General features: G+C 46.3%; 2 protein-coding genes across 6 annotated transcripts; one reads left to right on the top strand and one right to left on the bottom strand.

Moving 5' to 3' along the window:
* Positions 1–10,111: 10,111 nt before the first annotated feature.
* CCDC177 (coiled-coil domain containing 177) lies at positions 10,112–16,238 on the bottom strand. Its single transcript, XM_068162101.1, has 2 exons — positions 16,156–16,238; positions 10,112–15,454 (listed from the first exon to the last, which is right to left on the bottom strand). Exon 2 carries the CDS (start codon positions 15,444–15,446, stop codon positions 13,542–13,544), a length of 1,905 nt encoding a protein of 634 aa, XP_068018202.1. The 5' UTR covers positions 15,447–15,454; positions 16,156–16,238; the 3' UTR covers positions 10,112–13,541.
* Positions 15,316–121,688, top strand: SUSD6 (sushi domain containing 6). Of its 5 annotated transcripts, none has more exons than XM_068162103.1 (9): positions 15,316–15,478; positions 17,320–17,455; positions 36,187–36,271; positions 68,203–68,391; positions 72,996–73,025; positions 109,134–109,331; positions 112,426–112,564; positions 113,765–114,186; positions 115,929–121,688. In XM_068162103.1, exons 4-9 carry the CDS (start codon positions 68,271–68,273, stop codon positions 115,952–115,954), a joined length of 936 nt encoding a protein of 311 aa, XP_068018204.1. In that variant the 5' UTR covers positions 15,316–15,478; positions 17,320–17,455; positions 36,187–36,271; positions 68,203–68,270; the 3' UTR covers positions 115,955–121,688. The 5 variants fall into 5 exon arrangements, with proteins under 5 accessions (XP_068018204.1, XP_068018207.1, XP_068018203.1 ...); XM_068162106.1 differs by lacking the exon at positions 15,316–15,478 and adding an exon at positions 15,914–15,928; XM_068162102.1 differs by lacking the exons at positions 15,316–15,478; positions 17,320–17,455 and adding an exon at positions 28,005–28,177.
* Positions 121,689–121,896: the final 208 nt, after the last annotated feature.

Raw genomic sequence — 121,896 nt, forward strand, 5'->3', positions numbered from 1 at the left:
CGTTTCATTCTCTGCAGTTACTGTCATATATGTGGCTTTAAAGGAGTCAGCTGAGGAGTTGGAAGCTATTTGTAACACCCAACCTTATCATCTCAGCCTTTTTCTGTATTCCCATCTATGCCTTCCATGTCTATGAAACAGAGCTGATCTCAGGCAGCCACTGAGCAGGAGAACATGTCTCATCCTGCCTGAATGTGTGCAAAAGGGCCAGAGGTCCACAGAAAAGCTGCTGGGAGCTAATAGATAGTTCTAAGAACCTGGTTTTGTGGCTCTCTGTGCTAGGAGCTCTCCTCACTCTTCTGATGGCAGCAGATTTGCAGCCTTTATATCTAAATCTTAAATGAAGAGACTTTCCAGGGTTGCTTTCAGTTGTCCTCTGGCATGAGGCTGTCCTTGTATGCAGTGAGGCATGGAGTTGGCAGGCCTGGCAGCTCTGCCCCAGCAGGCTAGCTTACCTGGGAACAGGTTTTTCTGCCTAAACTCCTACACAGGACTGACACCCTCTGCATCTGTATTACTAGACATACATGATTCCCTTGAGGTCAGTTCTATTCTGGCCCAGACATGGCACTCGGTGAGCTCTTCACAGTCTATTAAAAGCTCTTCTTGCGTAATGTTCTCTCTTTAGTACATAGTATCAAATATATCCAGCCATCAAAACTTATTCCTCTCAGAGGGACAGGCTTGGCACAGGGAGTGTTTATGGGAAGGGGATGTGTGTGCACAAAGCTGAATATAATTTCCCCCTTGTTTATCTTCCCCTGCCACCAAAGGGCATCTCGGGGCAGGTGGGAAAAGTCATGCCGCACTTTTGAGGCAGCTTAGTGACATTACTCTCCTAGAAACAGCAATAAAGCCATGGTCTGTGGGCTTGCAATGACAGTTCAGCTCCTCCTTTGTTCCAAGCACTGGCAGCGTTATCCGTCAGGAAGATAATTCCTTGACCTTGCGGTCAGGGGATGAGCGCTTTGCTTAGTGATTAAGCCACTGCAGTAGATAACAAGCCATGCTTAATCCCTTCGGTAGCTGGTCCCAGGGAGGGGGGGAGGAGGGGCTGCAAAAAAAACAGCGACTTGCAATAGGTCTGGAGACCTCAGGAATGGTGGCAACAGTGGCAGAAAGTGTAGCTGTATATGCCCAGTCTCCTAAGTTAATTTGGTGGCAGGCTGGAAAACCACCAACGTATCTAGGGCACTGTTTTATCAAGCCATAGAGCCATATGGTGCAAAACCCCAGTTGTCTCACAGCTTAGGCACATTAGAAATCAGGGAGGCCCTTTGTGTATTGATCCTGTCTGCTAGCTGGCATATATAGAAACAAGGTTTATAGTTATTTTTCCTCTGCTCTCCTCCCACACTGTCACTATGATGGGAGGACTTTGATTCCTCTTTAATCTTCTCCCCTTTAGTCTTTTCCCTTTCAGGAAGTCCCTGCTCTCCTCAAAACCAGCCCCAGCCTCAGGAGATCTGTTCTCTGTGTGGTGTGCCACTGCTAGCCAGCTCTCCAGCTGCCTGATGAAGACTGGGCTATGACCATGCTGTGGTTATCTAGCAACATCTGGCATTTCGACATTAAATTTGATCTTTAAGACAAAAAAAAAAATTAAGAAAAAAATAAATGGGTAATTCAAACAATCTTCAGTAGAAATGTCCTTCCTCATCCTGTGCTCTTGAACTGTGTACCTCATCTGATGCTCACCCTCCTGATTCCAGCACTGATACATGGTGAAATCCTTTCAGTGCCAGCTCACAGTCAAACGCAAAGAGAAATGCTCCTTGTCAGCCTTTGCTTCAGGAGTCCCCTGAGGGCACCCTTGGCTGTTGCCCCAGAGCCCAGCAGGTGGTGGGTTAGCTCAGGCTCCCTCATAATATCATGGGTTGCTGCCTCCAGCCCTGTGGAGCAGCACTGACACAAGTCCGGGGTGGAGGAAGCCACTGGGCTGGCATGCTCCTGAAGGGAATTCTCTGCTGCTGTAAGGGAGAGGCCTTCAATAGAAAGGAGACGAGTCCAGAGAAGAGCAACAAAGTTGGTGAGGGGTTTGGAACACAAGCCCTATGAGGAGAGGCTGAGGGAGCTGGGGCTGCTTAGCCTGGAGAAGAGGAGACTCAGGGGTGACCTTATCACTCTCTACAACTACCTGAAGGGAGGTTGTAGACAGGCTGATGATGGTCTCTTCTCCCAGGCACCCAGTACCAGAACAAGAGGACACAGTCTCAGGCTGCGCCAGGGGAGGTTCAGGTTGGATGTTAGGAAGAAGTTCTATACAGAAAGAGTGATTGCGCTATGGAATGGGTTGCCCGGGGAGGTGGTGGAGTCGCCGTCATTGAAGGTGTTCAGAAGGAGACTTGATGGGGTGCTTGGTGCCATGGGTTAGCTGTTTGGGTGGGTTGATGGGTTGGACACGATGATCTTGAAGGTCTCTTCCAACCTGGTTTGGTTTATTCTAATATTCTAATTATTCTAATAATAAAGAGACCTTAAAATAGTTGAAACCACCATGACTTCTTTGAGGTCTCTTCCAACCTTGGTGATTCTGTGACTTTCCTGTAGGGTCCCAGTCCTATTTTCATTATATTGTCCACTCAAATGAGTCCTCCATGTGTTTATTGTACCCCCCATGGACCTGGCTTCTCCTTGAAAACAGCTCCACTCAGCTTTCCAGCCAGCATCAACCCTTGTTGGAATATATCACTCTTTTCTTACCTGTGGTCTTAAGTACCTTTCTGCATTCTTTATTCCCTGAAGAATGTTGTGTGAAAGGACCCATTTGATCATGCACATGCTGTGTGAGACCTATAAACCATGTCTCCTATGATACAAAGGTTATTTAAATCTCCCATTTTACCATTTCTTCTCATGTTCAACAGTTTTTCCTTTCCTTTGGGGAGACATTTTGTCACTTTGCAGTTGTGCTTTCAACTTCCTCATGCAAATGACTTGTTCCAAAATTTTATACCTGACACATTGCCTCCCTGGCCAACCTTGCCTGCTTGCTGGATGCCACCCTGTACCTAAGGACACTATGGCATGTTGTCGTGCAAAGGATTCAGGCAGCACTGCTGTGTGAGTTTCCACAGTGCTGGCACCTAAATGAACAGAAAGGACCCCTTCAGATTTCAGGCCACTCTGCAGAAATTACCCTGGCATCTCACAGAAAGTTTTCTCTGTGTGTGGGGACTTGCAGGCTGTGACTGAATCTGCAGTGTATAGTACAGTGTCTTTGCAGGGCAGGATCTGCAGGTTCCCAGAGACTGCAGGAGCTGCAAAGAAATCTATACAGTAACAGAGTGTAGTCTGTTCAGAGCCACTTGCTCTAGATGTAAACATCACTGCTTTCAGGAATCTCTACTTCCAGATATTTTTTTCTGATGGAATCTCCAGCAAAATGCATTGCAATACCTGACTGCATGAAGAGTTCTGTCCAGGTTGGTTGAAATGCTGCAGGAACCGCAAAAACCTGTTAGATGGCCAAGTGCCTTCTGCCTGGAAAATACTAGGATTCACTGCACCTCAGAAACGTGAGTTGGAGTGACAGCTACCATGCAAAGTGATATGGAATGTATCTACGGTGAGCTTAACATGTCAGGTGCTCTAGTGTAGCATAAACCCCTGAAGGATCTCAGCTTGCCTACCTGCCTAGCATTTAGTGAGAGCAGGCAGGTCAGCTCTGGTTTACTGAAACAATGCTCTCTGGCTTTTCTTCCTCCTGCTAGCAGAAAAAACATGTCATGACTCAGAATGGTTAAGATCTATCTAAAATTCCCGTCATGCCAGGTCATGTGGGCCTGTACAAGCTAATTACAAATCTGCCAGGAAGCTTTGCTTTCTCCTGAGCAGCAGAAGGTGAAACTGCTAGCAGGAATAAAAAAGCATGTCATGACTCAGCACAGTTAAGATCTGTCTAAAATGCCTCTTGTGGGCCTCTATAAGCTAATTATTAATTTACCAGTAGAGCTCAGGGTGGGTTGAAAAGCCCAGGGGGAGGAGTTGGAGAATACTGAACCAGTTAACCCACCCAAGGCTCTGCACTGTTGCAGATGAACAACTAACAGTGACTGAGCGGTCTGCTTAATGCTGGCCTGGTTACATCCACATCTCAATAGCAACCATCACAGTGGTAACAGGGTGGATGCATCTTAGGATGCCAGCCTGTCCCCAGAGTGCAGGTGATGACAACTGCAAAAAGGAAAGCTTCCCTTTCCTGAAAGAAAGAGCACCATTTCCTATGCCAAGCACTGGTCTAAGCATGGAGGGCAAATACCTCTGCAGTGTGCCCACGTGGCCAAGGCACGTGACTTCCTGGCTTGCATCAGAAATAGTGTGGCCAGCAGGAGCAGGGAAGTCATTCTGCCCCTATACTCAGCACTGATTAGGCCACACCTTGAGTACTGCTTCTCAATTTGAGAAGGACACTGAGCTACTTGAACATGTCCAGAGAAGGGCAATGAGGCTGGTGAGAGGTCTCAAGCACAAGCCCTATGAGGAGAGGCTGAGGGAGCTGGGGTTGTTTAGCCTGGAGGAGGCTCAGGGGAGACCTTATTGCTCTCTACAACTTCCTGAAAAGAGGTTGTAGACAGGTGGGGGTTAGTCTCTTCTCCCAGGCAACCAGCACCAGAACAAGAGGACACAGTCTCAAGCTGCACCAGGGGAAGTTTAGGCTCGAGGTGAGGAGAAAGTTCTTCCCAGAAAGAGTAATTGGCCAGTGGAATGTGCTGCCCAAGGAGGTGGTGGAGTCACCATCCCTGGAGGTGTTCAAAAAAGGATTGGATGTGGTACTTGAAGCCATGGTTTAGTTGTCATGAGGTGTTAGGTATTAGATAATAGGTTGGACTTGATGATCACAGAATCACAGAATCACCAAGGTTGGAAGAGACCTCAAAGATCATCGAGTCCAACCTGTCACCACAGACCTCAGGACTAAACCATGGCACCAAGTGCCATGTCCAATCCCCTCTTGAACACCTCCAGGGATGGTGACTCCACCACCTCCCTGGGCAGCACATTCCAATTGTGAACGACTCTCTCAGTGAAGAACTCTCAGGTCTTTTCCAACCTGGGTGATTCTGTCATTCTGTGAAATACCTAATCACTTCTTCTGGAGCTGCAAGTGCTGCTTCCACTCAGGGAAAGCAATGCAAAGGAAGCAAAGTAGCAGTAGTGCAGCTATTTAAAAATCAAACAGTAGCTTCCCTTTGCTGTGCCACAGCATCTAGTTCTGCAGGTTTTCAATCTACACTGCCCAAAGCCCAGACTCAGACAGTTCCTGTGGTCTCTCATGCACAAGCATGCCTCAGTTTAAGGAAGAGCAGGACAAATTAGTTGGCTTGAAGCCTCTGCAGACATATGGAGCTTTGCTTGCACTTTGTGGTTGCCTATTCAGGTACCTAGCTGCAGGCAATGGGAGCAGGAGCCTCAGGACCAAACTGGCTAGGAAACAGGGACAGCTTGACTATGTTGGGATTAAAAAACAGCACAGAGGCTCCTAGACAGTGTCTGCATAAACCCTCTGATGCTCTGCCACTCCTCTGTCAGGCTTCAAGTCAGACATAGGCTAAGACCACCCAGGACAGCTTTGTAGTGGTCCCTCTAGAGTGAAAAATACAGGTTTTGTGTTCATAGATCTCCTTTCCCTTGAAGTCTGAAGAAACAGCTGTTCCTGGGAGGTAAAGATGAGGCCTGCCTCTGCAGTTTGTACAGGAGGCAGGTGCACAGGTATCAAAGTGTGTAAATGGAGCAGCTCCCCTCCTAGGGTCTAACAAAATGCATGCAGCTTGGCACTTAAAACTCTCATTTCCTGTCATAATGGTTGAGACTTTTTTTCAGAAGGGAAAGGAAAATGTCCTGCTTTACCTACACATCTGTGTCTTGAGCTCCTTTTCTCATTTATTTCCCCATCTCTCATATATAATTAAGTAAGTGTCAGAAATAGCACAGCTTACTTTGGAGGTGATTAAAAAAGAGAAGAAACTCTCCTCTTACTCTTTTGCAAACCAAAACACTTCCAGCAGTATCCAGCAGACACAGAGCCAAAATTCTCACCCGCTGTTGAGCTTGCTGTCTGACAAGGTGCTCCTGTGCCAGCTGCTCTTCCCCCCAGCTGTGCTGAGCTGTTTAAGCAGACATTGCTTTGCAAGCACCCAGGAACACAGCGTGCAGCACGAGGTATTGACAAACTTGTCACCCAGCCTAAAAATACCAGCTGCTATGTGACCCTCCCATCTTGTTGCCTGGGTACAGTGTTGATGGGGAAATTTCCACCCAGCTCTTGGAAACTTAATCTATCCCAAGCCACAATGGTTTACATAAATAATAAAAAGTTTAATATATCTAGGCTGCATTCATTCCTGGAGTAACTCGGCTGGCCCTAGGGAGGTAACTAATGGGATGAAATGGGCCCTGCAACTTTAATGAGCTGTTAGAAAGTGTTATTGTATGCTGTCATGCTTAGAGATGTAATTGATTGTAGCTGGCCGGGATGGTATACGAAATCTCATTCTGTATCTGCTCTTTTATTTAGCATTTCCATCTGTAGCTCCTGCCCACATCTCCTAATGCACTTTCCTCCTCTCCTGCCTCTGTCCTGGACTCCCAAGCACAGCCTTGTCTGTGCTACTCCTCTTCAGCCCCTCCCCACTCCTACTTCCCTCCTTGCCCTTCCATTTGAAAGTGCTTCTCAGCAATGCCTAGAAGTAGAGCTTAAAACCTTCATCCTCCATGAGGATGCTGCTTGGGGAACAGGGAGAACATGAGTGAGAGCTCCAGCTAAATCAGAGGTCAGCATGGCTCAGGGCAAGTCACATCAGTTCTTTCTGCTTCAGTTTTCCTGTATTTAGACTGGGGGCAATAACTGGTTTACTTCACAGCCCAGTCCTGAGATTAGGTGCATGGAGCTGTGTAAAGAACAAAATACCACAGGCAGTTTGGTTTTGTAATGCAGAACGTTTTTTACTGCCAGAGTGGTTTTGTAATGCAGTAGGATTTCTTGATGAAAGGCAGGGATGTAGGACATGAGTGCAAACTTGACAGAGAATGATTTGGATCCTTTCAGACTAGAATCTTAGGATAACATGGTCGAGCTGTGATGAAAGAATGGGCTAAGGACAAAGAAGTCAGACCTAGAATTCCATTTTTTAATGCTATAGCATTAAGAGGCATGTGGGATGTGGGGCATATCCTGTTATGAAGGTTCTGAACATCAGGATTCCATGCAGTGCTGATTGCGCTACATGAATGGAGAATGTGCTTTCAGGAATCTTGTACAGAATAGTTTTGAAGTTTCTCTTCTCCTCAGTGTTTTCTCTTCAAAACATCATCTACTAACATCTCTCTCTCTCACACACACACAAAAAGGCAAAAAAGGAGAGCTGCTTCCTGCCTAGAAACAGAATCATTGCATTTTCTTACCCTACCATCAGCTCATGTTAGAATGTGCCTGTACTGAGCTGCAAAGTAAATGTCATGGGGATCATTTCCAGAGGGACTTGACTAAGCCAGTGTCTTCCTCTTCTTTGCCTGTGACAGCCTTCTAAAAAACTTAATTCCCCAGGACCTTGACTTAGCAAAGCATTAAAAAAACCTTAAACTTGCATGATTTGAAGGGCGTCTGTGCGAGCTGAGAACAGGCAAATCCCTCCCAGAGCACCTCTGCTCTCCTGGTTGTGGTGGCTGCTCCACTAAGCAGCAGCACAGGCCCAGGTCTGCAAAGCAGACCTGCATGTGGAGAGCCACAGTCATCACCCGTACTGTGCTGTGTCTAATTTTGTCTTGTCCTCATACCTTCTTGTATATGCTTTAAAAAGAAAACCAAAAACCAACCGCCCCCCTTCAAAGTGGCATTCTATCACCACCAGAGGAAGAACATCCACAGGTGAAACCACATCTCTGGTGTAGCAACTGGTAGTGATGAGAAGCCATCATCAGAATGAGCCTGGAGCTCCATAAGCATCACAAAAGAACCACAGTAAGTAACCAAGGTAAGAAATCTAATCCTCACACCTCTTTTATCCATTCAGTCAAAGAAATTGAGAGACTGGTTAAAAAAATTACATAGTAAAATATTAACTAGTGGTGGAGCAGCTGCTTCTCCTAATAGCTTTTGAAGGTGTCTGCCAAGTTTTAACCTTGAGATTGTGTTTTAGTGATTAATTTTGTGCTCTCACTGGCACTGAAGGGCTTCAGCTTTAGCCCAGATACTGTTAGAAACTAGACAATCCACATAAATCCAGAGTGTGTGTGAACACTCAAAATACATGAAAGAATTATCCACAGCTTAAGCAAAAGAAACTGCTCCGTGGCCAGTGTTTCTCCCCCATGCGTGTTTCCCAATACAAGACAACCCTTGTTTTCACTGAAGTGAGAATCACAAAGCACTGTCCTGAAGGGTCAAATCCCCAAATGTGCCCTAGCCCAGACAATGGGCTAAGCACCTGCAAATGTGCTAACCTGGACAGTTCATGGGGTCCAGATAACCAAGGCAATGTATTAACATTGTAAACACCTGTGAATCCAGCGGAGGTTTAGGCTTGAGGTGAGGAGAAAGTTCTTCACAGACAGAGTTGTTAGCCATTGGAATGTGCTGCCCAGGGAGGTGGTGGAGTCACCATCCCTGGAGGTGTTTAGGAGGGGATTGGACATGGCACTTGTTGCCATGGTTTAGTAGTCATGAGGCCTTGAGTGACAGGTTGGACTTGATGATCTTTGAGGTCTTTTCCAACCTTATTCATTCTATGATTCTATTAATGTGCAAACTGGACACTTCCTGGGGTCCAGATAAACATGTACCACTTGTAATTAACTTTGTAACACAGCTGTGAACTGTGGGTGGCCCTGGCCATGTTTGGATCCCACAGGTCCATTTATCAGGGTTGTGTTATCAAAGGGCACTAATTGTCTTTGGACAGTATTTAAACCAGCCAAGAAGTCAGGCAACCTGCCTTACTCTCATGCAGCAAGCAACAAGGGCCAAGTGCTGCCCGAGTAGCAGCTGAAGAACCTGCTCTAGCAGACCAACAACTTCACCCAGGCCTTCCACCTGGACCAAGGCAGAAAGGGAAAAAGCCCCAGGGGAATGGAATCCCAGAAGAGGCTACAGCCCAGCAACTGGGCATGACAAGAGAGAGGTCCCCTAGCCCTCTCCAAGCCAAGGGCAAGCTCCAGACGGTGAACTGGGCACAAGAAGAGAGAGACCTCTTAGCCTTCCTCGAGCAAAGGACTGCAAGAATTATAGCCACAGCATCTGGGAAGATACCAGACAGAGGAGCAAGTTGAGAGTACCCAGCTAATCTGCCACAGAATCCCATTTGTGGGAAAACTACAGATGACAGCACCTGTATTTCCAGTTTGAATTGCTGCATTGGCAACGTTAGATCTGTGCTTAAATCATTTAACTGTCTTTATATGTGGAGCGTAAAACCCAAACTGAATAATTGAACCTGTGAGCACATTTTCTAAGTAAGTGACAGTGGTGTTTTAAGACACCACTGCCAGGAAATATTAATTATAAAATATATAAAAATATCCATTTTTATTACAGGCACCCACCCAAGGAACCCAGGCTGCCCAGTTCTAGGGCTTCTGAAATTCTTTGTCTTTTTCCAATATAGCTAACAGAGTGACAGACTCTTCTTCTGCAATAGTGTGTGCTCAATCATGTCTCGCTATGGAGAACACAGGTCTCAAAGTTTTACCTGAAAATGAATCACAGGACTTGGTCCTGTAATTCTTTTTAGGACAATTAAATAATATTGGGGTCTTTCTCCCTAGTGTTTCAGTATCTCAGTTTCAGACACCCTGTAGAAATTTAGACTGGTTTCTAGCAGGTCAAATTCTAGTAGTAGTCCTACTCAATGGGCAGTAGTAAGCTGTGCAAAGGTTTTCAAGTGGGTTTAGAGGTAAGTCCACATCAGTGTCTGGCTTTAGATGTGAATGTTTATTGGCACTGGATTCAGATTTTGGGTTGTTCCGTTAGATCTATGGGATCCAACATCAAACCTGGAGCTAGACTCCAGGGATTCACAAACTGAACCCTGGAAATGTTAACATTCCCAGAAGTTTCCTGGTAATTGTCCTTGTGCTGCTGTTGCTTGAAAGTGCAGGTGTTTCAAGCTTTCATGCAGCATGCATGCAAATGGCCTAGAAGTAAAGTCTTTATTATCACCTTATAATAGAGAAGTAATCTAAAGTGTGTCTTCTAATCCCAGGAGAGAACCAACCTGTTATCTTTCTGCAGGACCTAACCAAACGTCATCAGCTGCTCTTCTGCTCTAAATAAGCTGTGATCTACTTCTGAGCTAACACGTTCCTTGCTTTAAACTGTTCCTGGCCTGCAACCCAAACCCACCACAAACTCCTCATCTAAGAGGGCCATGTTTTTCACATGTGTCCCAGAGTTTAACTTCTGTTCCCACAGAAATCCAGCAGTAAAATCCCTTCTCCAATTAACAGCAGCATAAGCAGACCCACGAAGTACCTCTCACGTCACCACCCAACTTAGCGACTTAATTTTCTGTGCTGCAATTTTAAGCAACTTATAAACTCTGTTGACTTTCAGAGAGTTTGGACTGGAACCAGTACAGAAATAAAAAATACCCATACACAGAGTAATGTCTTTTGAAAAAAAAAATATTATTTTTTTCCCCTCAAGATTGCACATTCAAAACGAGCTGCACACTGCATGGTATAGGAACAGTAGTTTGCCAATCCAATTAGTTTGGCTGTAGCCCCCAGGTGTCAAACTCAGGCAGCAGCAGGAGATGGACCCCAGGAGCACAGTCAGTGGACAAGACACATCTCCTGGGCAATAAAATGTTCTCAAGTCTATGCTGGAAATGCCCCATCAGAGAGAGGTTTGGATGAAGCCTTCAGGTAGATTGCAGTAGACCTTTAGAGAAAAACTGCTGCTCCAGGTAGAGACTGTCTGCTCATTCACTCACCATATTTTGCCCTTTTCCCACTGCTTCCCAGCTCTTCCCATGTGCTCTTCACTGAACAGCCCAAGCTGTGAACTTCAACCGCGGTGTAATGATGTGGGGAGCAGGGGACCTCACATCCGTGCTGGCAGACCTTCTCTGCAGCCCCCAAGGCTACAAATAGCTATGCTGGAGTCACTGCAGGTTTTATCCTGACTAGTGCTGCCAGGGAGCAAGGGAAGTTTTGTGCAGGCTGGATTTGAGCCACTGAGGATCTCATTTCTAGGTCTTTGCAGCTACAAGAGCACTGTGGTATGAACAACACATGAATACAGGTTTTTATCAGGGACCTTGGTCAGAGTTAGAGCAGGATTGGTTTTGCTGTTCAAACCAATTACTGTTTTGAGGACAAGGATGACAGGGCAGTCTCCTCACTGGAAAGAGTAACACAGCTGTCCTCTCCACAGCTACTACTATTTTGGTGTTAAGGAGTGCTTTTCACCAACAGATATGTTTTACTTTAATAACCACTCAAATAAACAAATAAATAAATAAATAAAGTAATAAAATAGTACTTTGTGCTTTGTTAGCATCATTTGTCAAAAGTCTTTTGAAGTGTTTTGCCAAGCTGGCTGTTCCTGTTTCCTTCAAGTCCCAGATATCCCAAAGGCTTGACTCTACTTCCCTGGATGTTAACAGGAGCAAGGAGGACATGCCTAGCACTACACAGCAAGCCAATGACTGACATAGCAAACATGGCTCAGGAATGCCCTAATTCCTATTTTCATGCTGTGGGCCCTCAACAGCACCAATAGTACCAAAATCAAAGAAAATCCCTACTTGCTTCATTTCCAACACTATTCGTAGAATGTCTCTGGCTTTGCAGGGCACCAGTACACTGTTGTTGTTGCTGTTAATTTATCACCTTCCTTAAAACCTTCTGAGAGGTTTTTGACCTGGGAAATTCTTGTAAGCAATGTATGCATTCAGGACTGTATGTTCGTGACAGATGTCACCTTCTTCTTTTAATTTATCACCTTCCTTAAAAGCCTTCTAAGAGGTGTTTGACCTGGGAAATTCTTGTAAGCAATGTATGCAATCAGGACTGTATGCTTGTGACATACGTCACCTTTTTCTTTTCTCTTCTGCTGTGTTGTATGTCAGAGACATTGGCAAGGAAACAATATCTTAGCTGTTCTTGCTGTTTCTCCCCACTGCTCCAGGTCTGATGTGATCACCACAGCAACCCAGCATGGCATCAGCGGTGGTAGAGAAGAGCTGGCACTGCTTGGAGCCAGAACAAAACAGTAGAAAGTACCTGGTTTGGATGTGCTCGTAGCTGCAACCTAGCAGAAAGTAACCATAGAAACATGGAGCAGAACACTGTCTTACTTGAATGCTGTGGACAGAGCACAGGTAGGCTTTTCACATTTTCAGGGCATTAATAGTAGAAGGACTCCATTCCCTCTAGAGTATTGAGATAAGAGTTATAAAAAGAAAAAAAGCCATGATCCTCATCTAAGAGAATCTGTCATGTACCTTATTTTGTGCATCTACTCCTCCTTGTGCCCTATATATATACAAATGTTAGCACCAGCGGACAGATCAGTGCTGCCCTGCTCAAGCAGACGATTGTAAAAACTGGGTGGACACCTGGTCCAACCTCCTGCTCAAGGCAGGCTAATCTGGACAAGGTTGTTGAGGCTCTCCTGAAGCTTCGAGAATTCCCTAGAGTGGCAACTTCCCTATGCAATTTCCATTTACAGAAGTTCCATGTTTGCCACAAAGTCCAGATTCCACAGGTGCATTTGTTTCTGTATCTTAATGAACCATCTTAATGGTTGTCTTGGTGCTTGTGGATTACTTCTCTTCTTCTCCCCTTCCTCTGAAATAAATGAAGTAATTGCGCAGAGGTTTGTAAGAGAAACCTCCAAAAGAGGAGGAGATGTGAGGATACCTGGGAGGGGCAATAGTTGCTAATAATAAAAGAGAAACTGTGTGTGAGAACTTCTGCCAGCTTCTGCCCAGCTCCAATCATAATGCCTTCTTATATAGTATTATCTTGATTTGTGCTTTTAGATTGACACCCTGCCCAGCACGTGGCATTGTGTACTCCAGCCCTCCTCACCTTCAGCATGGCAGTGCAGTGGCTTTGAAGATGCAGTCTGGTAACTTAAACCAAGCTGCCATCACTCAGCCCAGAATCAGCTGGGGGTAGTTTTGGTTCTTAGTCAGCAGGCTTCAGCATTTTCTGTTGTCTGCATTTCCAGATGAAAAGAATGCAGCTGTAGTCAGCTGTGGTGTGGACAATCAATCGGTAACACACAGGTATCCAGCAGACTTCTTCTGCAGCCCTCTCTGAGAAAATGTGTGTGCTTGTGGGGTAGAGACACAAAAACTTGTTTCCCCTGTGCAAAGATGACCAAGGCCAGTCCTTAAAACACATCCAGAACAAAATCATGTTTTAAACAGTATGTGAAATAGCTGCCACGTTTTTGTGCGGTACCCTGCTCCCTCAAACTAAGAAATTAGGGTAGTTCTTACTTGTTTTTCAAATGTTGATGTGGGGGAGCCTTCTGATACATTATGATGGACAGCCAGTGATGTATTGCCACTCAGTCACAACAAGACCTTTCATTTCTTACTCAGGTGGGCATGCAGTTGTGCTTCAAAGGCCATCTTGTCAAAGGTGCGCGTGTTCGTCTCTTCCCGGACCTTTTCCCGAACGTGGAAGGACGCCCGAGCAACAGACCTGGCGTTTTCTAAGACAGTCTTCTTCTCCTTGAAGATCTGCTCGCTCCTCTCCAGCTTCCTCTCTATAGAAAGGAGAATCTCCCTGCGCCTTAAGTCCTCATACTGTTCTACCTTTTGCTTGTTCATCTTCTGTACCTTCTCCTTCTCCAGACGGCTCAAGACCACCCTGCGGGCTTTTTCTTGGACAGCCTCTTCAGCCACCTGGGCAGCATGCTGGAGCTTTCTCTCCGTCTCTCTAGCCAGGGCTTCCAAGTGCTCCTTCTGCTCTCGTTCCTTCTTCTCTGCTGCCAGTTTGGCTCTCTGGATCTGCATGTCCTCCCGCCTGGCTTTTTCCCTCAGCCCCTGGTTCCTCTTCTCCACTAGCTGCTCATAGTTCTCCTGAGCCTTTGTCAAACTCATCTCTAGGGAAGCTTTCAGCATTTCCTTCTCTTCTGCCTCTTGCTTGGCCAGTTCCTTGAGCAAAGCCTCATGCTTCAGCTTCTCTGCTTGGTTGAGCAGCTTCTTCTCCTTCTGCAGCTGCACCTCCTTCTTCATCCTCTTCTGTGCGGCCATGGTCAGTTTCTCTTGCAGAAGCTGTTCCTCTCTTTCCCGGTGCTCCTTCTTGCCTTCCTCCTTCACCTTCAGGTTGTGCTCTTGATGGAGCTTCTTCTGCTTGTCCTCCTGGATGGCCCTCTCCAGCCTCTCCCTTCGCAGCCGCTCCTGTTTCTCCGCTTGCTCGCGCCACCTCTCCTCACACATCAGACGCTGCCTCTGCTTCAGCAGAACGGCTTCTTCCTGTTCCTGGGTCAGCCTGCCCCGACGCTTCTCCACCTGGCTCTCCCACAATCGCTGGCCATGCAAGAGGGCCCTCTGCTTCTCCTTCTCCTCCTTCTCTTTCCGCTGCTCGGCCTGGCGCCTCTGGCTGTCCCACTGTAGGTGGGCCGCTTGCCGCTGCTCCCGCAGCAGGTTGGCCTCCTGGTGCTTGGCAATCATCAGCGCAGCGATCTTCTTGTCCCTTTCAGGCACCTCTGATAAGCCCTTTCTCCTCTTCACTTCCCGGACGATCCTCTCCACCTTCTGAGCTGTCTGCGGTGAGTGGCTGAGGTCACCCAGGCTGAAGCTGCGCCCCAGCAAGGAGCCGTTGACAGCGATAGCTATCCCCCGGCCCCGGCCCCCCAGCTTGCCCCCACGCTCCCGCAGGCTCTCCCCGCTGTAGGAGGACGAGGCCCCCGACTCGGAGGAGGTCTTGCCCCAGCTCCCCTCACGGCGTTTCTGTAGTGAGTCCAGAGAGTGGCTCTTGCCTTTGGCACCCCCCGACGCCCCAGCCTTCCCCCCGCCATGGGGCCGGGGCGCAGCGGTGGCAGCGGCGGCTGCAGCCCGGGACGCGACCCGTGCGGCGGGCGAGGGCGGCAGGCTGCCGAGAGGCGCGAGGATCCGCCGCTTCTCCTCCCGGATGATCCTCTCCCGCTCCTCCCGGCACTGCTGCAGTTTACGGCGGCGCTCCCGCTCGTAGGCCTCGTAGAGCCCGGCGGCCACCCGCATGGAGCGCCCGGGGGCCTCCCGCAGCAGATCCCCCAGCGCCCGCGGCAGCAGCTCCACCGGCCGCACGGCGCAGCGGGCGCAGGCCTCCAGCGACCGCGGGCTGGTCAGCACATACCGGCTGCCCTCCGCCGCCGCACAGTCGAAGTTGTACAGATCCAGGTGCAGCAGCGGCGACTGCTCCCCAGGACGCGCTGGCTCTCCTCCCGCTGCCCCCCCGGGAGCCGGGCAGGGCTGCGGGGGAGGCTCAGCCGGCGGCTCCACCATGGCTCGGCCTGCAAGGGAGAAAGCGGCTGCGGGTGAGCGCCGGGGCCGGCGGGTGAGGGGGGAAGCCCGGACCCTTTTTGTCTGCCCGGGAAGGCGCAAAGGCAGTGCGGGAGGCAGGCGATGGAGAGGCGGTGGGGTCTGCATCGGGCGGGGGCCCTTAGCTAGGGGGAGTGTACATGGGTTGCATTTGTGAAGGGAGGGAGGGGGGCATGCAGGCTGGTGAGGGGACTGCCTGGCGCGGGGTGTTTTAGGGGTGAGATGTGTTTGGGCGGTGCGCGGAGGCGTTGCAGCGTGTGCTCGGGCACGGGGATGACCGGGGAGGCTTTAAGCTGCGTGGGCTGTGCGCGGGGGCGTTTGAGGTGAAGGGGCTGTCTGGGGTGATGTGGGGTGGATTCAGAGTCTCTGCGGCATGTTTGGGGAAAAGGCGCAGGTTTCTTTGGCAATGAGTGGAGGTGGCATCTCGGCGAGTGTCTGGGCCAGAGGTGGGGGAGGTTGGAGTGGGGGATAGCAGGGCTGTGAGCGCGGATGCTTGCGGTGCACTGGGCTTGGCAGAGCGGCGGACGGCAGTGTCTGCGCTATGAATGAGGATGGGGATATACGAGGGGTGTCAGGCTGGGCTGCGTGCGAGACCGGGACCTTCCACCCCCAAGGCCGGTGCTCACGACTTAAGGATGCAGCCCCCCCCCCCCCATCCGCCCGCGGAACTCACCGGACGGCCGCGGCGGGCAACCCCGCGCTTTGTCTCGGTGCCGGCAGCCTCGGGAATCAGGCGGGCGGCGGCTCGTCCATGGCACCCCGGGTCCCGCGCGGCGCTCCCACCTCCGGGGCGACAGCGGCAGCGGGCACGGCGGCGGCCCGTAGGCTACGGCGCCCCGCGCTGCCCGCTGCAGGCCCCGCGCGGGGGGCGGGCGGAGGCGGGAGCAGGGGGAACCCGCCCCGCAGCCCCGCGGCGGGGCCGGGCAGGGCCGGGGGCAGCGCTGCTGTCTGGCGCGGGGGCCCGCCCCTCCTCCCCCTACCCCCGCCCTGCGAAGGGCCGGGCCGGACGCCGCTGCGGCGGCAGCGGGGCCGCGGCTGGCTCGGGCGGTGGGCAGGCGTCTGGTCCTCTTGGCCTGTGTCCTTCCCTGCAAGCATCCTCCATCCCTGCGTGCGCATCCCTTCATCCTCGCATCCCTCCGTGCACACATCCCTCCATGCACGTGCCCTCCTGTGCACCCATTGTTCCCCGCGGACCTTCCCTATAAGAGTAGCAGTTCCAGGGCGGTGTCTTCTGTTTTGCACTGTACCTGTACACAATCAAGGCCATCTGCATTTACAGTTAATATAGACAAGGGTAAAAGGGGTGTGAGAAGGCAGTTTTACAGACTGCAAACTGAGCCATAGGGAGATGAAGGTGCCTGCCTTGGGCTACCTAGAGAGTGTGTGCCAGACCTGGAAGGAAAGACACAAGTCTCAAATTTCAGTTCAAAGCAGTTTCCAGCCATGAAACTCTATTCCCTTTAGTGGCAAATACAAGCTATTGCTTGCTGCAGAGCTGTGTCAGGACTGACAAAGGGGGGAACTACAGTGATGTGATAGGCAATAGGGTGTATCTTTTCAGGTACTCTTAACATGCTGCTTGCATACTTCAATAGATCCCCTATTTCTACAGGGCTTCTAGGCTCAACAGCCTCAGTGGGGTTGAGAAGTACCCTGCTCTAGAAATACTGTTCAGCAAAAAGGGGATCATTGCAGGTTGTGGAGCTGCAGAGCATCTGTGCCATGTAGTGGAGCAACTCTGGTTTTGTCAGGCAGAGGACAGTAGTAGCAAATGTATCATTAGCCACTGTGTTACGACTTCAGTGCTTTTCAACAGTTCCTCATTTAATCTCTACAGGTGCAGGTTAATCTGCTTTGCTTTAAGAATGAAGGACATAGCACCCACCAGTGGACTTCCATGGTGGCCTAGGACAAAGATGTGGAGCAACAGAAGGACCTGAGAAAGTCCTAGGGAGAAAGCTGAAGAGCTGCAGGTTGGTCATGGCTTCCTATTGTACAGGCAAAGACTGAACTGGGCTCAACCCTGTGCTGATGAATGCACACAGTACTGATGCATCCACAGTGAGTGGGCACACTCCACCAATAAACTATTGACTAATCTGATTTCATTCATTCATCACCATCATAGTCTGCAGGGGATGCTTATAAAGCTTGGTAATTAGTTATGTGAAAAATCCTCAGGCCGGGGAACAACTCCCTGCTGTCTGAAGATCCCAGATCACTGACTGATGGAGCAAACCATTAGTCAGTACTAGCTGCAGCACTGTAGCTATTAAGCCATGACTGTGTCCCCTTCTCCTGGAAAATATTAAGATGGTAAGTGTATATGCTGGGTAAGATTTGAGCAGGTTGCTGTTTAAGCCTCTGCTGGGTCTGTGGGCCTTGATCTTTCAAGTTTCCTTGGATGTCTTTGGGAATCTCCTAAGTGGTCTCCCTAGTGCAACTGGAAGAGGATTTTCCGGGAGATTTTAGAAGCAGCTGGATAAGACTTTGGAAAACAGTAACACACACTATCCAGACATGGAGTCATATCCCTACCTCATCAAGGGTAAAGGAAATTTGGGATGGGGCAGGAGATCTCTGAAGAGGATCACTGCTAGTGTGTAATTTTCACACACCCAATTATAAAACACCGGTTTCTTTTGACTAGAAATGTCTAGGGACTTACACACTCAGAGCAGTACTGTAAGGTTGCACTGCTGCTTAAACATTCTCCTCCTTTGTGTTTCTGTTAATGATAGCAAGAGATGGCAGGCAGTGGAAAATAAATACAGATTGCAGGGGTGGAAATATTTGCACCAGTTAAAGAAATTCTATATGCACTTCATTGCACAGGTATTAATTACTTTCTTCCTATAAAGCTTTTAAACTGTATCTGGGTTTTTTCCCTACTCTCCTCTTGGAAGCTATTTCACAACCTTAGAGCTCATTGGTAAAATGTCAATAGTTACTTTCAGCTTTGTTTTTTCCTCTCTTTGTTTTATCTTAGTAATTTGGCCTCCCTCCGGCTTGGGTTTATGCCTTACAAATGTTTGTAAACTGTTTCCATGTCCCCTCAGAGCCAAGGAAAGCATACTGTCATTGCAAATCTGTAGTCAAACACTGAGCTATCGCCTTTCTTCTGACCTTCTCCCAGTGTGTCAGGCTCTCCCACTAGCTGCTACCCTGAACTGAGCAGTGGGCTCCTGCCCAGCACTTACCTCTGTGCTGGCTGTGCACAGTCCCGCTTCCAGTGCATTGCCTTCCTCTTCTCTAGCATCTCCTTCAGTCCTCTTCTCTAATTTGATAGCTTTGCTATGGTTTGCTCAAGACAGTTTGACTTTCCAGAACTGCTCCCCACTCTGCCATGGAGAATGTTAGTTGGTAAATTATTTCCTCATTCCTAAATAGCTTTTGTTTTCCATATTGAATCCTATTTCTGTCTAGTTTACAATTTCTGCTGTCCCACAGTGTGTTTATACTGTTGTTGGGAGGACCATGACCTAGCTGTTGTGTAGCTACCCTGTCTCATGTCCTACTCGCTGCTGCTTGGACTCCTCCTGTTTTTGCACCTTTCTGAGCCCTGGGAATAAGGGGAAGATGACAGCTTTGTGGACAGGAGAGTGAGGTGCTCTCTTGACACAGTCTTCAGGCTGTAGGCTGGTGGTGTCTCCCAGTACAGTGTCCTCTTTCTAGTCGCAGATTGAGCACAGGCACCCCAGTGCCTTCCCAAGGGGCAAGAGGATGAATGTATCCCTTCCTTGCCTGCAGGCAGCTCCTGCACCTCTTCCAGACACAGCAGAGCCTCTCCAGCACAGCCTTCCCCTGTCAGCTGGACAGTTTAAATACTATTTTTAAACTTTAATGAGGCACTCAGTCTTACTGACCCCCATCTAAACAGCCCCTTTCCACATGCCATAATGCTTTGTTTATAGTCCTACAGCCACTCCATCTGAGTTATTTTGCAGCCCATTCTGAACTAATGCTGAACATAAAGTTTCATAAGAACTGAACATCAAGTTGCCTGCATGGTAGACAAGTTCTGAAACCCAGTGTACCTTAATATCAGTTTAACAACCTGATAAAAACCAAAGTCCTTCTCTGCAAGATTTCAGTGTTGGCTCCTTCTATCCACTCCTGTGCTTTGGCTTTATCATTCATTCTCTGCTTGTGCTCTGCCTGCAGCCCTGGCACAGCCTACCTTTCCATTCCTCCTTGGGGAGCAGGGTGGGTGTTTGCTTTCCTCTTGTTGCCACAAACTACCTGCCTGGGAGATGCAAATTAAAGCATTCCTCCTCCCTTGAGTCACAGGCACTTTTCTGCACCCTCCTGCCAGGCTGTTCCAGTGCAGTAGCACATAACTGCCCAAAGCCAAGGCACCATCCCCATTGCTCACAGCTTGGAGGCTCTGCTTAATGGTGTCGTTAAGTGATCTCAGCCTCTTCAAATGAGTCTCTAGAGAAATGGACCTTCTGGCTGGGGCAGATGCACAGAGCAGAGAGGAGCCAGGGCATGAGGAAGTAGTTGGAGGTGGCAATATATGGCCAAGGGTGGTGAAGAGGGTGGCTGCCAGAAGCAAAATGTTAGTTGGCCATGGAAGACAGATTTGCAGTAGAAATACTATGTCCTCAAAACCATAGAGGAAGGCCAGCATGTGATCTGTGCTGATACTGGGTTGTTATTAGTGTTCACCTTGATGGGTGACACTATAGTCTGTGATGTTTGTTGTCTCACCAAACCCACTTTGTCCTCAGTAATGAAAAGGTCTTGTGGGTTCCTGGCTGACATAATCTCCACACAGTTGGTATGCTCTGGATTGAGGACTGGCAGCAGTGTTGCTGCATGGATACTTTCCTGGGGTAATGATGAACAGCTCTCTACTTGGCTTTATGCAAGTTTGGCACATCTGAGGTCATCTTTGTATTTGGGTAGATCTAGCAGTTACCAAGGCTGAAAGAAATATGGTAGGCTGGCAGAGGAAGTGCAGTGAAAATGAGGGAAAAGACCTTGTCACTGCATATTTCCATGGAAACAGGTACAGATATGAGAACAGATTTTATTTGCTTTTAGGGATATTCTGTTGTCAGTGGTTATTTCTGGAGAAATCAGAGTACTGGCATATTTAGGCCCAAACCAAATCCAAGATGCAGCTGCTGAACTTCATGCACTCATTTCTGCTAGTCAGGTTTGGCTTCTTACGGAGAGCGGATGGGTTGCAGGAGAGTTATGGAGCCCTGCGCATGGTGAATTATGGAGGATAGGCTTGGCCCCAGGGAAACAGAGCAAAAGTAAGTTGAGGTAAACAGATACATAAATCACTTGGAAATTAGTATGAGGATGTCTCTGTTATATGAGAGGTCAGAGTACACTATTGGAGAGATCTATGCTACAAACTACATGTCCACAAGCTATTACCCATAAACAAATAGTGCAGTGACCCAGAATGGTCTCTGAAATGCAAGTGCCACTGAGTTTAAACTGAACAGGGAAATTGAAAGTGTAATGAGCACTAACATTTAAGCTGAAGCTGAAATGCAATTACATCCCATTAATTTGCTTGAAAACTGTTGGGTTTAAGCAAATGCTCAGTCTTGCGTGCCACTTCAGCTTGCAGGCTGCACTGCCTATTCTAGCACAGCCTGGAAATCACAACATGAAGCTATTGAAGAACAGTGGGAGCTGTGACATTGCTGGTCACACCCCTCAGGGGAAGGAAAATGCAGAGTGTAATCAAACAGAATAAACGGTTGGATTAAGAGTGGGGGTTTTAAATTATTTGCATTTTAATTAATCTGAGGTGTTTATTAGCTGAATAGGAAGAGGTTCTTTGTCTTCTGGTATAGTTTCTACCTTGCCCATAGCATGGGTTTTATCAGTTCGGTATTTCTGGGCAAGCTGCAAAAATTTCACATTGCTCCTCCTTACTATATCAGAAGCCACCCCAAAACATGGTTTTCCATTGTATAGTATTTAATATTCCAGTCTAAATATGAGCTACTTTTTAGTTCCTAGATCTTGCCTGGTGGTGCTGTATTAAGGAGCTCTTAGACAAAAGAGATTCACTGTTTGCTTCTGCCTTCGCCTGGGAGTGAAACACAGCAGGGAAGGTGAGTTAGGAGGTGGGATTGGACCCTTCCTTGCTTTGTTAGCCATACACCCATGCTTATGGAGTGTAAAAGAGGTGTATGGGGGCTTTGCACTCAGCCTGCATTGATGTACAGCACGGCTTGAGGAGAAAGACAAAGAAGCCTGAAGCCCATGATGCTGCCTCCCAAATTCAGGAGCAGTGAAAGGTCAATATCACACCTGTGGAGGCAGAGTGATCACACACCCATTCAGACCTGCAAGGCAGTTGGCAAGGGCTGAGTTTCCCCTGCTGTTTTAACAGTGTTTAACAATAACCTGAGCTACTGACCTGTCTGTACTACAGCCAGCCCCCTTATGAATAATTCTGCTTAATTACTGGCAAATGTCTGCAGCTGAAGCTTACTAATAGTGATAGGATTACAGTTAAATTCCTCAAAATTATAGCGCTCTCTGTGAGTTTACACTTTGGAAGGGATAAACTCTATTATTCCTGTAACAGCACAGGCTGAGATTCCTAATGCCTTCGGCATCAGAGAGCATCTCTCCTGAACCATGGAGACCATACCCGTTCCAGTGCAATTCAGATCCCATATCATAAAGGCATCCTTGCAAGGGAAACTGTTCTACCTGAAGAGGGAGAGACTCCAACTGAAGACAGTGCCAAATAGATTTTTCTTCTCTGTTGGACTAATATCTGTGAATAAAGCCAGCTGGAAGACTGCTGGAAAGAAGTCTTCCTAACTCTGATCATATTTGCAATCAGGTTTTGTGCAGATGTTGCCTCGAAAAATAGGAAAGTCAGCAGACAGTCGTTTTGACACACAGCTTTGCAACATGAAAAGGTCTGAGATTTTATAGAAAAGGGAAGACAATGAAGATTTAATACTTCCTTGAGGTGTATGGAGTCACTGTATGTGGCCAAACAGTGTAAAATCATGTGGAAAGAACAGATGGGAAGCCAAGAAGTCAAAACATCTTGAAGAATAAGTGAAGAGATGCCTGGGTTTCTTAATTTAATTTTCAAAAATTACAATAGAAGGAGGAGCCAAGAGTAAATTGGGCTGCTTTTCACAGGAGGTACTGGAAAGATCTGGTTGGAAAGAAAGAAGGGTTGAGGACAATGAATGTTGAATTGGAACAGGTTCATTTGTTTCCTTCGTTGCTGTTTAACCTAAAGAAGGGCAATGTGTGGATATCTTTGGGCTCTGGGCCTCCCTTTATCATTTGTGAAGAGGAATAATAGCTCCTTCCCTAAGTGGTGCATAGACAACGTGACAACAAAGCTGTATATTAAATATATTAGATAAATTTGGCAGCAGGAGGATCTCCTGATGGTAGGAAAGTAATTTAAATTAATCACAGGATTTTACAGTAAAGGAGATCTTGTCCTTCAGCTTCTTGGAAAGAGAATCTCTCAGACAAGCAAGAGGAGGTCCTCCGTACTTCTTTATTGTAGCACATAGGCTGTTGTATCATAGAACAGACACTAAAGGGATGGATATTTTCCTATAACAGTTTTGCAGAATTGATGTTTTATATATATATATGTATATAGGTCAGATTCTGTAGTTTCTCTGCTTACACTAACAATAACTTAACAGTCTCACTGGACTTGGTAATTTGGGTTTTGTTGTACCTTTCTTTCCCTCCAACTCTCATGCTTTTTGGCATAGCCTACGGATTTGATTCATGAGATGATGCTGAAAAAGATGGAACACCACAGTGAGATGCCCATGCAGGATGGCTGCTGTACACCAGCACCACTATGCCTAGGCTAATCGTTCTGCTGGGGTTTCAGTGTGATTCTCTCAAACATGGGGTAGGTGCTGATTGCAGGGTGGCTCTGAGCTACCCATATGAAGGAAATACTGAACACGCCAACGTGATCTTCTGGTTCATTGGGCAAATTGTCACTGGCAGAGATGGGGGAGTATATTACCAGTTTGTGAGGTACCAAGGAGACCATGCCTAGAATGCTGCATGTTACGAAATCCTGCAGGAATTACTCTGTTGTTAAGAAAGGTTAAATGAGACAGCAGGTCTAGTCATTAAGCTAGCCTTAGGACAGGACACTAAAAGCACTACAGTCTTTAAGCCTGTAGAATGAAATTTAAGGCAGGATGTGGCAGAGCTTTGAAAACACACAGGGGACCAGGCAGCTTGCTTAGCCAGTGCCTTTCATATATCCTACATTTTGCTGTGCTAACCCAGGTACATGTCACAGTCAGCTTCAGCAATGCAGGCTCTGAAGAAGCTACTCCTGTGAAAACCAGGGTGGTTTACTTGTTGACCACAACATGAGCAAGACCTACTGGAAACTCTCTTTTCCTTGCTCTGAATATTTAGCCCTTAAGTGAAGTGGAATTAAAACCATTGTGCTGTGTGGCTTGAATCTAGCACAACTGGAGCAGAAGTCAATTTGCTGTGTTTGAAAGAAAATTAATTAAGGCCTCATTTGTTTCCCTCAGAGAGAAAAGCTCTGGGTAGTTTCCAGCAGATGATTTTTTTTTTCCCTGAGCTTCTTTGGTACAGGCCTATATGTACAGAACAAATGTTGTGCAGCTTCAAGCCCCAAATCCCTGTAAGAGGCTGTGAACTGGGTCTTCTGGCTCCCACAAGGGGGTGACAGCTCCAGTGGCTGCTCCACAACTGTGCACTGCCTTTCACGTCACAGAAGAGAAAATTATCTCAATGCTGTGAAAGCTGTCAGTACTCCAAAAAGGGAAATGTTATGCTGGGAATGATGCTTGTAGCTTGCTTTAACTCCACTTGTCCTTCATCAGCAAGCTATAAACTGTGCAGAAAGAGTGCTAAAGGGATTTAGGGACAAGGGGCTCAGCATCAGCCTCCCTGTTTCTAGAGTGCCTCGGCAAAGTAGGAGTGTGGATGGTGTGCCAAGATTTCTGTTTTACTCTTTGTTTTCCTGTGTAGCTTCAGTAGGCATTTGGAGAAGATGTTCTCCATTTGCACCTAACATGAATATTACTAAATTAATAGTGCCCTCCTAAACATGAAGAATGTGCGTGGGTTCCAGTGTGCGATCCTGGAAGTGGAACTGAGTGCTGGCAAAACAGGAGCTGTGTGCAGAGGAAGTGGGAGAAAACAAAGCAAAACAGGAGAGGCAATGTGTACAGGAGGCTAATGGGCTGTGGGGATTTCAAGGAGCACTTGAAAATTGATTTACTGCTGCACAAATCCCACTTCAAATAAGTTGCCAATGAATAGGTCACATAGGTGTTCTCAGCAAGAAAGCAAAGGAGGAAGAGTGTGTGTGTATGTCATATATGCCCATGTGGGAGATGCTGTTTTCTAGAATTATGGTCTGGCATGTTGCTGGCTCTGAGGAATAAAAGATGCCTCCAGTGTCCCTCCAGGACATGAGGGGCTGATGGAGGCAGTCAAAGGTAGCTCTCCTGCATATTTGTAATTAGAGTTTAGAGCTGTCTCACTAAGCAGAAAAGGTTTGTGTGGGAGCCTTCTGAAGCCAGAACGTCTTTGGTGACTGAGCTGGGTGCCAAAAGGTCCCTGTAGCAGCTTGTTCTTGGAGTGAAGCTGTCTCAGCCTGCTGGCAGGGCAGCTCTGCAGAGGAGGGAGCAAATGACAGAAAGCAGGTACAGCACTCCCTCATTGTCTGCGGGAGTACTTAGTGCTGAGGAGGATCATGTCGCACAGGATGGTAGTATTACCAGGCTCATGGGCAAGGATGGGTAGTGTCACAACCTGAGGTAACATTATCTCTTAGACTATTTGTTTCCCCTCCAATAGTGGTTAGACTGTCAAGAGATCTTTTTCAGCTAGGCACTATCATCAGGAATCATCAGGCTTCTCTCTCAGGAGTGATATTAACTTCAAATTGGGGTCATGTTAGGTATGTGGCACCTGGACAGACATTGATAACCTGTGATGTCCATCACAAGATGGAAGAGCTGGGCAAGTGTGTATGTGAGGGTGAGGGTAGCATTTGTTTCCATGGGGATGTGAAGGGCTTTCAACAATTTGAAGGAGAGAATAAGAATTTCATCTCGGGGATTATAAAGATGTTCCTTTTATCTGAATAATCCAGTGGCAGGTCTGGATCTGGAGGGCAGCTACTGTCCTTGGGGGATCTGTCAAGGTGTGCAGAACAGAATGTACTTGCTGCACCAGTATTACTATGGAACAAGGCTTCTCCAGCTCAGCCTCCCCTGTCATCCCACTGATGTGAGTTTGCCAAAGGGACTGGGGCAAAACACAGTGTGGGACACCAAATAGTCTCCATGTATGAGCTGCCCTCTTATACCAGCCTTGTGCCAGTGAGTCACAACCCAACCAAATGCTCACTGACTTCTCTCCCAGGAAGGAGCATATTGATAGAAATACTCCTTCTGTGGAATAAAAGCAACACCCATAATGACCAGATAAGAAATTAATTGTTTAATCAGATGGGGCCACACAAAAATGTGCTTTGCCCTTCTGGTGAAGTTCGGCAGCTTTCATGCTTTAAAATTTCTGCTTCTCAGGATTAGAATAGAATAGAATAGAATAGAATAGAATAGAATAGAATTAACCAGGTTGGAAAAGGCCTTGTTTCAATGAGTTATTTCCTTTAATTTCTGTTCAAGCAATCTGAAAGGTTTTGAACATCCAAGAAAAATGTACCAAAATACCTGAGTTGAGACTGTAAGCTTTTTGCCTGGGAGAGTGGCATTCTGATGGTGGCAGCTCCTGATCCTCCTTTATTGATGTGTGCAATAAAGGGAAAATATTTCCCCTCCCTGTTCAGAACCTGAAACTCTGAAAAACTGGAACCAGTAGATCACAGGCAGTGGGCTGTGAGGGGGCAAATACCTGGTTTGGGGGCAGCTTGTGGCATTTACCTCCCCTGAAGCATCAGCTGTTAGTTAATGCTGTAAACAGGATATTGGGTTAGGCAAATCAGTGCTCTGATGCAGCATGGCAAATCCAATGTAAAAGGCATTTGTTAATGTCTGGGCCATACTTTGGACATGTAAAATAGTCTGTAAATGCTGATTCCTGTGTTTCTACAATAAACAAAATAACAAGCACAGCCACCTGAGGCTTCCCTATGTAAGAGTGTAGTCATTTTCATAGCAGCTTGATACAGTTTTGAAGAGAACTCTGTACGAATGAGAATTAAGGAAACAAAGTCTAGCACAGAAATTAAAAAATACCTTTAAATATTTTAAAACTTTTAACTGGTCAAACAAAAGAAAGTGGAACTGCCCCCAGCCAAAAGCCATTTTAGTGAGGATTTGCCAGGAGTTGCACCTCTCTGTGTGCATTAATGCCATGAGCAGGGGGAGCCACATGGCAGCTGCCTCACAGCTCTTTTCTTTCAGAGGTGTTTCCAAACTTTTTCTCCAGGTCCAGGAGGCAGAGTTTGACCAAAGGGTCAAACCAGAGCAAAAATCCAAAGGTGGAAGGGACAAGAGTGAAAATATTGGCACATGTCCGAGATTCCACAGAAAGAGCAGCTGTGTGAATTGCAAGGTTTGTGTGCAGCTCCAGCTCCCACTCTCTTCCTTCCTGTGCCCTCAGGCATGTTTTCCGGATGACCATGTAGGTTTTTTTTCCTGTTTCTTGTTTTTGAAGTGCTTACAAGGGAAGCATTTATAAGGAATGTTTTGTCATGTACTGTATTCATCTCCTACATCCGATCAAGTGATGGTAAGCCATTTCTATAGGTTATTATGGGCTTTTACTGTGAAAAATCATTGTGCTATTGCAAAAACAAAAAAAGAAGCAAACTTCCCTCCACCTTTACAGGAGAGCTACATACGCTAGAGAACAGCTCACTCTCCATAGCAAAATGTGAGCAATATATAAGATAGGTGTTAATTCAAGGAAGAGAAAGGAAAGTGAATAAAGATTGCCTGCATGCACTGTTGGATATTTCAGTGTTGTTTTGGGAGTAGCAAATAGAAGATGAAGAGACAGGTCGCCAAGAAGGTGCAGAACTTCCCCCTACACCTGTGTGCAGCCAAAGCCCTGTGAGTGTGTTCTGTTCTAGCAACGGCTCAGCCTTGGACCTTCCAGCCCACAACCTGTCTCTGCTGGTGCTGCCCCGCAGGATGGAGCCAAGTGTGTCTGACGTTTCCACTGGCCTGCCGCCAGCAGAGTCCGGCCTTGAGGGGAGTCCCAGGGGCTGCCAGGAGACGGCAAGGAACGGGCTGAAAGAGCAGCTGGTGTGCTACTGTGGTATCTTCACTGCAACACGCCGATGGCGGAGCCTCTCCTGCCCCGCGATGCTGGTCACGGCGGGGCTCCCGCCGCTTTGCGGGAGTTGCCGGTTCCCCGGGCCGGGACGGCGGGAGGTCACCCCACGGCGCCCCCCAGCGGCCGCGCCACGCTACCTGCGGTCGCCGCCCGGCTCCTTTAAGGGCCGCCCCGCCCCACGCGCCGCTGGCCGGGGCCCTCGGGGCGGGGCTTGGCGGGCGGCAGCGGTAGCGGCCGGGGCGTTGGGCGGGCGAGACGCTGGGGCGGCCGGGGCGTGCGGCCGCCGACCTTCAGCCGTAACTACTGCGGCACCGCCGCCCCGCCGCCCCTACACAGCGCACCACACCGCGCCGCCCGCCTGTCTGCCTGGCCAGGCGCCGGCCTCGCCCTGCGACCCGCCGCCGAGCCGCCCGGTGAGCCGCTGCCGCGGGGGAAGGGTGTGCAGCCCGTTCCAGCGGCATGCCCCGCTGAGGGGGCCGGCCGGGCTCGGCCGGTGCGCCGGGTGGGGGGACAGCGGCCTGGCTCCGGCGGGGCCGGGAGCCGGGCCTGCCTCCGGAGCGCGGAGGAGCGTGTACTGTCTGTCTTGCCACGGGAGCGTGTGTGTCGGCGGAGGGCTTGGCGGCGGGTGCAGGCGCTGGCTAAGGCGGAACGTCTCGGCGGCGTTTCCCCGGGGAGAGGGAGAGCGAGAAAGGGAGAGTCCTGCCCGGCCGCCGGCCCCTGTACGCGTGGCTGGGGGCCCGCGTTCGCTTCCCGTGGGGCTGGGGGGAGCCACGTCCCCGCCCGGGAGGAAGGCGCCGGGCTTCCCGCTCGGGTCGGTTACATAATGTCACCTGTGGTACCGGTCTCTCCCTCGTGTCTAAGCGGCGTGTGGCCGGTAATGACAACGGAGTTGGCTTTGCTTTGAGGTCTGCAGTCTTGGAGCTGGTGGCTCCTTTCGGTGCGGGCGAACCTCCAGGATTAAAGAAGAACCCGAGAGTAACAACCGAGAAGGATTCGTTGCTCTCTTCTGCTCTTCCTTTAATAGAGTTTATGGGTGACTGGCAAAGCGGGCTCCGAGAGGAAGGTTCCTCAGTGCAGGCACTGCCGCAGATGACATACCATGAGAAACTTGGTGTTCATTAGGGCTTTATCTCTGCTTACTTCTTTATAGTGCCTTAATAGTGCATAGAGGTCAGAGCTTCCCAGGCAGCTACCTTTGCGTGTATGTGGTGCTCAGGCTGAACCTGTACATGTGTATATCAAATCCATCATAAATCCTCTTGAGAGCTGGGAGCTCAAAACCAGCTACGCTGGGCTTTTGGAAACTGAAAAGCAGTAACTGTTGCAAGTATTCCTACAGTTGAGTAGAGAGTTAAAAAATTACCATCATAAATAGATTTGCAGTTTGCATAATTCTATTATAGATTACACTTCTTCCCCCCCCCCTTTTCTCTTTTTTGTAGTTTTAAACAGAGTAATGCAAATACAATAGTTTCAAGCAGGCTTATTCTCAGGAGGCTTACATTATTGTTGGGAATGGACTGTCTGTTGGGTGGAAGGAGGTGAGAGGAAGTAAGCATGTAAATTAAAAATATTCTGAGGTCTTCTGTGAAACACTTGAGAGCTAGACTGAGCTGATGAGCAGGGAGGATTTTGCACTTGTCTGGTTGCACTTCCTAGTGGCTTTTTGTCGGTGTTCCCATAAATGCTATTATGTAATGGTGCTTCTCTTGGCAGGAGTCTATTGTCACCGTAATTTCTGAGGTTTCTGGAGCAATGCAGCTTGTTCAGGAGAGTTGTGGTCAGAACAATGGGGAGAAAAGTTCTGAAGAGGAGATTTTTAACCTCTTCAATTTTTCATGCAGTAGGACTAAGCTCAAGACATCTGGATCTCTTCCAGAGTGTCTTTACTGTTCAGCTTGTCTTACTCTGATCCTGGGCTGTGCTATGAATATCAGACACCAGCCTGCTGCTTTCATCAGAACTGGGAAGATACTGCCTCTCTCCTTAGTAATAACATTTATACTTCTCTTTTTTTGTGGATTTTTTTTCTCCCCTCCAAACAGAAGCAGAAGTGATATAGTTATTTTCAGAGCACTTCACTGTTGCTTAGAAAAACCTGCTCGAGATAGTGGGGAAAGGGGACTCTCCCCAGTCTATGCATCTAGTTAGAAATTGTCTGTGTACATCAAAGGGAGCCAAAACGCCTAAGCCGAGAGAGAATTTGCATAGCAAATGTCAGTGCTCTGAGGATCAATGCTTTTGTGTCTGCAGTTTATAGTGGATTTCATCCACCACCTCCTCTTCTATCATGAATCTCTTTGCAAATCTGCCTACTTTTTTTTCCTTTTTGTGCCATGCTATTTTTAATTATTTTTTTGTGGGGTGGGGGTATATTTCTATGGAGAAGGAATAATGCTACCCAGCATGGTGGTAATCTGGTGGCCAGTTGTGGCACAGGCTACAGAATCACCAAGGTTGGAAGAGACCTCAAAGATCATCAAGTCCAACCTGTCACCACAGACCTCATGACTAAACCATGGCACCAAGTGCCACGTCCAATCCCCTCTTGAACACCTCCAGGGATGGTGACTCCACCACCTCCCTGGGCAGCACATTCCAATGGCTAACAACTCTCTGTGAAGAACTTTCTCCTCACCTCGAGCCTAAACTTCCCCTGGCGCAGCTTCAGACTGTGTGCTCTTATTCAGATGCTGCTTGCTAGAGAGAAGAGACCAACCCCCTTCTGGCTACAACCACCCTTCAGGTAGTTGTAGAGAGCAATATCATCCTTCTGTCTTTATGACTTGCACAGTTTTTCTGGTAGATGCCTTGTAAGCAGAATGTGGGGAAGAAAATGTTTTTTTGTTTCCCTCTTTGAAATTTCATCTGCTCTCTTAAATTAATCTTTGTGGACCACTAGAGAAGCAAGTACTGTCCAAAAGTAGCAAGGTATGTTTCTTCAGGGGGCCACTGGGATGAAGGGAATGTGCCTGAAGCATCTGCAACCTAATCTAACTAGTTTTCACAGTCAAATTGTTACCTCTTTGGGGTGTTGCATGTTGTAGAACAGAGTAGCACATGACAAGGCAGCTGTAACCTCCTCTTAGACTTTTTGTCAAAATCCAGATGCTTCCGTGCTCCTTCCTTAAAGCTTTTTTTCTTTCTTTTTATCCTCTCCCCCCTCCCCCTTTCTGCAGTTGCTTCAGTGGAATAGGGATCTGGGAAAGTTCTGTGCTGGAGGTTGAAATTTCCCAGCCACAGTGGTACTGTGCCAGGGGGTTTGGTGCTGTTACTTTTGCTGTGCTGGTCATGCAAATTGGTCTTTGAGGAGGGCCCAGTGTCCTTGAGTTGTTCAGTGCACCATGTCTCTGCTGAAACAGTTTCCAGACTCTTATCAGCAGAGTTTATATTTAGTGCAGTTTGTGAAGGTGGACTGAAATGGCTGCTTGAGCTCACAAAGCTGCCTGGGGAGTCAGCAAGTAGGGGTTCCTGAAGTCACTAGATGTGTGTCCTGCCTGCAGTGTAGTGATTTTGATGGGGTTATTTCTGTCCTGTGCTCATGCTTGGTTTCAGCTATTTTATTCCTGCCTGGAGAATTGTTTCATCTCTTGGAGCAGTGTGCAGCAGTCTTAACCTCAGCTCCTCAGCTGTGCAACCTCTTAGCTGCAGACTTGGGTTTCTAGCTATTTGTGTTGCATCACTTCTGCTTTTTATCAGTGGCTTGCTCACACCACAGCCATCTACTTCTACACCGCCCAAATAAGTCTCTTCCTTGTTCTGCTTTCATGAGAAAGCAGATGTAAGATGCTGGCTTCTGTCAGCCTAGGAAGGGTTGTTGCTGCACCCAGAGTCTGTCAGGCCACTGCTGTCTTCTTTTGCTCTTTTGAAAGTTCCATCTCCTTTTGCTAACCTGAAATCCTCCTGGAGAAGCCATTGCCTGCTGATACCTGCATGAAAGGTCAGTAGCTTGGAAGTTTTGCGCCAGTGTTCCCCAGTCTGCATCCTGTAGCACAGTCTGCCTGGTACAGAGCCTCTCCATAGCTCCCTTGCCCTCTGAGCCACTTGTTGGCTGCTCTTGCCAGCTGATCCTAGCTAATCAGGCTTAGCTGGGAGAGAGGTGATCTTTCACTGGCAGGGCTGGGCCCTCTTGCCTCAAGGACTGGGGGGAGAGGGGCAGAGGCGGGAGGGATTAAATTCTGCTTTAGCAGTATGTAAATAGAAACACAGAGGTGTTTCCTAGAACAGGATGATGGAGAGCTTAACCCATATGTAGCAAAAGTGCTTGCTCATAGTGTGATATTTGCCACAGGAGATTTCTTTTGCCAGAAACAAAGCAGTTTGTAGTTATGTTTATCAGCTGTCATGAGAAGCATTGTGTCTTTAGAAATGTCATCATGCATGTTTAATCTCTGTTGTGAACCTATTCTGGATGCAAATGGAATTACTTCACATGTAATGATGTAACTCCCAGCACAAAAAATAGGAATTAGGGACAGGTAGATGACTTGGTTCAAGCACTCACTCTGTCTTTGCAAGGCCTTCTGTTGTTACACACACAGTGTTTTCCTTCACTCTGCTAGGAGTCGTCTTTGAGCAGCTGCAGAAATTGATTTTAAATTTAACCAGTGGGAATGCTTCCTGTAAATTTCCAGAAGTGAGCTTTTGTGTGTGGAGAGGAATGTTTTCACCCGTCAGTTGTAAGCTGTGTGTCTTGTTGCTGAGCGGTGGCAGCTAGTGCGCTCTCATGGGAAGCTTTGTGCTCTCGCACCGCTTGCTTTGTGAGGCAGCTGGCAGACAGGGTGTTTTCAGACTGAGCCTAGTGATGCTAGTAAGAGCCCACTGGAAGCCCTTCTTGGTTTTTGCTTGCTTATTTATTGTGGTGGGTTGAAAGTTTCCCCCCTAACATTAAATTTGCCAGACCAGCTCAGTTAGAAGCAAATGAAAGCTGTATTTACAAGCAAAACTACAATACAATGGAATGCAATGAATATGTACAAAATATACAGTATTTACAAGTAGTGAATGGCACAAGGACACCCCTGATCTTTGACCAGGGGAAACTAATAGCTTCTCCTCCAGTGCACCTCTTTACTCCCCTGTACATAAAAGCGACAAGAGACAAGAGAAAAGAGCCGAGATACGTTAGACATAGCCCAAACAATGCAGCCAAGGCCAAGCAGAAGCGAGTTAGTATCTCTCCCAGAGCAAAGAAGTGAGAGAAGAGACAGAAATTGTTTACATTACTAGCTGAAGTCCCTTAGCTCTCCAATGGGATTGTTTGGAACTATCATTATTTTCTTTTTTACACACAATAGTGATTTTATTTACATTTTACTACTTTCTGTTCAAGATCTGTGAAAAAAATTAAAGGCATAGCCTAAAACTACCTCATGTGTCTGTTTTAAACTGATGATACTGGTGTGTGATAATTCAAGGCAGTTTAATGAGGAAGTTCATTCTGTCAAAGAGCTGCAGGACCAAGAATTAAAGGTGTAGCCCCTGCTGTCTCTTTCCTTCTGCTTTGATTGTCCCCTGAATCCCAACTTTTGGCTTTCTCTGCCCACGTTTAATGTTGGGCAAGTTCCAGAAGCAGATTGTGCACTTGAGAACCTTCTCTGCTTGCAAAGGGATGATATGTCCATGTCTGCTCTTGTGATTCCCTGAGGGGAACTGCTGTCCTGGCAGCCAGCCCACCCCAGCAGTCAATTTGCCTCCTCGTATAAGTGAGTGTGAAGTGGAGTGAGTTGGTCATCACCTCTGGAGTTTTGTAGGCAATGTAAAGCACAGCTTTTGGAGCTGCTAGGGAAGGGTTAAGGGAAACTGGCTTCTGGAATCACTTCTATATGGAGAATGAAATGCTGCATCTTATTTGTGCTGTAGACTAGAACGGCTTTCAGTCCAGCAGTGTAAACTCACTTGCTGTGGGAACGACTTCCTCACAGACATTTGAACTTTGCTAGGCTGAGATGTGTACCATTTTAACTCCATGCTCAGAAGTGAACCAGTTTCAGTACTCCTTGCCTCTGTTGGTAGTTTCCTTAGCTTACATTTTAAAAGCTCCAGAACAATTCTGAAAACTTTAAAGTTGTTTACATTCTCTCTCAACTCATTTTCTTCCTGGTTTGTAATTAAATGTTGCTGTGGTTTGCTGCTCTTCCTGGGTTTTCCCTGCATTGATTTAATAGGGTTTTGTAATGAAACGAGTGGGAATTGAAAGAGTCTCTGATCAAAACCAAGTCTGCATCTTGTTTAGAAGTGTAGATAAGAACTCATGCTAGGGTGTTTGGTCTCTTTCTGCAGGGCTTTTAAGGAAGAGTAAGTTTTAGGAGGGAAATCCTGTTCATGCATCTGTCTTACTTAAAACAACCCAACAACAAACCAGACAAAACCCTCCAAAATCCAGCTGCAACCCCCCAATTTCTGTAACTGAACTTGAGAGTGACAGTCTTAGACTATATGAAAGTATAGATCCTTCAGCAGCTTGCAACTTGATTTGCAGTAGTAGCTGTTAAAGATAGCTACTTTGAAAGGAGCTATAGTTTGTACATGTAAGTACATAAATGAGTGAGATGCTTCAATGTGTGACCTATTTAAGATGTTTGATTTGTTGTTTTGTGTTTTTTCTTCTTGCTAAATAACTTCTGGAGAATCTTCAAGCAACAAATAATGAATCAGCCCACGCTAATACAATTATTTTGTGGGGTATGGTGAATCCCCTTTGGGTGTTGGAGCCTGTTTGTGCCTATCAGTCTCACAAAGCTTTATTTGTTAGACCTAGCAAGGTGCTTTAAATCCCTTTAAATGATGGGCAGGGGGAAGGTGAAGATGCATGCTGGATAGTTATTGCTCTCTAATGAGCCAAAAAGCAAAAGAAAGCTGATGTGCAGTGGAGAAAACAGTAATTTATTCCCGGCTGTGAGAGGACATATTGTACTTGAAAGGTAAGACAGAAACTGCCCTTGAAATAGCCTGCATAGGTTATCCTTCAGTGTTGGTACATATCTTGAGGAGAATCCCTTCTGTGCCAAAATTCCAGCCTGGAAGGGTGATTGACAGCTCTGCTTTTAAAGAGAAGCATCAAAATCGCAGAGCGTTGCTCAGAGTATGAAAGCTTCACTTCTCCATCTGCTGCTGCATATGCTACTGGCAACCTAGTGACCATATGTGGGGTCTTCCTGAAAGCTTTAAATGCAGCTCCTTTGAGGGCCCCTCACTCCTTTTGAAAGTCCTAAAAGGGCAAGCTGCTTGCTTCAGGAGAGGGAGGCTCCCATTTTCCCTTCAGGAAAGCCCAGTAGTAGGTTTTCATGAAACTGAAGCATTCTTGCCGAGAGCTGTGTGATCCTGAAATGCTGCTAACTGGTTCTGTGCAACAGAAATGTGCCGGAGGCTCATTGCAGGCTTTGCCCTGGCTTTGTGAGCAGAAACTAAACCATACAAGCCTGCTAGCAGAGATCCATTAAAAACTGCATCATGGGGATGGGGAGCAGGCTTGTATGGTCGGGGTTCTGTCTTTTGGTTAAGTGTGTGACTGAGTTGAATGAGAGACATGAAGAGGAGTTTCTAGGTGTGCTTTTGATTTCATTATCTGTGAGAGCCTCCATCTCGAGTCCTGTTTTTGGTTTGCTGTCTGGCAGAGCTTGCACGCTTCTGAGGTTCAAAAAGCCACCGTCTCAATGTGACAATGCAATGTTTAGCAACCAAGCAGATTCTTAAGCAGGCTGGACAAAAACTCCTTTCAGCTGCACAGCTTTTACTTTCACTTTTGGATGACCAGTTTGCTTAGTTCTCAGTTGGTTGCTGTGTTTTCTGAAGTGGAGAGGGTTACCTTCTAAAGAGGGTTACCATCTTTCCTATTTATGTTCTGGAGTTTGTAGTATTCCTGATGAATAAGAAGGATGCGTATTGGGGGATAAGAGACAGCAAAACATAGTTACACTCTTATTAGCACCATAGGAATCTCCTTTCTCCTTTGTTATGGGTGTATGCAGTCTTTGTGATCACCACATTGTTATTTGTATATGGGTATATCTGATGGTTGCACTTGATGCAATTCTGATCTCTGTATATCGGGTAGCTTCTCACCAGTTTCTGTCCCTTTATAAAGAGCAAGTCAAACAAAGCAAAGCACTCAGAGTTTGAGTGCTGCTGAAGAATATTTTCAGTAATGCTCCACTGTGCTGAAACTTACACTTGAGATTTTTAAGCAGAATATATGAGGGCAGTTTTGTCTGTTCTCTGTTTCTGAGTAACTCATGCAACGTATCTCAGACTCAGGTTTGAATATTGTGTGTAATGTCTGTACCTGAAGCATAGCTGTGAGCCCGCATCCCAAAAACATAATAGAGCTGCCTCTACCCTTCAGCTCTACACCTTTTCTATTTGAGTGTCATTTTTATCCCCTCTGTACTCACAGCTAATACATTTTTTTGTGTATTCCTAGGTGTGTGGATCAACCTATCCTCACTGAATCATCGCTTTAATCACACTAACTTGACAACCATTGTATGCCAGCGTGTCAGCACCAAGTAAGATGAAAGCTAATGCTATTATTTTCCTGCCTCTACTTTTTAAACTTGCTTTTTGTCCAAATGCCATGACTTTTCTGTAGGCTGCAGTCAGAATGCATTGCCTTCCATGTTCTTCTGCATCAAGACAGCCAGTTGCTGTTAGCATTGCTTCCTGCTTTGAAAGCTAGCATTCTAAAATGTTCTTAGGGTCTGACTGCTTTGTAGCCATGCTTTAGCCTTTTTCCTGACACCTCAGTTAACCTGGTTTTTGTGGTGTTCAGATGCCACAAGCTGGGCTTTTTTTCCTTGTTTTCTTCCCTCCCTTGCTCCCTGGTTTTGCTGCAGAAACTGTGGAACTCCTGCCTTCCAGAGCTGACCATGCGTGATATAAGCCATTTGACCTTTTCTCTTGAACACAATATGGATTTTGTTTTGATTGTTGTTTTCTTTACCCCAACTACCTGCTCCCAACATTGCCTTTGAAAACCTGTCACAGAAGGATCCTACTTGTGCATTTTATGTTTTAGTGGCAAGAAACTAGATAGCTATGTCTTTCAGGGAGCTAAACATAAAGCTGTTTCATGGACCTCACCTTTTTATTCCCCTTTTGAGGAGGGATGTAGTTTGGGAGGGCTGAGGGGGGAGGAAATCCCTCTAATGCTTTCAACGATGTTATTATCCAGTGCTCTAGGGGAGTCCCAGTGCTGAGGAACTATTGTGAGCCTTTGTTCTGATGCAAATCTGAATAGAGATAATTCTTTTGACTATGCATCTTCCCTTCAGATCCCTCTAGCTGAGATAAGGCATTAACCTCCTTTGCTGCCACTTTTCTTGCTGTCCTGGCTTGTTGTCCTCCTTCCTGCAACTGCTGACTTGAGTTTTGAGGAGACCTCATATTTTGAGAGTCTTTTGGGTGCTTCTGAGTGGTACTTGTGCCCTTCAGTTAAATATCTTGTGGATGTGTGTGTACTTTTTTTATACCACTAAATAAAGATAAAACTGTTTGCTGATGCAAGATACGTTGGACTTGGATATAGAGGCATCTTTTACATGTCAGGACATGCAACTGAAGGAATGCAAATTGGCATGGAGGTGAAACTTAGGAGGTATTTTTCCTTCCCTCTTTTTTCCCCTCCTTCCTTGGCCAGAGAAAACAAGTATTATTTCTCAAATGCTTTTAAATGTTCTTAGAGAGACTACCTTCTGATTACTAGTCCAGGTAGGCCTGCATGTTTTCTGGGATGAATGTGTATGCAGCCTAGATAGTGGTTTGGTTTATGTCAGTGTTGTGCTCCCAGTATAAAGATGAATAATCAGCAGTAGAGGGAGGAATGTGAAGCCTGGCTGTACAGTGAAATATGGCTTTGCATGTAGTACAATGTACACACACACAAAATCCATTGAAATTGTGTGTCTTCACTAAATCTTCTTTGTGGCTGCAGAGAAAGGGTTGTGAGGTGGTGGTGAAGATACCGCTTCGGTCTGATGTGATCAAGTTGTGTGTGAACCTGGTGCTTAGAGACAAGGTCTAGTGTTGACCCTTCAGTGCTGGGTCAAGGGTTGTACTGTATGCTCTTCGAGGTCTCTTCCAACCAGGTATATTCTGTGACTATTTCACATCAAAGCTGTGCAAAATGTCTTGCAGATAAAGAAGGAAAGGGGAGAAGTGTACTGAGTTAGCCTTGTTAGCCTTTCCTTGGAAATACAAGGCTGATAAGCTCATCATTCTGCCCCTAAAAGCAGGTCTTAGAATAGCTGTTTGGTTTGTGACAGTGGGTTTTCTGAGGATAGATGCTGGCAATCCCCCGTGGATAATCCATCCTGAGTCTGGCTGAGCTGGCCTTCTGGTGAATTTGTAAGGGAGTTGCTGTCTTTCACTAGGGGCTGCTTTCTCTGCAGGGTAGTTTGAGACCCTCTTTAGTATCAGTAGAGAACAGAGGGATAGAGGAGGGATTTAGACAAGTTAAAGGTTGTTCCTAGAAGGCAGAGATTGAGTGCCTCCACACAACTGGGGTCTAGTGTCAGTACAACATTATGAGAGCATTTCATTTTGTGGTAGAGTGCTTTTTCCTGTTGCAGCATTGGAAAAGCTTACAGGGATGATCTGAAACTCTGATCTCTTTGCAAACTGCCCAAGTCTTGGCTGTGTACACATAATGTTTGAATAAAATAAGCTTAAAAAAGTGTGCAGAATGGTGTTGGAGCAGAGGGAGAAAGGCTCTATCAGAAGATGCCAGTCTGAGAAGACTGATTTCAAGTGCTTTTTGCTAGTGCCTGTGCACAGGTATGGAGTGTGCCTTGCAGAGGTGGTCCAGCGTGGCTCCTTGATGCAAACCTGTGTGAAAGCACTAGCTGCAGGAAGTTTATCAGCGCTTCCAAATGGCAGTTGCTTGAGGCTGGTTCTGTTGAGTGTCTTCAAGAGATATCAGTAACAGATGCAGTGTGACACATTTTATGTGGGCTAGGCATAACTGCCTTTTCTTAGTACTCTTAACCCAACAGTTGTTAAATCCCAGTAAATGCTCATTTTCAGAGTGGTGATTGCTTTTATGTCCTGAAAATAACAACTGGGAGGCGTCGATGTTGTCGGCTGTACCTTTCCTTCACTCTCGATGAGTGTATGCAGGGCATTTCCTGCAAATGACTGTCCTGTACTTAATTATTCATATTCTATCACTTTTGGTCCCACATCCTGCTCATCTCTGATGATTTGAAACAATTATTCTGAAGCTGGGCTTGGAGAGAAGGAGGAGGGGTGTGACAGACTGCAGACCAGTTGCGGTGCAGAACACAGGATTCCTTTCCCCCATTATTTTTATTCTGTGAAGTGAGAACAGGAGGGTGGCAGAAGCATTTCTGAACAGCTCTTGTGTAAAGCTTCCCATAAAGCCTTCAATGCTCTCTAACCTCACTTTTTTTCTCTCTTCACCTCTTGTCTGCTTGAACCATTTGTAATATTGAAAGCTTAAAACAGAAGTGGTTCTAACAGCGGTTGCTGCTCTGGGGTTGGGCAGCCTTCACCTGCATCCCTTTATATGTATCAAGGTTTCTCCTTTGTTTGTGTTTTCACTTGTTGGGGTTTAATCTTCTCCAGGTTAGTATTCACTTTTCAAGTGGTGTGCTGTAACGTGAAACTGCAGAGGCGTATGGCATTGTTGGTATTAAAAAGTTTGGAAACAGTACAGAACATCCAAAATTGGTCATTTTTCCCCCAGATAGTTTTCTTTCTGCTCCAATAATAGGAAGCCAGAAAGGATTTTCTCTGCCTGGTGTGAACTGAAAGTTTGGGGTTTAGATGAGAGTGACCTGGGGTCTTCTGGTGTTCAAGGTAACTTGAGGACCATCTTCACCCTTCTGGCTCTCTGGTTTAATCTCTGGAGGAGAGGAATGAAGGTGGGTTTCCAATGACCACCATATCTTGGAGAAGGTACATTGTTCTGTTTGAGCTATGATGATTGCTTCATGCCACCTCCTCCCCACCTCCCCACAATATTTTGTAACAGATACTTCTTGGCTTCAGTTTTCCATCTGTATTTACATGGAGGTGGGAGAGGAGATGTGTATTGTGCTTCCAGGCTTTTGGAAGGGCCTGAACACACAGGTTGGAAGGAATTGATTGACTTGAGCCACTGGGTGTTGACAGTTGGCACTGGTGTTCTTCTGACCTCTTGCAGCATGGCTGACAAAATAGTCCTGCTTGCTCGTTGTAAATTGATCTCTCTTGCCTCAGCTGATCTGTGTAGAATAGAATAGAATAGAATAAACCAGGTTGGAAGAGACCTTCAAGATCATTGCATCCAACCCGTCATCCAACACCACCTAATCAACTAAACCATAGCACAAAGCACTCCAAGTCTCCTCCTAAACACCTCCAGTGATGGCAACTCTACCAATTCCCTGGGCAGCCCATTCCAACAGCTAACAACTCTCTCAGTGAAGGACTTACTCCTCACCTCGAGCCTAAACTTCCCCTGGCACAACTTGAGACTGTGTCCTCTCATTCTGGCGCTGGTTGCCTGGGAGAAGAGACCAACCCCCACCTGCCTACAACCTCCCTTCAGGCAGTTGTAGAAAGCAATAAGGTCACCCCTGAGTCTCCTCTTCTCCAGGCTAAGCAACCCCAGCTCCCTCAGCCTCTCCTCATAGGGCTTGTGCTTCAAACCCCTTCCCATCTTTGTTGCCCTTCTCTGGACACGTTCCAGCAAGTCAACATCCTTCCTAAACTGAGGGGCCCAGAACTGGACAGAGTACTCAAGGTGTGACCTAACCAGTGCAGAGTACAGGGACAGAATGACCTCCCTGCTCCTGCTGGCCACACTCATCCTGATATAGGCCAGGATGCCATTGGCCTTCTTGGCTGCCTGGGCTCACTGCAGGCTCATGCTCAGCCTACTGTCAACCAGTACCTGTGCCCAGCCTTTTCAAGCAACTCCAACAGTATATTATCGTGTTGGTTGGTGCTGACTTGAGTCAGAAATACTGCTTCTTGCAGAATGATGCATGTGCTTCAGCCTCTCCAAGCATTGTTCTAGACAAGCCTTGCAGAATTTGAGATGTGTGATAAGATTTATTTATATTTTCTTCCCTTCTGAGGTACTTGGTGGCAGGCAACTGTGTTTGCTAGAGCAAGCTGTTATTTTATAGTTCTTCTGCACTGTGCATTTAATTGCAGTGTAACTGATTCCTGCTGTCTCAAGAGCACATTGATTTTTCTTTTTTTATGCCAGCTGCTTAACAGGCTCCCAGTACCTAGGGGAATTTTGCACCCTCTTTCTGCTTAAAGTAGTACTTGGAGCTCTTGAGAGAGATTATTCAGCTTAGGCACGTGCATATCCTAAATTCTGTGAAGGTATCACCGGGCATTGTCTAGTTGCTCAGAAGTTCCAAGGCAATGCTTTCTGCCCTTTCAACACCCCAGTTCATTTAATCTCCCTAAGTGGTGAATTACTGTTTTTTTTTGCCATGGACACAAAAATGTCTGCAGTGATAGTAGAATTTGCTGTAGGTGCAAAAGACAGCCTGTTTTTCAAGTCGAAGCAAATTTTTAGAGGTAGCTGAGGTTAATAAGGAGTCATCAAAGTATTTTTAAGCAGGCTTTTAGAAACTGGGTTAACTCATGGGTTATACTGAGATGAGCCCATGAATTCAGGGTTATTTCAGGCTTGCACTGTGAGGATGATTGCTCTTATACACTCTGTAGCCCAGATATTTGAAAGACTACTGTGGAGATCTTCTCCCCCTTTTGGGAGAGAATAGGAAACTGAGAATATTCTTAACACAGTGTGGAGAATCTCTTGGCGAGTGTGACACTGTCTGCTACCTGGGAATTGGATGCTGGGGAAGGTATTGTATATTTATGCTATTTGTGAGATCAATCACAGACAGCTCTAGAGGTTGAGGCTCTGTTAGCCGCTCAGAAGAAAACCAGAGGTGATTGAGAAGGTGATTTAGCATAGGCAGCATTAACGCAGCCATTGTGTAGTGCCATGAGTGGTGTGTAGCTGTTGCCTGGGCTTCTCTGTGTACTTCCTGCCTATCAAAAGCCTCTAGCATTTGCCCAAACAGAGAAGTAGGTTAGATGAGCTTGTTGTAGTTGTATGTATTTTTGTCCCCCAATATGTGTGAAAGCCTTGAGGTCTTGCTGTGTACCTGTCTACGATTGAGGCGTAATGTACGGCGTGTGCACTAAGCAAGTACTCTTGGGTTGGGATCCAAATCACAATTAAAGGTCAGTAGCATGCAGTGGAGGAAGGTGGGGATAAAAAAGGCACGTAGCAGCATAACTAAAACTGAGCTAATCTGTCTCTTATGTGAAGCTACTGTCAAGATGATGATGATCTAAGTACATTTGGGAAGACAAGGCATGCAACTGTCTACCAGTCTGCTTGTGTCCAGGAACTAGTTCTTGGCAAAGACATTGTCACTTAGCTTCCCAGTGAGAAAGAGTTGTCTTGATTGTGAGAAGTCAGAGTAGTAAAGGTTGGAGCCTCCTGTAGGTCAAAATTCCTGCTCAGGGTAGGCACTCTGGCTGTTTTAGATCAAGATGCAAGCACTGATTTTGGATGTTTTGCCAAATGATTTGGGCTACGTGTAGTATGTAAGTGTCCCTCATGAGGCATTCTCTCAGGAGTTTGGTTCCAGCTAGCAAAATCACTGCTACTTGGAGATTCAGAAAAGGACTGGAAAGGCTTGTCTGTTCAAATCCCCATTGGGGTGATATTCACCTGGTTGCTGGGGTCTTGTTTTTTGAGGCCTTTTGAGGAGTTGTAGGAGGAGAAGCTGAGAAGCTGTTTAGCATAGGGAGAAGGAAGGTTTCTTGTCTTCTGTTGCATCAAGTAGGAATGTCTTTGCCTGCCTTAGATGTGACACCCTCTCTCCCTGCCTTCTCACCTTCCTTCTTCCTCTGATGAAAGCATGTATTCCAAGACATATATGTCTTAGAGTAGATAAAATGTTTCCATCCATATAAACTCTTCTGCAGTCTTTTATGCTGTCAGTGGTACCCCTGGGGGTATGGCTGATACAATTTGACTGTAGATTTTTTTTATTTTCCCTTTTGGCTGTGCTTGGCAGAAGAAGTTTGAAGTAAATTCAGTTCCAGTTTACCTCAGTATTAAAAGCTTAAGCTCCGTTCTTTTTCCTCGGTATCTCTATGGAGAAGACATTGCTGGGGTGAGCCTTGCACTTGGCTGTGTTTTATAAGTAATCCTCTGTAACACAGGATGAGCTTTTCTGATGACTTCTGGAACAAGAAGAACTAGAATAGCTAAAGCACAGAAGCAAAAGCTCATCAAGCAAAAATGATGCATGGGTTTACTTCCACAAGTAATGACAGTTTGCAGCGTAACAGGGTGTAACGCTTGGCTGCCGCGCGCCTCGCACCGTGGTGTGTGACTTCATTATGTTGTGGTGTTCCCAGCGTGTGGCTGTAAGGTTGCCAGGCTTTTGACTGCTGGTGGAGGGTTGTGCCAGCCACACCTGGCACATGGGGAGGTGGTGACCTCGTGTATGTATGGGGCATGGGTGGCCACAGAGCATGAGTGTTTATGTACTGCGTAGAGTGAGGTGGCAGGTGTCAGCATTACTGTAGCCAGACACAGAAGTCTTTATTCCTGATGTCATTTGGTCTCAGGTAAGTGCCAGACTTGGGAATACAGGGCTGCTACCTGGCCTGGAAAGAAAAACAAAGTCTTAATGAAGAAATACTGGGTTTGGGTGGAAAATGTTAAGGTAGAAAGAAGCAGAGAGGTCTCTGCTGCGGCTGCCTGAGCCAGTGGTGTCCTCTGGAGTGCCACGCTCCCAGTGGAGCTGCAGGCTGTGGAGGTGCACATTGTACTGTAATGGGCATTAAATAAATCACTTGGTTTATCTAGAATGCAAACATGCAGTGACAGCTATACCACAGAGGAAGATTTGTATAAATCTCTGCTGAACAAAGACTCTGGGTACTTTGTCCCATCGTTTTGGCTTAAGACATATCAAAGGCCCAAGTCTGAGGGTGCATATGGCTTTGTCTGGGGGGAAGATGAATGAGTGCTAAGCTAGACTTTATTTCCTTCTGTATCACATGGAAGCATTTCCTCACCAGGCTTTATTAGGCAGGACAGCTGAAATACTTGGTCTTCAGAAAAAAATATTCTCTTACTCTCAGGTTTCTGGAATGCCTTATGAGCAGTGACTACTTTGATCAATTGGGAAATCCTTCCTTTGTCTCTCTGCAGGTGTTCGTGTAAGATTATGAAAAGGTTTGGAGGATAAAGATGTTACTTTATCCTTTCAGATCCCAGTGTGCTCATTGACATAAGTAACTTTGATTACCTCACAGAATAAATCTGGTCCTTCCAGGTTTAAAGGCTCAGTTATGCTTCTGTTTTTATTCTCTGTGCTACATGAAGTATTAAGCAACTGAGCATCATGGAGCTAAAGTTCAGATCATGGCAGAGCAGATTGGGAGCATCTCGTAATACCTGAAGCTCCTTTTAGTTTATGGAGGAAAAGAATAATCCTTTAATTACTGGATTGATGACAAATATGAGGACCAAATATTCAAGTATTCATGGCTCTCCTTGCTAATGAAGTTTCATATTGGGACTACAGTGCTGAGAAAGCAGACTTGGGGTGTGGGGGGGAAACAATGTGAAAGACTTATTTTTGTCTGCCCTGTGAAATAGCAGCCTTTCCCCCTTGGCCTCCTTAACTTCAGCAGAGTGAGAGAGCCATGTGCAGAGTCATTTTGACCACTGCCACTTCCTGCAGTCTCATGTGCTTGTGTTTGGTTTACCCACACAATTACTGGTCTGCTCTGACCATTTTCTTCTTGGGCTTCACTGCTTTGTGCCCCACAGTGCAGAGGGAACATCACATCCAGCTCTCGATTCAGGTGATGTTAGAATGGATAGGCTGGCCCAGGTTCCACATAAGAAAAGAGTGGATACCATTTGTCTCCAGGAAATCTGCCCTTTTGGAAAACAGCATCAAGGTTGCTGTAGTTTGTTCACTAGTAGCCACAAGTGGAGCTAATGGGACTAGATGGGAAAAAAAGAGCCTAGAAATGTTTGTTATGGAGGTCCATGTTTACTCCAGTGATCTTTGTCTTGCTTAAAGCTCTCCTCCAACCTTTCAGATTTCCAAGACTATCATTTCCCCTTGTGTCTGAGATTTCATTTCATTTTGTGATACTTTTGCTGGCAATAGATCTTCCTTTTCACATGGAAGAGATGTAGGCTGTAGATCTTGCTGGAAACTGATCTGCAGTAACTTCTGGTGGCATGGAAGATCTTAAATAAAAATAAGCTTTAAAAGCCAGAAGCCTGCATCCAGCTTTCAGCTTCTATAGGAGGTTGCTACACTGCATGAGTGCACTGTTTCTGCTGCTCTCTGATGTGCTGTGTATCCTTTTATAGTAGGATGATCAGTAAATGAAATGCATATGGAGGACAAAACATGGAAGAAAATGACACTTCATTCTACAAACTTACCATCAAAATCTGGCTTTTATAAGCATATAGATGAAGGTACTGGTCCTAGGATGAGATGACTAGCCACCTCTTGGGAATTACTTGAGAGGCAATAGCTAAAATTCATGTTTTTCCCTCTGGCCCTTTCTGTCTGTGAGGCTGTTAACCAGACAGCTGCTGTCTGTTTCTCTTCTGTTCTGTGTTGCTTTTCCCTTACTGCTTGTGAGGAGGCTGAAAAAGCCTTGCTGTCTCAGCAGCAGACTGGAAGGTCCACATGAGAGCTATACATCAAGTTCCTGGATACTGCCTTTTTGTCTTCCTGTGGGCAAATGCTTTGCTCTGCTAGGGACACTTGTGGCTTGCTCTATGTGCAGGAGCGTTCATCTCTAGGTTTCTTGCCTAAATTATCTTCCACTGGCAGAGAGTGAATAAGGAGATGTGTGGATCAGGACAATAATGGGATCCAGTGTGAACTTGGACTGGAATATTTTAAAAGGATGTAACAGGGAGAGTGGGACATGATGTAACCTGGATGGACTTGGAAAGTATTGCTGGCACTGGTTAATCTGGCCTGTCATTTCCCATTTTATCTACTCCTGGTGCTTGATTGTTGCAGTAGGCTGATCTACTGCTATCTTTCTGGCTTAGGCTGCTCAACGTTGCTGCAAAATCCTTCTAATGCTTTTTGCTATTTCTTCTGCAATGAAAGCTCTGACAGACTGAATGCTTGAGTATGATAGAGCATGTGTGGATTCAGGTTTGGGAAGAACGAGGAACCAGCAAACATGGCAAGGCCTTGTTTGGGCTGAGGGACTCTGACAATGGGTGAATTAACTTGTGTGCTGTATCTTGACAGCTGTTGAGGGACTTTGCTATTACCAGGAGTCTTATTTCCTTGCACAAGACATTCACAACTATATGATACCCACCTACAGCTGCTGCAATAGAAGACACCTTATTGATCCATTTTTTAAGAGCTAAAGAGGATGCATTCATGTTGTCCCTCCTGCCTTATAACTTTTTTTCATGGCAGGCTGGGTAGCCTCACTGGAGCACTAACTTTCTCAGCTTGTGTGCTTGTGTTCTGCAGTGTACTAGAAAGCATTGCTGCAGCATGTCTGGCCTCCCATTTGTTGAATAAAGAGTTCAGATCAGAGCATCCAAGACCACAAATGTGTTGGATGCCACTCTGGACAGTGCTTTCATGATTTGAAGATAGCATCATGATAACGGTCAAGATTTACTGTGCTAATCATGTTTACTGCTGCCAAGTGCCTCCCAGTTTCAGAGTGTGACAGTGTTGCAGTTCTGACTGGGCTGTGGATAAACCAGACTCATGTTTGGGCTACCCAAAACTGCTGCAGGAATGTTCTCATTTTCATTCCTGGTGTCCTGTTATGAAAAGTGTTCTGAAGTGGCTGGACCAGAACACTGGCAGTGCTGGCTCTTCAGAAAGCCAAATCTGGAGTGGGAATGATGAGATTGGAACAGGGGAAGGGGAACAGGCATTTCTCCTCTTAGGTTGGAAGGACCTTTTACTTTTAAATGTGAATGAATGCATTCTCTGTAGCTCAGATACTGACCATATGGTAGCACTGGTAAAAGCAGCAGATGTTCCTCTCTTGCTGTGTTTTGTGTTGTTACACATTCTCTTTGTTTTCCTTCTATCCTATCTGAATTGGGGTGTACTAGTGCTCAACTCAAGTGTGTCAGATTATTGCCCTGAATTTCTGAATGTATATTTACAAATAAGGTGGGGAGTATGTGAAATGTTGCTTGGGTTGTGGATCTGATGCATGTGTTTATGTAGGGGGTAACTGAATCCTGTGGTCTAGGTCAGTATACTTGGCTGAATAGTTCCTCCTGTTTTGCTGTTACTTGTGGCCTCTGTACTTTGTTCTTCAGCACAGAATAGAATGTTCCACTCCACCTTCTTTGTGGTAGTTTTGTTTGGTTTTGATAGTGAAAGCAATTTGTTTGCAAATCTGTATGAGTGTGTATCCCAGAGCAGTGTTTTAGTGAGAGAGAGGATGTTTTTGCAGGAGTGGTTTTCTGTGTTCTCTCTGTGAGGGTAGTTGTTTGTCCTCTTGCATACTCTTGAGCTGCTGTTCCAGTTCAGTAAGGGAGACTAGATATGTGATAGACTGCAGCAGAAAAGTACTTGAGTAGCAGATACACCACGGAATTCTGCAGTCTGGATGCAAAATTTGAAGGATTGCACTCACGAACAATTGTTCTGTTCTGACAGAAGCTTTGGTCCTTACTGGTGCAAATGAATCAGCTCTTCATAGATCTCATGTGTATTCTGAGTAATCCTCATGTGGGAAGGAACACATTGCCTTGTCCCTGGAGGCCTTTCACCCTAAGGGTGATGCCAGGCCTGGGCTGCCATGCTGACCTGCCACACACCCTATTGCATATGGAGCTGGAACAGATGGGGTTATGACCCTTGTATCAGTGTAGATGACAACAGCTCCTTCCCTGTTCCCTGTAAGTCTAGCCATGGTCAAAGTTTCTCTCTTAGTCCTGGCCAGGGATCCTGCCTGCTAGTCTTCTGTGTGAAATGTGAGTCAGGATTGACGTATTTGCTGAGAAGTATGCCAAACAAAGGAGAATCTGGTGGTAGATTTGTATTCTTACAGATTTCTGAAGGGGAGAGGAGGATTTGCTGTTAGTATCAAGGAAGCTGCTGTGGTTTAATGAGGAACTTCACCATAGACCTCCCTGAAGCATGGTAAAACAAATACTAGTTCTGTGTTTCCGTTTTGAGACAATGCAGATACCAACTCGCTGTGTTATAAATGATTCTGCAATGGTACCAAAGGGTGTGGGTGAGTTGTGCTGAGCAATGCAGTACTGAGAAGAGGCACACTATAGCATGTCTTGTGACCAGTCTGGTGTGTTATCTCTTGCTGTTCTTTGGAAGGTTTTATTAGGGTAGTGTGAGCCAGTTCCTGTTTGGGGAAAGCATGAGCCTCTAGAGCCAGGGATTCTGTCCTTGTCATGAAAGAAGCAAAGGTGATTATCTCAGGGCCTGAGGAGTTTCCCCTAAAACATGCACCAAAGAAAGCTGTGGAGCAGAGCTACTTGCTGTGCTCAGAAACCATTAATCCTTTCTGGAAGGTTTGTGTCTGGGTACTTTTAGTCTAGCTGTTTTCAGTTTGGCCTGTAAGTCACCCGTGATGATGTGTTTGTCAAGTGCTGCTTAGCATGTGTGGGCTTGTAGTTACTACATTCACTGAGGCAAGGTGGTCGTGCAGGCAGCTTTACCTGCAAAATACTGTAAATTACAGGCAGTTCCAAACTTAGTTTGACCCCTTGGCAGAGCTGGGCAAAGGGCTGTGCTGCTTTAAGCATCTGCTTGAGTGGGAGACTGAAACCCAGAGGACACTCTGATGGAGGAAGAGTGTGTTTGAGGACACTGGGATTAATGGTAGAGTTAATTCAGTTAATTTTTGCCCTAAAACTTTAATGTTGCTCTCAGTAGAAGACAAAACCATAGGAGTGAAACCTACAGGAGTGAAACCTGCTGATAGCGGTTTGAAAGCAGGCTGGGGTTCCCTGAGAATCCCACTGAGGCCAGTTATAAGGATGCAAGGAGTCAGCGATTTCATCTTTGTCTTTAATCAGAAAGAGGAATAGCTGCTCCGGGGGTGGTAAAATGGAAGGAAAGGCCAGATAAATGCTAAGACATCTAGAAGAGACAGATCTCATCTTAATGGCCTTGTTTGCATCACAGAAGTTACCACGGTGTTCTAGGTGCTGCCAAAATGGACACTGTTTTAAACAACAACAGGAAAACCACACAAAGAAGCTGAAACTAAGGGACAAGATGGGTGTTAAAGATAAGAGGGGATGTTACATAGTGAACCTGTGTTCTGTCCCACTGCTCTCGGTAGGCTACTCCCTACTGCCATTGCAGCAGTCTGTGCTGCAGGCATGCTTTGGCTTAGCATCAGGCTTTGAAAGGTATGTTCAGCAGCAGCTCTTGGTCTCAGTCAAGGAGGGGAAGTACACTTTTGCATGGATTCTCTCGAGGAGGTGTGACTAAACCAGGGGGGAAAAATTAGAAGCAAATTTAAAAATCCCTAAACCACAGCCCACACCCCCATACCAACCAACCCATTCAGCCTCCCCCCACTCTCCCCAAACCTGTATGCTTTCTGGAAGTGCATCTGGCATGGGAGAGAACCCAGTTTAGTCCTTTTTCTCTGGAACAGGAGATTCCTGTGTTCCCAGTTGCAGCTGTTTAGGGAAGCCTGCTGCAGGTATCTGTAGGGTGGCGATAGATAACCCTTTGTGTGAAGGAATACAGCCTCTGTTACAAGCACACAGCTTCTCTCTGCACTGAGCTCTGAAAGTGAGAGCACATCTTAGCCCTTGATGAGAGGGTGATGGACCCACATGACTCTCACTAGGTTGCTAATGCTGCAGCTGTACAGGACTTCTGCAAAATGCTCAAAGTAGCTGCCCTCAAAACCTTACAAGCTCATTCCTATATGCCCTGGGGCAAATTTTTTCAGTCATAGGAAGTCCTGGAGACACTGTTAATGAGTTCAGCTGAGGAAATAGCACAAGAACTGTGGGATAGGTTCACTCTTTTCTTGTGAAGTGTGAACTGGAGTGTATGCAGAGGGTAAGGAGGTGTGGTAGTCATCTTAACAAGGAAGGACAAATTTAAAGCAGGGGTGAGGTTGTACTGACTTGGAAATGAGAGGTGGAAAGTGGAGGGGGAGAGCCACTGGAAAGGCAGGTCTTAGTCTTTACTCCTTTCATAACTGTGGGTTTATAAATTAGTAAGTATCAGGCTCATGTCAGTGACTGTAGCTACAAAAATAAAAAGGGAGTTAAATATTTACTGATACTAATTTGAGGGAAGACTGTTTCCAAGCAGTCTTGCTCTTCGATTCTTGCTTCTGAACCAAATTATCGGCATGTTTGGGGCCAGAAATAGCTCATGTATTTGAGTGACCTTTTCATTTCCTTTGCAATTTTCTGAATGTGCTGTAATGAACAAAGAAAGCATTAAGAACAGGCATAATGCAGAGATTCTTGCATGTTTGCAGTGGACCAAAGAGCTCTGGACTTCTCTGGGTGTTACACAGCACAAACCTGCTGTGCTATGTAAGATCCCAGGGAGCCAGTCATGGTTCAGATTAAAGAGGTGGTTTCTCTCCATGTGATGGTAGCTCCTGATACCTTTGTAGCAGTGGGCTTTCTTGTTCTGTGTTTTTAAGCACCTAGCACAGTGTGGTCTGATTCCTAGGCTCTGATTTCTGCCTCCCTTTGCCTTGCCAATGCTAATGAGGCAAGAAGGGCTTGTGAAGGGCATTTTTGCCTGGTCACATACCTGTCTGAGGCAAAAGTTTGTCCTTTGGCATGCACTCATGCTTCCTGTCTGCATCCCTCCCCTTGCAGTAACTTCCATAGTGAGTACAACAACAAATTGTTTTGTATGGATGTAAAAAAGCAGGTGCTAAAGACAAGGGGCTAAGAAATGATGTTTCATTGGATGAGGGAAGGAGGAAGAAGTTGATGAGGTCAGTGCTTTTTTTAATAGTGGAGCATGAAAAGATCCCACAACTGAAATCTTTTATATATATATAAAACCTTTTCTTCCTGTGTGTTTTGCAAGAAATAGTTTCCATACAAGGCTCAGGAGAGCATGCTGTAAGGAAGCACATGGCTGTCATTTATTTAAAAGGAAAACAGCCTCAACATTCAAACACAAGAACACAGACCAGATAGACCTGTGGTAGCTGCAGCCTTTACTGCCAGTGTTTATGCTATTTAAAGACTAGTCCTCTCCAACTTGATTCTAGTGATACAACAGGCTTGCTTGAAGTCTGCTGGCTACTTGTAGGCGAGGAGAATAAGCCCAGTGTTGCTGGGGATAGGCCTGGTATTTGTCAAGTCAGCATAATTGTATCACCCAACTGATGGTAAGCCAAAACCCTTCCAGAGGGCTTCTAGAGCTCTGGTGTGACTGCTGGTGAACAATTGCTTATGCAAGTCACCTGTTCAAAGCACCCTGCAGTGTGTTTTCAAAAAGAAGTGGTGATTGTTAATCACTTCTCTGAAGTTCTTCAAGACTGGTTCATTTCCCTGATAACCTTTTTCCTCTCATACCTTTTTTTTTTGCTGTCTTATACTAGTGGAAATAAAAAATGCCTGAAGGACATGGGGATTTAAGCATTTCTTTTCCAAAGAAGCAGAGGATTCCTTTTTGCCTCTTGAAAGGAAGGTGTTTACAGACCTTAGGTTAATCTTGACATCTAAAAAAATAATTCCAACCCTCTCAATATTGATGATAGGGGAACAGCAATGTTCGTGTCTCCTCTTCCAGTCTCCTACTTGGTTTTCAAAGGCTTCTGCAAAGTCTCAGAGCCTGGTTGGACATTATGCATCTTGTGTGGCAGTATCTTTCATGTTACTGGCATAGGTCTTAATTCACTGGTCTCAAACCTTTTGCATTTTGTGTGTAGGCCTGGGTGAGCACTCATAAAAGTGAACTTGGATTTCTTTAGTTGCTTTCTAGGTGAGTTTTGTAGCCTGCTCTTAGAAATGTGCAGTGGGTGTCAAGCACTGCTGCACTCTGAAATTACTCAGCACTGGTTAGGCCACACCTTGAGTCCTGTGTCCAGTTCTGGGCCCCTCAGTTTAAGAAGGGCTTTGAGACCCTTGAATGTGTCCAGAGAAGGGCAACAAGGCTGGGGAGAGACATCGAGCACAAGCCCTATGAGGAGAGGCTGAGGGAGCTGGGGTTGTTTAGCCTGGAGAAGAGGAGGCTCAGGGGAGACCTTAGTGCTGTCTACAACTACCTGAAGGGAGGTTGTAGCCAGGAGGGGGTTGGTCTCTTCTCCCAGGCAACCAGCACCAGAACAAGAGGACACAGTCTCAAGCTGTGCCAGGGGAGGTTTAGGCTCGAGGTGAGGAGAAGGTTCTTCAGTGAGAGAGTTGTTAGCCATTGGAATGTGCTGCCCAGGGAGGTGGTGGAGTCACCATCCCTGGAGGTGTTCAAGAGGGGATTGGAGGTGGCACTTGGTGCCATGGTCTAGTAGTCATGAGGTCTGTGGTGACAGGTTGGACTTGATGATCTTTGAGGTCTCTTCCAGCCTTGGTGATACTGTGACATGGGCCTCACAAAGCAGGTTCTATTCTCTTCACGCCTTTCTTTGTTCTCAGGAGTCCACCCTGCAGTTAGGAAGTCTGATGGTCAAGCTTATTTTCTCAACAAAGAAAGCAAACAACAATTTCAGGTTAGGCATCTTGCAACTGCTGGCATTGCGGGCCATCTCCTGCTCTGCTTCTCTCTTTGCAGGTCAAAGTACCTGCAGTGCTTGCAGGGAATCATTTAGTGTTCCCTTGATGATGGGGGTATTGAGGGTGTACCCATCACCTCTACAGAGGCCTCCCTGCTGAGAGTCTTTTTGCTTCTTTAAAGTAGTAACTTTTAAATGTTTTGTGATACGGAGTTCTGAGATTGAAACTTGCTGTTGGTCTGGTGGCAAAACCTAACAACTTTCTTTGGTCAGAAATAAAGATTTCTGAATAGGGTTGCTTCTTCAAAGAGCTGAAACTCCTGCCTGGTGACACCTGTTTCATAGCAAGTGTGGCCTAAATATAACCAGCTGCTTCAGATTCGGTTTGTTTGCATGGAAGTTGTGAAGGCTGTTGATACCTTTGATGCAAATAAGCCGTGGCTGTGCTTGGCAGAGAAAATGAGTCTTACCCTTCCTTTCTCAGAAGTAACCTGTTGGGGCTCTGTTCTTCCCCGCAGGTGGTCCTACCTTCCAAAAGAGACGGTAACAGTGTGTCACAGGGAGTTCTTTCCATTGCAGGGGGGGGTCTGAAGCAGCCTTTGCAGTGATTCCCAGCAGCTATACTCAAGCACCGCTGAAGAGTGTGATTAGGAGGTGGTGGGAAACCTGGAAAGGGAAGTGGAGGCTGTGAGTCTGTTGCTAGAGACCAAGGAAGGGGATGTGGCTGTTGGAGAAAGGGCTTCTAATAGCCATTGTGCTCTGTAGTATGCTGCGAGGAGGGTGGTTTCCTCAAAGTGCACCTTACAGCATTCTGTGAAGCCTTTTATTTTCCATGATGTGTGCTTCTCTTTGTCCTCCTCCCACATCCCTCTGCTTGTGAAACAGTGGCTCTGCTTCATGGGGAGAGTAGACCCTGAAGTGCAAAGGGAGACAGAAAAGATAGTTGTCTGGAGGCAGCTGTTGCTTACATCTGTTAAATGCCACATCCAACTCACACCAAAAGGAGTTAATATGTCTAAGTGCCGAGTTCTATACATTGGACACAACAACCCCATGCAGTGCTACAGGCTGGGGTCAGAGTGGATGGAGAGCAGCCAGGCAGAAAGGGACCTGGGGGTACTGGTTGATAGTAGGCTGAACATGAGCCAGCAGTGTGCCCAGCTGGCCAAGAAGGCCAATAGCATCCTGGCCTGCATCAGGAACAGTGTGGCCAGCAGGAGCAGGGAGGTCATTCTGCCCCTGGACTCAGCACTGGTTAGATCACACCTTGAGTCCTGTGTCCAGTTCTGGGCCCCTCAGTTTAGGAAAGATGTTGAGTTGCTGGAATGTGTCCAGAGCAGGGCAACAAAGCTGGGGAGGGGTTTGGAGCACAAGCCCCGTGAGGAGAGGCTGAGGGAGCTGGGGTTGCTTAGCCTGGAGAAGAGGAGGCTCAGGGGAGACCTTCTTGCTGTCTACAACTGCCTGAAGGGAGGTTGTAGCCAGGTGGGGGTTGATCTCTTCTCCCAGGCAACCAGCACCAGAACAAGAGGACATAGTCTCAAGCTGCACCAGGGGAGGTTTAGGCTGGATGTTAGGAAGAAGTTCTTCATAGAAAGAGTGATTGGCCATTGGAATGTGCTGCCCAGGGAGGTAGTGAAGTCGCCATCACTGGAGGTGTTCAGAAAAGGATTGGTTTTGGCACTTGAAGCCATGGTTTAGTTGTCATGAGGTTTTAGGTGTTAGGTAACAGGTTGGACTTGCTGATCTCTGAGCTCTTTTCCAATCTGTGATTCTCTAATTGTTGAGCAAGTTTCTGCTACTATTATCAGGCAGTTTGCTTCTCTCCACACACAGGTAGCATTTGTAGTAACTAACACTTGGCTCTCTGAATGGGTTTTACTTAAAATGTTTGGCCTTAGAGGGAAAACAAATTGGTAATACTGAAAGATGGAGGGAATGGATTTAGCATATTGTTTTGATTTAGACTGCAAAGGCAGAAGGAGAACAGCTTTGGTGAAGATGAGCATGACTGTTGGCTCTTGAAAGACTGAATTGCATGGCAGATTGACAGAATGGGGAGCGGTGATAATGGAGTCATAGAATTGTTAGGGTTGGAAGGGACCTCAAAGATGATCTAGTTCCAATCCCCCTGCGATACAGGGACACCATGGGACTGGGTGAATATTCTTTGAGAAACTCACTTGAAAATAGATAAAACAAATATGGAAATCCTCTGCTGTTGAAAATCATTTTCATTCTTCCTCTTGCAGTTTGGTGTATTTTGTGTATTAATTTTTGCTCTCCTCCTAAGTTCTCATAGTTCATCTTTTTGTGCTGCTGCTTGGAGCACTGTACTACAGGTAGAAAACACAAAGAGGATGACTTTTAAACTAGCTTGCTTCATATTAATTCTAATAGCTTCTATTTAATAAATTCATCCTGAGGGAACCCAGTCTCCAGAGATGGGGAAACTGCTTGAGGATTATTTGCTGTGGCAGGACCTTCATATTTATTTGCAAAATGTCGGGGGGGAGGGGGGAATAATTAATAAACTCAATCTTCCTTTAAAGGCAGTTGAAGCTGGAGTTAGTTGCTGTGCTTTTCTCAAGAGGCTGAGTAGAGGTCACTGGGAATTCTGTGCTAGAATTATTTACTTTTTGCTTGAGAAATAGATTGAGTATACTTGCACAGGATGCTTGGAGAGGCATCAAACCCCCAAGCAAAACATGGGGCTGACCTGTTTCCCTAATGGATATGCTATTCACTTAGCTGCTAGCAACTTGGTTCCTACCCTGCAGATAGAGAAGTAAATGTACCCACTCCAAAATACCATTTTTAGGGGGAATGGGGAAGGATCTTCTGCTTCTCAGCACTTGGTGTGCTAGAGGAGCACGGAAAAGAGGTGCCTGGGACAGCATGTTCCCAGTCTGTTGACATATAAGCATGCTGGAGAAGTAACAAAATGCAGAAATCCAATGAAGGCACTGTACTGTTCTTGCCGGTGTTTCTTGGGTGCTTGTTGGGTAGCTGGCCCATTTAAGGGTGGAGGATTATGACTAGAGCCAGGCAGGAGGTAGCACCTGGGAACATTGTGCTTGGCTGAGGGACAGCAGGCAGTATGTATGGCTTTTGGGGAAGCAGGATGCTTCATCTCTAGCTGTTGGTCCCAGTGGCAAAGAGGCTGTGCCTGTGGCTTTATCTGGAACTTATCTTTGCACACATGAGTATCAGGAGGGAATCTGATCTTCGGGATGGATTTCCCTGGAGTTTTGAGGCAGACTGGACAAAGCCTAGCTGTGCTTTTGCAGTCCTGGGTGGTTTAGTGAGTAAGTCAAGGTGTGAAGCAGAAGGTCAAATAACCTGTATCTTCGAACTTCTGGGTATATCTCCTTCTGACCTAGCACTGGCATGTGTGTGTGATTCTTGCCTGCATGCAGCAGCACTTTGTAGCCTTTCTCACTCTTGTATGGAACTGTAAGTTTTGCTGCCAGACCAAGGTGCAGGCTCTTGCCATCCTGCTTTGTACAGCTTTTCCCACCCCCCTTCCAGTTTCAACCTCATTTGACTTCCTCTAACTAGGCAAGCCTGTGTTGCCTTTGGCTGTTTTGGAGTGATCTCACCCAGCTTTCTGGCTTTTAATCTGCATGGAAACCAGGATGCTCAGAGCCCTGATTTAGGGGAAGGTTTTAGACCCAGAGTATCTTTATGTATAGTACATTATTTCTGCCACACTTCAACATGCATTGAAAATGGAGCTGGTTTTAAGGAGTAAGAAACCTGTGCAGTTACTTGGCCCAGCATGTTGTACAGCCTCCTTGCCTAAGTTAAAAAGTGTTTCCATGGACTACAGGCTTTGGCAGCAGAGGTGATCTGGGAATTTAATACCTCTCCACAGCCCCTGCTTCCACTGGCCTCAGAACTGTATTGGTGTAATGACCTGGTTTCCCCAGCAAGCTCCTGAAGGTTGCACCCCCATTGTGCAGGGGATGATCAGCCACAGGGTGGGTGTGGGAACAGCAGCATGGAGGTGTTTAGTTACCAGGAGCAAGGAGACATCTATCAGCCAAGATAGTAAATGCTTGGATGGTGGAGGGGCTGGCCTCAAGCCCAGCTGCCTCTGCAAAGGGGAAGCACTGACGTACAAGGGGCAGACCAGACTATGGGTCACTGTGGCACTTGCAGAGTGAGTCATGTGGGGTGGGAGCAGGAGGCTGTGGATGTGCAGGTCAGAGTATCCTAGGTCTCACCTCTAAGTTGTTCTAGTTTCAGCAAAGAGCATTGATACAGATACTGCTATTATTATTTTCACTGAGGCATACATAGGTGAAGTCTAAATGTCACTGAGTCAAGTGAGGGAGAAGTTGAAGCTTTAGTGTTCTATGAGGTGCAGCTCACAGGTTTTATTTACTGTGGGGTTTATTCTGCAGACTGAGTTCTCTACTCTTCCTTCTGCCATGCTGCTTTCCCATAAAAATGTAATGGTGGAAATCTTTTAATGCACAACCTTTGAATGGTGATTGTAGGGCTCAGGAAACCAATTTTCTACCCTTTCAGAAAGGGAACTGTCCCGGGGATTGTCCTTGGAGTGCCTTGCTGCCTCATGGTGTCTGTGCATGGCTCCTTGTGACAGCAGTCCTTCTTGGAGTTTCTCTCTGGCCTGATGCTCCTCGCTTCTGCTGCTCAAATTAGTCTATAATTACAACTGATCCCTTGTTAGAAAATCAAATTAAGGGAAGCCAGTTAGGTGATGCTGTGGGGGTCTTCTGCATGTGTGCCCTTTCTGAGCTGCTAATTGTGAGAGTGATTTAAGAGGAAGGAAGCTGTTAGGATTTCGATTTCCCACCCCTTCTTGCAGCCCTTGAGTATTGAATTTTGAGATTAATTTATGGCATCTTGCCTAGAGTCTGTGGAGCCTGCCTAGGCCCCCTTCTGCAGCCACTTTTGAATATGGCCTCCCAGGAGCTGGTCTGTGTGCAAGCAATGTGCTCCTTGTTCTACAGTTTCAATTGCTAGGGGTTTGAATGATGATGGAAAACTTGGAGTTTTCCTTTTTCAGTTGTAGGCTGGTAAGAGTGATGTGGTTGGGCTCTGTGGGGTGAAACATGCCCAGTGCCACTGTGTTCACTGTCACAGCGATGGTTTGGGGCAATGCATGTACATCTGTTGTTAGTACAGTGCATCCTGATGAGGAAAAACAATAGGAAATATCTTGGGATACTGCTACTAAAAAAGAAAAGGGAAGTAGTGAGCTTATAGATACAAAACTGAGCCATGGTGCTAAGGCTTTATGAGTTCTCACTGAGAACTACTAAACTGTTGTCTGCTATGTTAGAAGCCCAAAAGCAGTCTGAAAGTCAGATCCAGGATTTGCATCTGTGTGCTTGGATTTATAGATTTTATTTTTTTTCCCCTCAGTTTGGTTGTTAGAAGCTTTCACAGGACTAAAGGGGCAGTTATCTTTCTCAGAGGTTTTTTTTTGTGTGTGTTTTTATCTTTGAAAAGACTTTTGTGCTGACAAGCATCCAAACATCAAGTATTTGTTATCCTGGGAGGCTCTGATACCACTGCGAGAGGTCCTGGGTTGGACCACTAGATGGATAAGGAACTGGCTTGATGGCTGCACCCAAAGAGTGGCTGCCAATGGCTCCATGTCCCAGTGGAGGCCAGGGACAAGCAGAGTCCCTCAGGGATCAGTCCTGGGACCTGTCTTGTTCAACATCTTTGTGGGGGACATGGACAGTGGCATTGAGTGCACCCTCAGCAAGTTTGCTGATGACACCAAGCTGTGTGGTGCAGCAGACACGCTGGAGGGAAGGGAGGCCATCCAGAGGGACCTTGACAGGCTGGAGAGGTGGGCACAAGCCAACCTCATGAGGTTCAATAAGAGCAAGTGCAGGGTCCTGCATCTGGGTCGAGGCAATCCCAGGCACAAATCCAGGCTGGGCAGTGACTGGCTGGAAAGCAGCCCTGAGGAGAGGGACTTGGAGGTGCTGGTGGACGAGAAGCTCAACATGAGCTCTCAGTGTGCACTTGCAGCCCGCAAAGCCAATCAGATCCTGGGCTGCATCAGGAGAAGTGTGGCCAGGAGGGCAAGGGAGGTGATCCTCCCCCTCTACTCAGCCCTGGTGAGACCCCACCTGGAGTACTGTGTCCAGTTCTGGAGCCCCTATTACAAGAGGGATGTGGAGGTGCTGGAGCGTGTCCAGAGAAGGGTCACAAGGATGATCAGAGGGCTGGAGCACCTCTCCTATGAGGACAGACTGAAGGAGTTAGGGCTGCTCAGTCTGGAGAAGAGAAGGCTCCGAGGTGACCTAATTGTGGCCTTCCAGTATCTGAAGGGGGCCTATAAGAAGGCCGGGGAGGGACTTCTCAGGATCTTAGGTAGTGATAGGCCTAGGGGGAATGGAATGAAGCTGGAGGTGGGGAGATTCAGGCTGGATATGAGGAGGAAGTTCTTCCCTGTGAGAGTGGTGAAGCCCTGGAATGGGCTGTCCAGGGAGGTGGTTGAGGCCCCATCCCTGGAGGTGTTTAAGCCCAGGCTGGACGAGGCTCTGGCCAGCCTGATCTAGTGTGGGATGTCCCTGCCTATGGCAGGGGGGTTGGAACGAGATGATCCTTGTGATCCCTTCCAACCCTGACTGATACTATGATACAACATATTTATCACAGAGACCTTTCGATGTAAACTGCAATGCAAACAGTAAGTCCTGGGCAGCAATTGTCATCAACTCTTGGAAGTGGGTGAGTGGATGTTTTCATCTCTGGGAAACTTGATCATGAACTTGAGTTGTGTCTCACAGCTGTGATTTTAGGAATAAAAGTATAGGTATTTATTTTTGGACTGGTTCACTAAGTTTATGTACAGAGAGAGGGGGAGGGCTTTGAAAGGAAAAAAGATTTCCCAGTTGGATATCCTCTTCAAATGGCTGTGCTGTCTGGTGGTACTGCAGCTGTGTGTCAAGTAAGCTGATGCTTTTAGCCACATCAGTTGAAATGAAAGCACAAGTGGTAAGGGCGTGGAGAAGCACATTCTGGTAGTGGGTGAATGTAAAATAAGTCTTTACTGTACTTGGGCCTTGTGGTGCATTGCCTGAAACAAATTAACATAGCTGCATAAATGAGGAAAGCACCCTGGGTATACCAGGGGCCTTACCAAACCATTGCTATCTTGAGAGCCCTGTTCTTGCTGCAAGTAGCATTTCAAGCTTGTATGGGGTTTCAGGAGGTTCCTTCTTTGCACAGCTTTTCTTTATTCTCCTTCCCTGAAGCCATTTTAGTTTACTGAGTTTTCTTTTTAAGGAGTTATTATTTTTGGAAAGCATTCTGGAACATTGTGTGCATATGGTCCTCTATAAATGTGCTGTTGTACTGATTAAAGCTGGAAGTATGAAACCTAGCCTTTCTGATGCAGTGTGGCAGGGGAAAATGCTGAAACAATACTTTCCAAAGGGAGTGCTGTTCTAAGTATTCAGAAAAACCCCAAAACACAAAGTGGGAAAGATTTGAGATGTGTTCTTCACTGTCCCCCAGTCTCTCTCTTATGCATGGCAGAGATGCCAGTATGCTTACTAACGAAATCCCTTAAAGCAGGTCCAGCATTTATGTTTTCTTAATAAATGGTTTCTCTTCAGTCAGTGGTGACATGACCCCTTTGCTATAAGCAGGAAATTGGAGTTGTGAGCATTAGCCTTTCCAACTGTCCACTCTGCCCCTCTGTAGCTTTGCTTTTCCTTCCTGTTGGTGCCTGGATGTTCATAGCCTGCTCATAACTAGCTTCTTCCTTATTTGGAAGGACAACTGGATTTTGATGTCTTATCTTTCCAAGTAAAACAGGAGAAGTTTCCAGTAAAAGTCTGTGACTTTCGAGGAGCTATTTGGGGAGCTAATAATATGTAGGGCTTTATCGCAGACTCTCAGGCTTGCCAAGACAAGGAAAATTTGAATGATTCCCTCCTGTCAAATCCTCTGGCTGTGTTTTGTGACTGGCATGGCAACTACAGTGTTTGGAAATGGGGAAAGATCTGCACAGCACTGAGACAATTTGTCTCTGTTTCCAGAAGCGAGTGATATTTGAAAGAATGAAAACTGGGTCCTAGAATAAGCTCTGCTGTGGTATCCTCTTTGCTGTGTCACAGGATGGGAAATCAAGTCAGTCAAACAGAAAACACTTTGAGTTAAAGGCTGTGGTGTGAAACTGTATTACTCCATTTCGATCTATCAGAGTACCTTACTAACAGACAAAGTGTCTGATGTGGTTGGTCCTGAATAGAATTAACCAGGTTAGAAGAGACCTTTGGGTTCATTGAGTCCAACCTATCATCCAACACTGTCTAATCAATTAAACCATGGCACCAAGCACCCCATCCAGTCTCCTCCTAAACACCTCCAGTGATGGTGACTCCACCACCTCCCTGGGCAGCCCATTCCAATGGCCAATCACTCTTTCTATGAAGAACTTCTTCCTAACATCCAGCCTAAACCTCCCCTGGTGCAGCTTGAGACTGTGTCCTCTTGTTCTGGTGCTGGTTGCCTGGGAGAAGAGACCAATCCCCACCTGGCTACAACCTCCCTTCAGGTAGTTGTAGACAGCAATAAGGTCTCCTCTGAGCCTCCTCCTCTCCAGGCTAAGCAACCCCAGCTCCCTCAGACTCTCCTCATAGGGCTTGTGCTCCAAGCCCCTCCCCAGCTTTGTTGCCCTTCTCTGGACATGTTCCAGCAACTCAACATCTTTCCTAAACTGAGGGGCCCAGAACTGAAGTATGTTTTTTGGAGGCCTACTCTGATGTCTTTGTTGAAGAGGGAATTTACTGCTATAGTGCACAAATAATGTTTATAAGGCCAGTGTGGCTAGCTGGTTGGTCCCTAGATTTTTGGGCTTTTTTCACGTGCCATGCCGAAGGATGGCCATTTAGGCTGTAGGAGATGCAAATCTGTGAACTATGGCTGACAATGATGTAGCAATGAACTTTTAAGAAGTGTGGAGTGACAGTATACTTGCTCTGGTTTTCCCTGAGGGATCCTGGAACCCCTCGTGTCACAGACTTGCTTTGTATGGTGAAATAATCCATTAGACATAGCTTCAAAACACCAAACACTCTAGTGATTCTCAAGGGGATACTGCATAGAAAATTGTTGGGGCTCAGGAGTCATGATCTGACTGAAGCGTTGTCATCTTTCTGGTGCTTCTTGGATGTGCACAAGTGTATTTTAAGGATGCTTCAGGCATCATTATCATTGGTTAGGTCATCAGTAACAGAGGAAGCTGGCAAGTAAGGTGTCCTACGGAGCAGCAATATGTTGAGGCTCTTGTTAAGCTTAAAAAATGTCCTGTGCTTTACACTTGGCAGAGGAATGGTAAACCATTGAGGGTGTGCATCATCCAGTGATACTAAATACCACCACTTTTCCCCCATGGCAACCTTACATCTTCTTTCCACCCTGAAAGGTCTCTTCCTTCCTTTATTCCTTACCTCTAATGGGACTGTTTAGGTTGAAGCTTATTTGGTCCACTGAACCTGCTGTGCATTTATTACCATGTGGGCTGCAGCACTGAAGAAGCTCATAACCAAAGTCTTGCACCTTACTGCTAGCATGGAAGGGAAACAGATGGAGGAAGGAAGTGGTCCCTGCCTTTAGCTCATAGAAGAATATTCTCTGCTTGTCTCAGAAGCAGCATATCACTTGAACAACATCAAGTGAGATAAGGAGGTAAGCAAGGGAGGAGTGCAAAAGCATGATCTTGATGCAAGCAGGACTTTAGACCGTGATGAGAAGGATAGAGAGGAGGAAGTAGCTGGGGAATAAGCTATGCAAACTAACAAATCTTGCAGGTTTATTCACTTGGGGTAAGAACGCTGGCGTGACTTTCCAAGTTGTACAGAACTGGTTATTAGTAGTGAAAAATAAAGTTTCTTGGCTTAAAGCATTAAGTGTGCATTAGTGGGCTTGTGGAGGGATGGGCACATGCTGTTTATCAGAGATTAAAACAGAGTTTCAGAGTTTAGCCTGGCCAACAAGCTGCATTTGGAGCAAACTCTAGTGTTTCCTCTTGAAAATGGGATTTCTGCATCACCAACAATTGCACTGCTGCCTGAGAAACCTTCATGAGTGAGAGGAGATGAGAGCTAAATCCAGGTATTTGTGCCAAGCTTTGTGTCACAGTTTGTGAATGAGGAGGGAAATGTACCAATTCAATTCCCACTACAAGTTGCAATCAGGTCTTGGTTGCAAGAGGATGTGCCCTGATTCCAGTGCCTGGAATAAGCAGGTCAGTCTGCCCTAGTGATTCCTCTCTTTAGCAGGGGATATGTGCAGTTCAGCCCTCTGCTTTATTTTGTGCTTTGCAGAAATCCTGCATTTTTATAATTCCAGGACAGTGGTGTAAAACAAATGTACCAAACATATATGTTCTGAATCATCTGGTTAGTCTGCATGTGTGTTAGGAGTGTTTGCATGGGTTGCTTGGCTCTCCTTATTTCCTGTCTTCCTGTTCCACCTTTTCTAATTATCGTGGATAATTGAGAGCTGGCTCTAACGAAAACTCAGATGACTAAGATTTTTCTGAGCTGCCTGCAGGTAACTTTGAATGCTTTGTTGTTTCCTTGTGTTTAGTTAAACTGAATTGAGGTGTGAAGTTATCCCAAAATGTTTTCAGAAGCTTTCAATTAAACTGGTTTAGCTACAGAAATAAGTAGCATCAGGGATTTCTTTCCTCTGCTGGAACTTGATTTTTCTGTTGCTTTTTTTAAGCAGTCAAGAGGATGGCTGGTTTGGGTTTTTTTTTCTAGCTTCACTACTCATTCTACACAGACAAAATAAGGATCCAATACAACCAGCAGCTAAGGGTGAAGGTTGAATCCTCTGAGTCACACTGCTCACATTAGGTTCCACCTGCAATGTGACCATGAGGCAAGAACAATTCTTGTGCTTCACCTTTTAAAAAGCATGCTGTGTACCTCCATCACTCATGCCACTGCTGAGAGCTTTGCTGTGTGTGTGTTCAAAAGCAGGCAAACAATTTGAGTGTTATTCTGTGAGGGGGAAACTAGGTGGATAAAGCGATGCGGGTGAGGATAGCTAATTTTCTGTTAGCAAGTTTCAAGTGTGGTATTTGAAAGCAAGCCAGGAGCCCTTCCAATCATACTGAACACTTCCCTAAAACTGTGGAGATTCCAGGTTGAAGGCCTGTCTTCCACCATTGGTGACACAGGGCATAGATATAACTGGTGTCTTAAGCAATAGAGAGCCTCAGACTGTTTCACAGAATCATGGAATTGTCAGGGTTGGAAGGGACCTCAAGGATCATCTACTTGCAACCCCTCTGCCACGGGCAGGGGCACCTCACTCTAGAACTGGTTGCTTAGAGCCACATCCAGCCTGGCCGTAAACTTCCAGGGATGAGGCTCCCACTATCTCCCTGGGCAACCTGTTCCAGTGTCTTGCCACCCTCATGGTGGAAAAACTTTCTCCTAATAGCCAGTCTGAATCTACCCATTGCTAGTTTTGCTCCCTTCTCTCTAGTCCTATAACTACCCAACATCCTAAAAACTCCCTCCCTAGCTTTCTTGTAGGCCCCCTTCAGATACTGGAAGGCCACAATAAGGTCCCTTCAGAGCCTTCTCTTCTCCAGATGGAACAGCTCCAACTTTGTCTGTCTCCATAGGAGTCCTCTGATCATCCTTGTGACCCTTCTCTGTTTGCCTGCCTCCCTCACATCCCATGTCTTTGGTGCAGCAGAACTGCCGAAATCTGGTTCTCTTCCATGTCCGGAGCATGTGACCTTCTAAAGAACACTTTTCCATGAGGACCTAGGAGTCCTGCTGTGAGGAAATGGGGGGAAAAAACTGGAAAATGAGTCATAGTCCTGGGAAAATGTAGACATGCTTATGAAGGGATCTGGAATCAAGGGAGAGGAGTTGGCAGCTTCTGAAGGTCTAGAAAACCAATGGCAGAGGTCCCCAAACAATTTATCTTAGGGAAGAAAACCCTCCTGCCATATGTGAGTGTGTCATCTTTGGAAACTGCTGCTTGTGGTTTAAGAGCGAGCAGGGAGTCTGCCCTGCACGGCTTCAGGAGAAGCTGATTCCTGCTTCAGAAATGAACTACTGAATGTGGTGTGAGCAGGGCTGGCGAGGGGCACAAGTGCTGAAGCATCACTGGAAAGGTTGCTTGATGACAAGGCTTCAATGAAGGAAAGAGCTGGGGATGGCAGTGAGTGACAGGAGCAGTGGGTACTTCCCTTGTTCATAGCATTCTGTGAGAGGCTGCGTGGCTAAGTGACTTTGTGGCCACAGAGGACAAGTTACTTTCTTAACCCTATTTAGTGGGTGTTTTTCAAAGTGCACGTGAAAAATAAAGGAAAACATACCTCTGATGTACTGTTAACATTGAAGAATCTCCTCTCCCTCCTTACTGTATTATGCAAAGTATTATCTTTGAAAACATCTCTGTTTGAACTTAAGCCACCCATAACCCTTCAGCCTAGGCTGTGGTACGTGGAATGGGTCTGAAGTGTCCTTGCTCCATATACTCGTGCTACTGTCTGCTTCTGCCTCATTGTTTCTAGGATTTGGTAAAGAAGCCAGTCCCTTCCTTACTGCTTTGATTCACCTGAACCCATGAATTGTTGAGCTCCCTCCCTGAGACTCTCTCTGACATGTGTGCGCTGTGCAGTGCACTCCAGTTAACTTCTGGAGGTGGAGGCCTGATGAGTTGTTATGGAAGCTGCTTCCTGCTGAGCTGTAGGTCTAAGGAATGTGCTAAAACAACAGTCAACTTTCAGAGAATTGAATGTCTGTCTAAATAGCTTCCCAACCACCAGCTCCCCTCTGGGAAGAAAGGATATCTTCTTATCTAGCCAGAATCTCTTTCATCTTCTAATTTTGCCAAGGAAAATTCAAGGCTGGGAACAAGTTTTGTAACTTGGGTGAAGCCCAAGGGAGGATCCTCACTGGCAGTACCTGTGCCCATTGTCTCCTAACAATTCTGAGGGGTTTATCTGTGCTGTCTTCCACTGAGTGGTTTTGCTGCCTTTTTTGTCTCCTTCAAATCCCAAACTGAATTAAATAAGCTTAGTGGGATGTTACTGTAGGTATAGCAGCAGTGAATTGCAGCATTCCTTGTTGGGCAGCCCTGTGCCATGACAGACAGGATTCCTGGTAACCTGGGACTCAAGTGCCTTGGTAGCTGAAAAGAGATTGTAGAACGATTTGGGTCAGAAGGGACCATGCCTGACTTGATAAGAAGGAGAAACAGCACTGTGTTTTGGAGCAATCTATTAGCAAATTGAGAATAAGCAATAATCGTTTTCTAAAGAAGATATTCTTTCAGGTGTCTCTGAGTTGGTTGTTCAGCCAGCATGGGACTTCCATGTATAATCTTTGTGAGAGGAAAATGCCTCTGGGGCAAGGCAGCACACCTCAGATGGCTCAGCACTCTGATAATTGTGTGCCCTCTGCACTACCTCTCCTGGTTGCTCCTGTGTCACCTGGCAAACAATTCCAAGGCCAGGGAAGGCCACCTTTAAAAGATACCTTGGAAAGACTTGCAGAGTTTGTTATACTAATCAGGCATCATTAAATTGGAATGGGGAGGACAGACCTGTCTTGATCTAATCAGGAGGGCCATTTGCTGAAGATGGCTCATTGTTTTGTCAGAGCTGTTATTAGGTGTAGAGCAGTGAGTCTTAGGAGAAAAAAAACAGTCAGCTGTGGGCCTGGAGTGTAGATGCTGGCCTCCTCCAGTTGAATGTGAACCTTAGAATCCATGCAGATTTGACTCGAGAGGCAAGAGCAGATTTACAGTCTTGTTGGCCTGGCTTTCTTTTGGTCTAATTGTTGCTAAAGGAATTTTAGCAGGTGAGTGATAAAGTTTTTACTTCTTTCTGCATGGCAGGACTTTGAACAAAGCAGTGTCTCCTTGTCTGTGGGAGGCAAGAGAAATCTATAGGCTGTGCTACAGGTATAGAGTTGGGATAGCTTCTCTTCTCTCCCTCCATCTCCAACTGAAGCAAGAAACAGAGCAGACAGTTTATTGTAGCATCAGATCCAGACTTGCCACATGGCAGTTTAAATGTCATCTTGGAGTGACATGTCAAGGTGGGGGTGTGTGCAGACAAAGATTCTTTGATGCAGACTAATTGACTTGAAAGACACAAATTTTGAAGGTAGCCCTTTTGTGATGTAAGTATGAGCGAAGTAGTGACACGGAGCTAAGGAAACTCTGTTTTCACTTGTATGATTTCCAGATTTAATTTCTCTGTATCCCCTTCCATAATGCAGCTGCCTTTTTCTTTTTTTTTTTCTTGAGTAACTGGAAATGTGAGTTGTGGCTGTTTGAGTTGTGTGTTTCTGTGGTCGGTGCCGCTGTGTTAACTTCATCCCCCAAAGTACTTAATGATCTGAAAGCCATCCTCGCTTCCCTAATAGCAGGAGCACTGGGCAGGTTTGCTGTGTGTTCTCACACGGTTTGAAAGGGTGTGAAACCCACCTCTGCACCTCCCTGACTCATTTGGAGTTATCCAGCAGTTTTAAATTTCTATGGGGATCTCGGCCAAATAAAGTAAATCTAAAACACAATAAACAAAAATCCATCCAGTATGAATATCCATTTAACTGAAGAGGCTGTGGCTGAGCAAGGCTTCCCTCAACATCAAAAATAGTCCTGTGGCTAAGTGTGAAGAAGCATGAGTTTCTGTGATTTTTACCGTGACAGAAGTGTTGAAATGCCCCAGTGCGGCTTTTTTGTTTGTGGTGTCTGTTGTTGCTTTGCCTTGGTGGTGTGGGTTTTGTGGCGGTTGTTGTGGTTACTTGTTTGGGTTTTTTGACTCCATTGCTTACCTCCTTCTATCCCAGTTTCTCCTTCGTCCTTTGTAAAAACAGGACACACAGATTTATAGTCCCAACTGTCTTTCATGAGCGTTGGAATTCATTGAGAGTTACCGCTGGAGGTCTCGTGGAGTAAAATTGTGCTAAGCTGGTGTGCCGTGCATTCTGCTGGCTCTTTTTCTTTCCCTGCCTTTAGAGAGGGGTTTAACTTCGTGCTTTCTTGGCTTCCCAGCTGTGCTTTGTGCCTGTGTATGAGTCTGGTTTTGCTGTGACAGTGCCTGATTGGCTATGGGTGAATCCCTCAGTCCTCAGGTATGAGCAGTGTCACATCCTGCAGTTTTAATTGCTGTGCTCTGTGCTGTCAGAGCATTATACCTGAGGTTTGCAGGCTGTTCTACATTCCTCCTCAGAAGCGTGTGTTTGCCTGCCTGCCGGCTGCCTGTCAGGTTTGCTGTATGTCTCCAGGTGGCTGGAGAAACATTTGATTTATCTTAGCTATCTAGTACAGTCTGCTGGGTCTTGTAGACCTTGTGAAAGGTGGTAGGAGTGTTGGAAGGCTGGCTCTCTAGAAGTGATTTTGAAACAAATTCTCCAGATGCTGTATCCTCTAGGGTTATCTTGAAGGGGAGGGAAAAAAAGGCTAAAATTAATGGTAAGCTAGGCACTCTTCACATCTGAAATACTAGAGGGTGAGTGAAAAGTTCTGGTCTCTATAAAGCAGCTTCTTTTGGTATTTGTTACATGGAAGACTGCCTTCTCTGCTCCTGTTGCTTTTTGAACTATGAATACTTGGTAAGGTTCCTAAATGCTGGAACGTGCAAAACGCTGCTCTGGTTTGTTTCTGAATTGCCCTGAGTTTTCTTCCCCTCCTCAGACATCCTAGGTGTTTGGCTCCACACTTACTGATTCTTTCTCTCTTTTTGTAGACTGAGGTGCTCCTGATCAAGCAGATCTTCTGAGGATTTCCTTAAAAAGAAACTTTGGTGGTTGAAAGATGTGCCATGGAATGGTAGCACCGAAGAGCAACACAGGATCGTCACTTGCCTTGACTAGCCATGGGTTATTCCTTCTGCTAGTTACCTTTGGTACCTTTGTCTTGGAAGCAGAGGCCACAGGTAAGTGGAAACTGCATATGCTGCAGGGAGAGGGAGGTGTGTAAGCATGGATTCCCTCTGTTTTTGTGGAGAAGTTGGTGATGGTCGATGCAGTTGTGCACATCTTTTAGTAATCGCAGGAAAGATTCCATCACTGCTTTGTAAGCAGAAGGCAGTGTGTGGATCAGACAAGTCTTGTGTATTAGTAAACAAGAGCTTGTGCTTTGCCTGTCACTTTGATTCTCCTGGCTTTTTTCCCTTCCAATCTCATCACTTCATTGCAGCTGTGAGCACACTGGACTGTCCTGAGCAGGGACCATGTTTTGGTTGAGTAGGTTTCTCACATAGACACTCTTATCTGTATTCCCTGTAGAAACTGCTCCTGTGAAGTAGTTTTGGAAGCACAAACTGTCTTCGTTTCTTTGTGCAGCTGATGAATCTGTTCAGTGTTCCTTTGTGCGCTGTCTTTTGACATCTCAGCACCTGCTAAGTGCACCCCTCTCATTTGGATACTTTTGGCTCCTCTTTCTGACTTCTTAATGATTATCTGATGGACAAGTGGTGTGAATAATGTAAATAGCAGGGCAATGGGATGATATGTAAAATCTCACCAAAGATGAGGGAATCTGCCTTCTAGAAATGGATAGAAGACAACATGCTGGATATTCAGAAGGTAGTGGATGATGTGAAATATGTGCTTTTTTACCTAGTATACCCCAAAATGTGTTGTTTCAGTGAAGCCATGATGTAGTTTTTTGTCTATAGAGAGATGCCTGGCCATAAGTGGCATGGGATGGAAGGAATAAGTTTGTATCCTTTTACAGAGGGCTTTGAAGGAGGTTAGTCCCAAAAAGACATGTAAGTTTGACTTCAGCATCTGTTGCAATGTAGAACAGTAGTGTGGCTTTGACAACAAAAGCTCAGTTCTCAGTAGAAGTCCTATATAAATAGGACTTTTGTGGTATATGAAAATGTCCCATGACCAATGCTCACATCAGTGAAACTTGAATTGGCCTCTGTGTTGTAGAGTAGATTGTGTTAGCTGCCAGATGCACACAAAGGTGAGGTGATCCTGTATGGAAAAGTCTGCAGGTGCTGGAAACTGATAGAGGAGGAATTAATCTCCTCTTAGTGCTTCTGCACTGCTTGAGTTGGAAGAGAGAAGCTGCTGACATCAGGTATCCCAGGCTTGTATGTCTTCCTGGCCTGATTTTTGCTTTGTAGGTAATGAGGAGTTGGGGAACACACATGGGAGGGATGAAGTGACAAGAACAGATAATGAGAGTGGCAAGGAGCTAAGTCTTTTTAAATCTGGTCTATCCTTCTTGGGTTTTTTTCCAGTCTTGCTGTTGGTAGTGATCATGTCGTCACTGCCTCATTTCAAATATAGGCCTGTCAGATATGCCTCCCAGCCTGGAGCTGGAGTGCTCTATCCTTGTCTGAAACTCCCATTGCACACTGCAGCACATTCAATTGAGTCTGTAATCAGTATGCAAATGCCTGGTGTTGCACTGGGTTGCTGGATGGGGAAGGGCAGTCACAATACTGGCAAGCCCTTTTTCGTGTCATTTTTTTGAGGTATCCAGTCACATTAACAAAAGCACTAGTTAAGCATGTCAGAAGGCCTGTGAGTGGTTCTGCATTGTTTCCCTTCAGTTTCCTTTTCCTCCAGGATCTGAAACCAGCTGTGGTAAACTGATGAAGGCAGATCATCAGCTAAATAGGATTATAGTGGCTAGGCATGAACCATTTCCTGCAAGGGAAGTGAGAATGTGAGTGCGTGTGGAAGGGAGCCCAAGATTACAGCAGGGGGCAAGACATGCAGGAGAAAAATCCTGGGGGAGGGGTGCTTCCATGTACAGGTTTTCTGAAGCTAGGAGGTAGCAACCCAACTGCCAATTGCTGAGAGGGATGGGGGTGCTTAGCAATGCATCGTGAGCCCAGAGAGCTGCACCTGCAGCAGCACACCAGCCACGAGTAACATTAATAAGCAAGTCAGCTGAGGAGCTGAAAGCCAGATGGAGAAACAAAGAATGTTGGTGGAGTGCTTGGGAAATTACCTTTCCCTCATCTTTGTACCCTCACCACCCCACCATCCTCACTTTATTACTTCACAGAGCAAAACCATTCAGAGTAGATAGAGCAAAGCAATGTTAACATGAAGCAAGAGATTGTATTAAATGCTTATCTTGAATGTGGGGCCAATGTGGCATGCTCACAATTCCTACAAAACCTGAAGAATGGTCTCTTAAAAAGACAAGCACAGAGACAATGGCTGGCTCAGCTCCAAGGGAGAAAGCAGAGCTTGTGATTCATTAGTTAAAAACTATATGATGTACTTTGTATTGCTATATTTGTGCTGTTTAGAAATTCTATGGCTTGAGTTCCAGGAGGCCTAGAGAGAGATTCGTGTTCTGGGCAGGAATGTGTTCTCTTTGCCACGTGGTTGATGCAGAGGGCAGACTCATTTCCAGTCAGCAAGCATCTGGTCTGTCCTCTGGTAATAAACTGATTTTATTTATGCATGGATTTCCAACAAAACTCTTCAGTCTTTTGTCTCAAGCAATCTATCCAAATATCCTGGAGTGCCATGAGATGAGCATGATAAGTTGCTTAGTCACTGAGCACACTGCAGAATTTGGGAGGCTGCTCCCTTTTCACTGGAGCACGGGTATAAAAATAACCTTTGCACACATTTTAACACAAAAGAAATTCAGCATTTGGCACTGGGCAAGCAATGTCAGAAAAGGAGCATTTATGTAAACTTCAGTGCTGTTCAGAAATGCTTTTTGAGCTTTATTACTCTTGTGCCTTTTTTTCCCTGTCTGGTGAGTTCCCAAAGATGAGTTGGGGAAAATAATGAAGGAATGAGAAGGTAAAAGGAGACTTGGAAAGCAAAGACCTGAAATGCTGAGGCTTAGTTCTTCATCTGTCTCTTCTGTTTTCTTTGAGGGTTCATTTGGAATGTAGCTAAGAGCCAGGGTACTTGATAGATGGAGATGGGGAATTTTTTCTTTCTTTGTTGCTATGATTTCTAACACCTCCCCCTGCCCCAGCTCATTTCTGGCCCTTAAAGTTATTCCCAGGCTCTCACAGACCTTGCATTTATGGTCCTTCTGTCTGGCCAGGTTATTTTTGGAAGGATGGCAGGAGATCAGAATAAGTTGTTCATTAAACTTTAACACATCTCTAAAATACTCTGAAAGCTTCCTATCGTGTGTTTCAGATGGTGTAATCTCTCTTGGATTCATAGCCAGCTCTTTGAGAAACCTATCAAAATATAGGTTGGGCCTTGCATTATTGATAATGGCATCACCTAGTCCTGGGAAAAGCAAGTAAAGGTGTTGGTAAAAGTATTAAACGCTCTGAATTAAGCAAATATCAGTTCTCATAAAGGAGAGAATTTCAATATTAGCCTTTCAGTATCATTAATAAGATGATATTATTCAGGCTCAGTGAATCTAAGTCCATTCAGGTTTCAACATGACCTGATTTTTGTTGACCGATTGTAGGTGAAATGCTGTGAAGCTAGCTCTTTAGTTTTTAGGATTGCCATTGAAGTGATAAATTGAGCTGGAATACACTGAAACAACTTAATTCCTGTGTTGTCTCTGATGCAAATGCAGCCAATCTGCTGCTTGATGTTGTAAGGTCTTTTCAGTTACTCTGCACAGAAGCTTTTGGATAGCAGCGGTATTTGTTTGCGTTGCACAGAACAGCTCGTTAGAGCGCACTCCAGTCATTGAGCAGGTTCAGACTTGTTCCTATTCTTTGGAAATCTGTGCAAAGCAGAGGTTTCCTTTGTCTCTGATTATGCAGCTGAAAGGAAGGCATTTACACAGCTAGGGATGAATTCAATGGTCAAGAAAACAGCAGCACTATAATATTGGATGGCCGGACAGAAACATAGGGAGGTTTTGTGTGTGAACAGATCTTGATTCTAACCCACATGTTTGTGTGTGTGGATTTGGAGAAATCACATGAAAGAAGTATATAGCTCTCCATGAATCACAGAATGGTTTGGATTGCAAGGGACTGGAGCTGGGCACAGTACTCCACGTGGCGTCTCATGAAAGTGGAGTAGAAGGGCAAAATCTCTGCCTTTGACCTGCTGGCCACACTACTTTTAAGGCAGCCTGGGATCTGGTTGGATTTCTGGGCTACAAGCATACACTGATGACTCATGTTGAGCTGCTCATCAACCAGCACCTCAAAGTCCTTCCCCTCAGGACTGCTCTCTATCTATTCTTGGCCCAGCCTCTATTTGTGCTTGGAAGAGAAGGGGGAGACATTTCAGTTGCATTTCTTCTTTCCAGTCACTTTGGAGAGCTTAGTGAAAACAGAGTGGTGCAGAAGAGCGTGGTGAGGATCTGCAGACTAATGGCCAGGCTGTAAAGATAGTTAGGCAGCAGATTCATCTGGGCCCAGGATTAGACTATTCAAATAATACTATTTACTCTTAGCACTACCTGGATCAATGTAGTATCTAAGCAGCTGTCTTGAAGGGAGTAATAGGACTCTCAGGAAGCTGCGCAACCACTTTAATTTTCACTGGCTTTAATGGTTGAAGGATGAATTAAAGCAAGCACAATAGTAATCCTAAGTTTTCCTTTTGTCTGTCATAGGTTGGCTCAACAAATCCAAAGGACCTGCATGTGAGTAGAGTTATGTTCACTGCTATACTAGGAGAAATGAGTGTGATATGTTATTGGCTAATGTAAGTGGCTGTGAGCTGGGATTCTCATTATTATTTTGTTGTGTTGGATAGGGTGAGATTTATCTCTGTAGCCCACTTCCATTTTTCTCCCTTGTATGTGGGAAAGATGACTGCCCTCTGAGAGAGGGAGATCACCTTCATATGTTTCATTGTGCTTGAAGGGATCCATGTGCCTTCTGTAGCATTTAGCTTCAGATGATCCAGGACAAAACTAGTAGAATAAATATTTAATTAAAGCACAGGGAGAGATGCTGCTTGGCAGCTTTGAGGGGGTGCTAGAAAGGACTGAGAAGATGGGGGAGGGCAAGCTGAGGCAAACCCAGTTTCCTTTAAGAAAGATAAATATCTTGTCACAGAGCATGACTCTGGATGTAACCCATTGATACCTGTGCCTTATATTTCTTGGGCTTGGAAAAGGCTAAAATCTTTCCTGTGTACATGTTTGTGTATGTGCATAACTTTGGGACAGATTGGGAAGCATATTTTGATTGTGTTCTAAATATATCAATGTTGTCTAAATCCTCGTTCAACTGTGGAATTTGATCTGTTTAGACTAAATTTTCCCCTCTCCTTCAAACAAGCAAACAAAAAAATACAGGAGCAGAATCTGAGGGGAATGAATTTGTGATGAGGTATTTAAAGATGTGGGAGAGGATTTTTACCACCTTAGCAAATTTTTCTTGACAGTGTGAGGGATTAGAAGAGATGATTAAATCCTCTGGATCTTGGATTTTTGTCCAATGGCTGAACTTTTTTCCTGGTATGACTGTCACACACATCTCTAATGGATGTTCAATTCTTGGCCACAGTTGCTAGCAGGAAAATAAACTGTTTCAGGAACTAACTCAATAGCTGTCTGGTCCCAACTCCCTTTAGCTTCTTGGGCTAGAATGAGAAAGTGGGGAAACTGGTAGGAGCTTCATGGGAAAGCAGAGGGTGTGCCAAATGGCATGGTTTGCTCTTTAAGAGAAAGTAGTTGTGAATTTCAATCCAGGTTCTGATTCTTCACCATCCTGGTATCCCTTGATGGCTCCTGCCCACTAGGCTGAAGATATGGAATTGACTGCCCTAGTATGGAGCTCCCTTCTATCACTGAGTCCTTCCATGTTTGTGGTGGTGTTTGTTGTTGTTGGCTTTGTTTGTGGTTTTTTTTTTCCCCTTGAGTCCATCATTTGGGAAGAGTTTTGGTTTGTTCCTGGTCTCATGGAAAAAGTCCTCCCAGTAGGACAGAAGAATGTTTTGCTTGCTACCACCTTGTGCCATTTGACAGTTCATTTTCAGTTTGTCTCTTGTATCCTACCCTGGCTACCATTGCAGCTGAGGCATTGTCTTTTTCGGGTATGTTGAAAGTGTTTAATCTCTGCAACCCCTGCCATTGCTTCTTCAGGCCTTAGGTTTAACTGTAGCAGCACAAGCAGTTACCACCTCCTGTTTGTGTTGCCTGTTACTGACTGCAGCAAGGGGTGGCAGAACAGGTAGTAAATCTGCTCTGGAACTGAGGCAAGCTTCAGCCTGGGCTGTTGCTGCAAATACTGCTAGAATAGCTGGTGTGTGGTATGTCAGGCTGTGGACTAGATACATCCTCAGTATGCTTAGATGGATGATAAGTGGAAAACAAGTGCTAGAGCAGGGTGGGTAGCTGCAGACTGTAGAGTCTTCAGCTTTTGTAGCTGAATCTGTTGAGGCCACCCCATGTTGACAAAGACTCTGCTGGGTTTTAGATGAGGACTGCTAAAACCCTGGTAAGAAGCTGTTGGTAGTCAAGAGTGAAGGTAAGGTACTGAAGGCACTTGAACAGTAAACTCAAAAAATGCTTGTGCCTTCATGAGAGTAATTGGGAGCAAGTGACAGAATTATGGCACTGTCTTAAGAGGTTGTACCTGTTTATCTGTGTGCACTGACCTACATGTTAAACTATTTCCCTTTTAATGAACTGAAACCTCTGGGGTGTGTTCATCTCCCTCTGCAAGCAGGAATTCCCCCGAGGCTCTGCTTCTGCAAAGTGTTGTACTGGTGCTGGAGAGCTGGTGAATTGCTTGCTTCCAGTTGTCGTTGAAGGCGTTTGAAGCCACCCCTTAGGTATGGAGCTGCTGAGATGAGTTAAAAGATGTGCTAGGTGGATTGGGCCGGAGGAAGCTTGTTGCTAAATTGTGAATAATAAAAGGAGCTTTTTGGCCCAGCAAGTACAGTGATCCTTTTATTAGGGAAGAGGGAGGGGAACTTTTGGAGTTTCTGCACTAAGACGACTACCTAATCTCTAAAGGCTGTGGGGATGCTTGTTTCCTTGTGGGGATGCTGCTTGTGCACTGGGTGGTGCTGGATAGAGATGCCTCTTGTATTCCTTCCCTGTAGGGCCAGTGTCAGGAATTCAGGGATAAGAGCATTTATCTCCTGGGCATGGTGAGAAGCAGACCCCAAATAACTGAACAGCAGGGTAATAAAAGACTAAATCCTCTGGGTTCACCATTGTAGATTTAGCCAGGTATCTTAATGCAGTGGGGAAAACCCTTCATATTTGAGAGCAGAAAGAAACACTGCTGCTGCTTCTGAGGTATATCTTTTACCCTGTCAGTAAAGGGAGAAGCACATCTGATTTCAAAAACATTGTGTTGATGTAGAGTGAGATAAGCATCTCTGGTGGATGTTGTCTTGAGTCCAACCCTCAGACAAAGAAGAAATGTGGTAGGCCTGACACATACAAAGTCATAATTAGGAAGATAGAGGCTGCTGCTGGTTTTCTGCCTTGAAGGAACATCATCTATGTCCCGAGGAAAGCCCCACATAGTGTATAGCAAGCATACAGACATGTGCTTAGGCACCCTTGAAACTATGCACCAGAGAGCATAACACTGTTTTGTGATCTCAAAAAGTTTGTTTAGGCAGCTTTGCATTTTCTTCTACTTGTCTCTAGCAGATATGTCAGCTGCTGAGACAGTGGGAGCGGTTTTTCTGATTTAGGGGGAACTGAAATATTTTGAGGGAAATGGAGTTATCTGGAGAGATTTCAGGCACAGAAAAGGACTAGAAGCAAATGGAGATTGCTGGAAAGGTGGTAGAAGAGATGGAATGTGAGTGAGGATCATGGGAGAACAAGATACTAGGAATGTGTGGGTGAAGTGGAGCGGTAGGAAGAAGTTCTTCACGGAAAGAGTGATTGGACATTGGAATGGGCTGCTCAGAGAGGTGGTGAAGTCACCATCAATGGAGGTCTTTAGGAAGAGACTGGATAGGGAGCTTGGTGCTGTGGTTTAGTTGATTAAATAGTGTTGGGTGATAGGTTGGACGATAGGTTGGACTTGATGATCTCAAAGGTCTCTTCCAATCTAGTTTATTCTATTCTGGTAGTGTAGCAAAAGAGTGGTGACAGTGTCCGTAGGTGGTGTTGTGTGACAGTTTCAGGCTATGCCTTTAAAAAACTAGCTTTAGATTTTGGAGCAGGAGAGTGAAGAAGTACAAAGAAATCCACAGTTGGGTGTAAAAAGGAAAACGAGAGATTATTCTAGATGAATTTCATTGGTCAGATGTGTGGGATGTATTCTAACAATCTCTCATTCCGCTTCTTTCCGTTCTCTTTCTTCTGACTGCTGGCATGCTGCTTTGCTGGGAGACCCTTATCAGCTAACTTTGAGATACTAACTTTCTTTGGGTGCTTGATTGCATGGTTTAGTTGATTAGGTGGTGTTGGATGATAGGTTGGACGCAACAATCTTGAAGGTCTCTTCCAACCGGGTTTATTCTGTTCTAACAACCACTTGAGCTAACTGAACACTCTCTCTAACATCTCTTTTTTTCTTCTAATTAAACAGAGGAAAAGGGGAAGGGAGGTTAGGGGGGAGAAGCAGGGCAGTTTTCCCCCTGGCGAGGGGGATTTCCATGCTGCTTTCTCTTTGTAAATACCTATATAATTTTGTAAATGCTGGAGACTTGTACATATTCATTGCATGCCATTGCAGAGTGTAGGTTTGCTTGTGAATACAGCTTCCATTTGCTTCCCCAGATGAGTTTAGCTGAGTTTTTGTTAATGTGGGTGGGTGAAACCATCATAAGTTGTGAAAAAGATCCTGATGGTTAAAATAGCCAGCTAGTGAATGGCTTGGTTAAGTAAGCCCTGAAAGAAGGGAGTGTTTCAGTTATGTAAGCAGATCAGAATGGTTGAGACTAGTATGGCCTTGGGAGGGAAGACTCTTGTAGAAATCTGTTTATTTTTTTTAATGGTTAGGCCTTGATGTAGGGTATGCCTTCACAACGTTGGGCTTTTGAGGCTTCTCTCTATGCAACAGGACTGACTCATGAGACATTGGCAGACGGCTCCAGAACTTGAGGGTTACAAAGTGTGTGCCCTTCAGGGACTGCAGCTTCAAGGTAGGAATCTCCTCAAGGCAGGAGCAGAGCAGGGTGAAGATGCCAGTTGCTGGAACACCGGTTGTGTCTGCCTACAGGTGCTGTATCATCAGGCCTGGGGATCTGGGAAGGGAGAGAGAGCCAAAGACCATAGAGCAGCTGTTCATGTAACAAGAAACAGCAATTTGAAGTGAAAGTTGCTGCCATGTGTAGAGAAATACCCATGACTGCCAGAAAATCCTGCTGTTCTGTGTGTTCAGATTTATGGTAAAAAGCTGATTTGTTCTCCTCCTCCATCCCGTATTTGTTTTGGCTGCTCCAGCCACTGTAGAGGAGCCCTTCCTGTAAACAAGATGATAAACCTATTAAAGCTGCTAGGTGCTGGATCCCTGTCAACACCCACCTACCACTCTGTGCTGATGGTGATGCTTTCCAGGTGGGGTCTGTGTCTCACTACACGTGTGGAATGAAGATAGCAGAGTATCTGGGGGCTTCAGGTGCTGCCTCTCTTCTGGACCACTGGCATCTGGGAGGTTTATCTTCAGAAGTCCTACCTGATGCTGCAGGGTTCTTGAGCTAGCCTTTGGACCTTCCCACTTTATCTTTTTATTTGTATTTACTTATCAAATACTTAAAAGTTGTATTTGACAGTTTATGCTTTGATGTCTGTTTCCTCCATGTGTTTACTAAGCTAGACTCCATTTTTGGAGTAGTTGGTGGAGATGTACAGCACTGGGAGCACTGAGTTCTCTAATGGTACAGGATCCTTGCTCAGTTTTGTGTCACTGAAGCAGTATTGGAAAATAGCAAGTTTAGTCTGAGGCAGTGCACTTCTGCTGAGTAGAGGAGGAGGTGTGTTTAATAGTGGCCAGATCATTGTCTGCAGGTGTAAGGCAAGCACACTTCAAGTGCAGCCCCTGTGAGAAGTTCTGCCTTCTCTTAGCACCTTGGAGAACTGACTGCCTCTTGACATTTGCTTCCAGCTGTGGAGACTCCTCAGGGCTGGATCACCTATTCAGGGGACTGGGGTTTAATGAACTTTTTTTTTCCCTTGGTTATGTTTAGTTCTTCTTTAACCAGCTCCTCCCAGTCATGAACTGATCCCTTGCTGGAGTTCAGTCTTTGAGTGAGCAGTGGCATAGGGAAAGGGGGACCTTGCAGACTGACATTGGGTACATGCTTTTAGACAGGACTGCTTTTAGCAGTCCTGAGAGAGGCTGGTGGAAGCTGCTAATTAGGGGTGTTGTGAGGAGATTCATTCTCTGACTATAGACTTCACCATTTTACTGCATATGTCTGGCCACCTGCCACTTGTCTGAGGCAGGTCAGGAGTATTCCATGCTTGGCTATGTTAGGTGCCATGGAGGGATTTGAGAGGATAAAAATGAATGTCTGTTCCGCATCCTCTCGACAGCAGGGGAAGATCTATCACTAAGTCTGTTTCCATCCACTGATCTCCTAACTTCATTAGTCACGTAAAGTGGAGGGGTTTTTGGTTGTGAAATTGGTTAGTTCATATCAATGGTGGATGCCTGCAGAACTGAAGCTTTTGTGGTTATCATTTTAAAATCATTTGGATTTCTGACTGTTATCAGAAGCAATGAATACTGAACACTAAACAAAACTAGAAAGCTCTCTGGTAACCACCTGTCAGTCATAACCTATTGCACTGTGGCATGGTGAAACTTGAGGTGCCCATTCTGGGCTCTGATCTCCCCTCAGCCGCTGGTTCCGGTAAGAAAGTTAACTGCTCTGCATCCCTTTGGAGTAGCTTTCTCTGTTGGAGGGATTCTTCCCCAAGGCTGAGCTGACTCCTGGGGTTTTGAGGATGTATTCATATTGGTTTGGTTTCTTTGAGCTGCGCTTTCCTATACCAATATCTGTTGTGCCCAGTTTAAAGAGGAGCTGTAACAATGTTCACTGTTGTGCGATTGTTTAGCAGTAGCAAGAGGGCAGTTAGGGACTTCTTGCTTTGCTTGTTTTCAAGTCTCCCCCAAGCCCATCCTCGTGTGCGCCTTGGGAGGGCACAAGGCCGCAGTGTACAGCCTCTGTGCCCGGGGCCCCCGCCTCGCACGCATGAATTCGTCAGCTTGATCTTTCCACCCCTGCTCCTCGGGAGGGTCGGATGGCAGCTGCAGCTCCTGTCAAGCATGATGCCGGGCAGGGAGCTTCGGGGAGGAGAGTTACAAAAGGGCCAGCTTAAATCATCTGTGTAAGGGCACAGTGAAGGCTCTGTCACCCAGACCCCGCCGCTTGTCTTCTGGTGCTATGGTTGTAATGACATTAGCATTTCAAAAAGGGGATTACCACAGCCCCCAGGTTCTGAGGGGAGGATATTATTTTCTGTTACTTGAAAAGCTGCTTTCTGACTCTGCTAGTTATTATTTTTTTTTATGTGGATACTGAAGGGTTGTTGAGGTGGCCACACCGCGTTAAAGTGGGTTGTTGCTGTTGTGAGGAAACTAGTTGCCCATTGGCCTAAACGTGGGCTGGTAGATGTAAAATTATTGCTGATAGCAGTCTTGTTTTGCTGATTTGGAGTGACTGAATTTCCTAATGGAAAATGTAAATTAAAGAATCTGGGTTGAATAGAATAGAATTAACCAGGTTGGAAGAGGCCTTTGAGATCGAGTCCAACCTATCATCCAACACCATCTAATCAACTAAACCATGGCACCAAGCACCCCATCCAGTCTCTTCCTAAACACTTCCAGTGATAGTGACTCCACCACCTCCCTGGGCAGCCCATTCAAATGGCCAATCACTCTTTCTATGAAGAACTTCTTCCTAACATCTAGCCTAAACCTCCCCTGGTGCAGCTTGAGACTGTGTCCTCTTGTTCTGGTGCTGGCTGCCTGGGAGAAGAGACCAACCCCCACCTGGCTACAACTTCCCTTCAGATAGTTGTAGACAGCAAGAAGGTCTCCCCTGAGTCTCTTCTCCAGGCTAAACAACCCCAGCTCCCTCAGCCTCTCCTCACAGGGCTTGTGCTCCAAACCCCTCCCCAGCTATGTTGTCCTCCTCTGGACATGTTCCAGCAAGTCAACATCTTTCCTAAACTGAGGGGCCCAGAACTGTATGAAGTTGTGCTTGCAGGAAGAAGTTCAGGTAATGATACTGGGTTGTCTTGTGTATTTTAGCAAAAGGAATTGGGCAGCACATGCATCCTGTTCTTTGTCTGCCTTTCACACCTATTGTGGTACTAGAACCTACTTTCTGTGCCCAGGCACAGGGTTTCAGGGCACTTCCTTGAGAAAATGACTGTTTACATTAGGTCTTGTTTAAAACTAGTAATTCCTCTGGGGAAACTTAACTCCTGAGTCTTGCAACTTGTGGATCAATATTCAGTTGTTCTTTTTTCACTAAGTTTAACCTGGTTTAGTGGAAATTGTTCCTCCTCATGGCAGGGGCTTGGAACTAAATAATCTTTAAAATCTGTCCCTTCCAACCCAAACCATTCTGTGATTCCGTGTTGACTTTCCCTTTCTGGTAATGCTTCTGTTGGAAACTTTCATTGAGACCCTACATACACTGGGCTAGGAGAAAATCCCAACAGTTGCTGTCTCCTTTCCATTTCTACGAGAAAGCCAAGCCAGGCATGTTGGTTGTCTGGTCCCTGAGGCAAGAGAAGGGGAATTGTCTTGTTTGCTACCAGAGAGAGTCAACAGGGTTTAACTATGTATGGGCCCTAAAATTGGTAGCTGTCCCACAGTATTTGACTGAGAGCTACTTGGCTTGACTATATCAGCATGATTAGAAGCCATGTAAGCAGTAACTGCTGAATGTTGCCTGGAACTTTGTCCTGAGCAGTGGTAGTGCTATGTATATTGGACTGTTGAATAAGAATAGAAAGGCGTATTTTGAAGAGATGTTTTTATATGTGTAGGTTGAAGTGTTCATAAGGACTTTTTGCTCATAAGGACTACCCTTGTATGTTCACACAGGAGACAGTTCACCAAGCATTTAGCAAAGCAGTGCTGGCTGGAGTCACAGTTGTTCCTTGGATGTGGGTGCTGCTTGGAGCATACCAGGAATCAGGCCTTCTCTGAGTCACAGCTCCTGCACTGGGACAGAGACTGGCTGAAAGAACTGTGTAGCTCTTCCTCAGAGAGATGGCAAGCCTAGGCCATAGCTAAACTGTACATCAGGGCACCAAGCAGGAACAGAAGTAGTTTCATCTGTAAACATGGTTCATGATACTTCCTCATGTGAGGAGCAGCTGAGAGAGCTGGGGTTATTCAGCTTGGAGAAAAGGAGGCTGAGGAGAGACCTTCCTGTTCTCTACAAGAGGAGAGGAAGTTGGAGCAAGGAGGGGGGACAGCTTTTTCTCCCTGTTGGCAAGTGACAGGACTAGAAGAAATGGAAGCATGCTGTGCCAAGGGAGGTTTAGGCTGGATACTAAGAAACATTTCTTTACTGAAAGGGTTACCAAACATTGGAATAGTCTGCACAGGGCAGTGGTGCAGTCACCATGCCTGGAGGTATTTAAACAGTGTGTGGACCTGGTGCTTAGGGACATGGTTTAGTGGTGACCTTGCGGCGCAGGGCCAGAGGTTGGACTAGACGATCTTGAAGGTGTCTTCCAACCAAAGATATTCTGTGATTTGGTATGCTGAGGGAGGCTTTTAACTTCTCCACAGGAAAACAGGAACTGTGAAAGGCCTTCCAGCAGTGTGGTGGCTGCTGATAAGGTGTGTGTGCCAATTCAGCATACTTCTAACTCCACCAGTTTCCAGACCTGCTCTAATCCTCTTATTTTTGTAGAGCGCACAGCTGTCTATAACCTTCAGTAAGGATGGGGTGCATTAAACATTGGGTACTCTGGAGCTTTTGGGTGCCCAGTGCCTCGGGTGAGCTGGACAGAAGGCACAGGGTGGCAGAGCTGCAAGCTGCTATGGTCATTGTTCTTGTCCTCTCCTTTTTCTGTTCCTGCAAACGTGCCAGCAGACACAGCTATGCAAATCTGCCAGCTGGCTTCTTGGGAAATTAGTCACTGAGACACTCTGCAACCACCTCTAGTTGGACAGGCTTTTGAATTGCAGTTAAACTTAGCTGCTGTGCATCCTTGACTGCTTTTTGTGATGTGTGAACTTCTGCATCCTCTCTTTAAAACTCCTTTTCTGGAAGTGACAGTAGAAATGAAATATTTAGTGTTATAGCAGAAGCAGGCTGGAGAAGAGGTAAAACTGTAAATCTGAATGCTGTGAACCAAAAAACTATGACCTAAAGAACGCAGGAAACAATAAACAGCCTGGTTTCTGATGGCTGATGTAATTTTAGGTGCTGGGGTGAGTGGAACCCTCTGTCTTTGCTTCCAATTTCAAGGCAATTACCGGTTTTAGGCTTGCAAGAGAAAGATAAGGACAGCAAAAACTAGAATGAGTAAGTGGTGGTTATAATACTTAGTGGGATAAGAGCATTAATAATTATTATGGAACAGGAGGAGGGGAGAGAGCATGAAGTAGCAGCTATATTTCCCTTGCTCCCTGTTTGGAATAATGAATTTAATTACTTGGAAATAGCTAGTAGCAAACTTGTGGCTTTTTGAAATGTACTTTTAAGAAGACTACACATTTTATCAGAAAAAGATGCAATTCAGTAAAAATAATGGAGGACCTGAGAACTTCATTTCTATATCCCCTGCTGCAAGTGCTTTGTATATGTAGAATTTAGAGAGCTGAATTAATGTACCTCTGCTGTACTGGAAGGGCAGAAACCAGAGCAAGGAGATGCAATTTGAAATGCAGAGAAGCAAGCAAGATACTGGCTTTCAAATAGATCCTTATAATAAAGCTGTTCGTTCTTTTGTTTCTGTCAGCATGAAATAGAGACAAATATGGAGAGGAAATGGCTGAGCAGATTAATGGGGTTCTGTGTAACTAGCAGCAAGAGTGCATGAGGTGGGAGAAAGGAGATAGGGCAGAATGCCAGAAAAGGATCTTTATGTAATAAAGCTCGTGTCAGAAATTGCTGCCTTCTGGATGGTACAGTCTGGTTGCAGTAGCACCTGGAAATCCACAAAGATAAACTGAAGCTAGCTTTCCCCAAAGACTACTTGATGAGCAAGCAGAGTGAGGCAGCATTTGGAAGAAGGTGTGAATTAATTTCTTTAATTTGCAGTGGTGGCAGCCCAGTCTGAGGTGTTTCAGGACGGCAGGATAGAGCCATTTTCATTTCTTCCTGGTGGTGTAAACCCCTGGACAAGACAAATTATCTGTATGGCAAATCTACTCGCAGTACAAGAGAGCTTCATATTTCTGTCTTTCCCACTTCTGATGAGAACAGATGTTGCTTGAGCTGTGTAGGCCCTGAATACAGATGCAGGGGAGCTTAAATTCTCTCACTGCAGTTCGCCCTGGAAAGATATTTCTGAGTTCCCAGTTGGCCCAGCAGCGATTGTCACCGTTAGCATGAGACCCAGTGTGAGGGCTTCTCAGGGCAGGATTTATGGGAAAATATGCTGAATAAAGCAGGTTTATAGAGCAATGAGGGCAGTTCCTTCTGGTTTTTTTATTGACCCTTTTAAGTTGTCAAGAAGACTGTTTAGAAGAGAGTAGAATTAACCAGGTTGGAAGAGACTTCTGAGATCATTGAGTCCAACCTATCATCCAACACCATCTAATCAACTAAACCATGGCACCAAGCACCCCATCCAGTCTCTTCCTAAACACCTCCAGTGATGGTGACTCCACCGCCTCCCTGGGCAGCCCATTCCAATGGCCAATCACTCTTTCTGTGATGAACTTCTTCGTAACATCCAGCCAAAACCTCCCCTGGTGCAGCTTGAGACTGTGTCCTCTAAAAGTAACTTGCCATGTTTTCAGTCAGTCTCATCAGATACTCAACCCTGGAACAAGTATTTCCCTTGACTGCAGCCTGTACAGATTCTGTAGGACAAAAGTAGCCAACTGTTCTTGTCCTAGGTGCACCCCATGCAAAACCAGTCTTCCTGTGGGCTACTACAGCCTTGGACATTTCCTTAACCACAGCATAGTTCTGTCTGTGAAGGTATTTTGCACTTGGAGACATGAACTAACTTCAGCCTGGTAGGTTGTAACTGCTCAAGAGGACTTCCATATTATGTTCCCGTTGCCACGAATCTTGTTTGTGAATATTTGTAATCATTTTTGCTGAGGAGTGAGGGATCCCTTAATAATGCCCTGATTTTGTACATGCAGTTGTATGACCTCCTCTCAGAATGGAGCACTATGGAAAAACTGATTCTTCTGTAAGCTTTTTGTGGAGTCTAGACTGAAAAATCTGTTGCTAGTAAATGGGATTAGAAGTTTCCAAGCAGTGAGCTTCAGAGCATACAATAAAATCCACATATTCCTGGCTGCCACATGATGACAGCTTCTTACTTTCAAACTGCTTTAGTTGTGTTAAAATGGAGCTTTAAATGTGTTTTGCTTTCCAGTGCATGCAGTTTCTGTGACTGGCAGAGCTCTGGGCCCTGAGTAGGAAGGTACAATCACAAACTGCCTCTTACAGGGGAGTACTCTTGTTGAAGCATTCTTGCACACTGAAATGACCCTCATTGCTTATGAGGAGTTTAAGAGGAGCAGGAGAGTTTAGGGAGCAGGGTGGCTCAGCTTGGTAGTGCATCAGACCCTTAATGGGAAGGTCGTGAGTTCAAGCCTGCAGTGGGCAGTAGTGTCTTCCCTACTCTAGTCATGAGGTCTGTGGTGACAGGTTGGACTTGATGATCTTTGAGGTCTCTTCCAACCTTAGGAATACTGAATACTGAATAGGAAGGGGTAACTTCAAAAAGGAAAGTTACTGAGAGGAAAACACAGGTGCAGGTTAGTAGTTTGCTCTTCCCTGTGATGTTCCCTCAGAAGGGACACTATGCCTGGCAGTGTGGCTGTTGCAGGGTGGAGTGAGATCAGTGTCACACAGTATCACAAAAGTTGGAAGAGACCTCAAAGATCGAGTCCAACCTGTCACCACAGACCTCATGACTAGACCATGGCACCAAGTGCCACATCCAATCCCCTCTTGAACACCTCCACGGATGGTGACTCCACCACCTCCCTGGGCAGCCCAGTCCAATGATGAACGACTCTCTCAGTGAAGAACTTTCTCCTCACCTCGAGCCTAAACTTCCCCTGGTGCAGCTTGAGACTGTGTCCCCTTGTTCTGGTCCTTCCAGAGCAGCAGAAGAGATACTGAAACTTGATTTCTGTTTGCCTTCTGAGTTAAAGAGTAAATGTCAACTGTCTGATTGTCTCATCCGTGCTTGAGCATAAGAGTGACAGTGACAGCTTTGATGTGCAATAACTAGGTTGTGTTTTCACGTGATTTGCTTCCATGGCTTTAAGTCCTGATTCTTTTGGGGGGCAGGGTTGTTAAAAGAGATAATGGCATTTAATACAAGACAGGCACTTTCACACACATTATCAACGATGCCATACCAACTGGGAAGAAAGATGGGGAGAAGAAAGTCAAGCGTGATCCAGGTCATTTATCCCAGTGCTTGGAAGGCCTTTGGCTTTTTAGTCCTCAGGCAAGATGCAACTGAAAAAAAGAGAGAATGGAGAAGAGCAGCAGGTCTGGTTTTGGAGGAGCCCTGTGGTTTTCCAAGCATTAAAATTCTGTTTCTACTTTTTGGGAAGTCACCTTTACTTCTGGTGAGAGTGGGTGGAGTGTAATGGTGTTTGGCCATGAAATGGCCTTTTGCACAATTGCAGCATCAGAGCTGAGAACCTATTTTAAGGTTTGTTGCTGGGTAGCCCTTTGGGAGAATGAAAATGTTTCTTGGTAGTGCTAGGTCTTGAACACATGTATTTAAGAACCAGTGACTTCAGAATTCCTGGCTGATTGATGTATGTCAAGACCTGATCTATAGAGTTTGCAGAGGGCTTTTTGTACCTTGATTCTAACATAAGACTTTTTTTTGGTGAGGTTTTAGGAGGCTCTTGTGTGTGTGCACAGAGGGAATGTGGTGTTAGCTGGAAGATGAGTGGTCATAATCCTATTGAGTGCTCTGACCAGAGAGCAATAATTTGGGAGGAGGGGACACAAACTCTGTTTAATTTGAATTGCTCAGTATTTCAGTACAGATGGGGCATACAGAATATTATGAGGAAGTTTGGGAAGCAGATATTTTTAATGCTTCTCTTTTCTTTCTTGAATTTAATCTACATTCTACCAAGTCTGAGCTGTTTCCTGGGAGTATTGTCCTCTGCTTGCTGTCAACTGCCAGAATATAGCTGTTCTGGTGTGGTTAAAGTAGGCTTTTTAGCAAAGTGAATAGAAAAAGCAGGAGTGCACAAGGGGCAGCATAAAGGATGGCACTGCAGGCTGTCTGACATGATCACCACTGTGAAACTGAATGCCAACAGCCTTGGGCAGTCTTTGACTGTAATTATGTTGGCAATGGGAAGAAAGTTCTGACAGTGCCTGTCCTTGATGGGATATATGTGGTGAGAAGGAATAACTCCCATGAGCTGTGCAAATTGTAGGGGTGTGGAGGAGATAGGAATAAAGGAAAATTGCCGTGAGTCTGCAAGAAGAGGCTGTGGAATTGCTATACCACCTCTTGTCCTGGTAGCTCCCTGATGCCTGCTGAACAGGGCACTGCAGTGCCTGTTGCCTTACTACTAGGACTGGGCTTTCTGTTATTTTCTTCCCTTAAAAAAGCCCTCATAATCCCACTTTTCCCAATCATGTGGAGGAGATGGGGGAACAAATGAACAAAACCAGGAAGGCTCTGCCAAAGGAGCTTTTGTTTCTGTCTTTTAGTATCAGAATGGCTTTTTGATACCTGCTGTTCATCCACAGGCTTCCTGGATGGTATGTATTCAAGATACCATCTTCCTAGCAAGCTTGACATAAGTGATCAAGTTTGAGTTTGGAGCACTCCACTTGCTGTTTGTTACTCCCCCTGTAATGCTTATTCTTCCTGATCAAGTGCATGTGCTGTTCTCTGAAATTCTGTGTTGGTGTATGAGATCAGTTACAGAACAATAACTGATAGGTTTAGCAAACAGATTGTTGGTTTTTTTTTTTTATCTGGAACTCTATTTTACAGTTTGGATGCTAATTTATCTTCAACATAATCTCTGTCCTGCTGGTTCTTCCCACTAGTTCTCAGGCATAAGGCACCCATATCTGTTATTGACGTGTTCTCAAGGAGTCTGCATACACAGTTGTGAGTTCCCAAGTATGTCTCTTGGTGGGGGGGAGGCAGCATTTCTGCTATTTTTAGCGTGACTTCTTTGAGTCTTTCATTTCCATTGTGTGAGAAACTTTGCTAACTGGCAAGAGGCTGAACTGTACAGTAAGTGAATCTCAGAGTTCCATAGGAAGCTTTCCTGCCCCTACCAAGGAACATGCAAGCTGCCTGGGCATTTTCACCAAACCTTCTGGTAGACTGAGGTCTGCTGTGCAGCTGAAGAGACATCATGGTATAGCCTTACAGGGAATTACTGCGTCTTGGCAGCAGTTGGTGTAGGGTCACTATCTGTGTGCTGTTTATTTTTGCTGTGTCTGGAGTCTTCATTTGTGTCAACTAGTAAACTCCATCTGGCCATAATGCTTGGTGGTTTATTGCCTCTCTACCCAACTACCATCTAGAGAGTGCAGTGGGAGAAATTTGAACATCTGTTGTACAGAGAACTTTGTGAATCATCTGTTTAAATGAGGAGGAGAGACTTTGCAGTTCAGGGAATTTATGGAGCTTAGGGAGACTCAGTTCTGTGGGAGACATGGAGGTAAGGTTGGATGATGGCAGAGAAATAGCAGTAAGGGTGCTGAATTCTTTAGCATGGAAAGTGTTCAGATGTAGACATGGTGAGTGGGCTGGAATCAGTGACCTGCACGTGTGGCCTGCCCCTCAGCTGCCTTTCTGCCCCAGAACTAAGCAAGCCTGAACTTAACCTTGACCTAGGGAGCCCCATGCAAGTGGTGCTTTCTTCAGCTTCCTGAAAAAGGGACTTGGGAACGTGTGTGGGGTCAGCTTTTAAGCTATAGGATGATCTGCTTGTGAGCTGCCTCTTAGCAGAACAGGGGCTTGCTGAGTCAGTGCCCAGGGACTGCAGATGTCATCTTGAACCCAGGCTCGATGGGCTTGAGCTTAGTGAGGCCTGAGAAACTGTGTAAGGTGGGTTCAGCAGCTGGATCTGTACTGGGGAGGAAGTCTAGCTGCAGAAACTTTACCCTCACAATGGTATTAATACTGAGGCATCTGGTGAGAGATCACAGAGAAAAAGAACAGCATAACCTTTGCCCTTCCCTGGTTTCAGTGTTTGATAGCATAAGCACTTTCTCTGGAGAAAGAGATGCTGAGATGGTATGAGATCAGAGCACAGATACTGGGGGGAGCTGGGATTTGGGTATTTGCTTCCTACCACATGTGTTCCTGTGATGATGTGGGAGGTAGATCTGGGTCCAGCTGTGTGAAGGCAAGGAGTCCCCAGGGTGTTCTCAGCATTCCTCTGAGCTCCCGCCCCGGCTCTGCAGAAGCTGGGAATGCTCGTGAATTTTCCCCCACTTTGTGCTCAGCAGAATGCTTCCTGTGGGACTCAGGCATGCTGCAACAGCTTCCTGCACTGCATTCTTCCCTGGGGACCATCTGAAAAACTCTTTATTCTCTGTAAGGAACTTCTCGACATGGCTTTGTTCTTGCATGTTTTGGGAGAGATTATGTTGCTTTAAGCTAACAGGCTGTAACTTCTCCTACTGTCTTGGTTGCTCTTGCTTAATGTTTCCCTTCCAAAGCCTGAATCAGAAGGTGGTGGTTGTGAAATCTCTCTGCTAGATCAGTGTCTGTGCATATGTGTTCTGTGTTGACCAGAATAATGGGAGGGATTTTTATATTCTAAGGAATTATGAACCTGAAAATAAATGATTTTCTTGTAAACAGTATTTGTCTTTTGGAATGTGTCCATCCACCCTCCTCCCCCACCCCCTCCCCCATTATAATGAGATTATAAAATGTAAATTTAGCATTTTGTTCTGTCTTTCCCAGTGAAGATAAAATGCCTCTGCAGCTCTTGAAACCAAATTTGGAATCTCTTGCTGGACTGACAATTCAGATAAAAAAAGAGCAAGAATTCTATTATCCACGAAATATCACTCAGATGTACAAAACCTATTCCTGTGGGTAAATGTTTAAAGAACCCAACCCACCAAATAACAACAAAAATAACCCCCAAAGCAACAATGAAGCAAAAAAAAAATCCCACCCAACACCTCCCCCCAAAACCCCAGATAACCACAGCATCTCTTTTATGGAGCTAGCTATTGAAACAGGAGTTGAACGTCTTGTTCTGATGTGGGAGACTGCTAGAGCTGAGCAAGAATTTCCTCATGCATATTTGATGGAATCCCACCCAACACCTCCCCCCAAAACCCCAGATAACCATAGCATCTCTGAACATGAAGGCTGAACATGAACCTGCAGTGTGCCCAGGCAGCCAGGAGGGCCAATGGCATCCTGGCCTGCATCAGGAGCAGGGAGGTCATTCTGCCCCTGTGCACTGCACTGGTTAGGCCGCACCTCAAGTCCTGTGTCCAGTTCTGGGCCCCTCAGTTTAGGAAGGATGTTAACTTGCTGGAGCGTGTCCAGAGAAGGGCAACAAAGTTAGTGAGGGGCTTGGAACACAAGCCCTATGAGGAGAGGCTGAGGGAGCTGGGGTTGCTTAGCCTGGAGAAGAGGAGACTCAGGGGTGACCTTATTGCTGTCTACAACTACCTGAAGGGAGATTGTAGACAGGCAGAGTTTGGTCTCTTCTCCCAGGCAATCAGTACCAGAACAAGAGGACACAGTCTCAGGCTGTGCCAGGGAGGTTTAGGCTGGATGTTAGGAGGAAGTTTTACGCAGAGAGAGTGATTGCCCATTGGAATGGGCTGCCCGGGGAGGTGGTGGAGTCACCATCATTGGAGGTGTTCAGGAGGAGACTTGATAGGGTGCTTGGTTGCATGGTTTAGTTGGTTGGGTGGTGTTGGATGATAGGTTGGACATGATGATCTTGAAGGTCTCCTCCAACCTGGTTTATTCTATTCTTTTATGGAGCTAGCTATTGAAACAGGATTTGAACATCTTGTCTGACGTGGGAGAATGCTAGAGCTGAGCAAGAATTTCCTCATGCATGTTTGATGGAAGAAGGTTGTGAGGGAGAAGCAGGACTTCAGGAAGGAGGGTGCAAAACTGTTAAGGAGCTGAAGAGGGACTTGAAATTTCTTCAACTTGATGCTGGAAGTGCATAGGACAAGCAGCAATGAAAATGGTTTCATGTTGTTTTGGTTCTTGTGGTATTCAAGGAAACCAGGTTTTGCAATAGCATCTGAAAAATCAGCTGAGTTGTCTGGAGGAACCTTGCCTGCAACAGTCTGTTTTGAATAAGGCTTTCTTAGCCCCCAAGGTCTGTCTTGGCCTTTCAAATTCAAGAGTGATCCAGATGAAATGCTACTCTTGAGGTGTGACTCTGGGTACTTCATGCAACCAAAACTCAATTGAGCATTTCCACACTGTTGTTATCCTGTTAGATGTGTGTTGCCTTGAGAAATGCTCTTGCTGGTTTTGCAAGAACTGCTCTGACATGACTGATGATGCTGTAGAGATAAGATACAGCTGAAGGAAGGGACTTGAGAGAGCTGAGCAAATAAGTATCTTAGAACAATAAATGAAACTTAATGAAATGTCAAAAACACTAAAATCCAGCTGGTACAGAAGGAGCCCTGTTGAGTTAAAACCAGACAGTAATGGTAATGTAGTGTGTGCATCCCTAGGCCATGTGTTGGTCCTGTTTATGACAATAGAGGCTGAAGTAAACTCCAGGTCTGAGACACCTGTGGGGAAGAACTACTGAACTGTGAAATCCTGCACCTGAGCTGGGTTTCCTTGTGGAGAAAGATACACAAACGTTGAAGCAGTCAAATTAATCTCTACGTCTTTGTCATTTGAAATCAATTACACTGGTGACAAAAACCTTAAATCATTGCATTGGACTTTCCAGACTACCTGAAATCCTATATTCAATGAGGCAGGCAGGAAAGCTCTTCAAAGAGGAAGCCTGAGGCAGGAAGGCAAGGCTTCAGGTTAGTTATCGGTGGAGCAGGTCTCCTTGTATCATAGTTTCATAGTTTCATTCAGGGTTGGAAGGGACCACAAGGATCATCTAGTTCCAACCCCCCTGCCATGGGCAGGGACACCCCACACTAGATCAGGCTGGCCAGAGCCTCATCCAGCCTGCTCTTAAACACCCCCAGGGACGGGGCCTCAACCACCTCCCTGGACAACCCATTCCAGGGTTTCACCACTCTCATGGTGAAGAACCTCCTCCTCACATCCAGCCTGAATCTCCCCACCTCCAGCTTCATTCCATTCCCCCTAGTCCTATCACTACCTGAGATCCTGAGAAGTCCTTCCCCAGCCTTCCTGTAGGCCCCCTTCAGATACTGGAAGGCGACAATTAGGTCACCTCGGAGCCTTCTCTTCTGCAGACTGAACAGCCCCAACTCCTTCAGTCTGCCCTCATAGGAGAGGTGCTCCAGCCCTCTGATCATCCTTGTGGCCCTTCTCTGGACACGTTCCAGCACCTCCACATTCCTCTTGTAATAGGGGCTCCAGAACTGGACACAGTACTCCAGGTGGGGTCTCACCAGGGCTGAGTAGAGGGGGAGGATCACCTCCCTCGACCTGCTAGCCACACTTCTCCTGATGCAGCCCAGGATCTGATTGGCTTTGCGGGCTGCAAGTGCACACTGAGAGCTCATGTTGAGCTTTTTGTCCACCAGCACCTCCAAGTCCCTCTCCTCAGGGCTGCTTTCCAGCCAGTCACTGCCCAGCCTGGATTTGTGCCTGGGATTGCCTCGACCCAGATGCAGGACCCTGCACTTGCTCTTATTGAACCTCATGAGGTTGGCTTGTGCCCACCTCTCCAGCCTGTCAAGGTCCCTCTGGATGGCCTCCCTTCCCTCCAGCGTGTCTGCTGCACCACACAGCTTGGTGTCATCAGCAAACTTGCTGAGGGTGCACTCAATGCCACTGTCCATGTCACCCACAAAGATGTTGAATAAGACAGGTCCCAGGACTGATCCCTGAGGGACTCTGCTTGTCCCTGGCCTCCACTGGGACATGGAGCCATTGACAGCCACTCTTTGGGTGCAGCCATCAAGCCAGTTCCTTATCCATCTAGTGGTCCACCCATCAAACCCATGTGTCACCAGTCTGGAGACCAGGATGTGGTGCGGGACAGTGTCGAAGGCTTTGCTCAGATCCAGGTAAATTACATCAGTTGCTCGCCCCTCATCTATCTGGGCCTTAGTTCCAGGCACTAAGCTGCACTGTCTCCCACTTCAAAGTCTCAGCCTCTGTTGTAAGGATCCATAATCTCCAAGTCAGCAGTGGGGTATTTTTTGGCTGGCTCAGTAGGTAGGAGATGGAGTTAAGTGTCTCCAAGGCTCTTGAGCATCTGTCAGGCCAGCTGTGCCTCAAAAACACCAGGAAAGGTAAAAGGCAACCCTGCAATAAAGCATGTGAGAGTGTTTTCTTGCTGCTTGTTTCCTTGGGGTTTGGGTTTTGTTTGGTTTTGTTTGTCAAGCTTTAGCTTGTGGTATCAAACAAGGCAAAGAAATATGAATAAGAAGCAAAGAATATATGTAGCCTTGTGGGTTTTGTTGCTCAAAAGCAGTGAAGTGCAGAGGGGTGGGATGGAAGTTTGGCAGCCCTTGAGGAGAGATCTGGTCACTTTCGTACAGGTTGTTTTGAGAACAGCTCTGCTGCAGGGTTTGGGGTTGTGTGTTGTATAATCTCTTTCTATGTCAAACAAAAGGAGTAGTATTTCATCTCCTGTTTTGTTTGTGTCAGGCACCTAGAGCTAAAATGGAAGCTGTCTTGGCAGTTGCTACCTCTAACCTTTTGTTACTGCATGCTTTTTCAGCTGGGTATTTTGACTTGCCTGTGCTTTGATTCCAATGGCCATAGTGAAAGCGTCAAAGGGCAAGCAGTATTTCAAAGGGTGAGAGCTCCTTCTGCATATCTTTGCTGAGCACTTTTCTAGCCAGCTGTGGAAGGAGCTTTGTGCTTTTGAACAAATTCCCAGTTGTGGCTTGTTTCAGTTCAGCGCTGTTTACCTTGTGGGTGTTTGGGATGAGGAGCTTAGACAGAAAGGAAGATTTCATGTTTGCTGCTAGGTATGCTTTTGACAGTTTGTTAATTCATAGGCATTAAGTTGCTTGAAGCACTCTCGGGAAGCTATTACGTTTGTCTAATGAGACTGTCTTCTCGAAAAGAGGTGGTTGAAAACCTGAATTCTTTTATACACTGCATTTGTAAGGATTATACTAAGGTGCCATTTACTCATGTGGCTTTTGATCCCCAGCAGAATTTGAGTAGGTGGAATGTGTGGGACTCTGGCTGTTCTGCCAGAACTGATGAGGTTTACTGGGACTGGTAAATTCAAGTAGCAGCAGCATCCCACCAGACCTTGATGCCTCTTGCTAGCCGGGCCCCAGTCGCAAAGCAAGTTTGCCTGTAGCTGCTCTGGGTTACCTCCCTTCTTTCCAAAACCCACTCTCCAGTTATTTGCATTGTCAGTAAATAGAGAAGGCCACATACTGAGTGGGTGTCAAGTTTCAGTGCGGGTTACACAGTCTGACACCATCTTTCCTACTGTCACCTTGCTAGCACTTAAATTGCCCAAGGCTGTTAACAGTGTTAGGCAATTTAGAAATGTGCATCACAGCCAGGCTCTTCTCAGCAGAAGGAACTTCTTTGTTTTGAGGCTTAGTTCTTCAACCTCACTTTTGAGGCATCTTAGAGCTTTTGAATTATTCTTCTGGATTGAGTAAGAATCAACTAATCAGATCACGAAAACGTAGGTGAGATTGGTTGAGCTGCAGCATTAACTAAGAGTCTCTGTCTAAGACTTCGTGGTCTCTGGGAAAGCTAGATTTGCTATGTGGATGTTGTGTAGTCTGAAGTGCCTCCCACTTGGAAAAGGATGACTTGCCCCCACTCCAAGTGGGGCAGTTTTTGTTTTCCTCTCAGAAGTTGCTCAAGATGCTGAGCTTCTGTAAAGCTAGTAGAAAAATGACTTAATATTTACAGCCAGCTTAACCACATTGAGAGTGAAAATATGAAGTGTGCTGAAGGAAGGCTTTCCAGTGAGACAGGACTAATAACTCTTTGCAGTTCTGCCCAGCCAATGGTAAATGATTTGAGTGCTTGTTCTGACAAGTCCCATGACAGAAGTGAGTCATTCTTACCAGATAAACAAATCTGCCCAGATATTAGATTCTGATACATGCAATGGTCCTGAACACAGGCAAAGGGCAGAAGAGAAATGGCATGGCAGGATGAAAAAGTATTGCTGTGTGTATGTGTCAGACTGAGGTGTTAGGATTGCTCATCCTGCCTGCCTTTCCCCAGCAAAACAGTTTGTAGATATGCTGCAGAGGGAATCATCAGTAATCTAAGGCTTTGAGCTTCCCAGTTTGGTGATCTCCTGTGTCTCTGCCATTACTAGATCAGCCTTGGCCCAACTTCCAAATTAGTACTTTTTGGATAGGCTGACTCAGAGGCAAGAGCTGCTGCTGCTGAAAGGATGAAAAATGAACTGGCTGCGAAAGGCTCATTAGTGAGTGGAGTGGCCTACCAGGGCAGAGCTTTAACATGACCGGACTAGTGCAGGGATCTTGCAGTGCACACAAAAGAAACCAAGGCTCCTTTCTGAACTCTAAGATTCTTACTTGAGAGATTCCCATTTTCCTTCAGAGTTTAGGATTGCCTGTTGGGGAAGTTTGTGGTGTCTGCCTGAGTCCCACCTCACAAGGGGTGGGAAGCAATGGACTCCTACTGCTGTTAGTGTTATCAGGCAGGTGATCTATTGTGCAGGGCTTGAGTGGCCATGATGGAGCCCACAGCAGGGACACATTCGGGGAAATAGCCATAGAAAGGACTTTTAATCCTTTATTGGAGAAAGGAACTTGATTACTGTAGTAGGCTGAAGTTAAGGAGTGGAAGGATTTTGTAGTCATGAAAATCTCCAAAGAAATGAAGCCTCCTGAGGCACTGCTAAATTGCAAGCTTCTTGTCACTTGTTGGTAGAGATGAGTTTTGCTTGGCTGTATCCTGAAGGCATGTTCCCCCTGTGTCCTCAGCTAGCATCAATAGAGGGGCTGTAGTTATTTCAGTCAGGGCTTAAAGACCAGGCAGCAGAAATTGGTCATCTCTGTCCTATCAAACCCTGATGTCCAAAATCAGCATGAACATGTGGCAGTTAGGCTTTTTCCTATCATGTCGTTGGTTTTGCTGAGGAGGTTTTCCTGAGAGCAGGACCCATAGTGTGTGTCAGCCTTTTGTACTAAAAAGGCAGCCTTGGGATATTACTATGTCTAAACTGAAAACACATCTTGAAGCAGGCAAGCAAACAGCAGGGTAAAGGCAAAGGTTACCTTGGGACTGAGACCAGTTTCTAGTTTTGTAGATGTCAGGACAGAGGTGAGCAGGGACAAGATGAGACGTCAAAGCTGTGTGAAGAGTGTAAATGAAGTTTAAAATTAGGACCAATAGTTAAGGACAGTGGATGTTATTTGACTTCCAGTGCCATGCTAATACTTTTTCTCCTCACCTGCCACCACACAGAAGATGCTGTGAGTTCCTGCACAACTGCCTGATCCTTTTTTTGTAGGAATAGCAAATTGTTTTTTTAATGCAATCTTGTTGCAACTTAATAAGGTTGGATGAGCAGCCTGTAAGAGGAAGAGAGGCTCCTGATGAGTTGTGGCTGCCTCTGCCTGGTATGGCAAACACTTTCAAACTCTTTGTGTTTCTTAATATTGAGATTTTTAGCCTAATGTGACTTTTTAGGGGAAACCCTCTTAATCTTTGAAGAGAGAGGGGGAAAAACACCACAGAAGTAGGTGGATGCTACTCGTGACAGTGGGTTTGGGTTTCAAAAGCAGAATCATCCCATACTCTGCTTTTGAAACCAATTATGTGAAATGTTATTACAGCACTTGCTTTATTTTCTTCTCCAAACACATGGAAGTAATCATGTGGTGGCTGAAAGAAGGCACGGGGAGACCAGCAGCAGCCTTGGAAAACAAAAGCCAAGGAAACATGTGCCACTCTGAAAGCTGTGCTGTGCCCAGGGGGGAGAGCAAGTGCCTGCATCACACTGCTTGTTCTGAAGTGCCTGTGCAGCTGGCTCCAGCTGCAGCCCAGATGCAAATTGTTTATGCTGTCCTGCCAGGATGGGATGCTGGTCTTCATCCTTACTGGACCTCAGCAGACATGACCAACAGCAATTTTTATTCATCTGCGTGCTTGTGCAACGAGATTGCTGTATCGGAAGATCTTAAAAGCACTTCTGCAGTTGTTCCTGCTTTGTTTCCCCTTCCTCCTTAATGTTTCCGGAATTAATTTGTCACTCCTGGCTTTGTTTAAAAGCAACAGGCTTTTGTTGTCTGATTTGGCCTTCTCCTGATGTCCAGAATGCCTGGTGTGGATGAGAGCCCTGCCGCGGCCGGCCCTGCTGCAGCCGGCCCTGCACAAACACAACGTCAAGCCAGGTCTGGAAAACTTGGCAGTGCTCATCTTGGGGCCTTCCAGGCTCAATCATTTGGGAATGTGTCCCTGGGGAGTGTATTATAGGTGGGCCTAACACAGGGGAAACAACAGAGTTGTCATAGTGAGTAGCATTCTACTAGGGAGGCAGGCCTGCTGCTGGAGTACAGTTGTGTTTTGGTTGCTGCTTTCCATCACAGAAATCTTCCTTTCACAGATGTGTGTTTTGTAAGCCCTGGATGATTTTGTGTCTTGGTTTTCCCTGCCTAGCATACAGCAAAGTCTGTGTTCCCATTCTGGAGCGGGGAAGGAATGTGAAAGGTGTAAAGCTTGGGTTTCTCTGCTAAAATTTCAGCGGGAGGGGGAGTTGCCTGACTGAAACAAAGCTCTCTGAGGGGCAAGCAGAGAGGTATATTCTATATCAGGACAGTCTGTAGCACTCTAGAGGCACCAGTGGTAGCTTCATATAGCCTAAACATTTCAACTCCTGCAGAATGTACATAGAATTTCCACTTTAGAGCAAGCTTTGGTGCTAATGGTTTTCTTTTTAGGGGAGAGACAAGCCACTGGGAAAAAAATAAATGGTTATTCCTATTAGAAAGACAGACAAGACTCCTAATTAATGTTGCACTAGCATGCTTCCTCTATGGTTGCCTAATCACAGCTGAGTGTTAATAAGCAGAGAGTTTTTTTCAAACACTGTTGTAACATGTTAATTAAGATAATTCGGCTCCATGTGTCTCTCGAGTTACCAGATGGTGACTGCATCGGTGGAAGGCTGCAATTAGTGTCTTTTCTTGCTTGCTTTTTCTTCCCCTGCCCTGAAGGGGAAAGAAGAGAAAAGAACAAGGCAGCTTTGGTGTGTATGGGGTGGCTGTGTGAGGGGGGGTGCCTGTTACTGTACACAGTGTAAGTGCTTGTGTCTAATTACATGAATGCAAAGCTATATGATTATATATACAAATCCCTTTGCTTTGGTTTCTTCCCATTTACTCGCATTACGATATACAGAAGACTAAGCCTCCTCTTCAGGGTATGTCTTTCCTAGGAAAAAAAGCACTTTCCCTGTTCAGTTTGCTCCTCTGGCTTCAGAGTGAGCAGCATCTGGAGCCAGTAAAGACAGAGGGTTTATTTTTCAGTGGAGTTTGGCCTCTGCTTAATACACAGAGCCCAAAAGAGGGTTATGTTTTGCAGTGTGTTCTTAGGAAAACCTAAAATATTTTAGGGGCAGGGTTGGTGAGAAGTGTGTGTGCTCACAATGAAGGCCTTTTATTGACTTCTGCCTCCTGTAAGTAAAATATAAAGAGGTCCTTTAGTCTCAGCTGTTGTGACTGGGCCCCAGCAGCAGCTGCAGTCTGGGGTTTGTCCCTCTGGGAAATGGCCCATCTGCTCATGTGCTAGGGAAAGCCAGAGTGCTGAAAAGGAGAAGGTTCAAAATCTGTTCTCCTGCTTCCAGTCCTCATTTCTACCACAAATTGCAGACCAGAGGAAAACCTGGACATCTGGTAATGATGTCTCTGGCTAGAGATGCACTGAGTTCTCAGCTGCCTCCAGCTGGCAGGGGATAGTTTCAGTCTGGGTTTCTTATCAGATGTTGTATCCGCAGCTACTGTACTTCTATAGTGAAAACATTCAGGTTAGCACACCTGTGGGCAATAAGCAAAAATAGAAAGAAAAAGTCAAACAGAACAAATAAAACACACACACACACACAAACCCCCAACCAAACCAACTCTCCACTCATCCCTCTGCCTGAAATGGGAGCAACGAGCATGTTTTGTGCCCGGCAGGAAAGACTTACCTGTCCCCTCAGGAGAAGGCTTTCTAAATACTGCAAGAGACTGATGAAATTTAATGTGCTAAAAACTGTCTCCCTAAATGTCCCCATGGTGATGGACATCAGGAGAGGGTCAAGTCTCAAATGTGATTCCCATTGGTGTGCTTCCTTCCTGGAGCCAGCTTGCCACAAAAAACTCCAGTCCAAAGCACGTGGTTCTTCATGTTTGGCACAGCCCTGATGTTACAAGCAGTGGCATTGATCTGTTGAACACTTAATGAGCCCTTTTGTAGCCTAACAGTGATATTAGGCTAGGAAAGTAGGTAGATCCAGATGGGATGTTAGGAAAAAGTTCTTCCCCATGGGGGTGGTGAGACACTGGAACAGGTTGCCCAGGGTATGTGTTGGAGGCCCCATCCTCTGGAGGTATTTAAGGCCAGGCTAGATGTGGCTCTGAGCAACCTGATCTACTGTGAGGTGTCCCTGCCCATGGACTATCTTTGAGGTCCCTTCCAACTCTGACAATTCTGTGATTAATCCAAACATTTAGACTGGGGAGGAAAATGCAGGAGTAGAGGGTGCATGGTGGGAAGCTATGTTCAAAACCTGATTGCATCCGGGCAAACAGCACTGTTTGGAAACCTGAAGCTGTTTATCACTCAAGAGATTACACCCTGACTAGCTGGAGTGTGTGGGTGGAGGTGACTACTTTTCTATCTACCACTGAAGCCCATCCCCTTGTCACTGCATCCTCAACAGGAAGGAAGTTGTGGGTGGGCAAGAGGCAGTTCTGCTGGTCAAAGCCTGTCTAGGTGCTTTTTCGTTGCAGACCAGCTGCCTGGGAAGTGGTTTTTGTTTTGGTAAGTGATGGTGTTTCATTGACGCAGCTAGTCTAAAAAGGATATGAAACAGTAACAGACTCCCTTCTTACTAAAACCAAACTCCGGAGGGAGAGCCCTCCTGAAGTGGCTTCTGCTGTTTATAGACTGGTTTGTGTGCACAGGGGATGAGAAGAAAAACAAGGATGCTGCCTGTCTGGGTTCCAAACTGAAGGCAAAGCTGGCTAGTCTCCTCCCTCCCATCAGCTATCTCCGAGCAGAAGACTCCTGCAGCCAAATGCCAGTCCCACCTCAGGCAGAAGTGTGTGACTGAAGGTCCTGATTTAAGAGGAAAAAATCCTGACCCCAAGAGCAGTTTGTGGAACTTTGTTCTGCGGTCAGTTTCACTGCAACATACTTGTCTTCCCCTGCTCCCCCAGAAAGTGGTGCAGTAAGAGGCTTGAGCCTGATAGGTGTGTATGCTCTGTGAATCATAGTATCATAGTATCAGTCAGGGTTGGAAGGGACCACAAGGATCATCTAGTTCCAACTCCCCTGCCATGTGCAGGGACACCTCACACTAGATCAGGCTGGCCAGAGCCTCATCCAGCCTGGGCTTAAACACCTCCAGGGACAGGGCCTCAACCACCTCCCTGGACAACCCGTTCCAGGGCTTCACCACTCTCATGGTGAAGAACTTCCTCCTCACATCCAGCCTGAATCAAACAAGGGGTATGGATTTATTTATTCATTTATGTTATTTTTACTCCATGAGACAGCAAACCACTTTTAGCCTAGACTCTTCAGGGCGTAGGTGGTGAGGTTCTCATGAGAAATTCCACAGACTTGGACAGAGAATGTCCAGTCTGGTTGATGGGAAGGATTTATGGAAGCAGTGCTTGGTGTGGAAGATGAGTTGTTTGCCAGTTGTGTGTGCCTTTTGCTTTGGTGCCACTTTTTCATTTCTTTTTCTCTCAGCAGGGTTTGAGTTCATCATATGCTAGGTAGGGATCTGTCCTGCTCTAACAGATGTTGTAGGGTTTGAGGTAACCACTTCTCTAGGAGCTAAAAATGAAGTTTGAAAACCGTACCAGGTTTTACTTGCACAGAGACTGGGGCAGTGTGTTCTGTTAGGTGCAAGCTGAGGCTCTGCAGTCTGCCTGCAGCCCTGGGAGGCTGATGTGTTGCCTTTGTTGCTCAAGATGCTGCTAAGTAAGCTTGGCAACTCTGGCTGGCTACCCTGCTGCTGTGTCTGACAGCAGCGACACTATTATCTGGTCGGGTCACATTCATACTTCTCTGAGTACCAGTGACAGAGGTTGGGAGTATGTCCAATAAATAGAGATCCAAGAACTGGGTTAAGGGAGGGGTGAATTGTTTGGTTATTGGCTTACTAAACAACCAGGAGATTAGTGGAGAGGCAGGGTAGTGCCCTGCTGGCAGGAGCTGAACTCTGCAAAGACAACACAAGGTCTTGTCTCCTGTTAGCAAATGTGTCCAGAGCTCTTGCTAGCAAATTCATTCTGCTGCTTCCAAAGGAGTCACCCCTGAGTGGGATCTGTGGACAGCACTCTGCTAGGATTTTCAGACCCTCTAGAAGCCTAAGTGAGCATTATTGCTGGTCTCTGACTCACACTTCTAGCTGTCTGTTTGGTCGGTGTCAGGCTGTCACATTTTTTTTGTGTGAAAAAGCATTGTGTAAAATAGATGAAGCTCTGGATATGAATTTATAGACTGATAGCAACTGGAAGAAAACCCCAAACCTATTGCTGCAAGCCAATTCAGGACACTAAGAGAAGAGAAATGGTGAACTTTGTTTTCAGCATGGTGTTAATTAAACCTGAGCCTCAGGTCTGAGCTGCTGAAAACACACAATCTCTGCAAAAGGCTTCAGATGCAGCTAGTGTTGCAGACCACCCATTTAGCTGGACCCAGGCTGAAGTGGAGAGTAGAGGAGGATTACTCTCATGGGTCCTTTAGGGAGTGTGAGGCATTTTGAAGGTCCTTGCCAGAAGTTAGTAATAGCTTTTGTAGTTCCCTCTTGTACTGCAGCGATGGATGCGCACAACTTACCCAAGTTCATAATCAGAGGCCTCCATAGCAGGGACAAGTAACTGGAAGATGGGGATCTCTTGTGTTTGTTTTGGATGCTTTTCTAGATGTGTTGTTTCTATGGCTAGTGGCAAGCCCTGGCTGACAGAAGAAAGATGTTAGAACCAGAAACTTGAACAGAGAAGCTCTCCTTGAGACCATGGAACACACTGGAGCACAACTTGGAAGAGAGTAAATGTGCAAAGGCGGTGACTGTGATCGGGAGGAAGCCTTCCTCTGCAACAGGAGATATCAAAACAGACAAAAAGACATACTTGAAGGCAAGGCAACCTGTTTTAAGCTGTTCCACAAAACCTCTACTGTAGAGGAGCTAAGGTAGCATGGGAAAGTTAGGATGCAGCTTCAGAGGCAACAGCATGAAGGAGCTGGTATGTTCTCTAGTACTGTGACAGCTTATCTGGGTGCTTATCTATTCTGCTTCACAAAGATGTTTGCTCACCAGGCAGGACATGATGGCGTGAGACAATCATGACAGGTTTAACCAGACAAGCCAGGGGAATGTTCACCTTGCTAGATCAGGAGGGTGGATTTTGTCCACAGGATGTTTTTTCTCTTTGAGTCTTGATGATACTGGTTAAATTTAGTAGATCTTATAGATGAAGAAAGAGAAGTATTTAGCTTAGGATCTTCCATTTCCAGTCTTCACATCCCACAAAAGTTGTGGTGTCTCTGAAAGCCCAGGTAGGTGTTCAGGGGATCCAGTGAAGCAGTCATTGGTTACCCAAATTGCTTCCAAAATGCCTCAGCATTGGCATGCAAGATGCCTCTGACGCTGTGCTGAAGACTCTCAAGCGTGCTAGAACGCTTGTCTAGTCTGAGGAGTTTACCTGAGGCTCAGTCCAGCTTCCTCTTGAAGTTGCTGGAATTTTGGGCCTGACAAGTATAAACAATAACTTGGCCAAAACTGTTCCCACCCTAACTTTAGTGGCCTCTGCGTCCTTCTGTGGAGAAGGAGAAGAAATGTTACTGGATGTTCAGTGCAAAACATCCCTCTGTTAGGCAATGTTATACCCATCTGTCCACCCACCTAAGGTGAGCAATGCAGTAATTTGCTCTCCCTCAGTTACAAACTTGTAGTTATACACCACAGCAGATGAGGCTTAGCAATAGCTGTCCTGTTCTGCTGTTTGTTACTTGTTGGTGTTTGGTTGTTTTGGGTTTTGTCTGGTTTTAATAAGAATGCATTCAATTAAGGAGGGTTTGGGTTTCGTCTCTGGTGGTCAGAGTGTCCAGCAAAGGAGGTGAGGGGTTGAAATACAGTTCAGGTGCTTGGTGCAGGATAAAAAGGCATGTCTTAATCTTACATTGTATGTGTGAGTGGAGTGTGTTGTGCTTTGATCCTTGCCACAACAGGCTCATCTTGCTTGGGCTTTGAAAAATCTGCTTACCTATGGATTTCAGTCATGGAGACCAAGGCTCAGCTGTGCTCCTGTGATTTGTCCTGAGTATGTAAAGCCCTTACTTTCACCTCGGCACACAGAATGCCAGTTACTTCCCTCTGTGCTGTTAGTTCTGACCGTGGCTTGGGTTTGTGCTGTTTCTACTTTGTTAGAGAAGCTTTATAGCTCTGCATGACATTGATGCTCAGGACCATGGATCAGCTTCAGCTCAGCCAGCATATGGAAGATTCTGTTTATGCTTTGGTAATTAGGTAAATTAGTGGCATCTCCTATTGTCTCTGAAATAAGCCATATTTCAATTCAATTGCTGTCATAATTCAATTCAATTGCTGTCTACAACTACCTGAAGGGAGGTTGTAGCCAGGTGGGGGTTGGTCTCTTCTCCCAGGCAACCAGCACCAGAACAAGAGGACACAGTCTCAAGCTGGACCAGGGGAGGTTTAGACTGGATGTTAGGAAGAAATTCTTCACAGAGAGAGTGATTGCCCTTTGGAATGGGCTGCCCAGTGAGGTGGTGGAGTCACCATCATTGGAGGTGTTTAGGAGGAGACTGAATGTGGTCCTTGGTTGCATGGTTTAGTTGATTAGATGGTGTTGGATGAGGGGTTGGATGCGATGGTCTTGAAGGTCTCTTCCAACCTGGTTTATTCTATTCAAGAATTTGGTAGAAGAGAAAGCAAGTGGAGTTTTCTACTACTAGCAGAGCCATGGGACAGGGATCCAGTGAAACTACAATGTGGTTACATTGTGGTTGCAACAAGAAAGGTAAAAGGGGCTCTTTACTGTTACACTGTGTAGTGTCAAGTTGGTAACAGCTATTCAAAGAATGTAACAGTTAATCCTTCTTGAAGTAGGAGTATTTTCTCATGTGACCTAGACACAGGAAAAAAATATGGTGCTTACCATGGTTTGATGGGAAACTGGGTCAAGGTGCATACTGGCTTACTAGTTTTTAATTGGTGTATTAAAAAATGGTCTATATGTTAAGAACTTAGTATGTTGGAATGGCATTTGCAGAGACTTCCTGAATAACTTTCTTCCTGTCTGCCAATAGGGAAATTACAGTTTCTTTACCTCTGAACAGAGTTCAGCAATGTTCAGAAGAGTTGGACTTCTCATCTGTTATCTCCTCCTTGTTCTCTGTCAGTGTGTGCTGGCAGAGGACCATCTCTTCCAGGATAACAAACTTCAGTACCTCTTAGGAATGGGGACTTAAGGAGTAGAGCTCTGCCCCCTTCACACAGAGCACTGCAGTGCTCAAACCCACAGTTTCTCTGTGTCTTAAAAACTTCATGAATCAAGATGCTGGGAATAGCTTTGCAAGCTTAGGGTGTCAGTAACCCCCTAGGAAGTTGATAACTTCTGTAACTTGGCTCTTTTTCTCCTCCCTGCCTGGCGTGAACATTTGTTTTAAGATGTTTCATAAGCTCTGGGATACTTCCAAGAGGGAGTTGATGAAATTCCTGAGTGTTTCTTTGTGCTTCAGATGTAAGACAGTGCCCCTGTGAGTGTAGGCTGATGCTGTTGGGAAGGGGGTCGATTGTTATCATACCTGTACTTAGTGTCCCACGCATTTAAAGGAAGGCTTGTAACCTTGTGGGAAGCTTCAGCGTATCCACTATGTGCTGCACATCTTTGCAACCTGAAAGGAGTAAATCTGGGGGTGGTAGGTTTGCTGTGTCCCTTGAAATCTGCCCAGATTTAACTGGGGCTGAAATAGTGTGTGTGGGGGAGAAGGCAACCAAACCCCTTCCATGGTCTATATCACATGCCTCAAAAAGCATCAGTGTGCCAAAGCAGTATTCAAACAGCAGTGCTGTAGCCTGGGGCTGAGCCACCAAGCAGCTGATTTGTGAGGCATGGGCTGGAAGGAAAGATGCGCCAGGCTGTTCCCAAACAAGTCTGTGCTGAACCATCCTGAGACAGCCACACTCTGGAGTGTTAATAAACAGTTCACACAGGCAGCTATTCTCCTCTGGCTGCATCTTCTGCCGACAAAGTGGAGCTGTTCTGGACACACATTCAGGTACCAGCTGGCACCCAGCTCAGTGGTTTAGTCTGTCAAAAGTGGTCAATGGGCCTCTCTGCCTGGTTCTCTATTGCCAAGGGTATCCCAGTGCTGCAAACGTGGGGCATAAACTTTGCTGCTGTTTAGTGAGGGGTGTGTGGAATCAGACTCTACCTTTCTGCTGTCAGCCTCAGTTTAGAGCACACTGAGGCAATTGAAGAGACCTATTACAGCAGATGAAAGCTGAAAGTACTGACAACTTAGGGACGGGTTGCTGCAGGGGAAAGCACTGTCTGTCCCAAGCTTTCTGGGTGGCCTGTGTACACTGGGCTGTGCCTCACCAGGGAAAGGGAGCTTGTTCAGCAGGAAGCAGAGATGTTTGATGGTCTCTTGTTTCTTAGACACCACCAATCCATCATCTTACCACCCAAGCCCTTGTCTGGGCCATCTCCAGCGATCTTTCAAGCCATCAGCACCGTCTAGTAGCCCACCCCAGATGCTCTGTTTCCCTGAGGATGCTTTTCAAAGAATAATTCAGGTGGTCTTTCAGACAAGCTGGAAACGTTCCAAGATATTCAGCCAGGTTGAGTGTTGGTGTTTTGGCTGCCTGATTCACATATTTTTTAATCCATTTCCCCAGCACATAAACAGTGTTCTTCCATCACAGTGAAAGTGACATTTAAAAATACTTGTGATGCTCTCTGATGTTGTGATGACAAATACACTAAGGGGGGGGGGGGAAGGGAGAGGTGACTAATTCTGCAATCACTTCCCTGTGTGGACAAGTCAAAGACAACTAACTGAATGCACTTAGCAGCTGCTGCTTTCCTTTTGTATGCCAAGTGGCTGCAGAAGTGAGGAGGAAACCCATCCACAGCTGTGTGGCTGTGCACCTCCTGAAGCCCTTGTATGAGGAAACCAAGCTGGAGTTCTGTAGATGACTGATGCAGTGGCATTTCCAAGCCTCTAAGAGTGCTACTGCAATGTAAAGAAGTGCTTGTTTCTTGTTGGCTGGCTGATTGGTATACATTACTCAAAACCCTCATCTGCATAGGTGGCACTTTACAGCAGTGCTAAGCAGTGAGCTGCTGCCATGGGTATGGCTCAGGAGATGAGGGAACAGAGGGAACAAGCTCTGTTTGTTCCACTTGGTTAGCAGAGGGACGCTGAGTGTGGCTGCCAAGCAATTCCAGGTTCCCCTGGTGCAGCTTGAGACTGTATCCTCTTGTTCTGGTTGCCTGGGAGAAGAGACCAGCCCCTGCCTGTCTACAATCTTCCTTCAGGTAGTTGTAGACAGCAAGAAGGTCCCCCCTGAGCCTTCTCTTCTCCAGGCTAAGCAGCCCTAGCTCCCTCAGCCTCTCCTCATAGGGCTTGTGTTCCAAACCCCTCACCAACTTCATTGCCCTTCTCTGGACATGCTCCAGCAAGTCAACATCCTTCCTAAACTGAGGGGCCCAGAACTGGACACAGTACTCAAGGTGTGGCCTAACCAGTGCAGCGTACAGGAAGAAGCTCTACACAGAGAGAGTGATTGCCCATTGGAATGGGCTGCCTGAGGAGGTGGTGGAGTCACCATCTTTGGAGGTGTTCAGGATGAGACTTGATAGGGTGCTTGGTGCCATGGCTTAGTTGATTAGGTGGGTTGAATTAGTTGTTAGGTTGGATGCAATGATCTTGAAGGTCTCTTCCAACCTGGTCTGGTCTATTCTATTCTATATTCTATTCTATGCTGTAGGGAAGTTGTCCTCTCTGCTCCTGAGTTTTGGCAGCTGCTGGCAACAGTAGCTTTTCACCACAGCTCTGCTGTTGCCTAGTGAGGTACTAGTTGTTAGGTTGTGGAGAATATTTCTGGCACTCAAATAGGTCCTTGCAATTGAGCAAGAAACTCCTCTCCTGGGCTGCAGATGAGGCAGGGCATTTGTCTGTGTGCCATGAATCTGGCACTTCAGCTGATGGTTAGTGTTGAAGTGAAAGCCTCGTAAGGCAGAGGGTTAAAATGTTGATTAGAAAGCAGGCAGTTATTGCACAAAGGAAAGATGAAAAGACACAGAAGAGGCAACAGTTAATACTCTTGAGCCATGGAACAGTGGCTTCTCTGAGGCTTATTTGAAGAATAAATTTCCTCAAGAACAAAGCCTTCTTGAAGAGCTGCTGCTTAGACCCCTGTTAACCTTTTCTTTCAAGAAGTAAATTGAGTTGCAGTTTAAAACACTGGCAGAACTCATACCAGAGGAGTTTTGGCTTCACTCAGCACTTCATGTCAGGGTTTAGTGGCATTTAGAAGGCACTACCTATATGATGCATTCACACATGTGAACGTGGTTCAAGGGTCACATTGCACTGTAGCAGATTTCTCCGCAGTGGCATGAATCGCTGAAGGTTTCTTTTGCTGCTTAAGTCTTGCCCAAACTCAGTGACTTGGACTTTGCCCAGCTCTTCCTCCCTGGTTGTTCCACACTAAGCTAACACTTGGAGGCAGAATCTGGCAATATGTGCTCCAGAGTGTAAGGAGAGGCTTGGACCACCATGCTGTGATCACAGAATCACCAAGGTTGGAAGAGACCTCAAAGATCAAGTCCAACTTGTCACCACTGACCTCATGACTACTAAACCATGGCACCAAGTGCCACGTCCAATCCCCTCTTGAACTCCTCCAGGGATGGTGACTCCACCACCTCCCTGGGCAGCACATTCCAATGGCTAACAACTCTCTCAGTGAAGAACTTTCTCCTCACCTTGAGCCTAAACGTCCCCTGGCACAGCTTGAGACTGTGTCCTCTTGTTCTGGTGCTGGTTGCTAGAGAGAAAAGACCAGCCCCCTCCTGGCTACAGCCACCCTTCAGGTAGTTGTAGACAGCAGTGAGTCTCCCCTGAGCCTCTTCTTCTCCAAGCTAAACAACCCCAGCTCCCTCAGCCTCTCCTCACAGGGCTTGTGCTCGAGGCCTCTCCCCAGCCTTGTTGCCCTTCTCTGGACACATTTAAGTGTCTTGATGCCCTTCTTAAACTGAGGGGCCCAGAACTGGACACAGATAGAATAGGGAAGGGAGGTTGGCTGGGTTTCCATTCTCCAGAATATCTTGAGAGGTATCTCCAATGTGTTTGTTTTTGTGAAATTTGGGAAGCTGACTTAGATTTCAAGAGACGAGTTTGGATTTCTCCCTCTTTCATCCAGGCAGCTACATGGTGTCAGCAGGGGGTGTCGGGAGTACTCTGCAGGGTCACTGTGACCTGCCAGAGGAAAGGCAACTCTAAGCAGTACAAATACTCTGTTTTCCATGCAGTTTCCTCATTTGTGGTTGGTTGGTGTTATTTGGATGGCTACTGAACACGCCACATGAAAATTCCTAGCAGGTGTTATGCCTATACCTGTAAGGATAAGGGAGATAGAGGAAGAAAGGTGAAGCTCCTTCTGCACTCCAAGCCTCACATAAGGTCAACAGGGGGGGGTTAGAGATGTCTTTAATGTGACAAATTCCTATTTAAAAATAGGTTGGAATATTTGGTTGTGCTGCAGCAAAACTCTGATCCCCATGCTGCTGGTGGCATACCTGTGTGAAATAGCTAAAATCAGTGTGCCCATGCAGGCTCTCCAGGTGCCTTATGGGGCAGCTCTGTGTCTTGACATTGCACTTGTAGTACTGTGCCATGCTTGCCTCCTTCACTGACTGCAGCAGTCTCCTGGTTTTTCCATATGAGGCTAATAGAGCCTGGTTCTTAGGTTCCCCTTGGCCTCTAGTGAAATGTCTGTGGGGAAGAGATAACATCAAAGGTTTTCTGGGCCCCTCTCGTGTGGAATCTCTGTGTCACTGTTCAAAAATGCCACCAGTTTGGTGCTTGAAAACTGGATTGTCCTCCTGGCATAACAAGCAGTGTTTAGCATTGCAGGAGACCTGTCAACCTATCAGAGGTGAAACTGAGCAGTGTTCTCTGCTGTTGTGTTACAGCCTTTTTCTCAGTTTTGGTTGTTTCTTAGCTTAGGTGGAGGGTCTGCCTAGCACCCACTACAATGTGTCTATTGTGCAACAGATCTCATCCTCTGAGACGCCCTCCATGATGCCTTTTGCTTTTTTCCAGATTGTCCCCAGCCACCTCAGCCTGAGAATGGAGGCTATAAATGCCACCCAAGCCCCTGCAACAACCCTCTGACTTCAGGCAGCGTCATAGAGTATCTCTGTGTGGAAGGCTACATGCTGAAGGGAGATTATAAGTACTTGACCTGCAAGAATGGAGAGTGGAACCCAGCCATGGAAGTCAGCTGCAGGCTCAGCCCGGGTGAGTGCTCCCTGACTCCAGAGGGACAGGCAGAATTGCCCTTGCATTGGCTTCTCGGATTATCCTTGAACACCGAGGCAGTGTGATGCTGAGGAAGTCCATGCAGCTGCCTTTCCTTGCTCCAGCAGTTCCATAAATGTGGCTCACAGTCTCAGTTCTTTATTAAAGCAGCTTTTCTATAGCAGACCATGAGATGCAGGCTCCAAGTCCCTCACACAAGGAGACAACCCATGGAAAGTAGTATGAAGGCGGCAACTTAGTACTTAAGTGGAGCCTCTTACTTCAACAGCTGTCATCCCAGAAATAGGGGAGGCTCTAACTGAAACCTTTCCCATGCTAGCTGGTTTTGTTCCTCAGAAGTCTGACAGTACCTCCCCCTCAGTGGTCTGCCCCTCTGTGGTGTGTATGTGTAGAGCCAGTCTGCCTTGCAAATGGGGCGGTAAACCTCCTGTGGCACAGAGCTTGATGATTCTGCTTTTCACTGCACTGGAAGGAAATAATAGAGTAGAATTAACCAGGTTGGAAGAGACCTCTGAGATCATCAAGTTCCACCTATCATCCATCACCATCTAATCAACTAAACCATGGCACCAAGCACCCCATCCAGTCTCCTCCTAAACACCTCCAGGGATGGTGACTTCACCACCTCCCTGGGCAGCCCATTCCAATGGTCAATCACTCTTTCTATGAAGAATTGCTCCCTAACATCCAGCCTAAACCTCCCCTGGCACAGCTTGAGACTGTGTCCTCTTGTTCTGGTGCTGCTCGCCTGGGAGAAGAGACCAACCCCCTCCTGGCTACAGCCTCCCTTCAGGTAGTTGTAGAGAACAATAAGGTCTGCCCTGAGCCTCCTCTTCTCCAGGCTAAGCAACCCCAGCTCCCTCAGCCTCTCCTCACAGGGCTTGTGCTTCAAACCCCTCCCCAGCTTTGTTGCCCTTCTCTGGACACGTTCCAGCAACTCAACATCTTTCCTAAACTGAGGGGACCAGAACTGGACACAGTACTCAAGGTGTGGCCTAACCAGTGCTGAGTACAGGGGAAAGGACCTCTGGGGATCTGGTCTGATCTCCATGCTAAAGCAGTGTTGTGAAAAGCAGAAACCCCTCAGATTAATTTAGCATCCTGAAGGATCCAGTGACCTTATCAAAAATTTGGGACCTAAAAAACCAAAAATCTAACTTAGTGAAATAAACATTGCTTTCACACCACAGGCTTTGAAACAACTGGCCAGGATTAGTGGTGTCTGAGGCTTAATTAACAAGTCTTACTGGCAGGTTGGAGAGAAGGAGGAGGAGGAGGTGGAAAACTGTAGAGAAGGCAGCAGTAGGTCTTAAAATGATTGGTAATGGGTAAGATTCCCACCTGCTCTTTGTAGAGTGCACTTGAAGTGCCCTGTGTGATGCTGAAAATGGATTCTATTTGCCATAGGGAAATACCAGACCTTGTTTTTTATGCTGGGAGGAGGTCAAGTTACCTCTGAAAAAAAATTGACAAAAACCAATTCCAAACTACTAAACCTGCAGTTGGGGTTTTGACCCCAATAGAAGATGCAGAAAATTCAAACTGGCTTTCCAGCTTGCATGCCTGTTTTGGGCATAGATTTCAGGCTGTAGACTTAAACAGTGGTCCTCCAGCATTTTTCTTCTGCTTGCATGTTGTTCTTCCTCTCGTTCTCACCTGGATGTGTCTTGCATTGCTAGAGCCCTTTCTGAGTCCAAGCCAAGTGCAAGTGCAGCATGGAGTGTTCCCCACCCAAGGCAAGGTGGTTCCCTATGAGGACTCAGTAGCTCTGCTGTCTCAATCATAGTATCATAGTATCAGTCAAGGTTGGAAGGGACCACAGGAATCATCTAGTTCCAACCCCCCTGCCATGGGCAGGGACACCCCACACTAGATCAGCCTGGACAGAGCCTCATCCAGCCTGGGCTTAAACACCTCCAGGGACGGGGCCTCGACCACCTCCCTGGACAACCCATTCCAGGGCTTCACCACTCTCATGGTAAAGAACTTCCTCCTCACATCCAGCCTGAATCTCCCCACCTCCAGCTTCATTCCATTCCCCCTCATCCTGTCACTACCTGATATCCTGAGAATTCCCTCCCCAGCCTTCCTGTAGGCCCCCTTCAGATACTGGACGACTACAATTAGGTCACCTCAGAGCCTTCTCTCAAACTGCCTTGCAGTTTGAGACCCTGCTCCCAAAGTGTGTGTTGAATGTAGCAAAAGGGGATTGAGGAAAAAGGTCCTGAATGTGAAACACAGGATGGCATTTGCCAGTGGGAAGGGGAGATTTTTCAGATCTCCCTAAAGATGGAAATTAAGGGCAGAGGCAACACGCACAGACAGTCACTTGCTCTAGGGAGTATAGCGATCTAGGCATGATCTGTAGGGCACAGCAATACCAGCTGCAGGCTGCACTCCCTGCTCCCAGTTTATTCCTATCTTGGGAGGGACCTTTAAAGGCCAAGTTGATTATTGTACAATCACCCAGCTGAGGAAGGATAGGAAGGGTCCTGAAGCAGTATCTGCCTTCCCTCTCTGTTCCCTGGCATTTGTTTGTGTGAGAGAAACTGAATACTTGCTGCAACTTAACTATTCACAGCTGGGTGACTTCCACCCCTTCCTTTGGGAGGCTGTTCCATTAGCCAAGAAAAAAATGTTACATGGAATTTTTCCTATTGTTTGGCCTAAAATATCCTGCTTATTGTGCTAGACAATTATTGGTCTTGCTGGTGACATCAGGACTATTTTGGCTTTTGCTCAGCCAGATCTATATAAAACATGACCCTTGCTGCTATCTATTAGTTCCCATGGCCTGTGTGCACTGTTTTTCTGTTTGGCTTGTCTTTTTCCACAGGACCCTTGCATAGGAATGTTTTATTTTAGGTTCCCTTTATAGGAGAGGTATCAGCCTGAGTTCTAAACTGTCCTCTGAGAAATAGCTGACGTGCCTTGACTGTACAGAAACGTGGGCTCCTCACCTGTGCACCCAAGTGTAGCTCCTGAGAGCAGGCAGTGTGGATGTTTTTTCTTCCCTTGGGCAGTGATTCAAGGGAGCAGATCATTTTACCTTGTGTTCCTCTTGATTTTCTAGAGAAGGACTCTCCTCCAACAATTGGAGTACCCACGCTGTCCATAGTAGCCTCCACAGCGAGCTCTGTCGCCCTGATTCTGCTCTTAGTCGTGCTGTTTGTTTTGCTGCAGCCAAAGCTCAAGTCGTTCCATCACAGCAGGTAAGTGTGGCTGGAGTTTGGGGCTCAGAGGCATCCTGTTTCTGTGCATCACAAACCCATTGAAGTGCTTGGTTTAGGCCTTCATTTTGGAGCAGCTTACCCCCTCGCTTCTCTGCTCCTGTTTTAATCACCTCAGTGGCACTTCTGCCCCATGGTCCAGCAGGGGTCTGGAAAGGTGGTCTGTGATGCAGGTGCAGTCCCCATTCTAACACACCATCTGAGAGGCTTCCTCGCTCTTTTTTTCTCTTGGCTTTGAATGTGAGAAGTTAATGATCCCTACTAGCCTGGCTGCAGAGAAGTTTCCTGCCTCTTTTGGCCTTGGATAGCTACCAAAGGATGTCTGGATATGTACATGCACCCCACCAGCCTGTTTTGTGTGATCCTGTGAACATGAGTCCAGGCAATACTGCTGGTTGGATATGTGTGCAAATCTGTCACTGTTCCCTGCTGTGGGTGGAGAACCCTCCTGGCCTGGGTTTGTGGATGACAGGAGGGACCCAGCTGAGCTCAGCAGGGTCACCAGCTACTAGTACTCCTTCAATAGAGCAGAGACATGGCTGTCCCGCAGCAGTGAAGCTGAGAGATGGGGACCTGGAGTCTGCCCTTTTCAGGAGAAGTCCAAACCACTGGAAAAGACAAATTCTGTCTCAGGACTCTGATTTATGAGTCTGGGTGAGTCACCCTGTGCCAGTTTAATAGCTGTCTGCCCCACTCTGACAGAGGTTATCTTGCCAGCAGCAAAGGTAGCAGAACAGGCAGTACTAGGTGTGGCAGTGTAAGAAGTCCAAATCAGCAGTGGTCAGAGCTCTTGTTTTTTTTATCTGCCAGCTGTGACAGTAAAAGGTTCTGAGTCATGATCTTTGTCAGGTATAGCTGTGGAGGCTGGTGAGGTGGGAAGCAAGGTAACCTTTTCAGCTCTTGCTGCTAAATCCATTGAGCACTGTGGATTACAGCCCTGGCTGATGGCTCTGGCAGTTCACAGCAGGGCTATGCTTGCTTGCACTTGTTAAACCACCCCTTGTGTTTGCCTGTTCTCCCCAGATACGTCGGTGGTGAGCATAAGGTTTCTCTTAGGGGAGGCTAATGGAGTTCTCAGGAGCATATACTTACTTTTTTATGTGTGAGTGTGTGTATATATAGAAATCCTTATTTTTTCCTTTGTTTTGTTTCTTTCCTCCTCCCTCTCTCTCTTTCTTGGAGGCGAGACCAAGGTGTGTCTGGAGACCAGGTCTCCATCGTGGTGGATGGTGTGCAGGTGGCCTTGCCATCCTACGAGGAAGCAGTGTACGGCAGCGCAGGGAACTGCATCCCGCCCTCGGACTCCCGGGTGCAGATCGTGCTCTCGGAGGGAGCTGGGCAGAGCAGAGCCAGGGAGATGCAGCAGCAGGACCAAGGGGCTTGCAGTAGCTCTGAAAGAGAAGACGAAGCCCCAGGACATTCTGGACTATGTGAAGCCAGCGGCTCTCGGCGCTCTGAAACCGTTCTTGTGCATCAGGCTGCCACCTCTTCTTGGGTAGCTGGCATGGCTAGCAGTAGGCCTGTACACAAAGAAGTCCAAGACTCAGAAAGCAGTGACATACAGAGCCTTTTATCACTCACTTCCTCTGAGGAATACACAGATGGTAAGTGCCTTGGGCAAGGAGCACTGGGTGAGACCCTTAAAAGAGCAGCTTCTGTACTAGGGTGAAAATGACAAGGAATGCCCCTATGTGTGCCAGGCACCAGAGGAGCTTTTGAAAAGAGGTGTTCCAGTCCCCAGGACATGTTTCACAACTTAGATGTGCAAAGTGTTTAATGCTACTTTCTGAAGCATGCAGCACTTTCAGACTGAGTGTCCAAGACAGTCTGGAAAGGCTGTTGAAGTTCTGCTGCTTCACTCTTGTCTTAGCAGAGGATATGCAGAGAAATGGCAGCCCCCAGCACCATAGTGCAAATGCAGTAAAATAGCTGTGTTTGTGGAAGACAGGTTAGTGGGAGGATGTGTCTGGAATAAAAATCCTTTGAGATGTTTGGGCTCTTTCATTTCCAGACTGTTTTAGTAAACAGCTTACTGCTCTGGTGCATACAGTGCTGCAGCCTGAGCATGTGGGATAACCTGAGAGGGATGTGCTTCAATTTACTCTGCAGGGCAGAGGGGCAAGTCTTTTAAACAGTCACTGCATTTGCTTTCTTCACTTTGTCCTACCCTGAAGGAGCAGCTTTATCATGAGCTGACATGAAGCTGCAGCTTAAGGTAGCTTCTGTACAAACTGTGTCTTAGGAAAGAAGGGTAACTAGCTTGTGGTTGGGGCAGAACCTCTTTGCCTTGGTATCAAGCCCTGCAGCTGTAGTAGTGCTACCCAGAACTCATGCAGTAAAACAGTTAGAGGGGACTTCCACTATAAGGTGGAAATGGAAACATGTCCTGAGATACAGGCATTAGATCCACATCTGCTGTGTGAACAGCAGAAATCCAAAAGTGAAGCTTAACAAAAACTCTGTAGACATTAGAGGGTGTTACCACTGCAGTGTCTCATCTTTAGCACTGCCTGGATACAGGTAATGCCTCTAAGGCTTCCTGTGTACAGTACAGGAGACCATAAAGCTTGTGTTTATGGCTCAAAGATGAGAAAGCTGCAGCTACTGGAGGAGGATGCATTTCTCCAGGTTAGGTAAGGGCAAGGGTAATCCTGGCACTTCCAGGTGTTGCTGCCATGTAAGAAACATGTCTTAGATATTTTGAGGAGCTAAAAGATTGATGAGGCCATGGGAAAGAGGCTAATTTGTAAGGGAAGTGACTGCCTTCATCTAAACAACACTAGTGAGGCTTGACTGGGAATGCTGTATCTTCCTATGGGGACCCCCTGTTCAAGAAAGATGTGGAGAAACTGGACAGGCTCTGTTGGAGGCTTGCCAGGATTGTCAGGGGCTTGTGAGGAGTGACTGGGGGAGCTGGGCTTTAATCTGGTGAAGCAGCAGTTGAGGGCAAAGCCAGCAATTGATTACAATTAATTTATAGGGAGTTGAAAAAATGGTGGAGCCAAACTCTTCTCTGCCAGATGATAGAACATGGGGCAGTGGCCACAGGCTGTAACTTGATAGGTTCCTATCAGACACTAGGAAAATATTTTGTGCTAGGATCAGATGGGCACCCAGAGAGGAGATGGAGTCTCTGTCCTCAGAGGCTTTCAAGGCTGGAGCTGGTGATGATCCTGCTTGTTGGGCTAGGCTGGAGCAGAATCTTCCAGTGGTCCCTTTTGTTCTGTTGTAATGCCAGGAAGACCCCTGTCTTGCTTTCAGCAGTAGCTTTTCTGGTATGTGTTGAGCTGCAGAGGTCTGACTAATGTTTTTCTCCTTTTTGTGTTTTCCTCTCCCCACCATTCAGATATTCCATTATTGAAGGAAGCATGAGGCCTGCTGTGTTTGTCTAGCCTTCTCCCTCTTGGATTTCTTCCTCCCTCTCTTGCGCCTGCCTTCAGGACAGAAGCACTCTGTGCAGCCTTCCCCATCCTTGCAAGCTGTGCCCTGGATACCTCCAAGCAGAGATGCCCTCAGCTGAAGATCCAAAGGATGTTGCCAGGTTGCCTCGTGGGTGCACCAGTGGAATTGGTGTAGCGCTGGCTTCCCCATTCCATCAGCATCAGGGGCTCAAGGAACAGAGCAGATTTGAGCTCTACTCTCCGCTTCCCCAGCCAGATGTTTGACAGCAGTCTCTGAGGAGCTGCTCTTCTCTCGTGCCTTTCTCCTCCTCACACCGGCTTGTTGCAGCTTATCAGCCTTTCCAGCCCTCCTGCTGCCCAGAGGGCAGGGGCTAAAGCTACCTGCTCACTGGCTGCAGACACACTTGATGTATAGTGTATATATTACATAGGCTCTTCTTCCAGCATCCTCTGTCATAGGGCAAGATAAAATGCATCACTGGGACTGAAGCTGGACTTGGGAGGGATCCCGGTGAAGGGGCAGCTTGTGATGTCTAGGAGCACCTCAGATGAGATGGACTGTGATGGCTTAGCTGTGCAGTAACAGTTCACTGAGAATTGCTAGAGTGCTGAAGGCTCAGAGTCCCAAGGTGTAAACCATCTGCAGGGGTCCATTCCTAAACGTCACCACCACCTTTTCCTTCCTTCTCTACCCATGCAGCCCACTTAATTATGCTGCATTTCTAGAAGCTAGGACTGGGACTGTACTGCCAATAAAACAATCCTTTTGGCTTTGGTGTGGTGCCAGAGCAGCTCCTGTATTAGGTTGTAGAGGAGCCTTGCAGAGTTGCCACTGGCTAGCAAGGTCCAGAAAGCTTAGAGGATGCGACTTTCAGTTAACCCCACTCTGCTGGCCCCCTTCACTGAGAGACATCAGGACTGGAACCAAATTTGTGGCCCTGCCCTCCTGAATAAGCTGTGTGTCTCAAAGCTCTTTCAGTTAAGGTGGTTCTGCACAAAGTCTTGGATTCCTTTGGTCAGATCTCCAGGCAGAGGCAGCCCTTTTGAGTTGTAATCTAGGTAACTGCTCTCTAAGGCTTGTGTGTCCTACCAGCACCACACAGCACGAGTCTGCTGTTTGGTCCTAATGGGCTTCATTGGGCCCACAGAAGGGCTTCTTCCTTGTGGCTGGGGGTGAGCAGCATTTATAGTACACAGTTGCCTGTTTCTGTGGGGGAAGTTTGGCTACATTGTCAGCAGTGCCAGAGGACACCATAACTTATTCCTGATAGCAGGGAAAAGAAAATCCAAATGACATATACCTCTGCGCCCCCCCCCCCAGCAAAAGTTACCCCCAGCAGGTCAGAATGTCCTGGTGGCTGTTAATAGGACTCTTTTTGCAGGAAGCCACATCCATCTGGGCTAGGTGATCCAATCACAAAAGCATTCTCTACACCCAGGAGGTCTGGACACTGCTCTGTGGGATTTCAGCAAGAAGCTGGTTTCTTAGATGCATGTACCCTGTCGTAGCTGTCTTGAAGTAACCAGGGAAGTGTTTGCCCTTTGAGAAGCTGCTACATTTTTGAGCTGAAGGAGCAAAATGTCATGGCCTTACACATGGTGTGGTAATGTACAGGTAAATAGGGATGCTGTCTTCACTGCTTTGCTTTTGGTTTACAATCCTCACCATCTTTGTTGCTTTAGGCACAGACTGTCATGGCTCTTGGTATCAGTGCCACAACACCTTATAGATAAAATCCTTCTGTCTGAGCTCCAGCTCCTGGAAATGGAGCTTGGCCATAGTGTCCAGCTACCTACTGCTGCTTCCATTCCTGATTAGCTGTTAAGTCCCAGGACAGCTGGGAAAGCCTGTGCCTGTGGATGGAAGAATCCCATTTTCCTCTATCTGTGTTTCAGAGGGATGTCACTAAGTTAAAAATGCACTGCTGCATACTCCCTTCCCTGTTGTTCATGACACCTTGCATTAACACAAGGGTTTGATAAATGCCATTTGGGTCACGTTTTGTTCAGTTTGGATGATGACAGTGCCATGTTCTTTGGCAGGGGGCCGCAGTGTCTCGGCTTCAGGCACTGTGGAGGGTAAATGTTTACACATCTGCTGTTGGAGTTTCAGCAGATAAGTGTGGGGAGCTTTGTGCTTTGGTTTTTACTCCTACCTTGGACATGGTCTAAGCTCAAGCACATTTTCTCATCCACTGGTGCATCAGGACAGATGGAGGGATCAAATGAATGTAATCATAAGGGAGCATGGAGGGAAGACTACATGACTTCTTTCCTGCTACCTAACCAAGTTGAGGCAGGAGGAGTTGCTCTTTATGCATTTAAGGTCCTGTCTACTCGAACCGACCCTCAGCAGTCAAGATATAGAAGTCAGGTAGATGCTGTCTTCCTGCAAGAGACAGTGCTTTAACTCAGTGTAAGCACCGGGGTGGTGAGGGAATCCCACAATGGAACAGAAGGCCTGACCATGCTGGTGGAGTGCTTGCTCCACCAGCAGAATGCATGTACCGTGTCACCCTACCTCCTCCCTCTGCTGTTGTAAAGCAAGCAGCTGTCAGTTTGAGAGAGAGAATTCAGTTTGGGAGAAGAGGTGGAAGCAAGCTGCACAGAAGAGTGCTTTGATTTAGTTTCATTTAGAGAATTGTGGGAAACAGCTTTCATCAGAAGGGGGGGAAGTGCAGAGGTGGAGGAAAATATGCAAGTGTAGATCTTGTGATCAGGCATAACAGGCACCTTCTGTTGGCTTGCTGAGGGTAGATCATCAGGCAGTTTCTGCTGTGCAGCGCTTGCAGGAAAGCCTGTCCCTTGCAGCAGCACTTGCAGGAGCAGGCCCCCAGGACCCATGCAAGCCAGAACATGGAACACGGTCTGGGGGCACCCCATTTGTCTCGCTCACATCTTCAGCTGTGGAGTTGGTTTCCACATAAAATGAGGTAGAATGGCTGCAGAGGAACCAGAGAGGTGTTTACTTGTCAATGTTTTTCAAGGGGGAGGGGAAGCAAGGCCCCACTTGACTGATTATCAAGTGACAGTTACTCATTCGTGCTTCTATTAATTATGCAGAGGCTGAAGGGGTGGGAAATACTTTGGGCAGAGACTTAGGAATAACTGCAAATTGCACAGTGCTGTCCTTACAGCTGGGAGCGAGGGCTGAGGCTTAAAGATCCCTCGGTTGTGAGCTCTGCTCAATCTCAGGAGCATTCATTACCTCTTGTCATCTTCTTTGGCTCTTGGTATGTGCAGCCTCAGTGTCATAGATGGGGAGCGCAGGGGCTCAGCCTTGCAAGATGTGATACTGATTTATTCTTTCCCATTCTTTTATGATGGGGCCCCAACTTCCTTGCCTTTTTCCCCCACCTGTGTCTGGCAAAAGAATTCCAAGGGAGGCTTTTTACGTTTTTTTTATGGTTGAAGACTCCCAACCTAATCATCTCATGCTCTTGTCATGCTGGATCCTGTGACATTCTAGGACATTAAAATGATACAACTTCATTGGAAAGATAAAACAGCACTTATTTTAAACGTCTGTGTTACTTCTGGAGTCTGATAGCTCACAAACCCAGGGCATTTCAGAAATTTGGGTGCATTATGTGCAATAGGAAAGAAAAACCAACCCTCCTTGCTCCCTTCCAGTTGCATAGTTCATTTGTAGGGAGTGGTTGTTGTTGTTAGGCGGGGGGTTTCTGTTAGGTTGGTTGGGGTTTTTTGTGTTGGTTGGTTTTGTTTCAAAAAAACCTAAAATGCAACCTACTGCAGTGCTTACAGCCCAGGCACTGCAGAACTGGACCAGCCTGAGAGAGCCAGAAAGTGAAGCTGACAGTAAGGCACAGGGAAGCGAGGCAGTCTCCTGTCAACCTGCATCATGAAGCTCAGCTCAAACAATAAGCCAGCTTGGGTTGTGTTAGAGCCTTCTGCCACCTCGAAGGGGGTCAGCAGTGGCACTGGTGAGGGAGATGAGTTTGTGTGTTCTGGCTGTAAATGGCTTGCATCTCCCTCTCTGAAGAGGTAAAAGATGAAATCAGGAGGAGAGATGTGCTGCATGCAAGCATGTGGAGTTGTTGCAGACTTAAAATGTCATGACTTTGGGAGGGAGAAAAGCTTAATGCATTTGGGGGAGGAGGCATTTGTCCTTTTTTCTTGACCACCAGGGAACTTGGTGTGTAGAAGAATGCCTGCTCAGCAGTTGTGCTGCTTGTTTACTCTTTGAATGTCTCCCCTGAGGTTTTCTTCTTGGCCTTTCAGTCCTGGTGTGATGCTTTTATTTGGCCTTTCAGCACATGGAGAAATCAGGTGTGTTAGGAAGAAATCTGTTCTGGGGAGGAAACATCCTAAGGCGCTCCCAGAGGTGGGTGACATGGGCCAGTACTGAAGAGTCAGGGTGAGGCAGTGTAACAGGCTCAGCTACTGGAAGTAATCTGGGATGATTTGCAGCATTGTTTCTGTGCTGCATTTGCAGTCACTTGCAGCACAGAAAAGGCAACACAAGAAGGGGACTAAGGAAGAGCTGTGACTGAAAACAGGGGCATGCTGCAGGCTAGTGAGGGGGCTGTAAGGGAGCTTTGTTGAGACGGTTTAGCAGACACCAGCAGGCTTGCTGTATAAAAATTTACTGACACACAGCTGGTTGGACGCACAGAGATTTCCTTGCTGAACTTTTTAGAACATGCTTGCAAGACCTGGGTTTACTGTGCTGGTAGCAGTTGTTTAGAAAAGAAAAAGGCAAAAACATCTGAGCTACTCTATCCAGATAGCTAATTAAATCAGTTTCTCCTTCTGGTTTCTGTAAATAAATGCAATAAATCCCATCCTTTTGCACATCCTGTCTCACCTCATCCTCACCCCCTGGTCTTTACCAGGGAATCTCAGTGTGAACTTCCTCTCTGTGGAAAAGCCTTGTTCTACAGAAGAGCTTAACCAGAAAGCATGTATTGTCTTTGAAAGTGCAGAGAGGTTTCCTAGAGCAGGCTTCATTTTAAGATGTATTTTTATACAGGAGATAAGCTTCCCCTCCCAGCCCAAATCCTCCATTCCCTCTTCCCACCCTTCCACACCAGGACAGAGCACACTCCCCACACTTCTCTTCAGACTCAGCCCTCTGTGTCTGATGTACCTGCCAGGGTGGGGTCTGCTGATGCTCTGCCTGTGCTTTCTGTAAGCTGCGCTTTTGCTTCTGCCCTCGAGTAAGCCAAGGACAGAGGCAACTGAGTTGCACTGGAAAATGTTTTAGCTCTGATTCTCCAGTTTGCTTCCCTCCAGAAGAAAACAAAGGGAGCTGTCTGTGGAGCAGCTGTCCTGTGATGCGGTGGGCAGGCTGATGGCACTTGCTGATGCGAATGCAAGGGGAGCTTGATTGCCTTTGTGCATTACTCTCTTCTTCTTCTTCTTTCCTGTGTTTTCTTTTTCTCTTTCATTTGAATCTGAATTGCACCACTATGGAATTATTTGCAGAATGGTACTCCTTATCTAGGTGGGATTTCCCAACAGAACCATAATTGATGCTGTGCAGGACGTCACTCGATGGGTTTTTGGTTTGCTTTATTTTATATATATATATATATATATATATTATTTTTCTGGTATCCTGTACATTGCAGTGGGTGTGAAGATAGTATTTTAATATTTGTACAAAGTTTAATTTAATTGTTCTATGTATATAACTGCATTTCTAAATTAAAAAGGAAAAAAATCTTTTGAAGTGAAGCTTTGATCTTTGGCTCGGTTTGTGGCTTTCGTTTAACTGCGTGGGTCTCGAGGACTGGAGATCTTGCAGATCTCTGATGAATTACGGTGCAGTAGTGCAGTATGCCATGTGAAGGTCAGGGTGAAACTGAAGCCTAGGGATACTCAAATGGCTTGGAGAAGGAGGTACAGAGTTGGGGTGGCCCTAGAATAGAATAGGATTAACCAGGTTGG

Source organism: Melanerpes formicivorus, unplaced genomic scaffold (genome assembly GCF_026170545.1).
Source record: "Melanerpes formicivorus ecotype bairdi unplaced genomic scaffold, bMelFor1.0.p_v2 SCAF_62, whole genome shotgun sequence".
Lineage (NCBI taxonomy): Eukaryota > Metazoa > Chordata > Aves > Piciformes > Picidae > Melanerpes > Melanerpes formicivorus.

Coding starts and splice junctions, on each gene's coding strand:
- CCDC177 (XM_068162101.1), bottom strand. CDS start 15,446: ATGGTGGAGCCGCCGGCTGAGCCTCCCCCGCAGCCCTGCCCGGCTCCC.
- SUSD6 (XM_068162103.1), top strand. CDS start 68,271: ATGTGCCATGGAATGGTAGCACCGAAGAGCAACACAGGATCGTCACTT. Junction 73,026..109,133: donor CAAATCCAAAGGACCTGCAT/GTGAGTAGAGTT, acceptor GCTTTTTTCCAG/ATTGTCCCCAGCCACCTCAG. Junction 112,565..113,764: donor AAGTCGTTCCATCACAGCAG/GTAAGTGTGGCT, acceptor TCTTTCTTGGAG/GCGAGACCAAGGTGTGTCTG.